Source organism: Sorex araneus, chromosome 2, assembly GCF_027595985.1.
Source record: "Sorex araneus isolate mSorAra2 chromosome 2, mSorAra2.pri, whole genome shotgun sequence".
NCBI classification, from domain to species: Eukaryota; Metazoa; Chordata; class Mammalia; order Eulipotyphla; family Soricidae; genus Sorex; species Sorex araneus.
The window spans coordinates 61,137,556-61,281,734 of NC_073303.1; the positions used below are offsets into that span (position 1 = coordinate 61,137,556).

Sequence of the window (144,179 nt, forward strand, 5' to 3'; positions counted from 1 at the left end):
AGTCTTAAAAATTTTTTCTAGTCACATGCAATAGTTCTTTCTCCATAACAACAGCATTGAAAATGATACAATTTAGAATTTACAGTTATTCATTTTAAGTCTGTTGCTACTTGTTGAAGACCTACCTAGCTCTAACAGGTTACTAAAATAAATATTTTCTCACAATAATGACTACTCAGATACAAAAAGCACATAATGGGATTATGTTAAATACATGTAAGCAAAATGTTTTATTTCATCCATTGAGTTCCAAATGTTCTTAAAAAACTCCAGCTACTTTCATTATAAATTCACAGCATCTTTATTTTACTTAAAGTGGAAACTTTCTTGTGTTCTGAAGATTAACTGTGTATACAAAATGCACTTGGTCTCAGTATTAGTATTGATGACTGATTTTAATATTTTCACAAACGAAAACAGCCCAGTCTCCTGGGCTCTTTACCAGCTACTTAAATGTATGTGCTATGTCTAAAGTGAATATTCTCCCATTCATATCCCCACTCTAACCCCTGCATTCTCCCACTGCTGTTCTGAGACCATGTGGATAAGAAAACTCTTGATCATGGCAGGTATGTTTAAACTGTGGTGGCTCAATACTGTAATTGTCTTCATGGGAAGTTGCTTATTCCAGAACAGCATAAGACTTCAGTGTTACAATAGAACTTTAATCGCAGTAAAATTCCCTTGAACTTTATTTCCAATACTCAGTGGTACAGAATATATTACTTAACAGGATCTAATTTCTGGATATAGTTTCCTCAATGTACTTTATAGTACACAGAGCCAGGAAGGAAGAGGCATAAAGACAAATATGGATGCTCTGAGGCACTTTAGTGATGAAGTGATTTTGGTCATCAAAACTATGAAAGTTACACTATTTAATCATGGCACCTAAACTTAAGGAAAAAAATGACTGCTATTCAGCAATTTCAAAAACAAATATTGAGAGCCTGAGAGTACCAGGAGTAAGGAACTAGCTTTGTATGTGCCATCCCTGGCTTGCTCCTAGGCACCATATGGTGCCCTGAGCTCCTCTGGGCGTGGCTTACCCTCTTTTCCAAATCCACTATTGATATATACACATATAGGTAGAGAGATAGATAAAACATAAAGCTAACAATTGCACGCTGAATGAAGAAAGCTATACAAAAATATTATGTGTGTTATAAAACCTCACTTAACAGAACCCTAGAAGATACAAACTGATCTATAGTGACAATCAGCAGTTGCCTGGAGATGGAGAAAGCAAGGATTGAAGTCAGAGGAAGGCAAGCATGGGTCGTAAAGGTACACAAGGACATTTTTGAAGTGGTGGATATGATCACTGTTTCTATTATGGTAAAATTTCTCAACAATACATGAAGTAAAATAGGCAGAACTCTCCATGAATTGATCAAAGGGGTTTTCAAGTAATTGAAACACTGGCAAAGAAAATAAAAGCAAAAATAAATGAATGGAACTACATAAAACTAAGGGATTCTGCACAGAAAAAGAAATAATTACTAATACCAAAAAAAAACACCCTATTGAGGGGCTGGAGTGATAGCACAGCGGGTAGGGCGTTTGCCTTGCACGCAGCCGACCCGGGTTCTAATCCCAGCATCCCATATGGTCCCCTGAGCACCGCCAGGGGTAATTCCTGAGTGCAGAGCCAGGAGTAACCCCTGTGCATCGCCGGGTGTGACCCAAAAACCAAAAGAAAAAAAAAACACCCTATTGAATGCAAAGGAATATTTACTATTTACACACAATGTATCTGACAAAAGGTTAGTATCAAGATGTATACAATACTCACAAAAAATAAACAATAAATGAGTAGACCAAATATCCAACAATGGTTAGTGGATAGAGAAGTTGCAATAAATATCTATAAAAGCTAAAAGGAGTCTTGCGTTTTTGCTACAATTTGGATGGAATTAGAGGGTACTCTGTTAATCTAATTCAAAGGAAAACAAATATCAAATGATCTCACTGATATATGGTATATAAAGCAACAGAATGAAAAGTACTCAATGAAAACAAACCCTTGAACTATGACAATAGAACTGAGTTTACGAAGTTGGGAGTAGGAGGGGAAACTGGAGGCTGGGGAAGGTAATGATGGACTATAAGTGACATAAGGACTGTGGAGGAGGGTCTTGAACATTTGGGGTTGGGGGAAGGTGCAGTAACATTATACATCAAAAGCATAACAGTCATAACCATGCCATCTTACTAATAATACAATTTTATTAAAAGGATAATAAATTTTGCAGAAAAGAGTATCATTCTTATAGAAGTTGTCAATTATATGCTTTCAATGCTATTCGTTGTGTGGTTGGGTATTTTATTGTATTTAAGAATGAATTTAAAGGGAAGAAGGGGATAAGTATGTGAAAATAATATATTTCATAAAGTTTAAAGTATCATTGATTTAAATGCATTATTATCACAAATAAACTTGGAAGTTGCAAAACTCTTTGTATGATATATCACTATATCAAAGTAACTAAACATATTTTGAAAAACATGCATTTAAAATTGATTAAAATTGTTATCAATTCTAAAAGATTAATAGCCACAGTTTTCTCTCTATTGAAAAACTTGGTTGGAGAACCCGCTTGGAAAGGGAGATGCATGCTGAAAGTAGACTATAGATTGAACACCATGGCCACTCAATACCCCTATTGCAAACCATAACACCCAAAAGGAGAGAGAGAACAAAAGGGAATGCCCTGCCACAGAGGTGGGATGGGGTGGGGGGATGGGATTAGGGGGTGGGAGGGATACTGGGTTCATTGGTGGCAGTGAATGGGCACTGGTGGAGGGATGGGTTCTCAAACATTGTATGACGGAAACACAAGCACAAAAATGTGTAAATCTGTAGCTGTACCCTCACAGTGATTCACTAATTAAAAAAAAGAAAGAAAGAAAAGCTTGGTGAAATCTGCCTTTTATTTTAATATTCCTTTCTTTATAAATCAAGTGATTTTCTACCTTTGAAAACACAAAAATATAGTTAGTGTAAATATAAGATTTTTGGGTAAATACTTAGAAGTACTTATTTATCGGTGTTTGTAACACTAGACTCGAGATAAAAGGTATGAGGCCAACCACTTCAAGATTAACCAAGCAATTTGGTTAGTCAACAAGAAAATCATTTTTGATTAACAATTCTATACTTCTAACCAGATGTATTTCCCAAATGCATACTACCTATCACAAAACACCAGACCAATATAAATCACAAAATCATATGATTGGTTTGAATTATATAATCTTGAGTTCAGAATGATTATAGATGTCACGAAGTCGAAATGCTACCAAGTCCATGCATTTCCTCCACAAACATTCACAGCCCATCATTCATCCTCTACTTCTACATCCTTTCCTGCTAAACTCAAGCCCTGTCTTCTGATAATGTCTGGCCCTAATACTTCCAGGCAACTCCTTCTGCAAGCCAAACTGCACCATGTCATTTCACAATTTGCCACAAATTGATTTCAAGACTTCCTACAGTTCCCTCCAAGCACTACATTTGGTCAGGTCATTTTCTAAAGCTGCAACACCCAGAATGAAATATAATTCTTTCCCATTGTGTCCTGGCCTACCGGAATTCAGAATTTTCTGAGACTCGATCAATGCAAGTTCTTCTACCTTTGGGGCATAAGGGGGACATTAAAAAGCAAAATATTGCTACTAATGCTGTTGTTGAAATTTAGTTCTCTTTCAGTAAACACAGATAAGTAAAACCATGAACTCCTCTCAGAAGACTCAATTCATCTATTAAATATACCACTGCTAGGGTCCAGGATGCGAAGATCATGATTCATTACATTCTGCATGCAATGGGCCTCATCGTAAAAGCCTTCAAGGGACTTTCTTTGTTTAGACAGAAGTTAAGTAAACATTCACTAACCCTGTGAAGTTCTGTCCTCCAATTTGCATAGTCAGTTGGAACCACAATAACCTGAGCATGAATGGCATTGTAATTCAGTTACATAATAGGAGAAATGCAGTTTAATTACTATAAAGATTTTTTCAAATAAATTGCTTTTACTTTTATGACAATATTGGATGATGAACCCACTTACCATTCAACCTTAATGTTGGCAATGAGGCTAATGAACTAGTCGTTCAAATGCTCTGTGTGCAAGGCTGTCTTTAGAAACTCAATTCTTATGGAAAAAATATTTCTCAAAATTAAAAGCATTTAAAATTCTTTAAGAATCCCATAAAAGTACTAAAATGAGCCTTTATTTCTTAATTAAGAAGTTGAAATATTTGGAGAGAGCAGTAAGAAGTGAGCAGCAAGTTACTTAAAATCTTAATAGAAGATATAACTTTAATTGGCAAGAAACTGGAATTTAAGATAGAAATGACCAAAAAATTACCAGAAAAATACATCATTTTGAGACAACAGTCTGGGACAACATAGCAATATAATATCTAGGGAAAGTCCATTGTCTACAGAATTATAATTTTGTTAATAAAAATATAGATAGCATAGCAATTAAGGCATCCTATCTGCCTTGCAGCGGCTGACTTGGGTTAATCCAGGCACTGCAAACAGTCTCGCAAGCCCCGCCTGGAGTTATCCTGAGCACAGAACTTGGTGTGATCCACAGACCAAAAGCAAATCCATACGAAAAAATTAAAATATAGACAAGAGAAAATTAAACCTTCGAAACCCAACCTAAATTTTAACAAGTAATAGAAAATAAGGGGCAGAGCGATAGCACAGCGGGTAGGGCGTTTGCCTTGCATGCCGCCAACCTGGGTTCGGAGGGTCCACCCCTCTCAGAGAGCCCTGCAAGCTACCGAGAGTATCTCACCCACACAGCAGAGCCTGGCAAGCTATCTGCTGCATATTCAATATGCCAAAAACAGTAACAACATGTCTCACAATAGAGACATTACTGGTGGCCCCTTGAGCAAATCGATGAACAACAGAAAGACAGTGCTACTAATAGAAAATATAAATGGAAAGTTTCAAAGGTAATTGCATTGACTGCTAAGGAGACCTCCCCTAACTTTGTTCATTTGAACATGAGTTGCTACAAGTTAGAGGAAATCCAGTATATATATATACAAAACAAAATAACAGCTACCATGTTTACCTAGGATAAATGTATTAAAAAGTATTTGCTGCACTACTTTCACAGCAAAAATAAATCTAAAATAACATGAATCTAAATAACAATAAATATGGTTCATCAATAAAAGTACTATTTAGTCATTATAAGTTTAAATTAGACATTGATGTTAATTTTGGAGAGATATCCTGGAATTAATAATTAAAATGAACAAGAACATGTTCTCTTCTGTAAAATAGAAATTTGAAATTTTATATGTATTTATTTGTATGTTTGTTAAAGCATGAAGGTTTTAACATTGTCTCAGGATAATGGCAGCACTATGAGACAACTTGAAGGAAGTTTTTAGACACCCTCAATTCTATATTGGTTTCTTTCAAAAGTCAAAAGTCATTCTATTAAAATACAACCAGAAGCAAATTGAATGTGCCTACTAATTGCACACAGCTTCAAGAAAACCATCTATTTCTTTTTGTCTCCTTCCTTTATCAAATCATCAAAAAAATCACCTATAAAATCAAGTCACATATTAACATTGATTAATGGAAATTCTAAAGTTATCCTAGCTTTAGGAAAGTGAAATAGGGGCGGGAGATTGCATATACACAATATAAGCTTTTTTTATGACATAATTTTTAATTTAAAATAATTTAAAATTTAAATTTAATTTAAAATTCTTAAGTTGAGGTAACACAATCTAGAAATTTATACCTGTGTGTGAGAAATATCAGGGAAAGGTGTTATTTCAGGAAGGAAATTCTTTGTAACTACCAAAAAGAATAAAAATGCGCTATTTCCATTAGGTTGTATAATTTATGTTTCTTTGCTTTGGGTTTGTGTGTGTAATGTTGGGGTTGAGCACTTTTCTTTGTCTTAGAACTATACCAAAGTCGAAATATTGTTAGCTTTTAGGATTAGAAAACATCCGAGAACTTATTTAAATCATTCCACAATCAATACTTTCTCATTCCCTTCAGTTTTTTCTATAGCATTTCTTCCAAATGCACATGCCATAGTTTTCAGTTTCTGCTGCTAATATAATGGCAAATGGGACCTTTCTTAGAAATACTTCTTAGAAATTATGAGTTTGCAAAAGATATTGATGTTTTTGATTCCCATGATCACTTGCTCTTATAAACAAACATGCTCACAAAGGAATGAAGTTTTCTCTGGGCCTTTATAAAATTTAAATTTCAATACCTACAAAAACATGCAAAAATAAGGAGACTTGTGTATACATAGTACCTAGTACATACTTCCATTGTATTGATATATACTATATACATTTATATGTATGTGATTATAAAACTTCAAGAAAAAAAAGCTTCAAGCACCAAAGCAATAGGATAGCTGGTAGGAACTTGCCTTACACAAACCAAGTTTGATCCTTGGCATCCCATGTGGTCCTCTGAACACTGCTAGGATTCCTGAGTTGAAAGCCAGGAGTATTTCCTGAGCATTACCAGGTTGGCCCAAAAAACAAAAAGAAAGAACGAAAAAAAAACTTCAAGAAATCATGTACCATGCATTTTATTTAATTATTTTCAGTGTTTAGCAATGTCTCACATATGCCAACAAATGTCCATTGGTTGAATGAAAGTAAATAACTAAATATTTAATGAATGCCTAGTCTATGATTCCTCTTATTTACCTAAAGGGTAAAACAAAAATAATATTGCTCTGTACAATAGCTTCAGAGACTATGAGAATAAGATAAAGTAGCAGAAGTGAAAAGAATTTATGTAGTACAAAGTCCTGCAGAGGCAAAAATACCTTTGAAAATATTATTGAGATATGCCAGTCTTGAAAAGGATGCATATAAAAAGTTTCACAAATTCACTACTAGGTACAACCATAGCCTCACATATAAATATGACTGAAACCCATTCTTGAACAACTTTGCAACTGTGTAGCTCACAGTGATTTAATAAAAAGGAGGAAAATGGGTATATTTGAAAAGTTCTCTTACTCAATTACTCATGGTCAAAAAATTAATTTGATGAATTTAACTCACTTTAATTCACTGACTAGCTTCAGATATTCTCTTGTTCCTTCATTTTGCATCTTTATACTGGGCACTTTATCAGTGGAGTCTCAAGGTCTCAAAAAATTCAGAACCAAATACTACAGAAGTATTTACATAAGTGCTCATCTAGATACATCACGTATTGAATTAAAATAAATAACATGTAGCTACTTAGGTAGCTTTTCCAACGTTGAAACTTACAGCTTCTGAAATCTTCAACTGTATCTTGACATAAAGAGAGAGAGAGAGAGAGAGAGAGAGAGAGAGAGAGAGAGAGAGAGAGAGAGAGAGAGAGAGAGAGAGAGAATTGTGTGCTAAGGTCACTGGATAGGGCATTAACCGGGCCACTGACACTTTGGTGTGAACTCGCCAGACCTTTGATTTCTGTACTTCACTCACTCCCTCTAAACTCAAAGAAAGTAAGCCAGTGTCTCTAAAATCACTTCCTTTTCTAGCATCTTAAGATTTTATCATTTGATTCTGACTTTTCAATTACTATTCTATTTAAAACTGGAAAAAATAGTACTGCTTTCTCATGCCCCCAAAACTTGTTTACTTAAACCATCTTATAAACACACAATAAATGTCAATCATTTTATCATATACATTAATCAATGAGATCTAATGCTTGCGAAGATTTTTTTTTTTGGCCTGTTCAGAAATTATACTGTCTTGGAGCATCTCCGATTCACATTCAATCTTATCATCATTTCTGTGGTCTTCCCCTTCCACTTTGCTCTTCCCTCTTAAAAGATGAACTTTCCATGTTCATCCTGCCACTATAACACGCAGTCATAAGATTCTTTCTGAACTAGGAGAGCCGAGGAGTCGCGAGCCCTTTTCTGCGTGCAGTCTCTCTGAGCTCAGGTTCTCCCACCACCTGCTGCTTCCTACACTCCAAACTCCTGCTCCAGCTGGCTTTCCAGGGAGGAGGGAGGGAGGGGAGGAAGGTTGGTGCAGGCAAGAGGCGGGAGTGAAGGATGGGAGGCAGGAGGAGGCGTGGCCGGGCTCGGCCCATCTGGATAAATACTGAGAACTGGGTGCGGGGTGGGGAGAGAGAACTCCGGAGAACGGCGAGCGGAGCAGCACCGAGGACAGCGCCCGTGCCCTGGTCTCCGGGAGCCCGGACTCTCCCTCTCCATCACACGCGCGCGCGCACACACACAGCACACACACGCACACACATACACACACACGCACACACACGCACACACACTCAGACACTCTCTGCTGTACAATGGCAGAATCCCACCTGCAGTCAGCCCTCATCACAGCCTCACAGTTTTTCGAGATCTGGCTTCATTTCGACGCAGACGGTGATTATCTTCTCTCCTTTTCCCTCTCTCCCTCTCTCTCTCTTTCTTTTTTTTTAACGGTTTGGAAACGTTGGTCCATGTCCTTCCCCATCCTTCCCCCCTCTGCCGAACCTCTCCATTCCAGTATCCTTGTTTTTCTGGACTTCTCCCTAATTGCATGTCCTCCCTGCTGGCTGTCGTGTGAAAGTTGGGTATTTCTTCTGTTATCCCCAAATCTTAAACTTTGTTTTCTCCCCTTTCCAAGAATGGTAAGAGCAAGGGGGTGAAGGGGAGCAAGAGAGCAAGCGATAAAAATATCAGAGACTGGGGGACTCTGCGCCCCCAAGTTTCTGGGGCCAAGCTCAGCATCCCAACACCATCCTGGGTGGCACTTGGTGAACCTAAAGTTTGACACGACGGGAGCTGAGCGCTGCTGCGTCTGCATCCCGGGCTGCTTCATGGATGTGGAAGCAAGCATCTCTCCGGTGGGCACAGAGAGAGTTGCCCTGGAACTCGGACCGGGAGGGGTGAAGCGCCTGACTCTGGGTCCTCTGTCTCTGTAGGAAGCGGTTACCTGGAAGGGAAGGAGCTGCAGAACTTGATCCAGGAGCTCCAGCTGGCACGCAAGAAGGCTGGATTGGTAGGTCCAAGTTTACGCAGCAGGAAAAATTTCTTCGACCTTAAACTGTAAATATTCTGGCGTTTTCCCTCAAGAGCCAGCGGAATCCAGAGGTTTTTCCAGGGAATGGAAATAGGCACCGTGGAGAGAGGAGAGCCTTTCAAAATTTCTTTAGTTGGGAGAGAGGGAGAGAGGGAGGAAGAGGAGGAGGGAAGGACCAGGGAGAGGTTCCCTCAAGAGAAAAAGAAAATTTGCCTTTAAAAATATAGATAGAATCTATAGGGGTATACAAGTTTTAATGGATTTAAGAGGAAAGTGGATGAGATCTTTCAGCAGATTATCACCTCTGTCACAGAGTTAGGTTAGGTAATTTTTAACCTCTCTGTAACTGCATGAGGAGCGGGGGTTGAAATACATTTCTGCCCCTTGGTGGTCAGGAAACAGATCTGCAGATTATGGTTCTCTTATGATGGTGCCAGTTGTTTTTGCTGTGATGTTGGTGTGGTCAGAGATGAGAAAATGGCCTGTCTTGACCCGCTGTTATGGGGGCAAGTTAAACAACATACAGCACAGAATGAGCAAGAATTGAGCACAAACGGTGTTCTTTCTGTTAAGAAGAGACTCAAAAGTTAGAGAGGAAAATGTAAGGCAATTGAAAGATTTCGTGCATTTTTAAGAATCAGTGACACTGATGAAAAACAAGTAATGACGTTTGATGAAATGATATATTTAAGATTTAGGTTACTAGTTAATTTAACAAATGACAACTTTTACTAAGAATGAATTCCTTTAGGCACAAATGAATCTTAAGAAAAGACGTCAGAATAAAAATAAAATATTCCAAGATTTAAAACACAGATGAGATAATTATATGGAGAAAATGGATTAAGAATTTTATTAATTTAATTTATGGAGTTTATGTAAAATAGTGGTTCAAAAAGCGTTGTTAGGTTTGCACTAATTAAGTATCAGAGATCTTTGGACTTTTTGATTACCATTAGGAAGTGATTTTATATTACAGAATATATCATAAACATCCATAGATAAAAGTACAGGTATATTTAATCTTTAGTAGAAAATCAACTCTAGTGTATGTGTTTTAGTGCATGCATTAAAAATTATATTATGTATAAACTATCATTATATATAAATTATATGTATAAAATTTACTACTGTTAACCTGTTTTGTTCTACTTAAATTGAAAGTTGTGTGAAAAACACTTCAGTACAACATAATCAAAAGAATGTTAGAGGACTCTAAATAAGTTACAATGTCATAATGCATTTCAAATTATCAGTTGATAAAATCAATCCATCTTGTTTTAAAACCATAAAACATTCTGGAAATTGTTATGCTCACATTTAATATTTTGAAAATCTGAAAGTAAATTAAAAGGGGATTGAGTGAAATAGAATATTGTTTTAACAATCTCTCCACACACACCCTATTTGTTAAATACTACCATATAAATATACTCATGTAACATTATCATTAATGCTCCTTTATCTTTTAACTTTTCTTATTTATATATATATATATTTGAACAACCAGCTGAGAGAAATCTTACTTTTCACAAGATTTAGAATTAAAACTTCCAAAGGTTTCCAGCAGTTAAAGAATATCTAATTTTTTTCTAGAAGTAATTTTAATAAGATTTATTTTAATCTCAGAATATTTAATATTTAGTAATTACATTTTTGTTCTCTTCTTCTCTTCCCATTTTAATATTTGTAAATGTTGAGGACTCTAAATATTTATTTAGAGATCACAGGACTTATTTTACTTTCGAGGCTTCAAGATTAGAATAGTTGAGCAGTAATTATTGTCATCAATAATAATGAACTTGAGCAAAGGTTTAGAATTATATCTAGCTTCTGAAAATCATGACTAAAAATATTTTGATGCGTTACATTATAGGCTTCTGGTTAGCACAAATAAATCTAAAATAAGATATATATTTATAAGTTTATATAGTAGGCTAATTTCCTATACTTCTGGCTCCAATATAATACATATTCCCATATTCCTTTGCATGTGTTTTTGCTTCTTTTAAAGCATAAATATTATATAACTGATGTCATTATATTAATGGAGACATTGACATTTCTAAATTCAAAAATTTCACTAATATGAACTATTAAATGCCTGTTACATAAATGAAAAATAACTCACTATATCTTTAGAACCACTTTCATTTATAACATAAATTTCATTTTAGTTAACATGTTTTATACATTAAGTATCACTATTTTTAAAAACATCTATTTTACGTAACTATCACTCTAAAAGTTCACAAACTGTCATCTACTAAATTAAATAAATAGATAAATAAATAAATAAATCTAATATTCCAGATTTTATCTACAAGTATTATATGGCTTTAAGATTTAAAAGCCAAATCCCTGTTTTTAGTTTACTTTATGTATAAGAAATATAAATGAGGGTTCCTAAATTGTCAGGAGGTGAACACGCTCATTTTCTTATAAGAGTTGCTGTAATAAAGTGTAATAAATGCAAATTTCAATTAATACTATAAAATGTTTGAAAATATTACATTATAATTTATCACTTATCTAATGTGTTAGCTCAGTTCTTTTAAAGGTATTACTTTGGTTCAAAGGATTTTATAAGCTATTAGTAATGGTATTCAACCTTAATACAGACCTTAATTTATATTATATTTATATAATAGCAAACATGATAAATAGTACTGATTTTTTTTAGGTATGATAAAAACTGAGACCTTAATTTGCTTTCCCAAGGACACAGAATAGGACATTAGTAAAGGCTGACCTATTTTAAATAGGCTTCAGTTAATGTAACAGGGCTATTTTAAATGAGCTGTGTTGGAGACCCAAGGGTGTAAATCCAACTTCCTGAATACTAGTTTTTTGTTCAGATCACTACCTCCCAGTTCATAGCTGTCTAATTTGTCGATATGGAAAGGGATTACATAAACAATAGAATAGATATTTTAAAAGAAGCCAAAGGATATAAAGTCAACTACCACACTTTAAGATGTTTTATGTACTAAAATATAAGGGGAAAAGATCATGATAGAAAAACCTGAAATAACGAATCAGTGAAAAACAACTTCCTAAGTTACTCTTGGATGAAAGATTCCAGGCATATTTAATTCAGTAGCCAAAAAAAATCAATCTATGAAAACCACAAATTTGTTGTCTTATTAATCTGACACATGTTTTTTATGATATTTTATTTCTTTTCTAAAAAACTTATATAATCAATGACAAACACCACCCCTACTAGTAACAATCTTCACTTGCAAAATCAGTTACTCATTAATATTCACAGTTTTGACTTCTTCAAACCAACACCACATGATTATTGTTTTCACACATAAAACATGTCAGATTCAGAAAACTGTTATTGGACAATTAGTTCAGCCATTTAAAAGAAACTTTAATAATCAAATAACACTTAAAGTACACTAGCAATGTATGTTTTATTTAAATTCACTAAAGATTTTAAACAGAGAAACTGACTACATTTTCAAAAGGGTAGCACAATCTAAAAGTGGATAGTAAAAAAACCTATAATGATTGATTCATCAATTTTAAGTATAACTATCATTAAAATCCAGTAGGTACTGGGGGTGAGAGTGACAGTAGATAGTAGGGCACATGCTTTGCACAAAGCTCACCCGGGTTTGATCCTGGCATCTTACATGGTCCTCTGTGTACTCCCAGTAGGAATTCCTTAGTCAGAGCCAGGAGTAACCCCTTGAATACGATGGGTGTGCCCCCCCAAAAAACACCTAGTTGATACTATATAGCCATTATGTCTTTAATTTTATGAGAAAAATTAATCAGAATACACAATTGTAAATAGTTTTAATGCCAGAATTTCATTGCAATGTTGTATCTTCAAAAGCTTAACTGAAATTTTGTATTTTTGCAAACTTCTTACCAGCTTTTCTGTAATTTTAGGAGTTATCACCTGAGATGAAAACCTTTGTGGATCAATATGGTCAGAGAGATGATGGGAAAATAGGAATTGTAGAGGTAAGGAACTTCACCCTTTAAAAATATGATTTTATTAAATGAGCTTCATTTTGTTTTCATATTCAACTCATGTGTGATATGAAAAGATCCATTTGTTGCTTTTGTCTAAGCAGCATTTTGTCTTCTGTTCAGAAGTGTAAGTCAAATTACAAGTCCAGAAATGAAGATCGAGCCAGAGAAGTAGATGAGAGGGCTGAGATGTGCTCTGCCTGCTGGGAGCCATGGTCCAGTCCCCATCACCACACGGTTCCCTGAGCACTGCAGGGAGTCCCCTGAGTATAGATTCAGGAATCACCCTCAAGCACTGCCAGAAATGTCCCAAGCTCCGCCCCCACAATGAAAAAGAAAGGGAAGACAACCTTTCCTGAGAGATAACCTACTCATGTTTAAATCCAATGCATTACAAACTGAGACCCAGGAAAATGAAATGACTTGCTTTTAACCGTTCAACTATTTACTGGCACAGGATGGCTCCATGCTCTGACTTTTAGATGAGTTCCCATCCACTACATTCCCAGATCACTTCATTAAAACACCAATGAAGTTCAGGGTTTGGGAACAATACTTACTGTTTAATTATGTAGACTTTACATTTTTATTTGTAATCTTATAATTATGTCATAATAAATGCTGCATCCTGGCTTCTGAAATTCTATTGTCAATTCACAATAGACCTTAGTCTAGAAGAATTTAGCCATAATAAGTGAAAATTTTATGCTGTTATAAGCATAGATTTCTTTTTTGTTTTTTAACATTTTTTTTCTTGAATCACTGTGAGATATGATTAAAGTTGTTCATGATTGAGTCTCGGCCACACAATATTCCAACATCTGTCCCTTCACCAGTACACATTTCCCACCAATGTCCCTGGTTTACTTCCTGCCCACTTGCCCCCAGCCCCCCTGCCTCCCTGCCTCTATGATATTATGACATACACCTCTCTCTCTCTCTCTCTCTCTCTCTCTCTCTCTCTCTCTCTCTCTCTCTCTCTCTCTCTTTTCCTTTTAGGCATTGCAGTTCTGCAATACTGTTACTGAAAGGGTATCATGCATATCACCCTACCTCCTTTCAGATTGCTTTTGAGTGTCTAAAAGTTAAACCTGTGGGCGTCAAAGCTTTATCTTTTGACATTGACATTTCCTATTGAGAAAAAAGTTTTTGTCTATGAATCAAAGAACTAAAATCTTAATTATGCATTGATTCTTCAGCAGTCTTAGATTTGTGAGAGAGCTGTTGATTCCCTTGACTTTTCTGAACTCGGCTGTTTTAGTTCTTTGCTTCCAGTCTACAACCTTTTAAAGCAATTGAGTGGAAAGGACTGTCCAGAAAAATTACTAAACACATGACTTAAAACATACCAGATGATGGGATGGAGAAATCATACAATACTTAAAGTGTTGGCTTGTGTGCATTCAATCCCAGGCACTGTATATAGTTCCCTGAGCACCATCAGAAATGATTTCTGGGTACAGAGTCATGAGTAGGTCCTGATCATCACTGGTTTTGTCCCTAAAACCTATATATTCAAAACCATAATTTCTTTACATAATATCTACATAATATTCTCGTGTATTAGGTTGTGAAATATTACGGTCATCAACCACATCTACTTGTAATTTGATTTGTGATTAAGAGAACAAACCTGTTTTTGTTTGGTCTTATAGTAGGCCTGTCAATGTAAAACACTTATTTTAAAATTGTTTTTACAAATAAGGTGACAAAGACCTACTCATTATCTTCATAATTAAAATATTTCCCTGGAGTATATGTTTTCTCTTTTGCTGGTGTATAAGTCATTACCATAAAAATAGAAAAATTACAGATCGGCATAAAGGCCTTGTAATCAAGGTAGAAATATCAAAGAAGAAAAAAAATTTAATGTGGTAGTTAACAATTTGCTTTAAAAGATTTCAGTGATTTCAGATATTTATTTTACTTAATTTCAGCAGCAATGTATGTCCAGTTGTATAAAATTATGAATATTATTCACATAGATTTTAAATGTTTAGACTCAGGTTTCACTATATATGGCATAGTCTAATCAGATAAAATGATAAATTCAGGTATAATTTGAATGACTCACTACTAGGTCAGTAATAAATACATTTTGTTGGAGATTGGTGGGAGAAGTGTCCTCATAAATTTGAGGTAAGAAAATGATATTGGGTACAAAATTTTCCTCTCTGAGGAAAGACATATAAGAGAAGAGGAGGAAGATCTTAGTGAAGACCAAAATAAAGTATTGGAAGAGGACCGGAGAGACACGACAGTGGGTCAGGCACTTGCCTTGCAAGGTTTGATCCCTCACATCCCTGATATCCCATATGTTCTTCCGAGCCTCTCCAAGAGTGATTCCTAAGCACAACAGAGGACAGCTCAAATCACCACCACCCCACCATCTCTCTCTCTCTCTCTCTCTCTCTCTCTCTCTCTCTCTCTTTCACACACACACACACACACACACACTTAGGTCACTTTTATAGCTATAAAAATAAGCACAATTTTTATGTCTTATAAAGCATTTTCAAATATATCATTTGATATGCCAAATAATAACTTGTTATAATGAGATAGGTCTAAAAATAAAGTGAGAATCTACTTTATAATAGGTGATTTGTAGCTTCTATCAAACCTGCCTATGAATAACAATAAGAAATAAATGGTAGAACAGAGAGAATGCAGTCATATTCCTCAAAACTACTTCATGCTTTTTTAAGTAATAAATAGTCTATAATTTCCACATTGAAAGAAATTCTTTTTCAAGCTTCAGTTGGTTGATTACTTATGACAAGGCTTAAGTTTATCCCGGTTGAATAGGAATACATAAAATACAGGGATGTTATTTTATGAAAGTGAAAGCACATGAAATATGACTTGAACAGACTTTCATATCAGATAAATCACTTAAAGGGAGAAAAGTAAGACAAATAGAACTAAACCAAAAACTTAAGAATTCCAAGATGTGGATGTTTTGTTGGGTGAACTTTGGAAAAAATTAACTAAAATTCTTTATCTTAGGACAAAGCAGTTAAGCTCAGCAGGGTCAAATGTTCCGTACAATAACCTACTGACAGGGAGAAAAGCTATATACAGGTTTAGATCTAACTAAGCTCTAATTTCAGAATTCTTTTCATCAATCTGCATTCTCAGTCATGAAGCTGGAAGAAGGGATATGAGTTGGTTGATTCATTAAAGAAAAGGATAATTGGTATTGGGAGAACAGAAAAGGAATTGCTACCGTAGTTTATACATACATTAATTCAGTCTAAGATGCTTTGAAAAGGAATGAAGAAAGATGCAAGGTTCTGGAAATTATTAATAAAAAAATTAAAGTTACATGTTACATGTAAAATTGAAGAAAGGGAGAGTCGAGGTGTGCCTGAATTTACAAAGTACCCTCTAGAGTCGTGAGTGAATCACATAAATAAAGTTCATCCTTTTCTTTTCCAACTTGGTACATATTATATCACTTGCTAAGAAATTCAAAATATAATACGGGACAAAAAGGCATAAATCTCAGTCAGCTTAGCTATTAAGAAATTAAAAAAATGAAAACATATATTCCAAAATTTTTAAAAGTTCACCTACTTACATAAAGCCCACCATAACTTCAGTTATACTCATTTAATAGGTGTACACATGGGCTTACCAAAATTGAATAAAAATGAGTTAAATGATGCTCCCGTGGTAGATGTTTTTTGGCCATAGAGATGTTTCAAAATGGTTGATTACTTTTGACAAAGTTTCAAATTTATGTTCAACTTAGAATCAGTTGATCATAAGATCAGAAAATGGGGCAGGGTGGTAGTGCAGTGGTTAGGGTGCAAGGCCAGCACGCCTGACTGAGTTCTGTACCAGGCACCACCTCACCACCCAAGCATCACTAGGTGTAACCCAGGAGGCCCTTGAACATCGTCGAGGTGACCCGCATGGGCAAGGTATCTCTGGGTTCCTAACAGTACCTCATTTCCATGCCCTAACATTGAACACAGCACCTGGATGGCCAAGAATAGCTTGAAGTGACTCCTAAGCCTCCTCACTTGAAGGTAAAAATACATACATACATACACACATACATACATACATACATAAATAAATAAATAAATAAATAAATAAATAATAAATAGATTTAAAAAACTGATGTTTAAATTTCTGTACTGATGAAGTCATCTGACACTTTCAAACAACATACTTTTGCCATTTAGAAATAGGTAAAAAGAAGGACTATGCTCAGATCTCTTCTGAACCTTGTGATTTGGTATCTTTAAATGGATTTTAAAATTCACACAAATGGTGATTTGTCACAGGGTTTGTTAATATGAACTTACAATAGGGGCACTTAATTTCAAGAGAATTTAACAAATACCATGAGAGTCCAAATATATATGTATCCCTGAAACTCAATCATGAATAGCTTTGTAACTTGATAATTCATGATCATTTAAAAAAATCTTGAAGAAATAGAAAAGTAACAGCACAAACCAAAAAAATTAAATTTATTCAAACTAGTAACTTTATTGCAGAGAAGAAGATTAAAATCATTAAAGAGGAAGATTGGATGGTCTAACAGATAATATTGATTTCTTCTCTGATTTCTTCTCAGTAATGATTTAATATCCCTTAGCTAGGTGAAAAACACCTAAGCTTTTACTATATCCTTTGGGAAAAGGTGGGAACCTACCATCTTCTCTAGTCATAATGTGTCTTTTGTCCAGTCAGTGCATCCATTGGGGAAAAATTAGATCTGAAAGTAATTTTTGGAGGCTGGAGAGAGAATATGGTGAGGAGGGTGTTTGCCTTGCAAGAAGCCGACCAGGGTTGAATCCCAAGCATCCCATAGACCCTGGAGCCCAGCCAGGAATGAACCCTGAGCACAGAGCCAGGAATGAGCCCTGAGCACAGCTGGGTGTGGCCCCAAAACCAAAAATAGGTCTTTTAAAGCTATTTTAAACTAAAAACTATAATAACCTTTCCAGGGAGTCAGACATTTCTGTCTTTTCCCTCTTGATTCCACAGTGGGTTTTGGGCATGTGACTTCAGCCAGAGTGAAAGTAATTTTTTATGGCAGATGACTCTTCTACCTCGGAACTTAAAGAAATAATAAAATGTAAATCATATTTTAAAATTTATTCTAAGCCCATGTTTGTGACATACTAGGAAAAAAACATTATATCGAACATTCTATAGATAATGAGAAAGGTAAAGGACAAGTATCCCAAAAATCAAGAAAATCAGACAGTAGGATTTTAAATCTGGCTCATACTCTACACTGTGATAGGAATCTTTTATTCTCTAAGTCTGTTTCCCAGACCATGAATAGGAATAGCAATTGATATCAACATCAACTGTGATTATATGCATCAAAGAAACAGAGCAACCTGACACACTGTAAAAACTTGTAAATGTGTTTGCCATTATTATCTGTTTAAGAAATGACTCGTTGGAAGATCCACACCCTTCTCTGGATGCTGTCTTGCCCCACATTTTCTATAACTTGTCAATTTCAAAGTATTCAATGAAACTAGCTTCAAACCTATATGAATTCTTTTGTCTTAAAAAAAATTCTGGACTCACTTTCACAGACAGACTAGGAAAAAAATATTTCTCTGGCTCTCAAATGGAAAAATAGGAATATTTTGTTGATATGTATTGAAGAAGATAAATATGTAGCAGGGTTGAATTTAAAAGTTAGAAAATGTACCTCACATGCACCTTGAAATATCCAACTTAGCTACTTAGATTTTTGTCAAGACATTCTGCAAATGTTTTCTCCTTGCACCTACAACTCATCTTTATCATTTTACTATATGTGCCTTCAAATTGCCCCTAGGTGGGGGCTTTCAAATGAAAATGCTTGAAATTATCTGACTCCCTGTAAGGGTGCTACTAGTGGATTCTCTGAATCTTCACTATGCAAAACAGTGCCCAGGGGGTTCTGATTCAAAGCTAGATGTGTTATTAAAAGGAATCTCAACCTACTTTGAAAGTAAGGCAAGGGCTTAATATTATGCTCAGGAACAGAAGAGAGTTATAAAGCCTCCTGTCATAAATTGAGTTGCTAAATTGGGGATTAGCAATATGGGGGATATTAGAAAGTGCTCTTGGAGTCCATGCCTGTCGAGGGAAGGTGAAAGAACAGGACTAGGAAGCTGAGGAGACAGTTCAAAGGGCTGGAACAAGTGCTTTAAACGTCGGTGGCCCAGATTCAATTTTGAGAACACTGTGGTCCCAAAAGCAGCACTACAAGAATTGAGATGTTGAGGATCCTCTGAGCACTGTCAGATGTGCCCCAAAAGAGAGAGAGGAGAAGAGGTGAGGGGAGAAAAGGGGAAGATGGCAGAGTGGGATGCTGATCTACGATAAAGATCAACAGAGGTTTTAGCTACCTCTGTAGCTGGGACCATCTTTTAATGATGTTCTAGATTTTTCAGAGTAATGGACTAAGACTTTATCTCTCCATGAGGCTCAATCATAGTATATTGCATTTGTAGAAACACAGAAATCTTCGTTCCAGGTTATCTCCTACAGGGTCCTGACATCTGAGACCACAGCTGTACTCTTGGGCATTAAATAAAACTCTGGATAGCACAGCAATGCTTACACCTTTGACTATCCACGGCTCAGGGGCAATTTTTTTTTGTTGCCTCCAAAGGAATTTTATTGCACTTACTTTCAAATCTAGATAAGCAGATTTTAGATACCAATCACCTTCATTTATTTTTTTCAATAAAATATGTACTGAAATTATTTACTGGTACTAAGCCAAGAAACTGTAAATAAGATACAGCCCTTATCCTCACTCTGAACATAGAATATAGGTAGATAATTATTTTTCTCTCAATCAGTTCTCAAAAATGAGGATCTGATATATTCTTATGATCACAGTTATCTACTTTCCACTCATTCATCCTGAATTTCTTCACTCTCTTCTCATAACAAAATTTGGAAACTCATTAAATAGCAGATAGGCAAGTTTCAAGAATTAAAAACTTACCAATAATATTGAAAGAAGCAGTAATGGACACTACTATGAACAGCAGTGACTTAGCAAATCTGAGAATAGAGCAATCCTTATTACCCTGTTCTGAAAAAAAAAAACACAACTTTTATAGACATGGCCTTGATTATAACGGAGGAAACGTTTCTTGGCAGGTCTGAAATTTGAGTATTGCTTCACAAAGCATTGACATGGCCAAGAGACAATACAAGATTACCACACTGTGAAACACTTTTAAAAAAATGATTGCCTTGTGTTCATTGTGACATCAGTCATTGCTTCTTACTACTATCTGGCTTGTCTTATTATAGCCTTTCATGTGCGAAATAATTGTTTCTAATGTCTTACTTTTACAGAGCATAAAGTAAGATGGTACTGGGGCCAGAGAGATAAAATGGAAGGTAATGTAGTTGCTTCGCATGCAGCTAAACCTGGCTCAGATTTCCAGCACCACATACAGTCTCCTGAGCACAGAGCCAGGAATAGGCCCTGAGTATCACTAGGTGTGGCTCCCCAAAAAAACAAAAACCCTCAAAATTATGTTTGAGGAAGCAGAGAGAGGATGGCAGGAGCAGAGCCTCCTGTAGGCAGCCAACCTGGTCTTAAATCCCTGGCACCACATGTGGTCCCCTGGGAACTACCAGGAGTAATTACTGAGCACTCAAAAGTATGGCCCAAAATCCATGGTGAAAAATAAATGCACACTTACACTAGGTATGAAGAGCAATTTCACTCTCTCTTCACAATGTTTGTATATTTCACGTTATGGAGACCTCTGCAGTTTATGCAAGTTATGTGAAATTTAATTTATGAAACAGAGATGCTTAAATTTTCTCTGGTTTTATATTTGATCATTGCTCACTAGTTCACTTTTATTTTTTTGGTTTTTATCCATTTTGCTTGATAATACATGTTTCATTGATTTAAAATAAAAATTTTCAAAAATCCTACTTTGTGTTCAAAACACAGAATTCAAGCAACTAAGAAAAATTGCAATGAAAATTGTTTTCAAAAATTTAGTATAAATATATTAAGTAGATCATTTTGTTGAAATGAAATTGTTAACTAACCCTCAATTTTTTTCCCACCCCACCTCCAGTCCCAGAGATCAGGGATCAAACCTAAGTCACATGTACGCAAGGCACGTGCTTTTCTGCTGAGTCACATTCTGATTCCCTCAAGCATCTGTGTCAGGCGCTTATTATGCTGACTACTATCCCACAGAACACTTAGAGGAGTCAGTTAATGGTACAGTGAGAAAGGGCTTGCTTTGCATGACGCTAACTCTGGTTCAATCCCCGGCACTGAGCACCACCAGGAGTGATCCCTGAGCACACAGAAAGAAAAGGAAGAAGGAAGGAGGAGGGAGGGAAGGAAGGAAGGAAGGAAGGAAGGAAGGAAGGAAGGAAGGAAGGAAGGAAGGAAGGAAGGAAGGAAGGAAGGAAGGAAGTCATTATATCACTGTTTTAGCAAGCAAACTTAATTTAGTGGAAACCATAAAATTAAATTAATTTTCATCATCTGTAATATATCAGGTAAAGTTATTTTACCAGCCATCTTGGGTCTTAGCTGGAAAATACCGGCAGTCAATTAATTGAATTGCATTATTCCCAAGGTTTAGAATTTTATAATTAAAAATCCATAGGTGATAGAACCACTAGTACACACACACGCACACACACACATACACACACGCATGCACATACATGCCTTCATCATGCGATAGTGTAAATGTATTTGAGAAACAGTGATTAGATTTATTTTAATAACTGGCAAACTCTAAATCCTCATTTTCATTTTTTGGATATATTTACATATACCACATCAAAGAATCTTACTTCACCAAAAAAAAAGTTACAGATATTAAACACCTTAATAAAATGCTTAGCCTCTTCCCTTAGTTTTACCCACAAATGTAGAACCTATAAACTGAATGCCTTATAACCCATTATATCAAAAACATCTAAAACTAGGAAGTTTGAGGACATGTTATGCAGGCAAAAGGAGAATAAGACTAATTGCATATTATCTAGAATAATACATTTTTAACTAAAGATAATTTTTTCAATAGGTCCCTAAAGGTAAAATTTCATTTTTCAAAGGTGTAAGTCCTTTCTATAATTTATAGGTATTTTTGTAACTTATATAAAGTTGGTGTTGAACAGAAGCTGAGATTATAATCTATGCACGAGTCCCATGCTTATACTTCAGAGGAGTTATCAACTTACAGAAATTAGATAAAATCATTTTCTAGTGGTGAAGATGTATTGACTCAAATTTTCAAAGTAATTTTGAACCTGACGTATTAAAAACACATGGGCTTCTATTTCAGCTCCTTATTTCAGTGACGACGGTACAAAGTTCCAGAAATGGCTAAGGGCGTTGCCTGACACCTAGGTTAATTAGCAGCCGAGCCAGGAATAGAACCCAGGGCTGCAGTGTGACCATCAATCCAGTTTCCTTGCCTCTTGCATGCAGTAGATGGGTTCTACGCACCTTAAAACGAAATGTAGAGCCCCTTTTTTCCATAACCCCCCCAAATAGGAAGAGCACTGAAGTGAATAAATGAAATCTAAGGGGAAATGGTGTAGTCACCAGGCTGACGTTAGAAACTGAACCCCAACCCCAGATCTGAGCAGTCGGTGTCATTTTAGCAGAAACGAAGTGTGCACACAGATCTTCCCGGCTGCTGTCGAATGCTTACGAGCAGCTTTCTTACAAGCTTTCTTATGAGCTTTCTTTCAGGCAGCAGTTCACCAATCGTTCAGCTTCAGCTCATTTTCCCTAACACCTGAGTGATGTTTCTCTCTGGCTTGCACCTGCTAATTATTTTCCTCCCCTCCTTTTCTCTGTGTTCTTATGGGGTTTTCTTCATCCTTCCCTAAAAGTGGCAGGAGCTCAGATAGAGAAAGGAACACCAGGTAAAGTGTGTTTGAGGACCAGCTGGGGATGGGAGATATGTGCTGAAAGTAGACTATAGATCAAACACGATGGCCACTCAATACCTCTGCTGCAAACCACAACACTCCAAAGGAGGAGAGAACAAAAGGGAATGCCCTGCCACAGAGGTGGGGTGGGGTGGGGGGGATGAGATGGGGCAAGGGGGTGGTGGGAGGGATACTGGGATTGTCGGTGGTGGAGAATGGGCACTGGTGGAGGAATGGGTACTGGACCATTGTATGACTGAAATGCAAGCATGAAAAGTTGTAAGTCTGTAACTGTACCTCATGGTAATTCACTAATAAAAAAAATAAAGAAATCTTTAAAAAAGTGGCAGGAGCGAGATTCCTCTGGGTTCTGAGACACAGACTAGAGGAAGGGACGAACCCTCTGCGTGCCCGGCAGGTAAGGAATTTGCAGGCCAGCCCCATCCGAGCTGCGTTCTTGTAGCAGGCTCATGGCTTGGGTCAGGGCGCACAAGGGTGGCACCGATGGTGGGACTTGGAACAGCAAAGCCGCTGCCTTATGCATCCTAAACTTTGCCCTCTTCTAGTTTTCTAGGCAATCCGACTGCTCCTGGCGACACGTTCAGGCGAAACTCAGCCACAGGTGATGGCGCAGACCCGCTTCTGAGCTTCCCATCACCGCTTTTTTCCATTTTTTTCCAGCTGGCGCATGTCCTACCCACAGAGGAGAACTTCCTGCTGCTCTTCCGATGCCAGCAGCTGAAATCCTGCGAGGAATTCATGAAGGTATAAATAAGCTCTGTCGCTGAGTAACATCTTCAGAAAGCTGCTTACAGTAGGACATGGCTGACTTGCTAAAAATGTGTTTGGTTTCCCTTATCCAACATTGACTTACAGACCTGGAGAAAATATGATACCGATCACAGCGGCTTCATCGAGACTGAGGAGCTGAAGGTAAGCAGAGAGAATCCTGTGTGCCTCTTCCCAACACAGTGATGAACCCTGAAGCTTTTTTAAAAAACCTCCCACAAAAGAAACTAACATGAGCAATAGCACAGTCTCACCCACTCTTCCACCTCCTTAATGAGGTACTGGATCAAAAAAAGAGACTTCAAGTCCTTATTGAAATTCTGCGCAGCAACGCAAATTAAAAAAAAAGGCATTTCCTGGACAAGAGGGATAGTAGGGGTTGCTCACCTTATCTACTGCCAACTCAGATTCTATCCCTGGCACCCCATAGGGAACCCCCAGCAATGCTGAAAGTGATCACTAAGCACTGAACCAGGAATAAGTCCTGAGCGTCACTGGGTGTACCCCCCCTCAAAAAAAAAAGCAAAAAATAAATTTGTACCTTTGTAGTGCAAAAAAAAAATTGTACCTTTATAGTACAAAAAAATTATTGCACAATATAGAGATTATAAAGCCAAATAAGTCCTGTCACTTCACTAGAAAGTGAATTTGATTTTTCATACTACCTACCGACATAAATGACTTCTTTTAAGGGACAAAAGCCAGTTATTTTATATGTTCTTATTCTGGGTGCTTTCCACATATTAGCTTACTTAATCTTCACATAGCATAATTTTATGAATTTTGTGTACGACCCCAGTGAGAAATAAAGCTAAGCGACATTAAGCAATTTACTAGAATCCGCACAGGAATGAGACACCGTACTTGGTATGGAAACCCGTCACTCTGTCTCTGAGGACTGCATGCTGCACTCAGCCTCCTGCCTCTCCAAACAAAGTTCGAACACAATCAAATATCTGAAAGATTGCAACTTTGAAATCATGTATCCCTTATATGAGCAAAAGAGCTGGGGAAGACATGAGAGGATATAAAAGAAAACGTCCTGGAAATGAAGTCTTACCTTTGGATAAATCTATCATTAGGACTTCTTATCTTTAAAATCATCATCATCATCATCATCATCATCATCATCATCCCGTTGATTGTTGAATTTCTCGAGTGGTCTCAGTAATGTCTCCATTCGTCCTAGCCCTGAGAGTTTAGAAGCCTCTCTCTACTCATCCTTCCCAACAATGCCGTATTGGAGGCTCTTTGAGCCTTATCTCTTATCTTTAAAATAAGGACAATAATGCCTTCTACTCAAAGGTATTGTGAAATCCAAGATCTTGCACACACAAAAAAAAACTCATCAATTATAAGGCAAAACAAATTATTTTATGAACTCAATAACTTGTTAGCTTTTCAGAAATAAGGAAGCATAGTTCTCCCTTTCCTTACTGAGAAACTTCTCAGTCTAGAAATCCCTCTGATCTCCACCATCAGGACTGAAATGGAGACAAATTAATGTTTATTGAATGCCTATGTCTCAGACATAGTGGCGGATGCTTTAAATGTATTTTAATATTTCAGTCTTATAGAAACTGAAATATTAAGATACGAGCAAGGGCCAGTAATAGGTTTCCAATTACACAAACAGAGAAGCTCAGAGATAAGACCATTTTTTCAAGATTACATAACAATCTATTCTCCTAGATTTAAAACTATATGGAATATTTGACAATGTTAATAATGGCAATTTTCCTCACATACCACCACATGATTTTAGATTTCAGTCTTCTAAAGCTATGTCTACTGTGCTATATGGAGAAATATTAATATCAAGCACAATTCTCTAATATGGACTTAGTGTGGTTTCTGTTCAGTTTTAGAGATGGGATTGACACATTCGTGCAAATGCAATTAGCTAAAACATATTCAGCCACATCCTGTTCAAAATGTAAACATTTTTAATGTCAAGCTACATTTTGACATTTTTAATGTCAAAAACAATCTAACAAACTTGCATATCTGCAAAGTCTGTAACAGCTAACTTACTATCTTTTTTAGTCTATGAGAGCAAAAAAAATTTTTTCTTTTGAAAATCATTTCTAGCTCATGGTGAAAACCATAGCTCATATCCAATACTGACCTCAAAATATTCTAAAGGTCTCCTTCTTTGTTCTAAATTTTAGTCTCAGAAAGGGATTCTAAATAGAAGTTCTCCTCTCTGGGGACTTTTGAAGATAAGTTGCCATTCTTTTTTAATGGATCTTTCAAGAAAGCTAATTTTAAGATCCATAATAGAGTAAAGCATCACTTGCCCTCAGACACGACTTTGAATCTCAGCATCTCAAGGTTTCAACCGGGCTATTTTTGTGACCACCATTTCAGTCTCTGATGAGGCTTTTAACCCAATTAATCTCTGACAAAAGCCTCATAAGACTCGAAAATAAAATTTGCCTCTAACAGATAACTTTGAATTTTTTTGTACCTCGATTTGGATTTCAAGAAGTATGTCTAAAGTTTGGAAATAAGGTTATCAAATAAAAAAAAGTCTCCTTTCTTGAAAAGAGTAAAATCAAATCAGTTCAGTAGCACTGCACCTTTGAGGAAGGAGAAGAACCACCAAAGAAGCAAATATTCTAGGGAGCATAGTTAATGCATATTAGCTTCCATAATTGCCAACAAAGAAGTTGCATATAAAAACCAATGGAAAATATGAAAATTATAAATTATTTTATGCCAAAGTATCTCCCTGACATATATATGGCAATTTTTCGTAATGCCTTATCTGACTTATTTATCTGGTGAAAAGAATAAATACATAAACTTCCTCTCAAACTTCAACCATCAAATTAGTAATCTTTTTTACCACATTAATTTGAATTTTGTCATTCGTATATGCTTAAAGATCAGATTAAATTATCTGTGGACAATTATTGGTTTGGTTTTGTGTGTGTGTGTGTGTGTGTGTGTGTGTGTGTGTGTGTGTGTGTGTGTGGCCAACCATTTTAGTTTAAACAGTCTACGGACACATTCTAACTGAGGTCTTTCGGATTACAGTGGAATCAAAGCATAATTGCTAACCAAGTGGCCTCTGGGGAAAAGGAGCATACTGGACATAAAATGATGTAAAAGATAGTTGGTGAGCATCAAAAAATGCAATTTGCATTTGAGATAGATATCCATCCAGTTTCTTGACAACTTTTCCCACATCTCGCAAAGGTTTAGAAGAGTCTGATGTTTCTTACAGAAGAGTCCCATGAGTTCTGGGAAGATCTGGGATAGAAATGCATTCATTGGGCTGGCTGATTTTTACAAGTTTTTACTTAGATTCCTACACACTCCACACAAGGATACTTATTTCATTAATATGTTTAAAGTATACTGTAGCAAAGACTACATCAAGTATCCGTTAAAAGCAGGTATTGTATCTAACAGAAGTTGCATCTCTGCTGGAGAACCCAGAGATAAATAAACGCTTTCGTTTTCCTTTCGAGCTTCATTTCTCATAAGGTTTTAACCTTAGAAAGACCTCCTTTGCATTCCTGGAATGTAAGTTTTAAAGGTGGGCTGAAATATAAGTACACTGAAAAGTACTGTTAAAATTTATCTGAGTGTTCTGTCTCAACAGAACTTTCTAAAGGATCTACTGGAAAAAGCAAACAAGACTGTTGATGATGCAAAACTAGCTGAGTATACAGACCTCATGGTAAGATTGCTCTTGAAAACTTTGTAGCCAAGTGCTTATGAAATATTACTGTGGTCTTGTTAATTCCCAAGGCTATGGGGTGAAATAAATACAACACACAGACATAATTTCATTTGAAAAGCACACTTAATGATGTTTAATTGTACCTTATAAGGCTGAGGGCTGAGGGTATTGGCTCAACATATAAGTATTCCCTTTATTGTGGAGTTAGGGGATTTTTATCAATCAAAAATCACTTAACATATAAAGTCAGTGTCATTGTCTCAGTAAATCGTATAACTTAGGCACAGGTATGTTAAATTAAATATACAAATTTTATCCCTAATTATCATAGAGATTCTAAATCATTGTTTCTGTGGTTTAGAAAACCATGGGTTTTGTTAAAGTTTAAATAAAGAAAGTTGAGACACTTTATTAAATGACAGAATGGGTATTTCTCCTTTTTTCTTTTAATTTTTATTACTATACAATATTGTCTTAGTTCTTTGAGTAAGAAAATTTATATCCTATATTAAAATGAAGATTTATTGTAGAACAATGTAGAACCAAGAAAATTGCTTCATAGGTAAGGAGTTACTATTTTAGAAATGAAAATTATAAATGTTGATTTATAAGTATTTCAAAATACATTTATAAAGTTCTGGGTAAAATAATCCATACGTATCTTTTGTATTCCTTCTCCTACTTCCTTTTTTTCTCATCTTTATTGTTGATGTATGCTGTTGCAGTGACCCAAGATTGTACACACAGGCCTGTTCTGATGTTCACACATTTTTATTTTTTTTTAAATCTCCCTTGTTGGGAGAGTCACGCATCTGGTGCTGCCTCACTTACCAAGGTACTCACTTAGGTTTGCACACCTCTAATTGTGGTGGCCGCACAGATGGTTTGCTGTGGGTGGCACAGATACAGTGGTGATGCTTGTCACCATCACTGCTGTGTGCATACAAGTGCTCACCAGAGGTAACCCTCACGAGCAATCATGCTCACACTTCTTTTCAGTTGCATTACTCATTGGAGATTGCACCCCCATTTTTGTGGTGCTTTCACATAACTGGCTGTAGTGTGGCCATAAATCCGTTCATATCATCAAGAATAGCAGAACTACCAGATACAAATAGCAGAGCTGCTTGAATCATGCTCAGGGCATGTGAGCTACTGGGGGTTTGAACTCATGACCATTTGCTTACAAGGTAGGCATTGAGTTGAAGCAATTTTTCTTAGGCCCTAAGTTTGCCCATCATCACAGCATTAGGACTGTATGGAGAATTCTGCCAAACATGATCAAATCATTGTTCGTTTTTTTCCCAATGTTAGTTGTTTAATTTTTGAACTTTAAATTATATTTAAATTATGAATTTTGAACGTTTACATTTCCTGTATTCACACATTTATATATGCTATAAGTACTCTGCAAATATAGTGGAGTCATACCACATTGGTTAAAGAACCCACAAAGCATAACCACATATTATACATGTTGAGCTGATAGAAAGTTACACTTTTGTTTAGCTGAGAAATAATCCCATAAGGGTATGATTATATTTTATGTGACTGAGATTTATTTTCTGCTTCCCAGTCAATTTTTGCATGAGATTTCTAAAAAATGAATAAAATAAACTAAATGAAACATTTCCATCTTATTCACTACAGGATAAAGTGGGACTAATTTTTAGTTTCAAAGCAAACAAAGTTGAAGCCAGAGCAATAGCACAGCAGTGAGGGTGCTTGCTTTGCACACAGCCGACACGGGTTCATTCCCCAGCACCCTCTACGGTCCTTGTACCCAGCCAGGAATGAACCCTGATACTGGTAATGGATTGGTTGGGAAGTTGTACATCTGAAACTCGATTATGAATAACTTGTAAGCTATGGTAACTATGAATAACTTTGTAAATCATGGTACCTCAATGAAATTTAAAACAACCAAAAAAGACCCACAAATTTTCAGAAATAAGTCCCCTGTTTAATTCCTCATCAGATTTCCCCTCATCATAAGCTATCATAGCATTTTCACTCAAATGTGTCACTGTGGGCAGCCTAAGGTCTGCCTTTTTAGGTAATGGACAATAACCTACATTTATCAGTTTTCTGTTTTGTGCCAATCTTTAGGGATGTCTATTTAAAGATTCCTCTTCAGGTATAAATTTGAAGTGATCTTTTTAGAACCACTCAGATGGGACTTTTTCCCCCGTTGGATTGGCCTGGCATATCTGATTAAATGTCATAAACCAGTTCAAATCTGGGAAGGAAATTAATCAAGAACTAATTAAAATTTAAATATGTATGTGGGGAAATAGTTCCCAATGGACACTAAACTGTGTGATCTGGTGTCCAGTATTTTGTTAGACAGCATGATCCTGGTAGAACTTATGGTCAGTGGAGTATAAACTATTGTGTCATTATCAGATCCTGGACAAGTCTGCTTTCTTTGTTCATCTAAAACCATATTGAGCCCTTTTTTTCTCTGAAAGAGACATCACTAAACTAAAATTTATTATGACCTGTTTAGAAACAAAAGATGCTACTTTTTCAGATACTTAGTATACACATTTTATATAATGTCTTCTGTGTAATATAGCATGGCAATAATAATTTCTTTCTAAGAACCGAGTGCTTCCCAAACAACAGAGTTAAGTGATTTTATATCTGGGTGTATTTTGGTATATTGTATATAAGTGGTATATATTTGGTATATAAGTGCAATGGGTTCATAGGGAGTTCTATTGAGTATCTAGGATCCAGGGGATTAAAAACATTCAGAATTATCCAAGTAATATATTCTCTAAAGATGCATTTGTATTATCTTCCTACTACTTTTGTACTCATGCTCTAAAAGAGGGAAAAAAATTAATTTTACACTATTTGGGGAAATACAGAACAAACCATGACTACAGGCAGAGTCTTAATAGATCACTGATAAATTCTTTGTTAAAATCATTTTCTCTATAGATATAATAGGCCATAAGACAATGTTGTCACACACAAAATAACACAACTGGTTAAACAGCTTGGTTTGAGAATTTGGTTTCTAGGGTTTTGTTTGCTTGTTTCTTCTTCTTTTTTTTTTGACATTGACATAATACTTTCATTTTTATTAGTTTTGGTTTCTAGGGAGTTGTTTTGGGGCTTGAGGGGCACACCCAGTTGTTCTTGGGCTTACTCCTGACTTTGTGTTTAGGGTTTATTCCTGGTGGTATTAGGGGCAACACACACAGTCCCCCAAAGCACCACCTGGAAGATCCCTGAGCACAGAGATAGGCGTAAGCCCTGAGCACAGTAAGGTGTGACCCAACTCTCCCCACCCAGCCCCAAATTATTCTATGTGAAGTAAAAGAAGGTAAAGACAGGTTGTATACTATGCTAGAGAATGGTAGCACATCCATTTATTTGCAATCCATTCGCTGAACACAGCCATTACTCCTACCGTCAACAGCCAAAAGTTTGCCATGCTATGGTAAGTACAAAAGAAATAGTGAGTAATCACAATGATCATGGGGAGGATTATAAATTCTGCAACAAATTTCCATGGAACAGATTGTTTTTTGATACCATCTTCACTGAATTTATCATGAAATATTAGAAGTTGGAGACAAAAGAAGAATGGAACTTCTACCTAGCCCTCCCACCAAGATATATAAATAATTCCTCGTAAAAATTTATTTCTTAAAATTCATGGGTTTTATTTGATTTTTGGTAGTTTAATAATGGGGAAATGTTATTATTTCACATAGAAGCTGGTTTAAATGGTTTGATGAAGAACCAGTTATACTATGGGACATTTCAATGTAGTCTAAAGATGTACCATCACTAATACTGTAAATGAATTGCAAAACTAGAGCGAGGTTGTATGACAGTGTCCTCATCTGTCATACGACATTTTAGAAGACTAGCACAACACAACAGAAAGCTTAGTTACAAACACATATCTTAGCTATAAACATACAAACAAGCATACAGACAAGATTTATTTCATTAATCAACAATAGGTCTATTGCTTGAATCCATACCAAGGTATTTGGAAAATTATTGCTCTCCTACTAAAGGGGAAAATGAGGACCCCCCCCAAAAAAAAGAGTTTCATTCTGCTTTTAAAGTTAATATTCCTCTTATTTTTCATTATCTCCTTTTCATGGCGAAAAAATATCTTGTAGGAAATTTCTTCTAGGGTAAAAATGTTTCTGAAAAAAAGAGCTTGTAGCAAAGCCTAAAACCCAGTCAGACTCCACTCTCTGTGTCTTGATAGACATATTTGCAAGAGAACAATTTAATTGGTTAATTAAATATTAGCCTAGCTAGCATCAGTATTTGAATATTCTACATAATACACTTGGTCAATTGGCAGAAATTATGTAATTGAACATTTGCACTGGAGGCTGAATAAATGTTTGTTTCCAGAACTTTTCTGTCTTCATAAAAAATTTATAACTCAAACTCTTAACAATTTTTCTCCTTCATACAATCAACCAATTCTTCATGGTTATATTAATCACATTTTACCTTTCAGCTGAAATTGTTTGATTCAAATAACGATGGAAAGCTGGAGTTAACTGAGATGGCCAGGTAAGTGTGGGAATTATGCAAATATAATAAGATATTTCTTGTTAATAAATGAAGTCTATTAATATAACATTTTTATCTCAAAAGGTTACTGCCAGTGCAGGAGAATTTTCTTCTCAAATTTCAGGTATTTAACTATTATGTACCATAAATAACTTTTCCCTTTTTTTCCCTTTAAAATGGATGGTTACCAAGGGAAATATGCTGGCATATATTAATAACATTTTAACCTTTGCTCTCTCTTCTCTGTCATTTAGGGAATCAAAATGTGTGGGAAAGAATTTAATAAAGCCTTTGAGTTATATGATCAGGTAAACATTGATTCTTATCTATAATTTGATTCTTTAGAAACACTTGAGAACTGCTTGAAACTCTTCAAATTCAAGGTTCCTAGTAAAAGAAATGTGACTCTTAAAATTAGCCCATTCATTCTTCTCATAGGAAATGTACTACGGTATGCCCAAATTAGACAAATCTTAATACAAATCCCATGCTACAGTTTATTTGCTGGGAGTCTTTGAATAAGGCATCAAACTCTTCTGAACTGCACCCGCATTTGTAAGAGAGAAATTCTAACACACAACTTGCAGGGTTGAATAAAGATTAAACTACATACAAGCCTGGGGAGACAGTACAGTGGGTAAGTCTTCCATGCCCCCAGCCTGGGTATAATCCCATCACCACACAGAATCCCCTGAGTACCTCCAGGAGTACAGAGCAAGGAATAATCCCTGAGTGCTACTGGCATGTTCCCCCCCCCTCCCCGCTCCCTGACACATGCACAGAGCACTAGGGTAGATGAGAATATTGGCAGCCCAGCCCACACGTCTCTTGTGTAGATGGTCCCATCATGTGTGTGAGGACAGATTGAATCTTGGTTCAAGCCCTTGACTCCTTCTGATTACTATATACCTGGCCTTAGTAAAAGTTCTGCCACCATCTTGCTGTGACATCAGGCCACACACAGCTGACCTTAGTGGCCTCACTCATCACGTGAACATCTTTGGTGATGTATTTTTCCACCAAGATTTTAGTGAATTGTACTTATACCAAAATTATAGATAAAAATATGATCGAAGTGTGTAATACTTTCTACTCCAATAGGTGCAAATTGGTAACATACAATAAAGGTTGAAAATATCTGACAAAGGTATGGTGTTGAGGGGATAATCAATTCTACTCTCTTTTGGAACTCTGCAATATTTAAAATGTTTGAGGGTCTGACACAGCGGTTAGAAGATATGCCATGAGGATTTCATATTATTTCATTCCCCATGTTTGTGGGCAGAGTTGACTGTGTAGTGTATGTTTCTCATCCAGGATGGCAATGGATATATAGATGAAAATGAGCTGGATGCTTTGCTGAAGGATCTGTGTGAGAAGAATAAGCAGGTAACTCAGCTACCCTACCACTGATTATTTCGCAGATTTTTACTAATCCATGCAGAAGCAACCAAGCCTCCATTTCCTAAAAATATATATATTTCAAAGCGTATAGGAGGTACCAGGGTTCAACTAATTTTATTTGATTCTGACCCAAATCAGTATAACTGAAATAAATTTGAAATACAATCTTGTGGTTATTCACATTTGTATAAGAATTTAATCCAGCTCTTCTCTTAGTGGGTTGATATTAATGAGCAGATTTCATCTCCCATTTTATCACTTGACAGTGACTAATTAACTTCCATATTTAACTGGATTATCATGCCATCTATGTTCTGTACAGGAACTGGATATTAATAATATTACAACTTACAAGAAGAACATAATGGCTTTGTCGGATGGAGGGAAGCTTTACCGAACAGATCTTGCTCTTATCCTCTGTGCAGGGGACAACTAGAGTCAATGACCACTTACACTAGCGATACGTTGTATCTAAAAATAACTGTGCACTATAAGGGTGTAGGCTGTATTTTCTTTTATAACTGTAAATTTAACTGCATTTAGATAATTATCCAGGATGTGTGGCACATTCTTTTCAGCTTGTTTCTATACTGTTTGTAATGTACAGATTTTATAAGTAAATGATTGAAAAGGAGAATGTCTATGCTTAGACCAGTTAATATACCCAATTTAAAAAATAATAACAGTAACCTGGGGCTGGAGCAATAGCACAGTGGATAGGGCGACAGTGGGTAAGGCGTTTGCCTTCCACGAGGCTGACCCGGGTTAGATTCCCAGCATCCCATATGGTCCTCTGAGTACTGCCAGGAGTAATTCCTGAGTGCATGAGCCGGGAATAACCCCTGAGCATTGCTGGGCATGACCCAAAACAAGAAAACAAACAAACAAACAAACCACTAACCAAACATTAGTTTCATAAGCATAATTTGAACAAAATTTCCCTAAAATTTCCACCAGGATGGATATTTAAAATTCTGTTCCCAAATGTGCAAATACAGATTTGCCACTAAATCGGAGAGTTCTACATAATTAACCAAGTACTCTAATTTAAGACAATCATAGGTCTATCCTAGAAAATATTTCTAAGCTATATTTTCAATTATTAGGAATAATGGGCTTTGGCAACTAAAATATCAATCAATAATTAATTGTTGCTCTATGAAATTAACATTCTTACTAGACAAGATTTAGTTCATTGATCAATAACAGGTCTATTGTTTGAATCCATACCGAGCTATTATTGGTTCAAGCTGACATGATAATGGAAGGCAGTGGTGGACAATGCACAAATTTGTCTGAGTCTAAATCTGTATTTCCAACAAGCCTGCTTTCAGAGTATGACCTTAATCCATTTTCTAAACTGTTTTATCGTGTTGCTAATTATAATTATCCTAGAGACTGCTGTTTTATGTCCTATTCTGTGTGATCTGATTAAATTTAATATAACAAGTATCCTAGTGTCAAGTTTGCATACTTCCTGGATTTTCTTTCTATGTAGAATTGTTAATTTCCACCAAGGGTACCCGCTGCCTTTGAAAATATTTTTTTCTAGCTATAACAACTCTATTTTTTACTACATAATTGAATTTTAATGTAAAATCATAGCACCCTGATTGTTCAATGTTATATCATCAATAATTTTGTGTATTCTGTGAATTCTATATTTCATATTGAGATCAGTATTCAAAATAGTTCAATTTCTATCTGCAAATAGTTTGAAATGAGTTAAAGTAATATGCAAAGAGAAATATTAATGTAATCCTATTCTTATTTAGCAAGGGAGGTCCCATAACATTGTTTGACCCAAATCATATTTCATATATTGGTAGCTAGAATAAGCTAAACTGGTTGCAACTGACATGTAATACTTGGTGGTTCCTTACTCTTTTAATGTAATTAGAGAGCTATGAGAGATATGTCTGTTGGAAATTCATAAAATTCCCACCAAAGAGTTGATGGTTCTGGGTCACTTTAATCATAGCCATTCTACAATCCAACATGAATTTTCTCAAATCACAGAAACAGAAACAAAAAAAGTGATGAACCTCTTTTCCCCAAAAACAGAACAGATATCAGTCAGAAAACAAATATTATCAAATGATGTGAGTGGTAGATTGACTTTGCTTTTAGTGTGTAAATGGAAGCACTGACTTTAGGCTGAATTTAACTATTAAGAATAAATAAAGAGGAAAATAACTCTAAACTCTTGTATTTTTGTTTCTTCTTCAAAAAGGGACTAGGTGGGCCAGAAAGATGACTCAAAGGGCTGGAGCATATATTTGTAAGTAGGAACCCCAGGTTTGATCCTGGCACCACATGGTCCTCTGAGCACCCACTAGAGTAGCCAATAAGCGCCCACTGGATGTGACTCTGCTCCCACCCCTATACACACACACCTGAAAAGAGAAACTTGAAAACTAAACTATGATCAGCCAGTTGGAAACTTAAATATAGAAAACTCAAATTATTAATGGCCTAAGCAATCCAATGAAATGAACGCCTGACTTGGTAATTATTGGATGCACCCATGGAACTGTTGTATTTCTGGCATTCAGATTAACAAACAGAGAAATCTCAAAAAAAAACAAACCCTCAAATATTTAGACATAAGCAACTAATTCCACATGAAATGTCTCCAAAGAAATAGAGGGGTAGGACAGATGAGGGATTCAAGAACCTCAAATTCCTTGGATTCAGGTCAAGAGTGACATAGAGGTTCTCTTCCACCAATGTGACACCCCTAGCTGGAAAAGAGTCATATCCTCAACGTATAAATGTAACTCATGACTTAAAAAATGAGATACAGGAGCCAGAGCAATAGTACAGCAGGTAGAGTGTTTGCCTTGCACACAGATGACCCAGGTTTGTTCCCTGACAACCAACAGGAGTAATTTCTAAGCATAAAGCCAAGACTAAGCCCTAAAATTGCTGAGTATTGCCCAAAAATAAACAAAAAAATTAAATGAAGCCAGTGTAAAACGTGTTAAAGGTGAAATTGCTTTATTCATAATGATATATTATCAAATATTCAAAAACAAGTATTAGTAATCAGAATACCAAATTATTAGTCATCAAAATACAAATTAAATTAGGCACTAACCATCCACTCTTAGAAAGGCCAAGATTAGAGATGTTAAATGTTAAATACAGTCCAGGATGTGGCACAAGAGAAATTCTTACACACTGGTGGGAGGTTAAACTAATAAGACTTTGGAAGTCTATCCCACCACCAATCATTTCACAATATCTACAAAATATGAACATATGCACAGTTTATAATCTCACACTTTACTTGTACATTGTATAAAACTTCAGAGAAAGGTATATGCATCTTTACCAATGGAAAAGAATTGAAAAAGCAACCCTGCATTTGGCGTGGTCCCAAACTAGAAACAACCAAATATCTGCGTAATAGAATTACCAGATAAATGTTGATATAGTCCATAAAATGAAATATTTTGTAACAGTGAGGAGACATACACAATTTCTGTACAAATATAGAAAGGCTTCATGGGCCCTCTGTGAAATATAACAATCTTCACACTCTTTCCTCTATGGGAACTTTTTTGCAGCATTTTCGGAGGTTTTTCATAACAAACAATACAAAATATATTATTTCGGTTTTGCTTTGGGGCAGGGGGTGGGGTTCGGATGGAAACATCCAAAATGTGGTGGTGGGAAGGTGTAATGGTAGTGGGATTTGGTGTTTGAATATTAAATAGAATCAAATACTGTGAATTACTTTATAAAATTTTTTTAAGAATTTAATTTTTTTTAAAAGTTGGAATCAAAAAAACATATACTGCATGATTCTACTCAGATAAATGTTGAACAGCTGAGCTTTAAGGTTAGCAATCAGACATTGGTTATTTTAGGGAGAGATATGAAATCGTAAGGGGGATTTATACAATGCTTTCAGATTCCTGGTAATATTCTGTCTCTTTTCTGGGTAGTGGTTACATAAATATATTCATTTTGGATTATCAATAAATTTTTTTTGTTCTTTGAGAAAGTATACATCAAGTTGTCAGTTTAGATCAACAGTACAGCAGGTAGGGGGCTTACCTAGCACCAGGCTGAGCCAAGTTTGATCCTTGGCACCCTAGGCCTGCCAGGAGTGACCCCTAACCACAGACTCAGGAGTTAGGCCTGAGCACCACTGTGTGTTTGTTCCCCCAAATGAAAATAAATATAGAAATTAAAATGAGCAAAGGCACAATGGCTAAGAATAGAGCGAACTCGGCCTCCTTCTGCAATTACCGCAAATCTATACCCAAACTAGGATTAATCTACCCCGAAACCTACCTGAGAGCATTAGAAACAAAGTTTTTACAACAAGAGGCAGAACATCGGTTGGGCAACAGAGATGCCCTCACCAAGGAAGAAAGGTCTCTGTGGGACAACAAGCTGCATCAAGAAGACATTTCAAGGGCGCAGAAATTAGCCCTCAGGAACAGGTGCAAGCAGCTGGGGTGGTGGTGGTGGGAAGTTGTACTGGACACCCTGCTTCCAAATCCTAACATCCTACACTCTCAAAACTAAAACGGAAACTAGAAAATACAGGGCTATAAACAGCTTTTAGAGTTGCCAACAGGTGCCATCTTGGCGATTGTTCTCAATCTTACTTGCTCACTTGTGTGGATAAAGTCATGTTGAGTCTCACAGTCCATAGAAAGAGATCCTGAGGGAAAATCCCTGAGAATTACACCCAGCCCTAGCAAAGATCGGGGAAATGTGAATGATGGTGGTGAGCTATCATTCATGCCAGTGACGAGGGCAAGTGTCAAACAGGTTGGAAACGATCAGTGTTGGAGGGCATGTGGTGAAAAAGGAGTCCTCTTTCACTTTTGGTGGGACCGTCGTGAGCTTCAGTCTCTGTGGCAAACAGTACAGAGACTTCTTAGATTACAAACGTTTTGGTGTTCTTCTACTTGGGTTTACTGTGGAGCATTGTGAGGCTCCTAGGTCAGTGCTCATTTGGGGCATACTCATTTATTAATTTCAATTAACCATTCTTTCCCTTCCTCCTTTCCTCTGTTGGAATTTTTAAGATTTTGAGATTCTCCTGGTACTGTCAATATTTTGTTTTATTTGTTTGGGGACCACACCTGGCTGTGCTCAAGAGCTCCTCCTGGCGCTGCTCTCAGGAATTACTCCTATCAATGCCCAGGGGCCACATGGACTATAGGGAGGCATCCAATCCATGTCAGCCATGTTCGAGGCAAATGCCCTACCCACTGCACTATCACTCTGGCCCTTGTCAACATTTCTTGAATTCTCTTAACTTTTTTTTTAAATATCATTTTATTACTTCATTTTTATTACTTGTCTTGGAGGTCACCGATTCAAAGCTCTTCTAGTCTGTTGGCTGTCTTGTCAATTGTCTTTCTCAGATTGCTAAACACATAGAGGATTTTTGTCCTAAAGTCTTCTTTGGGAAATTTTAAAATTGATGCCATTGAGGATCTTTCTGAACTTTTGTCACAATCCATGGATGCACCTGAACCCCTTTGCTATTTCATCATGCCTGGTTCTGCCTCACTGCAGGTGGGCCCTGGCCCAGTGCCGGGGCATCCCTTCTTTCTCTATAATCCCATCTGGCCCCAATGTAGGTTGGGGGCGAGAAGGAATGTGGACTCCTGAATGTTCACAAGACTTGGTCAGCACTTTTACGCATCATCATGCTGGCTTTCAGGAATTTCCAGACCCCTCCTTGGGTGGCTGAGTGGTCCAAGTGAGAGTTGCATGGGTGACCCCTCAAAGGGCCTGTCTACCTAGCAAGTTGCTAGAGGGCTCAGCACCCCCCCCCCCCCACTCAAAGCAGGGAGAGTACTAGGCCTGTGTTTTTTTCCCTTTTACTTTTCCATTAGTTTTTTTTTAAAATAGTTATATTTAAGATGACTTCTTACTTCATTGAACAATTTTGGGTTGTATCCCAGATGTTTTATATATTCTATTCTGAGTCTCTAGAGTCTATTTTATTCCACTGGGTGGAGGTGGTGAAGGAAGAGAATAAGTAGAAATTACCTAGAGACTGCAAAGGGAACCTTTTAGCGTACTTCTCTTTACAATGTTACTGTTATTTTAAGAATCCATTTATTTGATATGCCACATAGTTAGATGTACAATTTCACTACATTTATTTTTGTGGGCTATATGGTTACATTGCCTTTTCATTCCTAACATTAGCTGCTTTTGTGCTTGCTTTCTTTTTAATTTTATAAGTATCCCTCAGATGCTTACTAATTGTATTCATCTTAAACACATGAATTGTTGTTATGTTAAAAAAAAAAGTTCTTTCTATAACTACAGACACACTTTCACTTTTCTATACCACAAAAAGGTATTGATAATTCAAAAAGGAAGAAATACGGGAACAAATGAGAGGGAAGCAAGATTAAAAATGAGTGGAGGGCTGGAGTAAAGTGGTACAGTGGGTAGGGTTTTGCCCTGTGCACAGCTAGGCCGGGTTTGATCCCTGGCATCCCATATGGTCCCCAGTCTCTAGCTGCTTTGCGATGTGGCGACACACCCTCAATACTCAGGGGCCTCCACATCTTGTGCATTGCTGGGGATTGAACCCAAAGACTAAGCCACATCCCTGGTCCAATTTTCTAAAACATTTTTGAAGGCATAAGATGCCATCTTACTGATCTTTGAATATACAATGTTTACGGCCACTGGCCTAGCACATAATACACACATACTGTCGAAATGTTAATTAATGATTTATTAGTTTTGAATATAGTCAAAAGAGTATAAACAGTGCATATCACTTCCACTGTATCGAAGAAGAAAGTCATAAAGGTCTTAGGAACCTTTTGTTTTCCTGATGAGTCCCTCTATTGCATCCCACTGTTCCTTGGTTACCTAAAACAAAAAGGGAAAAGATCCAGTTCATGTGCTTCTTGCATGTTTTTAAATCTGAGTACCATCACTGCTAAACTTATATTAAACACACAAAATGGCATTACCTTTCTCAAACTGTTAAACTCTCCAGAAATAGATACTTCCTCTCCACCATCAAATCTAATGACCTGAAAAAAATTAAATAAAAGTTATGAAATTAACTTCTAAAAAGTTCTGAACTATCAGTTATGTTCTCACCCTGAGTGATTAAACTCTTTCTCTTTTCTTTTTATTTTTCATTTTTTTTGTTTTTTTCACTTTCATTAAAGGCACAAGTTTTAAGAGCAACAACAATGATAAAATCAATTTGGCTTCTTTGTTTCAAACCCTCTTCCCAATTATTTCTAAATTTCAAATTCTACTCAATCTCAGAGATCCTCTGTTGAACCAGACAAGTTTTATTTAATAAATATTATTTATCAATGAAAAAAATCTGAGCTAAACCACCCATGTTGCATTTTTATCCTATTTTCAGCAAGATAAATGTTTTAAATCCTATTCACATTCAACATCATCAAGGCTGGCTCCTCAGTACAACTCCCCACCCCACGTCCTCCTTCCAAAAGTCAAGGAAACCGCCTGCTTACTGCTCCGTTAATCCAAGAAGCATAATCACTACAAAGGAACGCGGCAAGATTTGCAAGTTCTTCCACAGTTCCTAGTCGACCACAGGGAATTCTCTCAATCATTTCTTTCTCAAATTGTCCAGTTGGGTCAAGACGGCTAAATGCACCCTGAAACATGAAGGCAATAACTAAGTTGCAAGAACAAGTGTACATTAAAAGAAAAGTTACAATGGCAGCTGCTTATAGTTTAGGACTTGCAAGCAAGATAATTTTAACAAATCTTTCTGCTTTATTATAGTTTCCTTTCCCCAATACCAACTTTATTAAAAAATCACTCTAAAACATATACTATGGGGCTGGGGCAAGGGTGAGCCACACCGGCAGCACTCAGAGGTTATTCTTGGCTCCACACTCAGGAATTACTCCTGGTGGTGCTCAGGGGACCACATGGAATGTCTTGCTACCTCGTATACTATCACTTCAGCCCCTAAACCATTTACTTTTAACCTTAGGACATTCACCCAGAGAATGAGCTCATGCTTCATACTACTGTGGGAATAAATGAGAAAATATTTATGAAAAAACTGTGAAACATGTGAAAACTTAGTATGGTGGAAGTAGGAATGTAAATGTTCTTTGATTTCTCTTTTTATTTTGATTTTGGGGTCACACATAATGGTGCTTAGGGCTTGCTCCTGGCTCTGTGCTCAGGGATCACTCGTGGTGGGACTTGGAGGACCATATGGGATGCCAGGGATGAAACCCAGGTTCGTTGCATGCAAGGGAAATGCTCTACCTGCTGGACCATCGCTTTAGCCTCTGCTAATGTTCTTTGACTTAGTAAATGAACCAAGGAGGAAATATTTACAGAAAAATCCTTTTTTTTTTTGGTTTGTTTTTTACTCTTTTCTTTTTTTCCTTCATTTTTTCCTTTTATTTTTGTTAGTCTGTTTTAACGGCTGTACCTGGTGGTGTTTGGGGGCTACTTCGAGCTGGTGTTCGGGGGACCATGAGGTACCAGGGATTGAACCTGAGCCCCTTGTGTGCGACTGCACTCAACCCACCGACCTTTGGCTCTGAACCTCTTTTTTCGCATTCAAAACACAAAAGAAAAAACTGTTTGTAGAAACAGGAAATTCAAGGAGATCCCAGAGTTAGAAAAACAATAAATCCATTTGCCAAACAATTCCAGGACTCTGTCAATGAGCTGAATGAGCAGACTAAGACACATATGCACTCGAATTCATTAAAAAGACCGAATTTTCTACACAAGTGCCTGAAGGTATGGGTTGGCCCCAAACCCAAAACAAACAAAAAGACTATACACCAACCTATTTTATATATGGCAAGTCCTTGGTCACAAATGCTCACAAGGTTTTGAACTGCACAGAGTAGGAATTTATAGACATATGGTAAATAAAATGCAGGTTAGCTACTGAGGTCCCAGAACGCAGGTACTAGAAGACAATTCTTTTTCAGATGTGCTTAGCATGTGCTACCCTAAAACATGTGTTTCAATATATGTTTTCAAGTTATTTTACCTCCAATGTTACTAGATTCTTTAAAGCATCACACATGTAAGGTACTCAATCAAGTATCACTCACTCAGATTTTTTTCCATTCCCACCCTTTAAACTGATAAAGAAACCAAGATAGCCATTTCCGTACTGGTAATCAATATTCCAGAACCAACCACCCCAAAGCTCTTTAGGATTAACATTCGTGTCTTTAGACAAATGAAACAATTGATCAGACTTCACCTGGGCTGCCAAAACTTCCTCCTGGTGGGTACTGTTAATTCCTGCTTTACATGAGAACATAAATAAGTGTGAGTGATATTTGGGGATTAATGCGAGGGAATAGGGGACCTGTGGACCCTCTGAAGAAAAAAAATCTAGATGCATGCATGGGAATAAATTGAAATGGGACTATGTTAGGATTATTGATCAGAGTACAAAGCTCACCACATAAACGCTTTCAATCAGAGATATGGGATTTGGGCGACATGCCTAATTGAGTGTCTGAAAGTGAAAGTAGAGGGAAATGTCACCCATAGCAAAATCACACTTCCTAATACATTTCTAAAGTATCTCTTGAACAAAAAGAAAATTCAGCCACGTTGCCATGCTTCTTAAAAGACATTACTTGAATTAAGAACCTTTAAAATAAAATCAAAATTATGAAACGTAACAGTTCACGGAAGTAAGTCAGATAAAAGCCAGATTGGTGTCATAAAATATCCCACTAGATTAGGACATTAAAATCAACATTTTGGGGGATAATTGCTATATTCCTCCCCATCTCTATATTTCTTAGATTAGTGAGTGACAAGACCTGCTTCCCATATGAACTCACTTATATGTGGTATATAGAATAACTGGAAGAGAGAATGCAATGTTTGAAAGGAGGGATGCCCAGATCACCCTTGGTGCCAGAGTTTAGGAAGAAGGAAAGAAACTGAGCAGGGGAGAAAAGATAGATGGAACCAACAGGGAACAGAGGATAAGGGGGCCTGGGTATATCAGTATGTAAAGGAGCAGTACAGCTCCTATTTATGTATTCAGTAACACCAAAAACATGAGACCAGCCCTCAACAACCAAACTTAAAGATGCTCCTGAGAATGAGTATTGCAAAAGGCATTTAAGTGCTCCTCTAAAGTACAGGAGAAACTTGCCATGGCGTGGCGTTCAGAATGGCACTCCCTAAGGGGGTGTGTCGTGGTTCTCTACGAGATGAAGAAGGGTAAAAAACATAGCAATCAATCGTCACAAATTGAATTTTATTAATTTATTTTATGGTAATTCTATTTGCCATTTCTTTAAGTTTTTACCTGATTAAACAATATGAAATAAATGTGGTTCTATGACTGCCAAGAGGGCAGGCTCGGGGGTGGGAGGGAAGCGGGGTACTGGGGAAAGGGGAGGGGATGTTGATGGTGGGGCCTTGCATACCTGAAACAACTCTATTACGAGCAACTTTATTTAAAAATCTTAATTTAAAAAACTGCCTAGCAAGGCTGCACGGTGGGGATGAGGGCTTGTGGGGGGGGTGGGGAGTGGGGGAAGGTGACACTGGTAGTGGCAATGGTGCTGGAACATGGCACGACTAAAGCCCAACTATGGTAACTTTATAAACCATGAAGCTTTACTAACATTTTTTAAGTGAATATGACAATCACAGGTGGAAGTGATCACTCTGGACAAGAAGGGAGGGCTGAAAGTGAGATGACTTGATCTGCATCATACCCTTGCAGTAACATCAGTAACGTACTGCAAGCCACATTGGCTCAAAGGAAAGAGAGGGAGAGAGAGACAGACAGACAGGCAGGCAGACAGACAGATAAGAGAGAGACAACAGAGACAGAGACAGAGAGATAGAGCCTGCCACAGAAGCAGACTAGAGGGTAAGGGAGGGAAACTGGGAACACTGGTGGTGGGAAATGTAGGCTGGAAGAGGGACAGGTACTGGAACATGGTAAGACTGAAACCCAATCATGAACAATTTTGTGGCTGTGTATCTCACGATGATTCAACAAATAAATTAAAAAAAAAATTTAAAAAACTTTTCCTCCACTAGCAGTGCTCCAAATTCAGGCATCTTTGAAATGTCCTAAACACAATAATCAAAATGGAATATATCTATCATTTTTGATTTCTTAATCATTCATAATGTGACATGACGCAAATCATAACTTACTTTTGTTTTTATAGGTCCTGGTTGAATCACATTGAATCGCATTCCATATTTACCCCATTCAGCAGCAAGAGACCTAAACAAACAAACAAACAAACAAACAAAAAAACCCATAGATTCTAAGAGACTATACTATATGTTTAAAATATTAATAATCAGGGCTCATTGCATGCTAGCAGTGTATCAGATTGTAATCCCAACTGGCGCTTACTATTATTGTTCTCTACATACAGAAAAGGAAACAGAGGCCTAAAAAGCCTATATTATGTCATACAGCTAGAGTTACCCTCAACAGGTCTAACTCTATTATTTGTTTTCTTAATTACTTGGCAGTACATCTACCATTAACATTTTAAATGTCCTGAACCTTTATGCTATACTACATACCATTTACATTTTGGAGCTGAATCCAGCATCAATATTCATTTTTAGAGTAGGCACCATTACTTGGCATAAGAACAGGAAGAGGCTTTCCCCACGTTGCTGGAGTTCATCCCTACCTCTACAAAATTTAGTGTAACTTACTTACAGTACATTATATTACAATGCCTAAAACATCACAGGCACTTTAAGAGATGGATTACAAGATTTAAAAAGACTAGCCATATCCTTATTTAACTGGGCTTTAATACAATTGCTGCCCTGAGCTCAAAAGGAAATAGGAATCTAACAAAATCTTGCTAAATGCCTTGAAGCAAAATACAACACTAACAGCAAGCATGAAATCTCTAAGCAACTTGGTTTAAATGCCGATCTCATAGGTCACTTCAGTTTCATCTAAATTTACTTTACAAATTTGCATTTGTATTACATGTGTGTATATATTCTGGTTCAAAAATGACTTACGGTAACTTTAAAGAATACATGTAATAAAAACTAAGAAGAAAAAAATTCGAAAGAAAGTAAAAAAGAAATAAAGGTAAGGAAATGTTAATAATACCTAAATATCTTACAATGTTCTATATAGTTAGAAGAGGTAACTGAACAAAAAGTAGTAAGCCTAGTCAACTGCAAAATTCATTGTACCCATAAGGAAAACGAAAATTCTTTTAATTGCTTCTGATACAAAAATTAGAAAAGCATTTATTTCCAGAAGATATACAAAAGAAAAGGTATATAACATAGCAATGTCCTTAAGACAGTTTTTTTGCAAGAGATACAAAGGGACCTTCGTGAAATTATAAGATATTCATTGACATTACTTAAAAGCATCACCTCAAAGGCAAATTGTTCCAAACTAATTCTAGGAGACCGGTTACATGTGTTCTAAACACAGATCACCATCTAGCTAAACGCAGCACTGCAGTTTGGAGAAATGGGCAAACAGTATCTCTTTGGGAAAATCATACTTAAAAACTGTTTTGCTTCAGATAGAGTTCATGTCATTGCCACCTCAGGTACGTAGAAGCAGGTTGCTAGAAGAGTAGTAACAGAATCACTGGGCCGAGCAGTTTTTTACATCCTGTGAAAAACTAAGCAAACTGCCCAGAGGAAAATCCATCTTCTATGCTGCAAAGTATGCCTGGTGAATCTGTTTCTGGAGCTAGCTCTCGTGAAACTAGCTATCCTGAAGAAATACTGGGCAAGGACAAAACAGCTACCTCATCAGCTCACTCTAACATCAGATGTCAAAGCAAGGGGCTGGAAAAATAGCACAGGGGGTAGGGCTCTTGCCTTGCATTGGATCCCCAGCCCCACAAATTGTCCCCTGAGCCCCACCAGGAGTGACCGCTGAGTACAGAGGCAGGAGTGAGCCCTAAGGATCCTTGGGTATGGCTCCCAAGTCCCCCAAAATAAAAAACACGATGAAAAGCAAAATATACTGAGCATGTTGCTATAACTGCTGTTCAACCAGCATGTCAATTGTGAACTTATTACATGTTAACACCATTTGCTCTCAAACTAAGGGGGTAGGGGAAGATCCTTTACTCACTTAGCACTTCCTCTCTTCTAAGAGGGGGTCTGATTAACTCGCTGCCCTTAGGCCTGGGCTCTTGAGTATGATCCTGGTTTCACCCCCACGTCCACCACTGTGATAGATCCCCAGCATCAACATCAAGGATACAATCTCCAGCATCCCAACTGAAGTGTTCAGCAGCCAAGGAGCCTTGCACTGAACGTGAAAGCTCCACAGCAAACACCCAGCCCTTGGTCCTTACAAATGCCAACAACAACAAAAGGAAAGAAGGGAGAAACGTGCTTGTTCCGCTGTCTAAGACACAAGTCACTATCCTGGGAATTACATGGTGGAGCCCGACCCACCCAGAGGAGCACGTAGTAAGTCTACGGGGAAAGAAAGAGACTCCCCTGAAGTAGCTGTTGGGGCTGACATTGGAAGAAGGGACTGAAGTTCGTTGAGGGAGTAGGTAAGAAGGAAGTAGGTAAGAAGGAAGAAACAGAGTAGGAGAAGAAGGCAATGAGCACATGTGAACAGGGGACAAAGGGCCAAGCAACATTTAGAATTGGAGGGTCCAGCCTCCTCTGGCGTGACTTGTATGAGAAAGACTGTAAGAAGATTGCTGACAGGAACTCAGGCAGAGGACAGACACAGAATCTAGGAGTACAGGGGTCAAGGCATACACTGACCCCGGTTTAGCCCCCAGCAAGGCATAGGTTGTCCAAGTACCACCAGACTGACACCTGAGCACAGCCAATTGTGGCCTCTAACCCCTCCCCCCAAATTAAAAATATAAAAGAGGAAAGTGCACATTAATTGAGCAGCTACTATAGGCAATACATAAATAGTAATATCCCCGCAAAAAGCTTCATGCAAACAGGATTCTTCAAATACCTAAGACTAAAACCTCTAAAAAGTCCGAAGTCCCAAGAAATCACCAAGAACAATCAATTCTATTCTATAGAAACTATCCCAGAGAAGATAGTTTATGACAGAAGGCATAATGTGGACAAAACATCTCAACAAATTCTAACAACAGTATAACCCAGGCAGAGATTATGCTCATGCATGGCATATGTAAGGATATACAGAGCATTTCAAAGAAAACTGAAAGCACAAAAATAGCAGTTTATGAACATATGCTCACAGGAGGATGAGGGTTATTTTATTCCTGTCACTCTTACCACTGGTACCTAGCAAAGTGCTAAGTAAACAAAGGGACACAAAAATTTATTAAACAAATAACTTAATAAACAGAAGCTAGGACTAAGCCTTATTTAAGACACCAAACTGAGGGCCAGGAAGATAGCTCAATGGCGGGGCCCATGCTTGCATGCAGGAGTCTGCAGTTCCAACCCCAGCACTGTATGCCCCCCTCAACAACCACCATGAGAGATCTCCAAGCACCAAGCTAAGACTTGTCCTGAACACTACTTGGTGTGGGAAAAATATACCACACTGAGTATATATTTATTCCAAAGAGAAATGCAAGCACCATCTAAGCTGGAGAGAAACATAATGCAGAGATGAAAACAATAGGAATGTGAAAGTAAAAGCAGAAGTGGGAAGAGAATGGTGACAGAGAAATACACTAGAAGGTGATTCCAGGGCACCAGGAAAGCAACGACAAGAAAATCTGTATTACAGAAAAGACAGCAGAGACAGGCCAGGGGGAGCAGCTCCAATAGTAATCGCAGGCTGCAGCCGAGAGACAGGCTGGCCCGTGTTAACCCCTCTGAGCCAGTGAACAGGACAGACAGGGGGAAGGTGTCTCCAAGAGGTCAACTATGGCACTGGTGAAAGTACACAAAACAGCAATAAAGCATGCAGTCCATGCCATCTAATAAAATAACCATTAACCACGTACGGCTACCTAAATTTTTAATTATTAAAAATCTAGTAAAATTTCATTTCTCAGCCCTAATAGTCACAGTGCAGATTCAGTGGCTATATGTGAAAATTACAAGTGCAAATACATGGGCCGTCAATACGGTAGAATATGCACTTTGCATCTGTGAGCCCCAGCTCTGACCCCTGTCACCCCAAGGCCTCCAAGCTCTGCCAGGTGTGTGGGGCCCCCAGCAAAGCAGCAGCAACAACACCGACAACAAAATAACACCAACAAAGCACTACAGAAGTTATTTCAGAGTTTACCGTAAAGACACCAACACTCAGAGGAAAGGTATTCTTTTTCCAGTGCAGACTTCAGTGATAATGGACCAGAGAGTCTCCCTGTACAACTGAGCTTGCCAAGTGCAGAGGGGAAGGATGAAGGGATGTGAGCGGATGAAAGGAAACCTAGAGACAGTTGTGGGTGCACTGTAGTGGCACTGTATTCCTGAACCTTAATATCAACAGTATTGTAAGTTACAGTAGGTTGCAAAACATTAAAAATTAAGATGGAGGGGGCCGGAACGATAGCACAGCGGGTAGGGTGTTTGCCTTGCACGCGGCCGACCTGGGTTCGATCTCCAGCATCCCATATGGTCCCCCAAGCACCGCCAGGAGTAATTCCTGAGTGAAAAGCCAGGAGTAACCCCTGTGCATTGCTGGGTGTGATCCAAAAAGCAAAAAAAAAAATAATAAATTAAGATGGAGATATAGTACAGTGGTTAAGGAACTTGCCGTGCACACAACCAACAGTAGTTCAATCCTGATATTACGTATGGTTCCCCGAGCACTGCCAGGTGTAATCCCTGAGTACAGAACCAGGAGTAAACCCTGAGCACTGCCAGGTGGAGTAAAAAAACCTAACAAACAAAACACATTACTGGGTTCCTTGGGGGAGGGAGGTGGGTACACTTGAGATGGGGGTGGTGTTGGAATTATGTGCATAGGAAACCATCATTAACAGTATTGTAAAACACAGACTCTCAGTTTTTTTTAAAAAAAAAGTCAAAATAAATAAACACAAAGAGTTATAAACTGGGTGGGGGGGGAACTATTAAAGAAATATTTACACATTATCCCAATAACTCCAAAAAGTATTCTTTGGAGAGTGCTGCTACACACACAAAGAACTCATCTAGAAAGCAGGACGTCTGTCTCCTGGTGAATTCGAATGAATGTTATTTTACATTTCTCTGAATCCGGACTTGAAAGCAAGGAGTTAGCTCCATGAGTTCCCAAGGACGCCACTTATCCTTGACGTCAGGATTGATGGCACAGCACTCACTTGTTCAGGGCTTCGACACCTGCTTTGGCAGAAGCACTGGGCACTACAAAGCCTGATCCAGACTCGGCATAGATAGTTGTGATAGCAAGAAACGCTGCTCCTGAAATCCCAAGAGGATATCATGATTAGTAATAATAGAGCCAAACACATTCATATCAGGAAAAAATCTCTAGTTTTCAAGACAGGGATCTGATCTAAAAATAAGTGTGGGAGACTGGAGCGATAGTACAGCGGGGAGGGCGTTTGCCTTGCATATGACAGACCCAGGTTCCATCCCCAGCATCCCATATGGTCCCCCGAGCAGCACCAGACGTGATTCCTGAGTGCACAGCCAAGAGTAACGCATAGCCATCGCCAGGTGTAGCGCCCCCAAAAAACAGACAAAACCAGTAATCTAAAAAATTGATACATCTTATTAGTAATCTTGCTGTCATTCATATTTACCTTGCTTAGGGTGTACTTACTTAAAACTTTTCACTAGTCGATTCAAAACCAAAGGTCAAATATCAGAAGTTGGGACCTTAATTATACCCCCCATGACCACCTATTATGCCCTCTATGACCACCTAGATAAAATTTTCTTTACTAAATACCCAATAAAACAAGAATATATCAGAATCAAAACTAAATGTGCTGAGATTTCTTTATTCCTCCAGCCATACTGAGACCTGCTCTCCTTCTATGAAAGTAAAATTAAACACCAAGAAAACTGCATAAGATATAAGAATACAGGATATAACTATTTCCAAACAACAATAGTAGTCAAGAATAGATGATGGTCCTTGATAGGAAAAAAAATAAAGTGAACTCCAAAATCACCCCAGACTTTTGCCTAAAGGTGCAATATCTATACTACATATTATATGCACTGTCAGGTAGAATACAAGCAAAACTTGGCGTTTCCATTGAGCTGAGGAGACCAAATCAGAGTCTGCAGAGGTTTCAAAAGTTGGAATTGAAGAGTTCTGCCAAGGAGCTTAGAGAGAAACATACTAGGGTTGGTACAATACAGACAGTAAGAACTCCACAAATCTGCTTAGTATATCCTTCAAAACACCAAACTGTTTGTGCTTAGAGTGACATTCTAGGAGACCAATTCAAAGAACAATTTCGAGGGAGTTACAGGCTAAAATAATTCCCAGTGTTCACACAGGGCAAGAAAATATACATGACTTTTAAGGAGCTTCATTGAAACGCCAGGACTTTTAGTTGAGAACTCAGCAAGATCACACCTTTAGCAGGAAGGTAAAATTGGCCCAAATGAGGTGACCACCATAGAATTACCCAAATAAAGCTGATAAAGGAACACTGCAATGATATTGCAAATTTGCTAGAAGACTTCAATGAGAAAAAAAACAACAACAAAGATATGGAAACAGTAATTCTAATAACCATGCAATGACCTGAAATGTAAAATGAAATGAACAGGACTGCTTGCAGAACATTTAAGCTTTTGATGACATAGTAATATCAATCACCCAAAATGAAGGTCAGAGGGAACAAAGTTGAGGAGGAGGAAAAAACAGGATAGGGCCTCAGTAGCTAGAGAAGTATTTAGCACAGTCACATAAGCATAATTGTTTCTGAATAAAAACACAAGGAGAAACAAAGACTAAAAACATGTCCATATTTGGGGGCCAGGGATGGTGCAGGGGTTAAGACACATGCCTTGTTCACGCCCATATCTGATCTGACCCCTGGCATCATATACTTGGCTGAGCGGTAGATATGAAGACCCCCCACCAGGGGACCCCTGTCTCAGCACCCTGACCTTACTTGACCTTACTCAAATTATTTAGTAAGGTTTAGAAACGAGAGAATCAGCAAGTGAAACAAGTAGGATGTTAGTCCACCCTTCATTATTTCAAAGTAAGAAGTAAAAGTCAAAGAAAATGCACATTTTCTAAAGGTGTATAAGAATATGTTTCAGTTTTTCGTGAATATGGCTCCAGATTGAAAATGTTAATTCAATTCAAGTTATGAAAATTAAAATAACAATTTAAGTCCTATGACAAACAGAGGCTTAATGAAGTGTAACGTTAGGAAACTAGCTTCGCTCCTGCGCGACCTCAATATACCATCTGTCAAATAGGAAAATACCATTGGATACAAAGAATTACTCATTAGTTAATTGTTGTTGATTCTGCCTGTTAACCTTTTAACATTATGCCCCAAAGCCCGGTTTTCAAACCGTAAATATTCAGCTTTTTAACCACCATCTGTATTTTCAATTGCCGCTGTCATTAACATCCAGATTCTTAAACTGAACCCAGAGTCCTGGTCCCAAATCTACAAAAGATACGAGTATCTGCATTTCCAACCAACTCTGCCTTTATCTGTAGAGTTCAACATCCAGATACACAAGATCATAAATCTTAGTTTCCTGATCTCCTGTCTTCAACAGCCTTCACTGTTTCCCAACTTAGCAACAACCTGACCTCTGTCATCAATCCAAAACACTGAATTGAGTATCTCACTCTGAGTTCTGTCCTTACAATTCTCATACCACACATGCTCCTTATAACTTCTGGTCGATTCATTCCCACTTGTCCAACTTTCCTATTCAAGGCCTATGCTACTATAGGAATCGAGCACTTAATCCCTAGCCACCAATCTTCGTGGGATTTTCTTCTTTCTCCATCCTCACACACAGGAAAATTTGATGCTGTTCTAAACTCTGGGTGGACACCATTGGAAAGATACAAATTTCATCTAAGCTCTCAACATCACTCATCAACTCTTTCAACAGCCAGAGTAAACGTCTCCACTTGTGAACATTTAACATACTCAGTTAAGCGTTTAACATAAACACTTGACTGTTTAACATAAACACATCTCTCTCATAAGTTGGAACTTGCAATATTAATGACAATAAATGGTATTAAGGCTCTAGTTGTTTTTTAATCTGTATTAATTATGGGCTTTCGCTTTAGCTTCAGCTTCTTTCCACTAAAAATATACTTACCAAGAGAAATTGAACATTTTCCTTTAATAGCTAACACTTACTGATGGTGTTAGTAACACTTTACAGGAACAAGCTCATTTAATCATCATCAAGCGGGAGTTACTATTATTATCCTAATTTACAGAAAAGTTGGAGGCCCAGAGTTAATTTTGCCAAGTGTACATGACCAAAGTTCTAGAGCCAAGATCGGAAACTGCACGTTTGACTCTAGAGCTTAAACGCTTAACTACGGTGTACAGCTGCCTCCTAAGAAATGTTGAGATACGTAATTAAAAAAAGAAAAAAAGAGGGGATTTCTTTCCAACCTGTCCAAATCACCTCACATACCTTGCACATTACAACTCCTGCTCTATACTTCCTGCTTCTGAAACAAGGTGCCTTTGCTTCCAACCCATCGTCTTTGTCAATGACTAGTCCTCTTCCTTCTCCCTTAGCTGAAGGACATACGGAAAGAAGTGTGACGCGTGTCCTCAACTCAGCATGTCTTATAGGTCTCAAAAACGTCTCATGGTCCATAATCAGGTCATCCCACTGGGGCATCGTGATGAATTGGGAACTGAACATGTTTTGTTTTGTTTTTCCCCCCTTTCTTTCTTTTGGGTCACACCCGGCGATACACAGGGGTTACTCCTGGCTCTGCACTCAGGGGTTATTCCTGGCAGTGCTCACGGGCCCATAGAGGATGCTGGGGATTGAACCCAAGTCGGCCGTGTGCAAAGTCCTTCCTGCTCCAGCCCCAAGGCTAGAAGTGCTTTATCCTGTTTTGCTTCTTCTTTTCTATCTTTATAAGTAATGCATCCTGATAGATAAAAGCATTTCCAATCCTAATAAATATAAAAAGACTCACAACTAAGTATAGCAACATACAGCATGGATTTAGATGCTCAAATATGCATTACAGACTAATAACAGGATGAGAAACAAATTACTGGTCAACTACAGTGTCAGTGTATTGGGGATAAGAGTTTTCCATTTATATTTGTCCATTTTAAAGTTCATACATTGCTGTTAGTTTGGAGTAGCACAATAGTTAAAAACCTTATTTTTTCTGGACATTTACTTGAACTGAAAGAAGAATATGAAATATTTTACTCCATCAAAGCTTTCAAATATTTATACATCTCTATTGATCAAATAAATCTTTTATTTTTAATTCCTTTTGCAGTTGATGTAGTCTCATTTATTTTTCTAACACAAGACTTCTATTAAGAATACCTCATACTTCATATAGTATCCATCCTATTTATAATTCTTTATATGAACAGTTCTTAATTACTTAATTGTTCCCTTCATGTTACATGATTAATCTGCCTAAACAGTGGTCTTTCTTTCCCTTTTCCATGGAACAGATTCCATAAGATTCCATATCATAAAATTCCATACCATCAAGATTCCATATCATCCATATTACCAACCATTCCACATCAACCAAGATTCCTTGAGTTGCTTCTAACTATGCCTTACTCTTAGAGTCCCAGAAGCTCTGAAATTATTCCTACTAAATTCTTCAAATTATCTAGACCACCTAGATAATTTGCTCAGCTGCAAGAAGAAGCACATGCATATTCCAATGTAATTTGTATTCTCAATGAGGCTTTACACCTAATACATATTTTTTACTAAATATTGAAATAGAAATTAATTATCCAATCTGTTCTACAGACGACAAAGCTGGGGGGTGGTAAAAGTATCATGTCTTACTAATTTTTTAAGTGTCAGGAATAAATGAGGTATCCAGAACTAAAACTCAACATAGTTCTTTTTCACCCACTAGAACACTTACAACAATAAAATTTTAAAATTATGTTAATCTTCCATTTTAGTAGGGAGAGTTAATACTAGATGTTTAAAAACATGACTTATTATTGATATTCACATATTTTAAATGGCCTCAGTCTTCACCCATAAGCATAAATGAGATTAAAATAGCACAAACTTTTCAAAGTCATTTCAAAGATAAAATGAGTTAACAAATGCTTAGTACATTAAAAAAAAAAAAAGAACCTGTACAGAATAAACACTCACTAAATGTTAGGTATTTGAACAAAGGGGGAAAGTAGGTAGGAGAGGTGAGAGGGAGGAAGAATACTTGGTAAAAATTAGAATATGTGGACCGAAGAGACCCTAGTTCAAATCCCTGGTACTACACATAGTCGGTCAATTTCCAGCATCCCAAATGGTCCCCCGAGCATCCACAGGAGTAATTCCTGAGTGCATGAGCCAGGAATAACTCCTGTGCATTGCCAGGTTTGACCCAAAAAGCAAAAAAAAAAAAAAAAAAGAAAGAAAGAAAGAAAGAAGGACGGTTTTTGTATTTATGGAATCCAAATAAATGCATTTTTTTCCTTTTTATTTGGACCATACTTTCCCCTGGTCAGAGCTTAGTCCTGGCTCTGTGCTGAAGGTTCACTCCTCGTGGTTCATGGGGCACCATGTGCAGTTCTGGAGATCCAACCAACATCAGCCACATGCAAAGCAAGTCCCTTGATGTAGGATAACATAGCCACAAGGAGCTTAGGTTTATCCCAGTCACACCCATCACAGTGCTCCCAAGTCACTCCCATTCTTCTCTCTTCCCCAAACAGTTAATCAGCCTTTCCCCCTAATCAGACTTTTAATTTTTAAGGTCTGATCTTTCTAGAACACTGAACTTATATTGTAAGTTAATATTGCCTTTCTCCTCTCCTTCTGTCTTTTGAATAGTTTACTTTCAAGCAATGTCCTTTTTGTATAGACACAAGAAGACAATATTATGCTTTTGTAACTTGGGATTTAATTGGCTTCGAATATTATTTATTCCTGGGCATCTGCTCTCTTGACGTAAGCCTCAGTTGCCCTCAGTTCCTAGCACCCCAAAAGCAGGGTCCCGAAGAGGGACAGGATGGACCCAGGGCAAGCAGTGAATTATGTGCTGGGGGGATGTAACTAGGCTGGAAGAGTGGGTTGGGGGGAGAGATCCAGATAGAAGCGAATGGAATCAACGGCAACTGATCAAGCAACTGGCTTGGCCCTCACTTCCTCCTCAGTCTGCCCCATGGCCCGGGACCACCCCCTGAACACCCGGGGGCAGCCAAGGGGGAGAGATGGGGCTCTCCCCGGGTGGCCCCCTGCGAGAAGTTTTTTATACCTTACCTGTTGGAATATGTCACTGGCCCCTTATAGGAGAGGGTAGGGCAGAGGGGTGGGGCTGGAGCCACAACAGACGGTGCTCAGGGAACCATGAGATTCCAGGTATCGAACCTGCGCTCCCACATAGAAGCATGGGCTCCAGTCCTCTGCACCACTTCCCCACACCTGTCCATGCAACTTTTTCAACTCACCACCTATTGCCTTGCACACACACACACACACACACACACACACACACACACACACACACACACCAATGGGTCTTCCACCACCTACTTTTCTCCTCTGGAAATCTTAGTTCTGTTGTCAGTCCACACTAGTTTTACTCATTAATTACATATCATTCTCTCCTCTCTCTCTCTCTCTCTCTCTCTCTCTCTCTCTCTCTCTCTCTCTCTCTCTCTCTCACGCACACACACACACACACACACACACCAAAGACACATATATACATACAGCACATACATACATGTCCATTTGATTTTTGTTGCTGCTTTGTTTTATTTGCAGTGCCAGGATGAGATGGATGGACCGGTGACACAATGGGTAGACCACTTGGCTTACACACAGCCGACCTGACTTTGACCCCTAGCACCCCAGCAGGAATCATCCCTGAGTACTGTAGAGCCAGGAGTAAGCCCTGGCCACTGCCAAGTTCTGCCCCAGTCCCCCAAAAAGACATTAATGGATATGTAGCAAATATTTTAACTTAAACCTTAAGTAACTTGAGATTTTGGAAAGAGCCAAATCTGAAGGGTCTCAAAGCATCCTGAATGCTTGCTTACTGTCTCTGACAGTGGCACGGGAGCAATGGTTGGAGTTAGGTTAAAGCTTACAATATCAATTTCAAAAGGCAGGCCTAGAGCTAACACATGATCTAGTTCTCAAGTACGTAGTCAAGACGATCAGAATAGCTGAAGGGGGAAATGAGCCTATAAATTCTCTTCAAACTTGCCTGGTCCCTGAACTGAGAATTCACAATGAAAATAAATAGCTAGAAGACAGAAAAATGAGTTTTCTGATTATTTTGTCTTGGCTTCTTAGATTACAGACCACCTCACATATTTCTGATTACATGGACTGCCCAATCCCAGAACGAGCTGGACATGAAAGGGCACACCTTTCATTAGTTCCCCACCCGCTGAAATGCCAAAGCAGACCCACATGCCGTGCTCACTTGTACATGCCCAGTGACCCAAGCCCTCGAAATTCTACCAGGTCACATTAGCAATAACTGACGGGAATCTTGGAAGGATAAAAATCGTCACCCAGGGTCAGAGTGAGAGTACAATGGGTAGGGGGTGTGCTTTGCATGCAGCCGACCCGGGTTCGATCTCCAGCATTTGATATGGTCCCCTGAGCACCGCCAGGAGTAATTCCTGAATGCAAAGCCAGGAGTAACCCTGAGCATAGCCGTGTATGACCCAAAGGGGGGGAAAAGATGTCGTCCATCTTTTTAAAAGACTTAGCTAATATATTTTTCATAAACCCATCGAATTTTAATCCAATGTGTGAATAAAAATAGATGAAAGTCTATGCTAGAAGGAAAGACAATAATGAGAGAAGGAGTGAGAGTCAGGCAGAAATAAGGAGTCACAGACACGAGCTGGGGAAGAAATAAAAGACTAAATGAGGCAGAGAATCAGCAAGTGATTAAAGACCCTAAGACAGAGATATTCAGAACCAAGAGTGAAGAGTCATCAGAGACAGAGACAGAAAAATGTCTAAGAGATGGAGCTGGAGTGAGAGAAAAATCAGAGAGGGATAGAGAGGAAGATCAACAATTGTGGGAAAGAAAAGAGGGAGGCAGGCCAGCCGGCCCACTCTGCCCCCTCGTCCCTGCCATCCACACTGTCAAGCAAACAAACAAAAACAACAACAACAAAAAGCCTGAGAAGTCACACAAATCCCAAATCTAAATGATTCCCACTTTACATGTGTAGAAACCATTGCCCCCATGTTTAGTTCCAGGGAATGTGTGGAGAAAGGGTGCAAGTTATCAGCACATATCCACAATCCTTCACTCTGTACCTACATCCTTTCCCAAAGTGGTTTGAGAGTAACCCGTGAAATACAGGGGACAGCAAACTAATAAGCAAACAGCTTCTGAACCAGAGGATCAGAGGATCAGGCCAATCTTCCTTCCTAGCCTCCAGACCCAAAGGACAGGCTGCAGAGCACACAGGGAGCCTCCCCGGCCCTCACTCAGAACACGCTCTGCTCTAGGAAAACACTCTGGTTAATCAGGTCCCACCTGCAGCTGGCAGCAGAGAGTCTACCCACAAAAGCAGTAAGTGTCTAATCACTGTCACTGTCACTGTCATCCTGTTGCTCATCGATTTGTTCGAGCAGGCAGCAGTAACATCTCTCATTGAGAGACTTATTGTTACTGTGTTTGGCATATCCAATATGCACGGGTAGCTTGCCAGGCTCTGCCTCGAGGGTTTGATACTCTCGGTAGCTTGCCAGGCTCTCCAAGAGGGGCAGAGGAATTGAATTTGGGTCGACCGCGTGAAAGGCGAACGCCCAACCGCTGTGCTATCGCTCCAGCCCAAGTGTCTAATAAATAGATTAAAAATATACTGATCCTTCACACCTATGATGCACTTATATATTTGCCATTTATGTTGCTCTGACTTTTATAACAAATAAAATAAGTTTGTTTATCGTAGCACTGCACTGAGGCACTGTTGTCCTTTGTTCATCGATTTGCTCGAGCGGGCACCAGTAACATCTCCATTGTGAGATTTGTTTTACTGTTTTTGGCATATCAAATACACCACAGGTAGCTTGCCAGGTTCTGCTGAGTAGGCTGGATATTCTCGGTAGCTTGTCGGGCTCTCTGAGAGGGATGAAGGAATCGAACCCTGGTCAGCCACATACAAGGCAAGCACCCTACCCGCTGTGCTATCGCTCCAGTCCTTGTTCATTGTAATAAATAAAAATGTTCTCTGTAACTTTCCTCTAAATGTATTCTGCCTCTAATTTTCTCCACATCATTGATGTCCTCATAGCCCAAGTTTTGACCGTAGCCAAACACCTCTTCATCCAGTCATCAAGGCTCGTTGATCTCATCTTCCAAGAAACCTAATTTATTCCCCAAACCTTCTTCCATCTACATACAAGCCTCACTCTCTTGAATGTTTCATTGTTTTCACTCCCCACACTGTTTCCTAGAACCTTCTCACTCAAATACTACGCTTCCTGAGATACCCCCAAGAAAAATCCATACAGAAATAACTCCCCATTTCATCAAACTTCTTATTTTAGTACTGGAAACTTTCCAAATTATACCTCACCCACCTCCCCAAAACCAAGTCCTACCAGTTTTCTCTCCCCATCTCCAAGCATAACAAATTTCTCAAAAGACTTTAAACTTCTGGATGAACCGAGAGCCGCGGCACGAGAAGCAGAGCCTCCGCGCCTATTGACTGTGATCCCGAGGTCTCCTAACCCATTTTGGCACCAGAGCGGATTCTTGCAGCCATCCATTTTGACTGTGAACTGAGCTAAAATATTAGAAACCCAAAACTGGACTCAAAGTCTTCACTCTTACCAATGAAGAGAAATTATTAGATGATGCCTATTCGGCAGGCCTGATTGTTGGGGAAAATTTCCAATCAATAATAGTGAGTTCTGTATGGAAATATGAAATGTACTCAATATATAGAGAGAATAATGGGAATATCATTAGCTACTTAGATGGGGGGTGGGGTGGGAGGGGGGTGTATTGGGGTTCTTGGTGGTGGAACGGGTGCACTGGTGAAGGGATGGTGGTTTAATCAGTATTTGACTGTGACTTAAACCTGAAAGCTTTGTATTTTTTTCTTGTTTTCACGGTGGTTCAATAAAATATTTCTTTAAAAAAAAAAAAAAGACTTTAAACTTCTGCTGTCCCCCTCAATTAGACCTGCAAAATGGCCCAAGGACATTCATGTTTCCAGTCCCCTTCCCTTCTTCACACAGATATTTGAAAATTCATCCCAAATGAATATTCCTGTAACCTAACAGTGATTCTTTGGGGATCTTGCTTCTTTCTGAGAGAAGTTCAAGTACAGACACTGGCTATTGATTCTCCTTTATTGATAAGGCGTTCAAGTACAGACACTGTCTCGTGGACTCTTAAATGGATCTTAGGGCATATTAGGAATTCAACTTAGAAAATAAAGTTACATACCTTTCTGTGCTTTGATTAGCTGTTTTCCGATTTCTAACGTCACAAAGGCAGTGCCATTTAGAACTATGTCAGTTATGGTCCTCCAGCCATTAGGAGTGAGTCTTTCCGTGGGAGAAATAAAATTTCCTGCTGCATTATTTATCACGACCTAATAAACAGGTAAAACAAGTTATAGAAACTGTTAGATGGCACACTTTTTTCCTCTCAGCTTTTTATTTCCGTAACTTACTCACCAAAATAATATAATAAAATTGATGTTCAGTGTCAAATATAAAATAGTAATGAGAAATCGATTTTTTGAGCCTCTGAAAATTTTCTCCTAAATACCAAAAATTAGAAACATAATGCCTGGCTGAAAATTAGGGCAGAGTCTATTATTAAGAAAATGAATTGAGATTAAGCATATTTACTGTGTGGCTATATTGTGTTTCGTGAAATCTCAAGCAATGCCTTGAAATGTCCGGTGTCATTTGGATTTAACTTACCCAATAAACTCTTGGTTGATCTGTTTGTTTTTTCACCATCATTAAAGATTCCACTGAGTTCTATAGTCAATATCATGGGCCTGGAAATATCTTTAGCCTAAAAAGTCTTTCCTTTGCCCCTTAATAGCACAGGGCACAAGCAGCTAATCTACCCAACAGCCAGGCCAAGCGTCACAGGAAATTACAAAGTTATGCATGAGTGAATTTCACGCATACATTGTTCCAACAACAATCCCCTCACCAGTGTCTACTTTAGCCCACCAGTGTCCCGAGTTTCCTCCCACCCACCAGCCTGCCTCTATGACAGGCATCTCTTAAACTAAATTATTGGCACTTGGTTCACAGGACTGTTATGATATAGGGTTTAATGTGTAACACTTCACCACTTCCCAGCACCCGCTCCTCTTCCAGAGAGACACCTCAGCATTGTCACAGTGTTTTATTCCTTGTCCCATTCCCGCCCCCCCCAACACACACACATAGACACCCCAGTGACAGCTACTGAAAACTGGTTCTCTTGCCCTTTGTTTCTATTGCCTTTGGAAATGTGTTAATCCTCTACTGTGTTTCTTTACATCCCACATGTGAGAGATCATTCTGTGTTGGTTTCTCTCCCCCTGACTAACATCACTCAGCATAATACTCCCCAGGTCCATCCAGGTGGCAATAAATGGCATGCCTTCATCTTCTCTTACTGACAGGTAGTGTTCCATTGTGAGTGGGTACCATAGTTTCTTTTATCCACTCATCTGTTCTTGAGCATTTGGCTTGTTTCCAGATTTTGACTATTGTGAATAGTGCTGCTATGTGCGTAGGAGTGCAGCTGTCTCTCATGCATTGTGTTTTTGTGTTGGTCCCCTTCAATCTTGGTTCCTTCCTGTGTACCCCCACCCCATTTATGCAATTTACAACTGTGGCCATCCTGGAATATTCAAGGGGTCTGTAAGTTGAGAAATACTGTGCTAGAGGCAATGTCTTCTTTCCAATGTGGGAACCAGTAGTAGGAAAATAACCACGGATCTCAGGTTTTTAAAAGGGAATTCTAATCTATGGTTAAAAATAAAGGAGACACAGGTCTGGACCCCAGAGTCAAAAATTATCAAAAGCAAATGGCCAGAGACAGGGCTCATGGGTTGCTGTGTGCACAGCCCTCATAAGATCCCTGGTATTACGTGGTTCCCCAAGACTGCTGGGGGTGACACCCAAAGCACAAAGCTGGGAGTAGTCCCTAAGCACCGGCAAATTGCCCTAAGAACAAAATAAAAATACAGAAAATAAAAAGAGAATTCTAGGTTCTTGTAGTTTCTTTGTTTGTGTTATTCTTCTCCACTGATAATCAAAAGTTATTAGGAAAAGAATGGGCCATTAATCATTTAAACTAGGTGTTCTGCTCTGGGATAATTGCTCTTATTTTATAATTGCATTAAATAAAGTGAAATCAAGTTTGTTATATATGATTGAAAATGCAATTTGAAGTATTCCTGAAAGGGAGTGGTTCGGCCTTTAAGCAGGACTGGCTTTTCCCTAAAGATAGAAACTAGATGCTTCTTCCACAGAGCACTTGATCACATCAATATTTCATAAGAGCATCCTGGCAGGTATTGTACCAACATCAAACAGCGCATACTTCTTAGTCCTCATCCCCATTATACTCACATCAGGATGCCCGGCAACTTTGATCATTTCTGACACGGTGTTCTGAACCATCTCAGGATCCCTCACATCACACTGAATAGCATGAACCTGCAAGGCAGCACAGAGTAAAAAAAGAACCCTCTAGGTTTCAGACTTGCAAACTCAAATGGATGAACAAATGATTGAAGTGGGTTATAATTCCTAAATCTGAATAAAATAACTGTTTTTAATGTACCTTATTTCCAGTTTGGGAAGAAATTTGTTCTGCTGTAGCTTTCAAAACATCAATCTTCCTAGAAATAAATACATGATACTCTGCATAAGCTCTGAAATGACTGTTTATTTAATTCCATAAATAAAAGAATAATGAGAACCATATTATTAAAGTTCTTTAAGCATACTTACATATTTTTAAAAAGATGAAAATGCTATATCCATAAAATATCAGTTTCACTGAAATAATTTTCTAAAATTCAGAAAGTCAAATTCAGACTTTTATCTGCCAGATAGTAATTTATTGAACTACTCATTTCTAAACCAATTATTTCCTGTATCCTCAGAGATTAAAATTTATTTCTCTAATTAAATGATTTTTACCTGTTCCTTTGCCTAAGCCTCTTTTAGAAAGAAAATACATTCATGGTATAATGTAAGTTTGGACTATTTCAAATCCGTATTCTTTTTTTTTTTCAAATCCGTATTCTTATGAACACCTTTTCCTATACTTGTTGGCATCTGTACGCCTACTTCGTCTGTTCATCTCCACTTCCCATTTTGTGCTGACGCTATTGGTCAAATTGCTGTGGCGCTTTGTCAGGTGTTTATCTGATGTACAACTTTGGATCACTGGTGAAGGGACTCTGACAAGGGCAGTGGCTTCAGTGTTGGAACACTGTAGGCCTCGGACTATTAAACACCTAAATAACAGTGTTCAAATTAAAAAAAAAACAAAACTATAGGATTGTAGAAAATTGATGGCAGTATATATATTTTAAAATATATATTTACCTTATTTGAGGGGGAGTTGGTTTAGGTTCAGGAATGACTGACCCCTATTTCACCTTACGTGCTGCTGAAGATTTGAACAAGGGTCTCAGTCACATACAAGGCGGCAAGTGCCTGACCTCCTGTACCACTTCTCTGGCCCATGAGGTCAATAGATTTTAGACCAAAAGTATTGATGGGGCTACCTAGATACATTCAGGATTTTATGTTTTGAAAAGAAATACAGAATGAAACAAATCACGCATCTAAATTAGTGTGATGAAGAAAATACCTTATTATTTTTAACACTAAATGAACAATGCATGATAGCACTAATCTTTACACTTTAGTCAAACAGTGTTACTGTGCCACACCCCCACCCCGGTGCCACTAGACCTCTGCCACCGTGCCTAGTTCCTGCTGGGGCAGCCTCTGTCAGCTCACCTTTCCCACCCCCCGCTTGATGACCTCAGTTCTGTTATGAGAGTCTAAAGGTTTCTTTTCATCGGGCATTATCAGCTTCCTCTCTTTCTTTCCTTCCATGCCTCCTATAAGCGAGTCTTTCTCCTCTGAAGTATTTCACTTTGCATCTCAGCCTCCAATTACACCCATGTTGCAACAAATGGCAAGGTTTCACCTTTTCTTATGGATAAGTAGTAGTACAGTTGTATATATACCACCACGTTTTAGCTATTCATCTGTTGTTGGACACTGGGGTTGATCAATTCATTTACTATTGGGCACTGGGGATTTTTCCAGATATTGGCTACTGTAAATGCATCTTTTTTAATTTGGGGGCCACACCTGGTGGTGGTCAGACTTTATTCCTGATTCTGCACCAGGGATCACTTCTGGCAGGCTTGGGAGATAAAATGGAATGACAGGGATAGAACCTGGGTCGACTGCATGCCAAGCAAATGCTCCACCTTCTGTACTATCTCTCTGACCCCAGAAATATTTTAACATTCTTTCAAAAAATGCACCATATCCCCCAAGCCTTCCAGGAAGTGATCCCTGAGCACAGAGTCAGAAAAAAGTCCTGAGCACCACCAGGTGTGGCCCCCAAACCAAATAATAATAATAAAATTAAATTTAAAGTGCACTGTTAGGGGCCGGAGCGATAGTACAGCGGGTAGGGCATTTGCTTTGCACACGGCTGACCCAGATTCAGTCCCCAGCATCCCATATGGTCCCCCAAGCACCGCCAAGAGTTACTCCTGAGTGCAGAGCCATGAGTAACCCAATTTCACACCCTTGAAAACTGGAAGTGGTAGGTTTTTTTTATTGGTATTTAAAATTGCAGATATACAGTAGGAGGGTAGCTATAGGGTACTAGGATATGCCTTAATAAGAACTTCCTACCTCATGATCTTATTCTTTATCATCACAAAAGCAGATGTTCTAAAACATCTACCCATTTTACAGAAAATAAAGGCCAATAATCATGACCAGGGCACAAGGTTAACTTTGTTGGAACTGTAATCCCTCAAACAGAAACAAAGCAGCCTCACTGTGTGCTTTTTAACTTCATCTTCAGGCACGCACACACAAAATCCTGTCACAATTTTAGGTACAGATCACATTATCAATCCCATAGGTCATCATCATTTCCATTATCACAGATGACAACTTTCATCCAAGAGAATTTCTAAAAGTCATTTCAAAGACATTCCAGGAAGCTTAAGAGGCAATTCCAACCTCTGGCCAACATCTGTCCAACACTGAAGCATGCACTTGTTTCCTGAACAGACTTACCGGCTGGCTATCACACAGTGTGCGCCTAAGCTGGACAGGACGGTGGTCATTCCTCTCCCGAGGCCAGTGCCGCCCCCCGTAATGAAGGCCACTTTGCCTTGAAAACTGTTCGGTGGCAGCATGACTTTTTGGAGGGGTGGAAAGAACTTGGACTGAGAAGCTTCAGAGCTTTGGTATAATATTTGAGTTCCATGACTGAAAAACTAAAAAGAAAAAAAAAAGCAAGCTGAAATTTGTATGCATTATTATTACTATTATTCATATAATAAGGTTAGTATTGTTTAGTTTGGGGGCCACGTCTGGTGGTGCTCAGGGTTGACTCCTACTGGTATTCAGGGAACCATATGTGGTGCCATATGGTTCCTCCAAGTGCAAAGCCCTGCTCACTGGACCATCTCTCTGGTCCAAGATTCATTTTTCAAAACTTACCATGGAGTTTAATACTTCACCAAATTCTTAAAGTAAGATAAATTCATTATAAATAAAAATGGCACTGTACTTAATTATTGACTTTTTTAAATGGTAAAGTTACAGTTTAGGGCCCCCAAGGGCCCTAAAACTAAATGGAGAAAAGACGAGTCTCACAGAGGAGACGTTACTGGTGCCCTCTTGAGCAAATCAATGAACAACAGGACAACAGTGCTACAGTGCTATTTTAAATGGAGAAAACATTTTTAGAATAAAAATATATATGAATCACCCTATTCAGTTTACAGCTTACAATCTCACATTGCTTGCAAAAATCTCTGCAATTCTCTCAGATTTAAGTGTAAGAGCGAACTTGGAGCATTGAGCATAATGAATACTAAGAGTTCGTGTAGAATAAGTGCTTGCCACATACCGGGTTAAGATACCTAACAAACTTTCATTGCCGCACCTCACTGAAGACAAGGGGTCCTGAAAAATAAATTCTACTTCCCCAAAGTTGCAGAACCAAGACTCATGGGACTGGAGGAAAAGTACACGTGGCTGACCCGAACTGGGTTTCTGGCACCTTATATAATGTTCCCCTGAACCTATCTGAAGCGATTCCTGAGTGCACTGCCAGGTGTAGTCTAAAAAATAAACAAGGACATAAACAAAACCCTCAGATCGGATTGAGGCTCCAGAACCTTCCCCAACTGTCCTGTGTACCATCTCTCTACTCAGAGCTTATTGCTCCCCCAAAAAGAAATGTGATATTCCCCATCGTTGCAAGATCAAATCTCATTTCCTGCTAGTGTCTTCCAATAAGCTAAACAGACTACCACCATATGGGTCACAAATTCACCCTAAGGAAATAATCAGAAAGGTGCTCACCAATTTAGGATGAGGCTGTTCATCTGCCCACCAACTGAAAACTGAGAAGCCAAATGCTTATATGGTGGTAGGAGAAAAAGTGTATGTGTGTGTGTGTGTGTGTGTGTGTGTGTGTGTGTGTATTTATATATATATAAAATTTATTTTACGGACTAGAGAGATAGCACAGCGGGTAGAGTGTTTGCCTTGCACGCAGCCCACCCAGGTTTGATTCCTCCATCACTCTCAGAGAGCCCGGCAAACTACCGAGAGTATCCCACCCATACAGCAGAGCGTGGCAAGTTACGTGTGTCGTATTCGGTATGCCAAAAACAGTAACAAGTCTCACAATGGAGATGTTACTGGAGCCTGCTCAAGCAAATTGATGAACAATGGGACGACAGTGCTACATATAATTTATATGTATATATATATATACACATATGTGCATATACATATGTATACATATATAAACTTTTTGAGTTAAAAAGTGCTTTATTAAAAAAAGCTAAGGAAACAACAGTTAAGCAGTAGGTTCAATGTGTATCATGTACTAATGTCTACCAGTTTTCCAATGCATTACCTCACAACAGCTCTAGAAGATAATTCTATTTTTTGTTTTGTTTTGGTTCACCATGCCCAGGTGTGCTCAGGACTTACTCCTGGCTCTATGCTCAGAGATCACTTCTGGTGGTGCTCAGGGGACCATAGGGGTGCCAGGGATCAAACCAGAATCTGCCACAGGCCAGGCAAATGCCTTACCTGCTGTAGCATCTCTCTGGGTCGGAGGTAATTATACTTTACCCTCATCTTATAGAGTAGGAAGTTGAAATACAGAAATGTCAAGTGCCTACCTTTTGAAGAGAAATAATAATAAGTAGTAAATATTGCTCAGATTCAAGAAATGTCTGACTTTGGAATCATCTATTACCCTGTGTGATTAGTATCTCTAAGTAATGGAATTACAGATGATTATTTGCTTTTGTGATTTTGTTTGGTATATTGCATAAATGTGATTTGGTTTTATAATGAGGAAAATGCTATTAAGACAAAATTTAAGAACATACATAAAATAATTCATGGAGATAAATTTACACATCTGCATATGATCTATGCTGGTCATTATGCTTCCCTCAGCTTCACTTTGTGCAGACTTTTTTCTTTCCTCTTTGCATCTTTGTGCCAAAGCATGATATTGCAAGCAACCTACAATAAAAATTCTCTACATAAATGGATGTTTTACTTAAGGCTGCCACCCACTTCAGAACTATTACATTAAGATGATGAATCAGAGAATTTGTGCAACTGGGCTGGTGAATTTGTCATTACCTAGTAATAATGGGAAAAAAGTGTCCTAATTTTTCAAAAGCCCTACAGATACTTTTATTTCTTAGTGTTGACATGTACGGGGAATTTAATTTGGTGCTTTATAAAAAATAAATAAATAAGGAAAGATTATGTAAGTGTAAGTTTTATCTCTTTTCTCATTTTTAATCGCTTTCTCAACCTCCTAATAGGCACAGTAAATAATAACGTAAAGCAAAAATAATACCATTTGAAAATAAAAATTCCCACTATCTATAATGTGAAAGGCATAGTTTCACTTATATCAATTTTATCTAATCAACACTGATGCACCTTCCCCAACAAACCAGAACTGAATAAACTGACACTTTTTAATTCATATTGCATTGCCATAAATCACAACATAAATATTTTTGAATATCAAATTCAAGCCCTCTGCTGCAATGCAAGTTGTTCAGCAATGCAACAATGAATAGGCCACACAGGACCTTATGCATACAGTCTCCAGTTTGTATAAAGAAGGATCCTGCATGAACATTTTATTTTAAATTATATGTCTACATATGAAATCTGTTTTCAAGTCATAAAAAGTGGATATAAAACAGACTTTACCAAAAAAGGCTTTTAAATATTATCAAATATTGCTTGTGGTTTTCCTAGAAATAAAGATGTATTTTTTAAAGTGGAAATAACCCCTTTCATATCAATTGGTTTATCTAGAGATGTTTAAACTCTCTCAAAAATTCTCCACTCTCTAAATTCCTCCAATTTTGGCAACAAAATTTTTTAGACTTTAAAGTTCTAAAATATGGGGCTGGAGCCATAGCACAGTTGGTAGGGCGTTTGCTTTGCACACGGTCGACCCGGGTTCAATTCCCAGCATCCCATATGGTTCCCTGAGCACCACCAGGAGCAGTTCCTGAGTGCATGAGCCAGGAGTAACCCCTGTGCAATGCCGGGTGTGACCCCCAAAAAAAGGCAAAAAGAAAAAAAAAGTTCTAAAATATGCCCGCAAAAAAGAAATGGGGGAGGCGGGGGCGGTGGCAGAGAGATAGCCCAGGAGTTAAGGAAAAGGCCTGATGGCCCACCAACACCAGCTGGAGCCCAGCACTGCAAGGGTCCCAAGCATTTCTGAGTGCAGCCTTGGATGTCCTGTCCCCTGGACCTCCAGGTAATCCCGACATCACAGGGCCTTTGAATTTCTGGTACAGCTGGCAAAGAATCACTGTGAGGGTCTCCCCAAGCCTCCTGAGCACCAACTATACGCCTCCAAAATATTTTAATTTAGTCACCCAGAAAAAAATAGCTATCATCTTATTCCCCTTCACACTGAGCACTCTGTAAAGTCCTACAGACAGTAAGTCCCGCCTGCCTATGTACCTGAATTACAGCACTTAAACTAGTGGGAAAAAAAGGAAATAACAAAAACAGGAACAATAAAATGTTAACTGTGAAGCCCTGGCAACTCCACATTTATTCACTTATTTATTTATTTATCCAACGTATATGTTTACTCACTTATTTGCTCAGGAAGAGGGAGAAGCTAAATCAAAACTTATGTACCAGAATGAAAATGAAACAAACACTTCTATATATATATGTCACATCAAGTATAAAATATTAATGAACTTAAAGAAGCAAAAGATCTATAAGGTGAAAACTAAACTAAGATTATAAGGAAATTATAAAAGACCTAAATAAATGGAAAGACATCCAGTATTCATGAGTTAGAAAACTTAGTTTTGTCAATTTTAGGTATTTGAGGCTGTTGAGATAGTGCAGAGTTAAGGTGCTTGCCCTGGATAGAGTCAACCCAGATCCAACCTCTGGCATTGCATATGGTCCCCTAACTCCTGCCAGGAGTAATCCTTGAGCACAGAGCCAGGAGTAAGTGCTGAATGCTGGGGCCTGACTAGAGTCATGAGGAAGTTCTGGGAATGTGCTGCCTTGCAGACAAGCTGTGTCATAGCTGCAAACAGCTAGGGACTCTGAGTGAACTGGGTTGGGGTCGGCATGTCCTGATGCAGCTGCTTTTTGTTATAGATTAACTGTGCTATGTCCAGATGAAAGTTAAATAAATATTTTACTGGGCTACTGTGCAGAGCTTGCATAGATTTTGATGCAGAACATATGGGAAGTGGGATGTAAAGATTTACAAGGTGGTCTGATCTATTTCATCAAGAACTTTGTGCATCATTAGGCTACAAAATAACATGTACTTTAAGGTGTTTTGGTCTTATGTAATATTTTGATCTTATGTACTCTGAGGTATGCTGGATGTTTTGATCGTCAGCCCAATAAAAAGGGGCTGCAAAAGCCAGTCAGTGCTAAGTGTCCTGAGAGTTTTAGCCCTCCGTTTTTCAACATCCCACAGGCCTTGCTTTCCTTTGTGCCCCGGATCGATCACTCAAGAACTAACAAGTAAGCCCTGAGCACACCCAGGGATGGCCCAAATTGTGCCTCCCACAAATAATTTTCAGGAATTAAAAAATTTTAAGTACTCAAACTAGCCCAAAATATTTATTACATCATTGTTCATAATAAAGATCGGCCCAGGGGCTGGAGCAACAGCACAGCAGGTAGGGTGTTTGCTTTGCACGTGGCTGACCTGGGCTCGATTCCCAGCATCCCATATGGTCCCCCTGAGCATTGCCAGAAGTAATTCCTGAGTGCAGAGCCAGGAGTAACCCCTGTGCATCGCCAGGTGTGACCCAAAAAGCAAAAACAAACAAACAAATAAATAAATAAATAAAGATGGCCCAAATGTACTATCTTTGTGTCTAGAGGTGCTGATATATAATCAAGACACACCCACGTAACAAAATAGTTTTCAAAAGGAGCGAGGGCTGGGGGATAGCGCCAGAGTCTGCAAGCACATGCCTGCCGGGCCCCCAACTAGAGATTACTGCAGCATGTCACTCTGGCCCTCACGAGCACCGCCAGGGCTAGCCCCGGGGCCCCAAGCAGGGCCCGGCTTGAGAAGCCCCAACCACAGGACCACGGACTGAGCCCCCAGCCCAGTCACCCAGCCTGCACAGCTGGCCCAGTTTTGAGGATTGGCCCAGGCCCCCTGGACACTATAGGGTCGTATCCCCTGAAACAGAAGCTAGAAATCATATGTCCAGCAGTGGACAATGCTAGATACTTAGTTACATATATTATGCATTCAGTCATTCAACAAATATTCAACAATATTTGTTGAATATTTGTTCAAAAAAACAAATAGCTGTAAGTATCATGCACTCAGGGGGGTTCTCATGAAGGTATACACTGCTAACATGCTCCCACAGGTGTGGTTCTTTCTTAAGGGAGGATATTGTCATACATGTGTTGATTTTACACAAGAACTGCTGCAAGGATCTACAAGAAAGGATTCACACACAACCCCTGGGGAAAGATCTACAGAGACACAGCAAATGCCTTGGTACTAATAAATATCCACATTGATATTATTCATTAAAAATAATTAACTGTGGGGCCAGAAAGATAGTACAGTGGCTAAGGGGTTTGCCTTGCATGCAGCTGACGTGGGTTTGATCCCTGGCACCACATATGATACCCCAAAGCTCTGCCAGGGGTGATCGATTCTTGAGTTCAGAGCCAGGAGTAAGCTCTGAGCAATGCCAAATGTGGCTTCCCCAACAGTCCTCTGCAAAATAAAACAAAATAAAACCAAGGGGACAGGAGTGATAGTACGAGTTCAGGTACATAACCTGCATGCACGTGACCCTGGTTTGACCGCCGGCACCACAAGGTGCCATATTTCTCTTCTCCCGGCATTACTGGGTGCAGGCCCAGAAGCCCCAAGACCACAGACCTCTCGATCCTACACCTCCCGCCCTCCCACTGAACCACAGGCCTAGGTGCTCAAGAATTTCTGGGGGCTAGAGTGATAAGCACAGCAGAGAGGGCACTTGTCTTGCACTCAGCCAACCCAGATTTGATCCCTGGCATCCTATATGGTCCCTGGAGCACCACCAGGAGTTATTCCTGAGTGCAGAGCCAGGAGTAACCCCTGTGCATCACTGGGTGTGACTCAAAGGAAAAAAAAAAAAAAATATATATATATATATATATATAGGAAGGGGCCCATGCCCTCCGAGCCCTCCGGTGCACCTCCCAAATTAAAAAAATCAACATAAAACCAAATCATTCACATAAGCCTATAATACTGGAAGAAGATACAGGAGTACAAAGCCATAACAGAAGAAAATTAGCATTGACTGTTTCAGGATGGCAGAACGCTTTATTTGTAGGAACAGGTACTCAGTACTCAACAATTAATGCAAGCTGTATTTGTCAAGACAATGAAATAGTACGTCTAAATTTTATATTTCTAAATACCTATTAGTTTGAGTCAACATGAATTCTGTTTTGGTTTTGGTTTTTTGTGCCACACCTAGCAGTGCTCAGGGGCTATCGCTCGCTTACTGCTCGGGGAGCCAGCCAGGGACCACACTCGGACCCCCTGCAAAGTATGCGGTCGGCCCATTAAGCTCTCTCTCTGGCTCACAGTGAACTGATTAATAATAAAATTTATCCTAACTCAAATTCACATGGTAAGAGTCCTGCAAGACTGGAGCTTACCCGTCATATAAAAATGTCAGTTTGGGGGCCGGAGCGATAGCACAGTGGGTAGGGCGTTTGCCTTGCATGTGTCCGACCCGGGTTCGATCCCCGGCATCCCATATGGTCCCCCAAGCACTGCCAGGAGTAATTCCTGAGTGCAAAGCCAGGAGTAACCCCTGAGCATCGCTGGGTGTGACCCAAAAAAGCAAAAAATAAATAAATAAAAGTGACTGATCTCTCACGATGAGAAAATTTGTGAAGATCAAAATTTTAAAAATAAAATGTCAGTTTGGCAAACCTTGGATAATCTTAAATTTTCAATGACTAATTTTGAGGAATATATGATCTCTGCATTCCCAAAGAGACTCGGACAGGCTGCACACAGAAGCCTTCAGCAGCTACTTCCCAAACGTGGCCAGGCTAGAAAGCATACATTCTTTTCAATGCCCAGACCGCTGCTTCTTCAGCACAGGGGGTATATTTCTCAAAGCAGGAGGCAGTTGGAAATGTAAGGAAATAATAATAATAATAAAAAGGACAATTATGTGGAACTTTCTACTTGATGCTTCCGAAGAGAAAAAGAAGTTCCCAGTGAAGGAAAAAGCATCCCACTAAAAGGTGGTGGTCAAGTTCTACACTCCGTGGCCTGTCTCAGCCCACCTTAAACTTGGGTCTGTGAGGATTGTTTCGGCCCCTCTCTCCCCCACCTCTCCTGAGAGCCGTGCATTGCTTTGCAACCACTGATTCTGAGCTGCGACAACAGAGACCCCGTTGCCACAGCAACTTGAAGGTAAGGTTGAACAAATACTAAGACAGTTAGCTGGACAACACCCCAGTGGCTGGGCTGAATTATGCAGCTGTTGCCAGTAGCAAGATAGAAATTACATTTTTGAGTAATGATGCATCTTATGAGAAGAACACAGTTCCTTGAAAAAGTAGTTGCTACAGGGCATACTCCCCATTTTTATTACAGTTCTCCTCTGTCTGCTGTTCATTCTAGCCCAAATGTTTTCCCAATCACTGTACAACCAAGGGGAATGAAAACAAAGAGATCAGTTAGCAGGCAATCTGGAATTTTCAACTAGGGATTTCACTCCTGCTTGCTCTCATTTCAGTCATTTCTTATTTACCCCATCACTTTAGATAAAACTATCTTTTTTACAACCAGAAAAAAAAAGGATGAAATTGCTTTTTCAAAGGTCTATTGGGGAGGGGGGGTGGGCAGGAGCAATAGCACAGAGGGTAGGGCATTTGCCTTGCACGTGGCCAACCTGGGTTTGATCCCCAGCATCCCATATGGTCCCCCAACCACTGCCAGGTGTAATTTCTGAGTACAGAGCAAGGAGTAACCCCTGAGCGTCGCTGGGTGTGACCCAAAAAGCGAAAATAAAAAAAGAAGAACAAAGGTTCATTTGGATTTAGAAATCGGCTCATATAAAATAACATTAAATATAATTTATAATTTCATAAAGTTAATTCATCTATTTTCAGCAAGTGTTTATTCAGTATCTACTGTGGCTGGGTTAGGCAATACCAATGCAGAGTAAACAAAAGTAGAAACAGTCTAACCCTAGCAATAAAATCATTGAGGTGAAGGGACAGAAATAAATTAAATAAAATATATTAATATGTGGGGCTGGAGCGATAGCACAGTGGGTAGGGTGTTTGCTTTGCATGTGGCCGACCCGGGTTCAATTTCTCCACCCTTCTCGGAGAGCCTGGCAAGCTATTGAGTATCTCACCTGCACGGTAAAGCCTGGCAAGCTACCCATGGTGTATTCAACATGCCAAAAACAGTAACAATAAGTCTCACAATGGAGACGTTACTGGTGCCAGCTTGAGCAAATCGATGAGCAATGGGATGACAATGACAATATTAATATGTAGTATTCATATACTAGCATATACATGTTGTGGGGAATAGTGAAGTATAGAGTAAGGGTAGATTGTTGCTATTGAAATGGAGTGGTATGCACAAGGCATACAGGGTTCAATCCCCTGCACTCTCCCTGCCAGAAGTGATGAGCACAGAGCTAGGAGTAAGCCTTGAGCAAGCCAGGAATGGCCGTAAAACAAGAGAAAGTTGGAAAACTAAAAATGTTCTGTGTAGCAGCCCAGTAAGAGGTCAGGATGGTGTCAGAAAGGCTGGAGAATGAAATGAAATGACTTACAGGGGAAAGGGTGCCCCCAGATGCAACTGTAATCAATTACAAGTACAGCCTGTATTGCCTGGCCCCATAAGTTCTTGCCTCAAAATACTTTTCTCATCACAGCTAAAATCAGATAAGGCGATTTTCCACTATGCTGAAAAGACTAAGGCGATTCAGCTTTGAACTTTCTCCACTTCTCTCACCTTCACCTCAGGATCTTGGAGTAGACACAACAAAGGAAGTGAGGGAACGGACTTGCAACTGCCTTGGGACTTTAGAAGGAATAAGATTTAGCAGCAGCCGGAGAGAGAAAGAGCCAGCCACATGAACATGAAATTAGCCCAAACTCAGAAGCCAACCAGTGGGAAGAGAAGAGCTGAGTGGCAGGTCTTCAGTTTAAATGTTTGCACGTGAAGTCTCATCCCTGCCTTATAAATATGGTTAAGAAGATGTCTCCAAAGATGTTTACCAATATTAACCCTATTTATTTCTGGGTGGTCCATTTGGGGTCACCTGCTACTTTATTGTTGTTTCTGTGTTACTTTTATATTAGCCAACATCACTTTTACAGAAATACTAAAGCTTAACAGTTGATGAAAACAAAATGAATGGCAATGTGAATTAGATGACAACTAATTTGCCAAAATACACGCTTTGTTTAGTTTCACAACATTTTTTTTTCTTTTTGGGTCACACCCAGCGATGCTCAGGGGTTACTCCTGGCTCTGCGCTCAGAAATTACTCCTGGCAGAGCTCGGGGGACCCTTTGGGGTGCCAGGGATCGAACCCAGGTCACCCGAGTGCAAAGCAAATGCCCTACCCACTGTACTAGGCTCCAGCCCCTAGTTTCACAACTTAAACTTGACTTCATGAGATGAATTCTGGCATTTCCTGTACTATCCCCAATTTGTTTTACTTAAACTAATTTTGCACCACTAAATCAATATCAAGACCCACTCTGTTATTATTACATTATCTGTGGCTTGAAGACCACAAGCAGTCCTAGTAGCTGGAGTTCTCTCTTCTCAAATTAGCACCATCAAAGTACGCCCAATGCTACAGTAGAAGCTTACTTAGCACTTCCTGATAATCAACAGACCACTGAATGAGAGTGTATTTTCCCCAGTAGAAAGAATTTCAATCTCATGGTGATTCACTAATAAAAATTAAAAAAAAAAAAAAAGAATTTCAACTTAGACATAGTTCCTATATTGCAATTTTTGTACTACTGGCCCAAGTCCAGGGCTAGGCCAAGAGCCAGTTCTAACATGTTCGTTGCACTGAACTGATGCCTACCAGCTCACAGCACAATTTAATAAGCACTTCATAAATAGGACATATGAGAAATGAAACATTTCTCTTGGTTCTTGGTGACAAAAATGTTTAAATGAGGATTTTTAATTGCAACAACTTTTATCTGCCGGCAAAAACATGATGTTCTCCCAGGAACTAAAATCTATGTGCTGGGAAGCAAAAAAAAACCACCAATACGGATTGCTTCACTTTCCAAATCTCACTATCAAAAATTCTGTTTTTGTCACGAAGAACAGGATTTCAGAATTGTCAGATATCATTAATTTTGTAATTAATGAATTTTTCCCCAGCATGTATTTCTAGTGGCGACAGGAAAGTTGGGCTACTGTACGAACTTATTTTGCAGTTCCTAATGATTCTACGATTCTGGTCCAAAGGTGACTCTATTCTCAAAAGCACAGGACTCGCTATCGGGAAACCCTGAAACCCGACTTTCACACTGTGTCTTGCAGGAACTACCTTACAAGTAACCAAGAGTCCAACTTTTTGCTGGAAGGAACCAGCAAACCTTCACCCGGGCATCTTTCACCCACTTCCTGCTTGACCTTCAAAAGCATCAGAAGAATCCAAAGTCAGATCTTAGGAGAAAATGCACCAAAGCCATCCTCATTGGTACTTTCTAGAAGCCACCTTCTGTTTTTCCTCCATGACATCATCCTACCTTAAACTCCATCTCCGGTGTCTGGTTTTTGTTTGTTTGTTTGTTTAAAACAATAGAAGTTTTAAAAAAAAAAAAGAAATAGAAGTTTCAAATCCCTCCTTCTACCCTGTAAAGAGTTCTCTGAAATAATGGCACCCAGGTAGACCAGAGTGTTGTTCCTGCTTCATTGTACTAAGGACTGCAATAAATCTTTCACTTCTTGCAAAATTTTGCATAATTGCATCTGGCTTTCTTGAAGCACAGGGCATATGGCTTTCTTGAGCTTTAGTTTGAGTAAAACAAAACCCAAAACAAAAACAAACAAAAAAACCCCACTCCTGATGGTAAACAAACATTTAGAGAACTGAAACCCCACTCCTGATGGTAAACGAACATCTACTTTGAGAATTGAAAGCATTTACTTTAAAAACACACTCTCGTTCAGTTATGTGTGGGTTATCATTTCCAGGCCAAAGAGCCATCATGGCAGGTAAGCCCCTGCCTTGCCCGCTCCTGCCAACACCCACCCAGGTCTGATCTCCAGCACCAGGTACGGTTCTGGGAGCCCAGCAGGAATGATCCCCGAGTCAGAAGCATCTGAGCATCTCTCCCTGAGCACCATGTCCAAACAATAAACCCGAAAAGATAGGAAAAGAACCACAAGACTTCCCTGTCTCATTGAGCTACCTGTAGGATTCAATTCAAAGTTACATGAGAAAAGATCAGAAACCACAGTCTACAGAGCCCGGGTGCAGTGGGTAGGGCGTGGCCTCACATGCCACAGATGCGGGCTTGACTCCTGGCATCCCCATATGATCCCCAGAGCCGAGCCAAGAGTGATTCCTGAGCACAGAGGTAGGAGTAAATCCTGAGCACCGCTGGGGGTAGCCCAAAATAAGAAAGAAAGAAAGAAAGAAAGAAAGAAAGAAAGAAAGAAAGAAAGAAAGAAAGAAAGAAAGAAAGAAAGAAAGAAAGAAAGAAAGAAAGAAAGAAAGAAAGAAAGAAAGAAAGAGAGAGGGAGGGAGGGAGGGAGGAAGGGAGGAGAGAAAAAGAAAGGAAGGAAGGGAGAAAAAGAAAGGAAGGAGAAAGAAAGAAAGAAAGAAAGAAAGAAAGAAAGAAAGAAAGAAAGAAAGAAAGAAAGAAAGAAAGAAAGAAAGAAAGAAAGAGAAAGGAAAGAAAGAAAGAAAAAGAGCAAGTGAGAAAGAAAGAGAAAGAAAAAGAAAGAGCAAGTGAGAAAGAGAAAGAAAAAGAAAGAAAGAAAGAAAGAAAGAAAGAAAGAAAGAAAGAAAGAAAGAAAGAAAGAAAGAAAGAAAGAAAGAAAGAAAGAAAGAAAAAGAGCAAGTGAGAGAGAAAGAGAAAGAAAAAGAAAGAGCAAGTGAGAAAGAGAAAGAAAGAAAAGAAAGAAAGAAAGAAAGAAAGAAAGAAAGAAAGAAAGAAAGAAAGAAAGAAAGAAAGAAAGAAAGAAAGAAAGAAAGATTGAAAAAGAGAAAAGAAAAAATAAAAGAAAGAAAAAAGGAAAGGAAAGAAAAAAGCCACACACACACACACAGAGACAAAAAACAAAACAAAACCTTGGCCTACTTTTAGAATGACCTATAACCTAAATCTTGACAAGTAGCGCAAGCATCAGCTGACCTTGACACACCTCCTCTTAAAAATGTATCAGCGGGCTGGGGCATACTCCAGCGGGGGCCCGGGCGTTTGCCTTGCACGCAGCCCACCCGGGTTCGATCCCCGGCGTCCCATAAGGTCTCCTGAGTACCGCCAGGAGTGACTCCTGAGTGCAGAGCCACGAGTAACCCCTGAGCATCGCGGGGTGTGGTCTCCCCAAAAGAATGAAGTTTTCTTACTTGATTCACCAAACCACTTCCCCTTAACGCTCACACTGGCCTTTGTCCCCATTACTGTTGTCCCTTCTGTTCCCGGGAGGGGGGGCTTGAGGTGGGGGGGCTTTCACAGACCACCCTCCCTAACTGGTCAAGGAACTGTCTCGGCTGGGGTCCGGCTGGCCCGTGGCTTCCCTTTAGCTCGGGTGGCCCCGCGGGGCTGCGTTGGCCCGCAGCCTCCGTTTCAAACGCGCCCGCCGCCTGCTTTCGTTCCGCAACAGGCGCCACCGGCACCCTGGGTGGGTTCTCGGGGTCCTGCCGCAGGGACGCCGCGTGGGGCCGCCCGGGCTGTGACTTGGCTCCTCGCTCTGGCTTTCTGGCCCCCCCCCCGTTTCCCCGCGCTCGGCGGCCCCGGGACGCCTTTTTGCTCCCCGTTTCCCCGCGCGCAGCTGCGCCCCCCGAACCCCAAGCCCGGGCTCCCGCGGGCGCGGGGTGTGTGTGTGGGGGGGCGATCCTGAGACCCCCGTCCTCTCTCGGACCCTCCCCCGCAGGGCCTGGGCGTCTGCCCCCCGCGCTCGGTGCTCCCCGCCGCGCCCGCGGGCCCGCGCCCTCGGGGCTCACTGCGCCCCCGGCGTGCCCGCGGCCCCGGGACCCCTCGGCTCCCCTTACCCGCGTCCACCCGCGGCCCCGCGCCCCGCAGAGGCGGCCTGGCAGCGCCATGTTGCGGCTCCGACGGCGGCGAGGGCGGGCACAGGCCAGGACGGGCACCGCGCCCGCGCGACGCCCTTGTGCCCCGGGCCAGCCCGCAGGCCCCGGGGCGCTGCCGCGCGCCGCCTCTCGCGGCCTTTTTTTTTTTCTTTTTCCCTTTTCTTTGCACTTTCCCTCACTTCCTGCAGTTTCCGGAGCCTGCTCCCGGCCCACTGGGGGGTGCACGCATCCCTGCCGTTGTAAAAGCGTTGGCAGGTTGCACGAACGCGCCCCCCAGCGAGGCCGCCTGCGAGTTGCTCTGCGCCCGTCCCTGCTCGGCGCCTTCCAGCCATCCCGGGAAGAACCGGGGCCTGGGCCGGAACCACCGCGCGCGCTCTTCTCCGGCCCGCGGAGGAAGGGTCCGAGAGCTGGGCTCGGAGCCCCGGCCCGCGGCCCCAGTCTGTGCGGTTCTGAACTTTCAGCGTTTTTTTTTTTTTTTCCTTCTTCCGTCGAAGATCCGGATTAATACAAGGCTGCTGTGCTGTCTCTCTGGGCCCTCGGTGACATTTATGCAAAAGCTAATGAAGAGCTAGTGGAGGCCCCATCACGTTTCTTACCTACCGCCTTGGGAAATGTGAATATTCCTTCCTAACTCAGGAGCCTTGTGACGTTGTTTAAAAGGATGCTTTGAGCCCCATGCTTATGAGCCAGACTCTGGGAGGGTATCCTAACTGAACGTGAATGGTTGGCACTTTTACCAAGTAGTGGCCTTTTCTAATTACCAAGGAACAAAAGAAGAGAAAGAAAGAGAGTGCCTGACTTTCAGAAACTGGGCAGGAGTCACACACAAGCAGATCTTGAAGTCTCAGATTTGACAAAACCCAGCACCCAGAGCCAATTCCACACGAAGTAGCAAACCAATGTCATAATTTTGTCCAGGCAGGGGCAAAAACAAGTTCATAGTAGCAAATACCACAAATTCCGCACCTCCTTCCTCTTGATCAAAGTGAGTTGGTTGTTTCTTTACCAATTCCAGCCTCATTCTTTTTCTTTTTTTCTTTTTTTTTTTCTTTTTGCTTTTTGAGTCACACTCAACGATGCTCAGGGGTTACTCCTGGCTCTGCATTCAGGAATTACCCCTGGAGGTGCTCCGGGGACCATATGGGATGCCTGGAATATAATTTTTTTTAACTTTTTATTAGTGAATCAGCGTGAGGTACAGTTACAAACTTATAAACTTTTGTGTTTGCATTTCAGTCATACAGTGATCATTTACCCATCCCTCCACCAGTACCCATTCTCTTCCACCAAAGATCCCATCATGCCTCCCACCACCCCCACCCAACCCCCACCACCCCACCTTGCCTCTGGGGCAGGACAATCTCTTTTGTTCTCTCTCCTTTTGGAAGTTGTAGTTTGCAATAGAGGTATTGAGTGGCCATCATGTTGGGTCTATAGTCTACTTCCAGCACACGTCTTTCAGACCAAATGGGTTGTAGCCTCATTCTTGTCCCCCTCATAGAAAAGACATACTCCAGGGGGACCGGAGAGATGGTACAGCCATTGAGATGCCTGCCTCACAGCCCCTTGTGATCCCTGCGTGCAGAGCCCTGAGCACTGTTCGGAGTCTCCCCCAACCAAAAAGAAAAATGTAGTGAAGGAACCAGGTCCGGGACTGGCCTTTTATTTGGATCCTTGGCACTATCTAAAATCAATGACAACAAATAAGGAAGAGTTATATTTGTCCATGAGATAGCTCAAGAGGCCGGAGGCCTCAGGTCCACCCACCCTTGCTTGCCCCCACCCACCTCTCAGCAGCAAGTAGCCCCTGGGTACAGCTGGGTATGGACAATTTTTTTCCCCACCCCCCTATGGACAATTTTTTTAAAAAAGTTTTTATTAAATCTTCCTGCATAGTAATGCTTTCTAGTCTGGTCTAAGACTGCTCTGTCCAGCCTGGGCCTGAGGAAACAGCCTTACCCAAATGATCCAGCGTCTAAATGCTAGAATAGGGTTGTTTTTGTTTGTTTGTTCGTTTTACTCCCTTCTACCAAGACACTGCATGGTTTTCTGTGTAGATGATCTCCTTTTCTACAAAAATTATGAACCTACTGGTTTGGCTATCGGCATATTCCTTACATGATTAACACTCTTATCCACTCTGAGCAGATCCGAGGCAAGAATCCAGTTGAAGAGACTCATTTGAGAACTCTGGGAAACATGGGAAGAAGGGAAAAGTTATTTGGTCAGCTAGCCTAGAAGCAATGGGAGAAAGTGGGGAGCAATGTAATGACACGCCCTCTGACCCACCCTCAGAACCACCCGCTGACCCACCCAGTGACATGCCCTAAGACACGCCCTTTCACCTTCTCCAGATGGAACCCTGGCGACACTGAGCAACTAACACGGCTCCAGGATTCGGGACTGGGACAGATCCGAGCCGCGGGGGCCACTAGAGTGGGGCAGCGCCAGCCCAAAACTCTGAGTGGCCCCGGCCGCCGGAAGTCACGCCCTCGACCCACCCTCGGCGCCATCTTGATGCCACAATCCACAGAGAAGCGGCAGGCATTCTGGTGAGCAACGCGGCCCGGACAATGCTCCGGACCCGAATTGGGGCCAGCAACACTGGGGGGCCGGAGGGAGGAGGTGCCGCCAGCACACCTTCTCCAGATGGAACCCTGGCGACACTGAGCAACTAACACGGCTCCAGGATTCAGGACTGGGACAGATCCGAGCCGCGCGGCCGCTAACGCAGCCGCACGACCTTTTCTAAAACCTGAAAACATACAATCTTTGAATGGAAAACTAATTATCAAATGCCTCCTTATTAGGGTTATCTTGTTTGGGGATATAACTCCCACAACAATAGTGAGTTTTGTGTTGAAATATGGAACGTAATCAAGGTGAAGAGAAAATTAAGTGAGGTTCATCAGTTATACAGTTGGGGTGGGGGGCGGGGGGTATACCGGGGATTTGGGTGGTGGAATATGGGCACTGGTGAAGGGATGGTGTTTGAATACAGTATAACTGAGACATAAACCTGAAAAAAAAAAAAGACACGCCCTTTGACCCGCCCTTTGAACCACTCTTGGACCTTTTGTGACCCGCCCTCTGACCCGCCCTGTGTCCTGCCCTCTGACCCACCCTCAGAACCTCCCACTCACCCACCCTGTGAAATGCCCTTGGAACCGCCCTGTGACACGCCCTGACCCGCCCTAAGGCTGGCCCTGAGACCCCTTGGAACCTCAACTGGAACAACTATGTCCTCTCCTAGCGCTATCGAGATTTGTTGTTTTCTGTGGATAAAGCTAATGCAGATGGCCACGCTCATTTCCAAGTGAGTGTAGGACAAATGGTGCTGTCAAGCCTCTTACCCGAGAACTAGTTACACACACAACCCATCTGCTTGGCTCTGGAAGAAGGTAGGATTTCTTTTTGCCTTTGAAATGTTTTGAGCAAATTGTCAGTGATTCAGGTTTATAGCTATTCAATAATCAACCTGTTTTGTTTCTCTTTCATATTTTTAGAAGTGTGCCATAGAGGTAAATTTTGCTTCTAACATTTCCCCAATAGCAACGAACTACAAACTGCAAAAAAACTCCTCATTGCATATCTCTAAATCCAAGCCACACCAATCTCAAACCTGGACTGCAGAGAGTTAGCCTGGAGAAATAGGTAGAGAACTACTTAGGTTGGAGAAGGCAGATGTGAAAACTCGGAATTGTTTTGACTGATTTCTCGGTATTGAGAATTGCAAGGAATGTCCCCGGAAGGAGGAGTCGTGCACACTTTATATGGGATATATGGGAGACTGAAAACCTCCTCACGGGTACAAGTCTGAATCTGGGTAAAGGAAGCTACAGCTCCCTCTGGTTTTTGATCCAGCATTTGCCCCCTGTCTGCAGAGAGGAGGGATGGCTCCAGAGTAGACGGAGTTCTGAGGACTCAGCTAAGACTGGCTGAAGGGATTCAGGGAAAGCTGCGCAGAGGAATGAGGACTCAGCTTTGGTGATCACGAGTCCGCTACAAATGGACTTTCTGCTACTGAGCAAATCAACTTTTATTAGCCTGGTGTTCCTTGTCTATAAACTCGGAGTGTTGTGTATGTCATTTCGGAAATCACTCGTAGTTCTATTAATCTGTGACATTTACAAGATAAATTAGATTCGGCAGGATTATTATAGGCCACCTGGTGTGGGACAAAGAAACTCTTTGTAGATGTTGTTAGGGTAAAATAACAGCTAGATAGCATCTCTCTTTAGAATAGCTCTAACATATTCTGCTATTTGAGTTCATCACCTAATTTACACATTTTAGATGATTTAGATGATTAGTGAGCTTCAGATTTTCAAAGTGTTTTGTAATCATTAATTAGCTCCTTGAATGACTCCTAGTAGGAAGGCAAATACATGATGTCAGTAAATAGGTTTATGTGTTCTTATTCCGTAAAGTCTAGCTTTGTACCTTGTAGTTTGGGTCTTACATGACATTACCTGTCAATTATAAAAGTAAGTTATGCAACAGCAGCTGGAGGCAGTTTGGGCAGATATCTTCAAATGGAAAGGGGAGGTTGCCTCTCTAGGACAAAGTGGTACTCTGAGACCAATTTCTGAAAATGTGCTAAATTCTTCAAATGTATCTGGGGTACACTGTGAGAAAAGAATCTGGTTGTATCTCCCAGGGCTGTGATTTTGGTTCATTTACTATCTTAGGTCCTTTCAAAATCCAGTCACAACTGGAATATTCTGAGATACCAAGATGAGGGAATAATAATTTGAAGTGGGCTCAAGACTCAAGGTGGGGGCTAGAGTGATAGTACAGCGGGTAGGGCGTTTGCCTTGCATGCGGCAGACCTAGGTTTGACCCCCGGCATCCCATATGGTCCCCTGGGCACACTAGAACTGTATTCCCTGAGCACAGAGCCAGAAGCCCTGAGTACACTATGTGTAGTAACCCCTCCTCCCCACTCCCTCCCAAAAATAAAACAAACCTACAAGCATTTAACTCTCTGTTTTGCAGAAACGTAATCACTTGAAATGGAGGGGCAATAGGCCTTGGGGACACCAGACCTACACCCCACAGTGCTCAGAAACTTCTGTGCTATCAGGGACTGGTTCAGGGCCTTACGGGTACTAGGCATGTAATCCACCACTTTTTCAGTTTCCTACCTATTGCTTTTCAAGAAATAAACAAGAGAGAGGTTTTAAGTCCCTCCTTCTACCTGTTAAAATGTCCCCCGAAAGAAAGGAACAATGAGGAGATTTGAGCATTGTTCCTGCCTTCGTGATATTCCAAACTGTTGTCAAGAATTTCCCTTTATGGGGCCGGAGCGATAGCATAGCGGGTAGGGCATTTGCCTTGCACGTGGCCGACCCGGGTTCGATCCCCGGCATCCCATATGGTCCCCAAGCACTGCCAGGAGTAATTCCTGAGTGCAAAGCCAGGAGTAACCCCTGAGCATCGCTGGGTGTGACCCAAAAAGCAAAAAAAAAAAAAAAAAAAAAAAAAAAAAAGAATTTCCCTTTATGCCTAAGCTGGTGTCACTGTGTTTAACTCTGTGATGCATTAGTAGGCAGACCTGTAAATTGACTTCATGGTCATACCTACAATGGGTAATATAGTAATGGGTAGGCAGGTATTAGGAGTTGGAAATCTCATGAAATCATACCCCCAGGAGATTTTTGGAAGGTAAAGAAGCATAATACACTAAAATGAAAGTGAAAATTGAAGGAAACAGGAATAGTTTTTAGTCACTAAATGTGGTGATATCAGGAGTGTGGTGCTGCTGACAGGTCAACCTATACCTGTGGGATGAGTGCATCAGCAGTCTGATGGTAACTTCAGGTTTCCCGATACCCAAACTACTGCTGTGCCTTTGGCCAGACCCCAACAACTGAGGATCAAATTTCCTGAGGAATTGAATGGCCAAAAGTTAGGTATGTGGGAGACATTCCCACTAACCACCTCCAGCTCAACTTTACAAGCTCATTTATCAACCTTGCTTCAGGGACCCATAAACAAGTCTCAAAAGAGATCAAAAGCCACAGTTAATCCTGGACCTTTCAAGGCTGAACAGATCAGGACAAATCAGAGGGGACTAAGCCATCCTGGTGCCCGCCCAAGCAGAGTCCTCTAGCTATTGCTTGCTCCCATAATCCAAAATTGCCACAGGATCGTGGCAGGACTCTACCATCTCAGGTCAAACCCCCCAAGATATAAACTGCAGAAAATTTGGGTATGAGGGTTTAGTGACTAAAAACTCCAGGCTTTCTCAGGGTCTGGTTGCGCTATCTCCCCCTCACCCCCTGTACTTCTGGAAGCCTCGGCAGTCACATCCAAACCCCAAAGGTGATACCCAATTAAAAAAAAATACTCCAGCCTTACCTTTCTGATTAAAATACTGAACACCCTGAACAAACACGATGACCTCTTAGTACCTGTATTGCAAACCATAATGCACAAAGGAGTGAAAGAAGTGCCTGCCATAGACGCAGGCTTCAGGGAGGGGGTTGTGGGGGGTGATAAGAGGGAAAAAGGTGGTGGGAAATGTACATTGGTAGAGAGATGGGTGTTGGATATTGTATGACTGAGATTCTATCATGAAAAGCTATGTAATGGTCTATTTCACAGATATTTAATAAAAAAAAATTAATGTGGGTCTGATTCCTTTGTCCCTCTTGGAGAGCCCAGCAAGCTACCTAGAGTATCCCGCCCACACAGCAGAGCCTGACAAGCTACCCGTGGTGTATTCAATATGGCAAAAACAGTAACAAGTCTCACAATGGAGACATTACTGGTGCCCTCTCAAGCAAATCGATGAACAACAGGAGGACAGTGCTATGACAGTGGTGATATCATTTGCCGAGCTATTGGAGCAAGTAAAAACTGACAAGGTAACTTTTGAGAGTCATGTTTAATTTTAGACAAGCTGAAGAGGCAAGTTTCCATGAAAACCTTCAAGATCTAGAAGAGTTCACTCACAAGAAAAAAGAGATTAGAGTAGATGGTGCAAGCTATATGAAGCAGGGACGCTGGGACAATTGGCAGACCAACTTATTACCAATCTTAAGCCTTTTCTGCTTTTTATGATACTCAATAAAAAATGTTTGTAAATGTAACACCACCAGATTTCTGATGCTTTATCACATAGACGACTTTGTGAATTCTGGTTGGAAAGAAAGAGGCATCAATCCAAAGCTCAGTAGCATCAGTTCTCCTCTATGGGGCATGAAGAAGATCCGCTTTTCTATAAGGGGGAGTGGGTGGGAGGGGCAGAATCAGGATGGGGCTGAGGGGGCTGGAGCCCTGCGTTATTATCTCTCTGGCTCACGGTGTTCGACTGAACATAAATATCAGACATAAGCTGACTTGAAGCAGAGGAAAAACTGCATTGACTTGGGGTGAAACCCTGAACCCCTTCCACCCATATCCATAGAGAATTCTGCAAGTTAGGACTTCGCAAACGCATGCAAGAACACAGTTGCTGCGTCACCATGTTCCAGGAGAACCCAGCTTGCTGAAATGCTCACTTCCCCTCGGTCTCTGGGGAAACCCGCCCATCTGCCTGCCAGTCGCTGAGCGTTTTCCAGCCTATACCTGCATCCGGCCACCAGGCGGGGACCGAGCCTCTGCGCTCCGGGAGCGCGCACGTGCCCGGGGTCCCTGCGCTCCGGAAGCGCGCACGTGCTGGTCCTCCTAATCGGGAGCGCGCGCGTCCCCGGGGCTCTTCGCCGGGAGCGTGCACGTCCCCAGGGCCCGTCGCCGGGAGCGCGCGCATTCCCGGGGCCCGTCGCCGGGAGCGCGCACGTCCCCGGGGCCCGTCGCCGGGAGCGCGCACGTCCCGGGACCCGGCTCCGGGGGCGCGCACGCCGCCCGCGCTGCGGTTACGGGCCGTCTGCGTCCCGGCCGGACCGGGCTCCGGACCCATGTGGAAGCTCGTCCCCGGCGCGGGCCCGGCCCGAGGTAAGGGCGGACGGGAAGTGGCCGGGACCGTGTTCCCGCCGCGCTGCCGCTTCCGGCGCCGCCTCGGCTGGGCCGCGTGGCGGGGCGGGGGGAGGGCGCGGCCCCCGTCTCTCCGCACACCCGGGCGCGCAGTGACACCTAGTGTCCCCGCCGCGCCTTGTGCGGAGACCCCGAGACTGAGTGGGGTTAGGGGCGGCTTCCCCGCGCCTGGTGCCCTCCCGGTCCAGCGGGCGGGGGACGAGTGGGATGCCGACAGCAGCAGCAGACCCGTAGTGTGAAGGCGGCGCTGAGGGCCAGGGCAGCCGGAGCTGGGGGGCTGGGCCGCCGGCAGAAGTTTGTCCCGAGGAGAGGGGGCCCGGGAGGGTAGAGGAAGGACCATTAGGACGTTGCCACTCTGCACGGGGACAGAGTGCTGGAAGGAGGTAACGGGGTATGCGCGATGCTCCGTCAGCAGCTGCATTGTAAACTGTAGTGGGGAGAGAGACAGACAGAGACAGAGAGACAGAGACAGAGAGAGGAAAAGTGCTTGGGAGGCTGGGGAGGGGGTGCAGGAGGGAAACTGGGCACCTTGGCGGTGGGAAATGTACACTGGTGAAGGGACAGGTGTTGGAACAGCCTACGACTGAGACCCAGTCATCAACAACTTTGTAACTGTGTATCTCAGGGTGATTCAATAAAAAGTGTAAAGTTAGAGTCATCTCGGATTAAAAAAAAGAAAAATAGAAAAATTCGCAGGAAAGCATCGCTGCAGCTTTGTTTCAGACAGACAGACAGACAGACAGACAGACAGACACACACACACACACACACACATTTTGCCATCAAAACTACGCCCAGAGTACGTTATTTGTGTGGCCCTTGTGAACGGGTGGGAACAAGTGATTTAGGAAAAATTGTTGTAGCCCGCGGCTGGCTCTCCAGTTCCTGTGAGGTCGATGCAGAAGAAAAATGTGTCTGTTCTTTAAGGAAACCTTAAATTGTTTATCCTGCTTAAAAAAAAAAAAAAACAAAAAAAACCCTAAGCAACACAACTAAAGGTTCTTCTGTTTTGGAGGGGGCGGCTTTGGGGGCCACACCTGGCCGTGTTCAGGAACCACCTCGGACTCTGCTCCAGGATGTGTCCCAGCCGTGCTGGATTCAAACCAGCCGGATCCACCTCGGACCCGGGAAAAACCCCTCGCCTGGCCAGTCTTCACCAGACATGCTCTTCCTCCAACTGAGTGTGATTTCTGGTACTAAGGGAAGATTCGTCTGGTTTGGAATGCATTGAAATTTCAGATCAAGGGAGATCACTTTGGTGGTGGACATGCTTAGCGTGTGCAAGGCCTGGTGTCCCTTTGCCCCCAAAACAGACTGTCAGAGCTTGGGAATCGGCAGGCCCGGCACTCAGCCAAGTGTTCTCCAACCAAGCGTTGGAGGACAGAGCCCTGTGAGAATTGAAATTCTCTAGAACTCGGATGTGCCTTCCGTTGGTCTGTTGACCCCTGATACAGAATCATGTATTTGTTTCCTGGTTGGGGGCCATGCCTGGCTGTGCTGAGGGCCAACTCCTGGCTCTGCACTCAGGAAGTATCCTTATGGTTCTAGGGGGACCCTAAAGTTTGCCTGGGATCAAGCCCCAGGCGGCTGTGTGCAAAGCAAGTGTCCACCAGCTGTGTATCTCGCTGCCCCCGCCCCATAGTACCATATATTTGAATGACTATAACTTTATGGCATAGTATTTGAGATTTTATTTGGTGATCATATTTGTATGTTAATTTGGTTTAGCAGTGATACTTTAATACTTTTTTTTGGGGGGGGGATGGCAGAACTTTCTGTGTCTTTAGATAAATATTTGCATCTGTCAGCAAGACATTGCCAGAAAACATCTCTATTCCTCCCAGCCCTGAGATTTTAGCAGCCTCTCCTTACTCATCTTTCTCAGGGGAATGAGACCTATGATTTATAAAAGTTTGATAATCAGAATTTAAATAGAAAATGTTAATAAATATAAATTTTTAAATGAAATAACTAAATATTTGCTTCATGTATAATCTACGTAGGTGTAGAAGTGTGGTTTTCCTGATTCACTTTTGTTTCTGTTTGTTTTTTATTCTCCTAGAGCCATACAGACTTTTGACGGGTGTCGAGTATGTGGTTGGAAGGAAAAACTGTAACATCCTCATTGAAGATGATAAGTCAATCAGCCGAGATCATGCCATGTTAGCTGCTAATTTTTCTGTAACCAACCTGGTATGGTATTAATTTTATTTCACTAGCTTACTGTACAATGGGTGAAATTACGCAGGCATTTCCTGGTATATATGTAAGATAGTTTGTAAGATAGGTTTCACTTCATGAGGCTATTTATTATTAGATCTTGGTGTTTGGTTTGTGGGCCACACCCAATGGTGCTCTGGGGCTACTCTTTCCAGAAGAAGTTCTGGGGTGCTGGGGATCAAACCCAGGCCTCCAGCATGCAAATGGTGCTCAACTAGCTCTTTGAACTAGCTCCCTGGGCCTGAGATGTTTGCTTTATGTTTTGGTGTTTTGGTCACTGTACTATCCCTCTGGCCTCTAGAACTTATGTATTTTTTTTAAATTAAAAAGTGTAAAAATTGGGGGAAGTGGTATAATGGTTTTATTTTCAGATTTGATTTTTTTTTTTTTTTTTTTTTGCTTTTTGGGTCACACCCAGCAATGCACAGGGGTCACTCCTGGCTCATGCACTCAGGAATCACCCCATCACCCCTGGCGGTGCTCAGGGGACCATATGGGATGCTGGGATTTGAACCCGGGTCGGCCGCATGCAAGGCAAACGCCCTACCCGCTGTGCTATCGCTCCAGCCCCATTGATATTTATTTTTTAACATTTCACTTTTTTTTAACAACTCAGAAGAAGTAAAAAATATATCTATATATTTGTTTACTTACTGAGCATTTGTTACTTACTTTGTGTCAGTCACTGCCAAACCTGAGAATAGATTTGGGAGCATTAGGACCTGACCCTGAAGCATTGGTGTGACCCTGAGAACACGGTTACTTCCCACTTCATGGAGGTTTTCCACCGTGGGAATGGATTTTCACAGCAGAAATCGCTTGATATGGGAAAGTGACTAGATTATGCCTCATGGCTCTTTTGGATGGAATTAAGTTGATTTGGGTTATTTGTCTGATTTATTTTTGGTCCGAGGGTCCTTGGGAGCTACGCCCTGAAGCGCTTGATGCTCAGGGGACCACGTAGTAGCTGGGCCTCCCACATGCAAGTCACACACTTTGGACTATCTTCCTGGCCTTGTGTGTTTAATTTACTCACAAACATTGATGACAAGCAGTAATAGAAATGAACGCCATAGTTGGACTCATAATGCTGGTAGCAATAAGAGAAAAGTCATTATTCTTTTTTTTTTGCTTTTTGGGTCACACCCGGCAATGCACAGGGGTTACTCCTGGCTCTACACTCAGGAATTACCCCTGGTGCTGCTCAAGGGACCATATGGGATGCTGGGAGTCGAACCCGGGTTGGCCACGTGCAAGGCAAATGCCCTACCCGCTGTGCTATTGCTCCAGCCCCAGAAAAGTCATTATTCTGAACCCAAAAAGTGCATGCCAGCAAATGCTGGATCTGTAAAGAAGTGGTACCTAGGTTTCAGGTCCACGTTCTTTTAGAAATAGTAATATAATTGAAATTCCTAAAGAAAAAATGAAACTGCTAACGGTGAGTAAAAGGGAAAACAAACACCCCAAAAACAAAACAACTTTGAGAACAAAGCTGTCCTGTGTTATGTATCTCATGTGTTATGAGTTACATACGGTGCAAAGGCTTCTCAGATGGATGAAATTTGGGGAGATGGGGGTGGTGTGTGGGGGGGTCAGCTATCTAAATCCATTTAGCATCATTAAAAAGGTATTATTCTAAAGAGAGTGATACCTGCTGGTGGGAATGCCGGCTAGTTCAGCCCTTTTGGAAAACAATATGGACGATTCTCAAAAAACTAGAGGTTGAGCTCCCATTTGACCCAGCAATACCACTGCTGGGAATATATCCCAGAAAAGCCAAAAAGTATAGTCGAAGTGACATATGCACTTATATGTTCACCGCAGCACTGTTTACAATAGCCAGAATCTGGAAAAAACCCGAGTGCCCTAGAACAGATGACTGGTTGAAGAAACTCTGGTACATCTATACAATGGAATATTAATGCAGCTGTTAGAAAAAATGAGGTCATGATGTTTGCATATAAGTGGATCAACATGGAAAGTATCATGCTAAGTGAAATGAGTCAGAAAGAGAGAGACAGACATAGGAAGATTGCACTCATCTGTGGAATATAGAATAATAGACTATAAGACTAACGCCCAAGAATAGTAGAAATAAGTACCAGGAGGTTGTCTCCATGGCTTGGAGGCTGGTCTCTCATTCTGGGTAACTCAGGGAAGGGACCACCAAGTAAAATATGGTCGGAGGTCATGCGGGGGAAGGGTGATGCGGGCGAATACAGACTAGAGACTGAACACAATGGCCACTCAACACCTTTATTGCAAAACACAACACCTAATCAGAGAGAGAGAACAAAAGGGAATACCCTGCCATAGTGGCAGGGTGGGGTGGGGGGAGATGGGACTGGGGAGGGGGGAGGGATGTTGGGTTTACTGGTGGTGGAGAATGGGCACTGGTGAAGGGATGGGTTATCGAACTTTGTATGGGGGAAGCATGAGCACAAAGATGTATGGATCTGTAACTGTACCCTCACGATGACTCTCTAATTAAAAATAAACTAATAAGAAAAATAAATAAAGAGAGTGATACTGGATCACTGCGTTTTCATTCGCTGTTGATTGAATGACCCCTCTGCAGGCAGAATGGTCTGGGCTCTGGGTCCGACCCTGTGGTGCTCAGGACTACTCCTGACTCTTATGCTCAGAGCTCACTCCTGGTGCTGCCCAGGATTAAGTTCTGCTGCACGGAAGGCCAGAACCTTTTATCTCTTGGGCCCCTTGACCTATATAAGACTTTAATTTAGTTTATTTTTTTTCCCCTCTCAGAGTCAAACAGTAGAAATCCCTGAACTGACAATAAAAGACAATTCTAAATATGGCACCTTCGTTAATGAGAAAAAAATGCAGAATGGCCTTTCCCTAGTCTTGAAAACGGGTGATCGAGTTACTTTTGGAGTGTTTGAAAGTAAATTCAGGTAAGCAGTCTTTTGATTGATCTTCCAGATCAGTTTGGTTTGAACTACTGGAGCTCTCGAGGAAAGAATATTTTTAGATAATGGAAAACTAATTCTCCGTTACCCACGAGAACCTGGGCGGGAGCTATGTTTGCTTGAGACCTCTTGGGTGAAAACATGTTACCTTTCATATTTTAAATTTTCCTTACTCGCAGCTCAAGACTAGGAACTGATCGCTAGTTCAAAAGTTAATGATCCAGACAGATGAAAGTAACCCCCTGTGACGTGAGCTCACAGTGCTCTAAAGCACCTCTCTGACCTTCGGGTGATCCTGTGTAACTGACTCTGATTTGCAGGGTGGAGTATGAGCCCCTGGTCACGTGCTCTTCTTGCTTAGATGCGTCTGGAAAAGCCGCTTTAAATCAAGCAGTCTTTCAGCTGGGGGGACTTACTGTAAATAATTGGACAGAAGAATGTACTCACCTTGTCATGACGACGGTGAAAGTGACCATTAAAGTAAGTAGGATGCCTTTTTCCGGGGTTTAAGGAAGTTCTTTCAATGTAAGTTTACTCATCCACTGTATAGGGCCATTTGTGAGGGGAGGGCTCATCCTGCAGTGCTCAGAGGCTACTCCCAGCATCATGCGTGGGGCCTCCTTATGGTCACCTCCCGGGATCATAGCGTGCTGGGGACCAGACTCGGGCCCCCTGCAGGAGAGCCTGTGCTCAGCTCTCGAACCCTGCACTCGAGATTGTTAGTTACTTCCTTTAAAACTATGAGGCCTGCTGGTTGCTGAGCGTAGACGCCAAGTCCATGTGCTTGTATACCATATAAACTGCTCTTTCAGAGTTTGATGAAGTGTATTTTAAAATGAGTCGTTTGTTCATCAAAAAATATTTATTAGATTATACTACACAGTTTGTAATTTTAATCAAAAAGGAAAATGATGAGATCATCAGCCAGTAATTTTCAGAGTTCCTGACCGGGGCAGGGGGACTGGAGCGATAGCACAGGGGGTAGAGCATTTGCCTTGCACATGGCCGACCCGGATTCAATTTCTCCATCCCTCTTGGAGAGCCCAGCAAGCTACTGAGAGTATCCCGCCCGCACGGCAGAGCCTGGCAAGCTACCCGTGGCATATTTGATATGCCAAAATAGTAACAACAGGTCTCACAATGGAGGCGTTACTGGTGCCCGCTCGAGCAAATCAATGAACAATGGGATAGTCTCCTCTATTAACTTTTCTTCTCCAGTTTTGCACTTTTTTTTTTTTTTTTTGCTTTTTTGTGTCACACCCAGCGATGCTCAGGGGTTACTCCTGGCTCTGTCCTCAGGAATTAACTCCTGGCAGTGCTTGGGGGACCATAAGGGGTGCCAGGGATTGAACCCAGGTTGGCTGGGTGCAAGGCAAGCTCCCTATCCTCTGTACTATGGCTCTGGCTCCGGCTTCAGATCTTCTTTACAGACTGGAGAGATGGTCCAGTTAGTCAGGCCCTTGCTTGCACTCAGCCGGCCAATGTTGCACCTAGCACCGAGTATGAGTTTCCCTCCCCTCCCCGAGCAGAGCCCTGGCAATTGAAGACCTCCAGAACCCAGCCACAGCCATGCTCAAGGCCACTCTCCACACATTCGGATGAGCCTCATGCATGAAGGAACCGGCAGAGGAACCCAGGTGTGTGGGACCCGGGGCTGAGATCTCCAAGGCTGTCAGATCGGGACAGCCAGGAGTGATCCTGGAATCAGGAGTAAGCCCCAAGCACAGCTGGGGGTGGCCCTTGAACAAACAAAAAGTCTTAACTATAAAAACTTATAAAAAATAAGTTCCTATTATTTAATATCATATCAATAAATCCTCACAGTGTAGAGAGTTATAGATGCTTAACTTTAGGAGATGCTGAATTTCATAAAAGTTCAGCAGAATGATTAGTCTTCTGGGTGCTAGTTTATGTTCACTGTATCACTGTCATCCCATTTATCAATGATTTGCTCGAGCATACCCAGTAACATCTCCATTTATCCTAGCCCTGAGATTTTAGCTGCCTCTCTTTACTTGTCCTTCCCAACAGTGCTGCATTAGAGGCTCTTCAGGTTCAGGGGAATGAGACCCATCATTGTTACTGTATTTGGCATATGAATACGCCACAGGGAGCTTGCCAGGCTCTCCCATGCAGGCAGTAAACTCTCAGTAGCTTGCTAGTTTCTCCAAGAGGGAGAACTAGGCTATCAGATGTCTCGCGGCCACATTGCAGTTTCTGGGTGTAACTGCCTAGCTATTGGAAAATGGGGAATCTGGATGGAAGGGGCCCAGTTCTGATGACAGCCTTGGAGATCTCAGCCCCAGGTCCCACACACCTGGGTTCGTCTGCTAGTTCCTTCATGCGTGAGGCTTGTCTGAATGTGTGGAGAGTCGCCTTGAGCATGGCTGTGGCTGGGTTCCGGAGGTCTTCAATTTCCAGAGCTCTGCTCGGGGCGGGGAGGGAAACTCAACCCTAGTTTATGTTAGTAAGTAAAATAAACCCATTAAAGCATCTGTTTGACTGCTTGGAAATTCCTCCACCCACCCACTGAAAAAAGTTATTTGTTTGGAGCACATTTATATTGACCAAAATATTTATGTATGAAATTAAGTATAATCCCCTTTGGTATGACTTGGTATGTACAAGTATGAGATAAGAGCTAGATCATTGAATATTGAAATAAAACTGATCTTTGAGGACATTGAATTCCACGGGTGAGGAGGCATTGGGGCTTCAGTTACACTGGTGACATGGGTGAGAGGTACAGCCATGTATCCAAAACACAGACTCAATGGCACTGGAAGCGTGAGACCTAAGCGGCAACCACTGAAACTTTGTCATGTGCCTGTCAGGTGGCCAGGCGGGGATGGGTGGGACTTGGGGTGGGAAGGGAATCTGGGAACACGGGTGGTATTGAGATATTATATGTCTAAAGCTCAGCTATGAATAACTTCGTAAATTACAGTGCCTTAATATAAAGATTTTTTAAAAATAAGTTAAAAATCTTAAAATATTTTATTTCATATCTGCCATCTGCTGAAAAAGCAGCTAGACCAAAGAGAGCTTGTCCTTTGTGCTTATCTGGGCAGATATATATTTTCTCAATTTTAAGGTACATTTTTAGCATTGAAATATTTTCTAGATTAGAATACAGTTTTTGAGGAGGAGGGACACAGCCCAGGGCGCTCAGGGCTAACTCCTGGCTCTGTGGTTAGGGATTACTCCTGGCAGGGCTCAGGGGACCATATGGGTGCCAGGGATCAAACTTGGCCCAGCCATGTGAGCAAGGCAAGAACCCTCCCCACAGTACCATCGCTCAGCCCAACTGGCATATATTGTTTTGGCAGGATGGGGAGGGGTGTGGCATGAGTGACACCCCTGGCGATGCTCAGGGCTTACTCCTGGCTCTGCACTCAGGAATTACTCCTGGTGAAGCTCAGGTAGGGGATTCCAGGAATCAAACCTGGGTTGGCCACAAGCAGAGCAGATGCCCTACCCACTGCACTGTCTCTCTGGCCCTGTGGAATACATTTTCTAATTGGCTTACATTTTAGGTTATATTGTTTCCCAAGTAATGTATAATTGGTGGCTTTGTGTAGCATGATTATAGAAGGATTTGTATGTTAAAACGAAGTGGTTATAGGATTTGTATATTAAAACTAAGCAGTGACCGTATTCTATCTTATAGATTGTGACACCTTTATAAGTGTAGAGAGATGAGGTGGGTTTTTTGTTTGTTTGTTTTTGTTTTTTAAATAGATAGTACAGCAGGCAGAGCTCTTGCCTTGCATATGCCAGCCTGGGTTTGATTCCCGGCATCTCATATGGTCCCCTGAGCACGGCCAGGAGTAATTCCTTAGTGCAGAGCTAGGACTAACACCCTGGGCATCACCAGCAGGTGTGACCCCAAAACCATCCCCACCAAAATAATAAATAATCACGATCACGATATCCTGTTAATCACCGATTTCTCGGACGGGCTCAGTAACATCTCATTTCATCCTTTCCCTGAGATCTTAGCAGTCCATCTCGACTCGGCCCTCCTAACGATGTTGCACTGGGGGCTCTTCTGGGTCAGGGGAATGAGATCCAGCTTGTTGCTGGATTTTGCATATGAATACACCATGGGAAGCTTGGAAGGCTGTCCCATGTTGGCAGGAAACTCTTAGAAGATTGCCAGTTTCTCCCAGAGGGATAATAATAATAATAATAATAATAATAATAATAATAATAATAATAATAATAATAATAATAATAATAATAATAAATACATAGAGCATTTCTTTGTAGTCTCTAACTTAATTTTTTTTTTTTAAATAGCACCTGCATGACATGAGTGTATGCATTCACATGTTTTCTGCTTTGCAGACAATCTGTGCGCTCATTTGTGGCCGTCCAATAGTGAAGCCGGAGTATTTCACTGAGTTTGTTAAAGCAGTTCAGTCTGGGAAACAGCCGCCACACGCCGGAAGGTAGGTTGTGTCCTTACAGTGTGGTGATGAACAGAATCAAACCATGCTAACACTGGTTTGAGTTAGGATCCCTGCCTCGTAATTGCTAGTGTGCGGATGTCATTATATAGTTGGATGTCATTATATAGTTGTCTCATTCAAGAACCTTTACTGTGTAAAAAAAGTTTCCCCATGGAATTTTTGGTTGTTTTGGGTTCCTGTGTTGTCTACATGTGTATAGTGCCAGGGACTGAACGTAGAACTTCATGTGTACAAAGTGGTGCTGGTTTCTTGGCTCCACCAAATGGACTTTATGCTCGAGCTGATATCCATAGAAAACTATGGACGAGTGCCCAGAGAGAGAGCAAACCAGGCAGAGCATTTGCTGTGCACACGGCGGGCCTGGATTCACTTCCGGTGCTCCCTCTGGTTCCCTGAGCCCTATCGGGGTGATCCCTAAGAACAGAGCCAGGAGTGAACCCTGAGTAACTCTTAAATAACTCTTAAATAACTGTTCTTTGCCAGTTTATTCATCCTGTTTCCCCAGCTCCCAGCAATCTTTGATCTTTTACTCTCCATAAATTATCCATTTTATATTGTAGGAATAATACTCTATCATGCAGCCTTTTCAGTATGACTTCTTATGAATTATTATTACCTTATTATTACTAAGTAAACTTTTATAGTAATTCTCTCTAACACTGAATAAATAACTACCTCTGGGTAATTCTTTATAATACTGAGAAAATGGGACTGGAGCAATAGCACTGTGGGTAGGGCATTTGCCTTGCATGCGGCCAACCCGGGTTTGATTCCTCCATCCCTCTTGGAGAGCCCCACAAGCTACCGAGAGTATCCCGCCTGCACAGCAGAGCCTGGCAAGCTACCCATGGCATATTCGATATGCCAAAAACAGTAACAATGGAGACAGTCTCACAATGGAGACGTTACTGGTGCCCGCTCAAGCAAATCTATGAACAACGGGAGGACAGTGCCACAGTGCTACTGAGAAAATAACACTATTGTGTCAATTTCCCGTGTGTTGAATAATAAGCAGTATGTATTTAAAGAATGGCTTTTTTGCTTAACATATCTTTAAGTTGTTCCCTGTCTTTTCATGGGTTGATTCCCCGCTGATTTGGGGGTGAGGAGAGGTCAGGAGACCTGGGGACCCCTCCTGGCGATACTCAGGACTCAGCCCTGGCTCTGTGCTCGGGAGTAACTGCTGGTGCTGTTTGTGAGACTATTCACAGCGCCCCCAGGGATATCTCTAGCCCTCCTCTATTTTGGACAAGTTCTTTAATCATTCTAGGGCAGTGATTTATTCTGAAGTATTTTAAAATTTAATTTAATTAAAAAAAAACATATTATTATGATTATTATGCTTGCATTGCTGCTACACCAGAGTACCCTGATTACACTGCCATTTCTTTTCTTGAAGTCAACCCCTGAACTCCCCATCCCAGACCACCTCCCCTGCTCTCAGCTCACAGCTCTGGGACCATGTCTCCGTCGTTTCCGCTGGGGTCTGTCTTGCTTGCTTTCTCCAGGCTGCTCAGATGAGTGAGACTCTCTGGTGTTTGCCTTTCTCCTTCTGAGTCACTCCCTCCTCTTCTAGCCATGTTTCAGCGGACGACATGATTTCATCCCTTTGCAGAGCTGACCAGTGTCCCATTGTGTGTACATATAAAGTCCCACAAACCCTCTGCTACTCACCCCTTGTTGGGCTCTCAGATTGTTCCCGGATCTTGGTTATTGTATGTGGATCTTGTTACGCTACACTGAACATAGGCATACCTCTCTCTCTCTCTGCTTTCATGGTTTGTGTTTGGTTGGTAGATGCCCACAAGTGCAATTGCAGGGGCAGATGGAAACTGTTCTGCTCTGTTCTTAATTTCTTCGGAGACCTCCAAGCCTTTTCCAAAGAGCCAGAACCACGGGATAGTCCCACTGTCTGCGGATCACGGTGCTTCCGTGTTGCATCTCAAAAGTGCTTATTGTCACTGCCCTTTGGTGTGGGTTATTCTCATTCCTCGTTGTCCTTTGGATTTGCAGTCCCCTCCTAAGCAGTGGTGATCGTTTGTTTTTTTTCATATGTCTGTTGACCATCTTTATGTCACCTTTGAGAAAGTATCTGTTTAATCACCTCTCCCTGAACTAATTTTTATGGAGAATTTACAGTTTGGATGCAAATTGGTTTTTGCTTCTTTGAATTTGTTTTCACTGTGGATGTCTAGTTTGTCATCATTTGTTGAAAACCTCCCCAGACTGTTTCTGTTCCTTTGTCAAAAACTCACTTGAGTGTGATGAGCCTGTTGTATTAGTCTGATCTTGCTGGACTCTCAGTTCTCTCACATTAACCGTTTGTCTGTTTTTGTTTTGTTTTGTTTTCATTTATATACATTCTCTTCACTAGAATGGCTTAATTTAAGTCTTGAGTTCTATTTATGACATTTGTCCTTCTTCTTCATTGTTTTATTTGCTATTTTGGACCTCTTTGGAAACTTTAGAGATAGTTTGTCAGTCAGAATCCATAAAATAAATTGCTGAAAGTTTATTGGAATTTCATTTAGTCTATAAATAAAAATTGGGAAGGACTAATATCTTGACAATATTGTGTGCTTCTATCTATGAAAATTAGAAATTTTATGAAAGATAAAAAGCTCAATGACTGGTCAATTGTAAATAAATGTAGCAAAAGACCCAATAATATAGGAAGTTAAAACTGCGAACTAAGGAGAGAATTAAGAATTTTTTATTGGGGGCTGGAGCGATAGCATAGCAGGTAGGGCATTTGCCTTGCACGCGGTCGACCCAGTTTCAATTCCCAGCATCCCATATGGTCCCCTGAGCACCGCCAGGAGTGATTCCTGAGTGCATGAGCCAGGAGTAACCCCTGTGCATCGCCAGGTGTCACCCAAAAAAAGCAGAAAAAAAAAAAAAAGAATTTCTTATTGAAATAACTTCTCTGTTTTCCTTCATTTCTGTGGATGATTAAAGAAATCTTTTAGTATTACGTCTAAAAACTACAAGAGAGTGGTTTTGGGGAGGGTCTTTTGTTTGTTTGCTTTGTTGGGGCTTATCCTGGCTCTGCACTCAGGGGTCACTCCTGGTGGGCTCAGGGACTCCGTAGTGGCCGGGAGGACCCCAGGGGCTGCGTAAAAGGCAAGTGCCTACCCACTGTACTATCCTTGTGGTCCCAGGACTCTCTTTTTGTATCTTTATGAATTTCATTTCAACTGAGAAAATGAATTATGTTCCTTCAGTACTCTGAAGAGATCTAACAGAAAACATGGATGGCACTTCATGTAATTAATTGGTCTATGAACATGCGTATTGGTACTCATGCAAGCCCTAATGCTAAAAGAATTTCATCCTTATAAATGATGTTTCTCATAGCCATTATAATTTGTGTAAGTCATACGCTTGTGTTTTTCATTCATTGTTATAGTTATCCACCTTTGTATTTTCTATTTGTAAAGATTAATAAACTGTTTTGCTATTTTATGTGGTACCTGTCTCCATATTTGTAAAACACCATTTAGAAACTTTTCATCTTTTTTTTCCAGATAAACCTCTTAATGGGCATACAGTAATGATTTTTGGAAATCAAGTATTACATCATTTATAAGTGTAATGGTGTACATGTAGAATATTATATAAACAGGATACACTTTATTTTACAGTTTTTGTCCCTCTATCGATGAACCAACTATTGGAAGCAAAAAAATTGATCTGTCAGGACGGCTGGAAAGAAAACACATCTTCAGAGGGAAAACATTTGTATTTCTAAATGCTAAACAGGTAATGCTATAAGCTAATTTTCCTAAAGAAAACATTACTTGCTGGCTAATCCTGTGCTTGAATATCTTCAGTGTCTGATCATATTTAGCCAAACTAATGTCTTCTGCTCTCTGGCACACATTGTTTATGACTTCTTGTGTGGAAGCCATCTTTCTTCCCCTTTTCTTCCTGATTCTTTTTGGACTCTGTGCTCAGGAATCACTCCTGGCATAGCTCAGGGGATCCTGCGGAGTGATAGGGATCGAACTCAGACCTGCCGCATGCAAGGCAGATGCCTTCCCTGCACTGCTCCCTCTCTAGCCCCAGCGTTTCTTTCTCATCCTCTGAACGCAGAACCATTTTCGAAGTTGTGGCATCAGAAACTACAGAACATTTGAAGGGAGCAGGTTGGAGCGTAGAGTTCTGCAGTGCAACTACACAGTCCTCCCTCCTGGCCTTGTCCGTAGGAGAAGTGACCCCGAGCTGCGTTTTCGTGGCTGCTTTTACAGTATTGATGAAACTAGAACTTAGGCTCAGCCTCCTGGATAAATAAATATTTACCTTGTGCGTTAAAAAAAAAAAGAAACATTAAAAACTAGGTGAATTGATTATTCTTACCAATCCTTATTGCTGCATTTCCTGAGAATTTTGCATCAATGTGTGAATGTTAAAAAGAAAAAAAAGAAAGTGCCCAGGCTCTAAACATTGCCAGTGTCCACGTACATGGTCATGGCATCTGGACATCAGGTAGTCAACCTATTAAAAGAATGTAAAGATGTAAGTGAGAAGAGGACGTGGACAGGGACCTTGAATTTGGCGGGGACAATTGGCCAAATCAGCACCCAGACTTGGCAGCCAGGGTGGTCTCACGGTCCCAGCACTGTGGACTCTGCGGACAGTGTAATGTCCCTCTCGGGGCTCCTGAAGCAGCTCCTGCGGTATTGGGGATTCTCAGAGCGGAAGCACAGCTTGTCCTCAAGGCGAGGGATCAGACTTAAATCCTTCTTTTATCCTCAAATCTTACGGTCACACTCGTGGACTTAATAGACTGATTCTGGGACTCCACTGTGTCTCAAGCGGCCGAGCACAGGCCTTGTACCTGCTGCTCTGAGTCGCTCCCTGGTACTGCAAGGCCCCAGGGCATCACCAGGGCCCCAGGGCATCAAGGCTCTCAGGGCACCAGCAAGACCCCCTGGGCACCTACCAAGGCCCTCAGGGTGCCACCAAGGCCCCAGGGCACCACCAAAGCCCTCAGGGAACCAAGACCCCCCCCCCGGGCACCACCAAGGCCCTCAGGGTACCACCAAGGCCCCAGGGTACCACCAGCCCCTCTAGCCATACCCCATGTGACCTCCAGCAGGGCCAAGAATACTCCCCAGTAAGAAATTGGGACTTTTTAATTTATTAAAGTTAATTGTAACTATTTTTTTTCTTTCCATTTTTAGCATAAAAAGTTGAGTTCAGCAGTTGTTTTTGGAGGAGGAAAGGCGAGGCTGCTGACAGAAGAAAATGAAGAAGATGAAAGTTTTTTTTCTGCTCCTGGAACTTGTGTTATTGATGTGGGAATAACAAACACATCTATGTTAATTCCTAACTCACAGAAAACATGGATTCTTTCCATTGTGGATATGCTCCAAAGGTACAGTATTATTATTCTTATTTACTGGCGAAAAAAATAATAAAGTGAGGTATTTTTTTTTAATAACACACACACACACACACACACACACATAACCTATATGTTTTTCTTTAGAAAATGTGAAACTTGAGAAAGTTAAAATTAGATGTTAGATTCCCTCTCCCCCCTCCCCCCCCAAATTGCCTGGCGCTGGGATGTGTTTGCTCTCCAGGGCTGGTGAGACACGAGGAGGGTAAGATGCTTGCTTGGCCGACTGGGCTTTGATCCCCGACATCCCATAAGGCTCCCTGAGCCTCGGGAGTGATTCCTAGTATAGAGCCAGGAGGAAGCTTGCACATCGCTGGACATGGTACGAAAACTGAAATAGACAAACAAAAAATGATCTCCAACTAAAATAAGCTGGGATAGTGGTTCTGTTATGTTCTAGGCAATGTGAATTTAGTGGCAAACAGCGTGACAAGGTCTATATTACTCTGGAACTAATAAGAGTCCGTGCTGCTCTCGGAACAGTCCAAGGGACTAGAAAGAAAAATAACAATGATAAATGCACACAGAGGAAGCCAGATAGCAGGGGAAAGGGAAGATGTTTATTTTGAATAGATAAGGTCTGGGGAGCATTGTGGGGTGTTGGCCTTGCATGCCGCTGACCCAGGTTCTATTCCCAGCATCCCATAGGGTCCCCTGAGCACCGCCAGGAGTAATTCCTGAGTGCAGCGCCCAGAGGAACCCCTGAGCATTGCCAGGAATGATCCATAGAGCCAAGAAAAGCCAAAAATAAATCGAGAAGGCCTCTTTGAGGGAGTGTGTTCCCTGTGGGACGCTCCGAGCGCCAGCACGCAGGGCGGTGGCCAGCCTGGATGTTCTGAGAGTCGCGCCCGTGTCAGACACTGGACCTCTGCACCTGGGGAGTGAGCAGCGGGCAGCAGTGTGTCCGTGCCCTCATGGTGCCTCTTCCCGCCTGCCAGGGAACTGCAGGAGGGCGCGGGCGCAGCTGCACTCCGGCCGTCACTCAGCCACCAGGGGCCACTTCATTCTGTATTCTCTGGCCTCCCGTAGTTTTTCTTGAGCAGGAGGGCAGTTAAATAGTTTGGGGAAGCCTGTGCCTTAAGTGAGCCCTGTCCATGTCCACTGAGTCCAGGCCACTGATAGCCGTGGCTGCCACAGTTCATTCAGTCAGTCCAGTGACCACCGGAGCCAGATCAAATTTCAGTCGAGGCAAATTTGGACTCGCCTAGTGCCATGGCCATAGCAGTGGGCAATTTTCTCACTGGGTAGTGTCAAAAAGTCAGTGACAGACATCGCTCCAGCCCCAGGTTTGATGTTCTTCTGTGAAATTCCTGTTCATGTTTCAGTTGGGGTCATTGTCGTCTTCCCTTAAAAAAAATTACTTTGGGGCTGGAGAAATAGCACAGCGGTAGGGCGTTTGCCTTGTACATGGCCAACCTGGGTTCAATTCCCAGTGTCCCATATGGCCCCTGAGCACCGCCAGGGGTAATTCCTGAGTGCAGAGCCAGGACTAACCTGTGCATTGCCGGGTGTGATCCAAAAAGAAAAAAAAAATTACTTTCCCAAAGTTTTGGCTGCTTCTTATGAGACTCTCCAGAGGTGATGTTGGGAACTTGGGGCCCCCCTCCCCGCTGACACCCATTGGCAAGGACCTGATGGTTCAGTGCTCCAGTGGGTGATGACAGCACTGGTTGGGCCTGGTAGTGCTCGGGGCCCAGTGCTCAGGAGTCGCCAGTGCTGGGGAGCATGTAGTGTTAAGGTCAGACTCAGGAATTCGCGTATTCCATGCGTGCTCTTCACCCCTTTGGGCTCTGTTCTCGGCTCCAGTTCCTTTGAATCTCTTAAAATGTTTTCAGTAAATCTTGAAAGGTGTTTTGTGGCTCGGTCTTCAAAAGCGAAGGGTAGTTTCTATAAAACGTTATCACATTCTCGTCATTGCATGAATTGACCATTTTTACATTGCAGAATAATAAGATAGATTCACAATGGATTCTTCTAATTAGATTCCTTAACACATGTATACCAGGTAAAATGACTTGATTTTGTAAACTTAAAACTTTAACTAAAATCTGTAACACTTGTACAGTAATACAGTGCTTTGTTCTTTTTTCCTTTTTTCTCTCTTTCAAGTTTCGTGACAGGACCCCAGTCTTCATAGAATCCTTATAAAAATTTATTTCATTGCTTCATCTGTGCGGTGCTGTTGTTTTTCCGAAAATGATAGCATTTTAGAGCTGGGATATAGGTTCTTTTCCAGACCTTTATTTTACAGATGAAACGACTCTTGCGGGAAGATGTTAAATGTTCCCCGTCTATACTTAGTGCTAGTACTCTGTGTATTTATCATTTTCTCTGTGATCACATTGAGACATCTCTTCTGGGGGGAGGCAGGAGCAGCAAGCATCTTAATAAAGTTAAAGACTTTGATATATTGTAACACTAAAACTTCCTTATTTCTTAATAGGCAAGGTCTTCGACCCATTCCTGAAGCAGAAATTGGATTGGCAGTTATTTTTATGACGACAGATAATTACTGTGATCCTAAGGGACAGCCCGGTCCAGGTAATCAAAAGTATCTTTTTATTGATTTTTTTTTTTTTTAGCAACTTTATTGTGTAACTCAGGACTTAACTCTGTGGACATTATTTTGTACCTGAGAACAACTGATCCTCTTTATCCCTTTTTATAGCTCATCTGCTTCTTTTCTTATTGTTCCTTCGATAAACGTCTGTGATAATAGTGATTAGCGGAAGATGCAGTGGCAAATAGGGTACCCAGGATACCCGTTCCTGAGAACGTTATACTCTGAAAGTCACGATGTAGCCCAGGTCACCGGGTGGTAGACCTGATCAGTCAGAGCCAAGTGAAAGAGAAGCTTCGACAGGGATGCTCTTGTGCTGGGAATGGGCCGGGAAAGGGTCCAAGGCAGAGGGAGCCCTCGGGTCCCCTGGCCTGGGTGACCACAGAGGCAGCCATGGGAGAGTCTGGGTAGCAGAGAACCCAGCGAGAGCCAGGATGCTATGGCGGCAGTGAGGAGGGCGGAAGGGGAGAGAGAAAGGGACACAGCTGTGCACACCTGGGTGCGTGGCAGTAGGGAAACGTGTAGGGCCAGAGTGTGTTGGGTAACCACAGAATTGGAGCTGGGAGAACTAGAAATAATGCCCAGTTTCTTGGCATGGGTTAATGGGTGGATAAAGAATCTCATTAAAGGCGTCTCTGCATTGACTGTCGCAAAATGTACAGTACTCAAAGGCAGTCATAAAACTCTTTCCGTAATTGAAAAAGAAATACAATTAGGCCACTGTTGTCATCAAGATGATTCTCTTAGTTTCCTCCTTGCTCTTTTGTTTTGTTTTGTTTGGGGGGGCCACACCCGATGATACTCAGGTCTTACTTCTGGCTCTGTTCTCGGGGATCACTTCCTGGTGGGCTTGGGGCATCCTCTGGGAAACTGGTGATCAAAGCCAAGTCGGCCACAGACACAGCAAAACGCCCGACCTGCTTCCATCCTCCTTGCTTTTCTCCCTTGGAATTCCTATATGCTCATGTAGTTGCTTTATTCGTTCTCTAGTTGTCAGAACATCTGTATTTCCGTATGCACTTCTTTGCGTGCTGTTTTCTTCCTGTAGCTCATTGTCAGCACTCCCTAGATGGAGAGAGACGGGTCAAGATAGCGCCGCCACTGCTCTCTGGGCGCCGGTACTGCTGCAGCTCACAGAGAGGCATGGGTGGGTCGGGAGATCACCTGCAGCCCTGGTGCAGAGAGCTTAGGACTGGGCTGAGCTAGTGCTGGGAGGCACCATGCAGGTATGTGGCCATTGATTTGTCCTGATATCTATTGCCTTAGGAGTTGGCAGACTGAAGTTAAGTGTTTTGCATCACCAAAACTTAATCAGTTGGGTCCTGAGAAATGGTCCCCAGGTTAAGGGGCTTGCCTTGCACCCACCGACCCCAGTTTGCATACCTGGCACTGCATGTGATACCTTGAACACTCCCAGGAGTGGTCACTGTGCACAGCGATGAGTGAGTCCCGAGGAACCCCTGGATGTGGCCCAAAACAAAACAAAACAATGTAAAACAATTTATTTATTTGTTTATTTATTTATTTTTAATTAATCACCGTGTGGGTACAGTTACAGATTTACGTATTTTTGTGCTTGTGTTTCCGTCATACAATGCTGGAGCACCCATCCCTCCACCAGTGCCCACTCTACTCCACCGATGACCCAGCATCTCTCCCACCTCCCTCCCATCCCCCCCACCTCATCCCGACTCTGTGGCAGGGCATTCCCTTTTGTTCTCTCTCTCCTTTGGGGTGTTGTGGTTTTCAATGGAGGAATTGGGTGGCCATCGTGTTCAGTCTATAGTCTGCTTTCAGCACGCCTCTACCATCCCACGCGGGTCCTCCAACCACACTTTAGTTGGTGTTGCCTTCTCTATCTGAGTGCCCGAGAACAGATGACTGGTTAAAGAAACTTTGGTACATCTACACAATAGAATACTATGCAGCTGTCAGAAAAGATGAGGTCATGAAATTTCCGTTTAAGTGGATCAGCATGGAAAGTACCATGCTAAGTGAAATGAGTCAGAAAGAGAGACAGACATAGAAGAATTGCACTCATCTGTGGAATATAAAACAACAGAATGGGAGACTAACACCCAAGAATGGTAGAAATAAGTACCAGGAGGTTTGCTCCATGGCTTGGAAGCCAGCATCACATGCTGGGGCAAAACAATTATTTTAAAGATAAATTGCATGAATTGTATTTTACAGCCATATAACAACTATACAGAGAAGCTAAGGAATTAAGCAGATACTGAGTAGCCAATTCAGGAGTGCTTTGATTCAGACTAGCGGTTTTAAAGTCAATGCTCTTGTGACCTAATGGTAGGTCAGTGTAGATGGTGTCCAGCATTCTGTGTTAAGTTTAGAGAGAGGATAAATGTGGGCGTGTCTGGGGACATGTAAAGGAGCAGCACGGAATTGGGAGTGTGGCTAATATCGTATCATCCGGATCCGAACGTTTCTTCAGCCCTGAGACATAGTTGGGCAGCCTGGAGCACATGCTCGTACAGTGTCAGAAACTACTGGGCTCAGACCCAGTAGTTCCTGACACTGTACGACCCCCCCCTCCCCCGCCCCGCAGCAGGCGCAAACTCCACAGGGACACTGAGCCAGGAGTAGCCTCTGAGCACCAGAGTGTGGCTCAAGAGCCAAAGAGAGGAACATTTGTTCCTTTGATAGCATTGCCCTCATGCTCCCACTACTGAGTGCTTGCTGTGTATCTTTCTTTTTAAAAGTACTTCCGGGGGCTGGAGCAATAGCACAGCGGGTAGGGTGTTTGCCTTGCACGCAGCCAACCCGGGTTCTAATCCCAGCATCCCATATGGTCCCCTGAGCACCGCCAGGGGTAATTCCTGAGTGAAGAGCCAGGAGTAACCCCTGTGCTTCGCTGAGTGTGACCCAAAAAACAAAAAAAAAAATTAAAAAAAAAAGTACTTCCGGGGCTAGAGCGATAGTACAGCTCGTAGGGTGCTTGCCTTGTACACAGCCCACCTGGCTTTGACCCCCAGTTTCCCATACAGTTCCTCTTGCCTGCCAGAAGTAATTTTCCTGAGTGCAGAGCCAGGAATCGGCGCTGAGTATCACCGGGTGTGTGACCCCCCCCCCCCCGCCCTCCGCACCCCAAAGAAATAAAATTTTTTTGAAGAAGTGCTTCAAATACAAGCACTTTTAAAGGCTGTCGCTGCATTCACCCATCATTATCATCCCCCCACCTGGCATCAGCTGGTGTGACCGCTGCGGTTTTACAAGATGTGCAAGTACTTCGAGTTCTTGTGAAATATCCATTCTGTCCAAGGCACTTCTCTTGGTGCGGTTGTGCTATGCTGAATCTTTCTCCTAGTTGATGACTAATATCCCCAGAATTCATTCAGAGTCAGATGCTTCCAGTTGTCGGTTGGTTGGATCTGGGCTCTGAAAGAACCAAAGAAAAGCTGTTTCCCTGGAGAAGCAGCCGAGAACTCTGCGTGGCCTTTGGAAATGGCCAGGGTTGTAAGGAGCCGTTTCCCGACAGTGGATGACTGTTTGGGAGCCAAAAAGCCCTGTTAGCAACACTTGACACAACGGAAAAGTCAAGCCCAGTGGCATCCTTGGGTGGTGAGTAATTCCTCGCGTCCAGGCCCCGCTGGTTTCTGTTCTTACTTGGGTGCCTGAACCCAGGGCCTCTCACCTGTAAGGCTTCTGTCGTTCCACTAAGCTACATCCTGGGCCCAGCCTCCATTAGCACAACTCTCCTTCATTGACCCTTTTGTAAATCCAGCTCTCCACTGGACATATGCTTCAGGAACACTTTTTTATGCAGTTTCACTTTATCCATTATTTGGAATATCCAGGTATGTAGCCTGGGCATCTCATTAGGGGTGTAGGGTTTTGGGGGTGGCTTCGCTTTGGCCGATTCTAAGCTCATAGCTCATTTTCGTAGATTATCTTGGAAAGGACTAGAGTGATGCCTTCTAGCCTTCCATTAGAAGTGGAGGGGGCCACTAAGAGGCAGAGTTTGGTGATTTGTGTTTCTTTTCCTTTCCATCAGCAAAGCCTGAAAGTCCCCTCCTCTGGCTTTGGCTCAGGAGATCTGCCGGCACCTCTGACCCTCGGCTGTGGCGCGCTCGGAAACGCCTCATCCCAGAGAATGCTGGGGTTCACCCAGGAGTGATCTGGCTTCCATCCTCATTTCCACCCCGTAGTTAAGAGCTTCGCCTCTAGACTCACGATTCTTTCTCATAGAAACTTTCTGAAAGTCACTTAAATGCAAGTGAATCCTTACACCCTTTGTCTAGGCTGCTGACTCCTCAGAGTTCGGCTTGTGACCCCCCTTTGCTTACGCTTTTCCCACAGAGGACTCGAGCGGTGTGACGGTCCCCGTAGTCTGCACCCTTCCTGGCGCCTGGCCCTCTCGTGCCGGTGTTGCCTTTCAGGGAGGGACTCCTGGGCCTGAGACGCCAGCCGCCTGCCCCTCTGGCTTGGTCTGCAGACAACCCGGGTTCAGAATTATTGTTTTGTATATTCCATGTTTTTTTCTCTTGTATTCCAGCTTCTTTCTAACTTTATTTTTATTTGTTCATATTTTATTTATTTTTTTGCTTTTTGGGCCACACCCAGCAATGCTCAAGAGTTATTCCTGATTTTGCACTCAGAAATTACTCCTGGCTCATTTTATTATCAAATTACTCAGGGGACCGTATGGGATGCCGGGGATCAAACCCAGGTTAGCCCCGTGCAAAGCAAACACCTTTCCTGCTGTGTTATTGCTCTGGCACCTTATTTCTAACTTTAAAATAAAATCACTTGTGAGCCAGAGAGACAGTCCAGGGGTTAAGGCATTTGTGTTGCCCGTGACTGATCCTGGTTCTATCTTTGGCACCTTCAGGAGTGATCCCACAGCAGAGCCAAGAGTAAGCCCTGAGCACCGCTGGGTGTGGCCCCTCCCTCAAAACAGGAGAACTTGAACTGTTGCTATTCTGAATAAAATAACTAATAAGTATAATGTTCTGCAGTGGCAAATTTTGATGCTCAGGGCTTACTCCTGACTTTGCACTCAGGAATCACTCCTGGCGGTGCTCAGGAGACCATATGGGATGCTGGGAATCAAACCCTGGTCGGCTGTGTGTAAGGCAAATGCTCAGCCCAGCAAAAAAGAAAAAAAAAAATTTTTTAATGTATTTTATCTTAAGAACTTTTACCTCTCTTCTAGAGAAGAAAAGTGCCTGCCATAGAGGCAGGTGTGGGGGCTGGGAGAGGGCAGGAGGGAAACTTGGAACATTGGTGGTGAGAAATGTACACTGGTGAAGGGACAGTGTTGAGTTTTTGTCTCCGTCAACTCAGCATGCAATATACATAATAGACATAAGAAATGAGAAGCAGTGGGCTGTGGGGAAGCCAGGCACAGGCAGGATGCGGGGGCCGCATTCAGGGGACCGGGAGTGACCTCCCCAGGCTCTTCTGGGACTCTGGGCGGAGGATAGGTGACAGGCGGACTCCCCGGTGTCGTCCAATCATCAGAGTTCCATCATCCTAATCTCCTCTCGGACCTGAGTCTCCCAAGTCCCAGTTTTCCTCCTCGTCTCCTTGTTGTCTTCTCTTTGTTGCTGTGCTCTCTTTCTTCCTTTGCACCCTACTTCAGTGTGTGCTATTGTGCTCCTCTCTGTCTGTCTCTCTGTCTCTGTCTCTGTCTCTCACTCTCTCACTCTGTCTCTTGGTCTCCAGTCTGCTGCCGTTGTCTTCTCCTTTCTTCTTCCGACCTCTTGTAACCCTGTGACCCTGTAACTTTCTGGCAACTAGCTTGTGACTCTCCCTGCCCCTACAGCTTGGTTTATATAGAAGTTTCATAGGGTGGGGCTACAAAGGTGAGGTTGAACATTCCCAAATCAGCAAAGAGAGGTAAAACCACTCCGCCAGAAGATCAACTCAAGGACAAAATTGCATCTAAGGAGATTAAGGAGATTCACTCAAGGGCAGGATTCCATTCAGGGTGTGTCGCTTTCTTCTTTCCTCAGCTAGTAATCCACTTAAATAGTTGTAGTAAATTTACTTTCTATAATATTTCTAGCAATGTCATTCTGTGTGAGCACAGTAAGAGAGATTAAGCTAAAAGTTTGGTTCTTCCTGAGGACATCTCACTATATATTCCAGACCACAGTCCTCAGGCCAGGATAGTCTTCCTAACCCCAGCAGGGTCCTTATTCAGTTACGTCTTTTGGGTCATGATAGAGTTTGTCCATGACCGTGCTCTTAACTTATAGTTAAGCAGTATGGTACTTGACTTGGCCCATTTCGATGCCAGGGTAGCTCACAGCTTGCCCTGGGTCCATCCAGTCCCTCGTCGGAACCCTGCTCTTGGAGTGCTAGGAACCAAGGGCAGCTGAGGCTTAAGTCAAGTAAATACAGATGCCCAGGAGTAAATATTATTTTGGAGTCAGTTAACTCCCATGTTACATACATAGCATAGCATCAATTGTCTTCCTGTGTCTATACAAGAAAGGTCATTGCTAAATAAACCATACAAATGTCATAAAGGAAAGAGAAGAGCAATATTGGATTATTAGTTGTGCCTCAGTTGCTCTGTTGTAGGACTGACTCAATAAGCCTTAAGCTCCGTGCAGGAGCAGCAAAGTGTTATCCAAGAGGACAGGTGTTTGAACATTGTATGACTGAAACCTGGTCACCAAACAACTTTGTAATTGTGCATCTAAGGGTGATTCAATAAAAAAATAAAAACTAATTTTAAAAATACCAAAAAACTTTTTATCTCTCTTCTTTCAAATATTGATTCTCAAAAGCTCACATTAGTTTTTATTTACAAGGACAGAAGGCCGGAGACATTTTCTGAAGGGAAATTTGTCTTAAAAGGACAAAAGAGGAACATTTTTGTCTTATTAAAGTATAATTTGAATTACAACTGAAGTTGATTTCTTTCATGTTTCTTTTGCTTTATTTGTATGTCATAGGGAATTTGTAAAGACTGTAATGATCACTGTGGCTTTCACTTTATTTCACTTTGGAAAGCCTATGACAAGATACCAACAAGTTGATTATAGACTATTGTATGAGTTATAGGATATTAAATTGAACTTTTCTGGCCCTGTCGCCAGATGATCCTGCGCTATGTAATCTGGTTCATCTTTTCAGCACGGCAGTCTAGTCGTTTTACCGGTCAAATGTCCCTCTTACTCTCTAGCACCCTGACTCTTTCCTCGTGTGACTTACAGGATGGAAGTCGACTTCAGAACCAAGCCTTTCCCAAAGCTCATCAATCAATGACAGTTTGATGCCAGAAACGCAGGTGAATGCTACAGCAGGCGCAGCCGACTCCGCATCGGAGCAGGCAGACACATGGTAAGGCTCTCTTGTTGCTAAGCTGTCATCACTGCGTTCTCAGGAATTTAGCAGTGCACTTTTGATGGCAGCGCTGTGAGCAGCTCATCTCAGAAAACAAAAGTTTGGAGAGTGATTTAACAGAGATAACAGTTTTCCTGGACAAGGATCAGCCAACATTCTGTAAAGGATGGAAGACTTGGATGTTTTTTTTTTTGTTTTGGATCCATACCCGTCAGTGCTCGGGGGCTACTCCTGGCTCTGTGGTCAGGGGACCAGATAGTGGGGTTGAACCTGCATGCAAAGTGTGGACGCAACCCATTGGTGGCTTGGCAAGTAAATGCTTTTCGCTTGTGGACCACTGACCTCTCTCAGGGCTATCAGTTCTTGCTGTAGCATTGAAGCAGCCAGAGATGGCCTGAAAGTGAGTGTGGTTGTCTTCCAGTCAAACTTAATTTACAAGAACTGACAGCCATATTTGGCCTGCAGTTCATACATTAAAAACTTTTTTAGTCCTTGCCAATTTACACTGAAGACTATCTATTACCAATTTTACACTGAAGACTATATACTACTATGTATCTTTTAAATATAATTAATATTTGGTCACAGATATTTTCTGTGTAGTTCTTTTTATATGGAGAGTTTTTGCTCTCTACTTTAGAAAGTAAGGGTAATTTTTTGTATTCTATAACCGATTCCATTTAAGGCAGTGCATTTTATTTTATATATTCCATGACGACTGTTCAGATTGAAATCCACTTGTGATGCTGCATATTTTCTGTATTAGACTTTGTTCGGTGTTTGTTACACACATGCTTTACACTGAGGCCATATGTAACTTGTGCTGTCCTGGTGGGCGTGGTTTGCTGGGGGAATGTCACGAGTAGCTCAAGAGAAGCTATGGGGTGCAAGGAATCATACTCGGGGCCTTGCACGTGTCAGGCTTGTGCTCCAGCCTTTTGATAAAACGTTGGGGTGGGGCAAAGGGTTGGCCCTGCTCAGGGATCACTCCTGGAAGTATTCATGGGACCAGATGTAGTGCTGGGGATGAGACACATGTCATTTGTGTGCAGGGAAGTGCCTTATTTGCTCTCCTCTCTCCTTGACCGTTGATGAAACTTTTTCCAAAGAGGGGCTGAAAAGGCAGTGCTTCTTTGCTTGCAGCCCACCCTGGTTTGAATCCTGGCACCCCATAAGGACTGCCTAAGCCCTGAGCACCTCAGGTGTGGCCCAAACCCCACCCCCTCAAACAACACTTCCTAAAGAGAGACTCGGGGTTTTGAATAGCACTGAGTGCAAGTTTTATTTTATATGTGTGGCATGTAAGAATAGTAAAAGTATAATATGTGTTTGACTTGGGATTGTGTTTGCCTGTGTGTGGTTTGTACTTTGTGGGGGAGGAGGACTCTTTGGCAGGATGAGAGCACCCACACCCAGCAGTGCTCCCCGGCCACACCTGGTGGTGCTCAGGGGACATCCTGCGGAGCCAGGATGTCAGCCTCATACTATGCAAGTGCCCTAACTCTGTACTCCATTCTCCAGCCCACACATGTGTATTTCGAATGGTTTTCTGACGTGCCAAGGGTCGGGCTGGTGGGGAGAGTGCAGGCACTGCACCTCCCGGCATTCCTGGGCACCTCGCCCGGACTAGCTCGCAGCACCAAGTTTGACCCCGAAACAAGAGCGATCACATTTTTCCTCATAGCTTACTTGAGATGGCGTCACCTGGCTGGGAATATAAGTATGTGATTTGGTTCACACTCAATAAGTAGGCCATTTTTGATATGATACTGAATTAGTAAGAGATTATTCCTTGCTGCTTTTCCATCTTTTAGTTTTGCTTGTGCACAGAGATCGTTCCAAGGCTCATTTCCCGGGACCATTGGGCTAGCCTCCTGACGGGGAGCTGCCAGCCTCACAGCTGCTGGGGCCCCCACGCTTGCTTTGCCACAGGGGGCTGTGCGGGATTGAGCCCGAGTCATCGGACACGAGAGTCGAGCGCACTTACCCCTCGGCGCACACTGCAGGTGCCCCCTTCCTGCGCCCGCACTAGTGCTTGCGGATTTTGTTTTTGGTCTTTGTGTCACACTCAGTGGTGCTTAGTGATTATTTCACAATCTCTCCTGGCTGTGCAGATTACTCCAGGGGATGATACGGGATGCTGGGGATCGAATCCTAGTCAGGTGCATGCGAGGCAAACGCCCTACACTCACAACCTGCTGTACTTTCCTGTAGCACCTCACACTAGTGCTCTTTAAGGGGCTTTGTGTCCAAAATTACCACAAATTTGAGTGATCACTCCGCATTCTTCTTTCTCATTACAGTATGGATTTAAGTGAAAGGCCAAAAGATGTCAAAAAACCCAGAATGGAACAGAATTTTGAAAAGTCTTCACAAGAAGCATCCATTTTAAAGGAAACCCCCCAAATAAGCCCTCACAATAGTTTATCCAAAACTCAGGATCTCACGAAGGCCCCAAGCTACCAGCTTTCACCAAATACATTTTGGGGTGTAAATAAAAGTAGAGATCGGACTTCACAGCAGCAGACGAATACCATAAAAAACTACTTTCAGCCTTCTGCCAGAAAAAGGTATGTTTGTAAGATTTATTTTTTCTTTGTACTAGTACTTGCTGCATGATTACAAAGAATATTCATCTGCTTAAACGTGCTTCTAGAGAATGTTGTTACATTTATCAGAAATGTTGATGTGTCACTAAGGTCATTAGATTCTCTCAGTTTTGTGTCCTCTCTGGGCCTTAGGTTACATTCATGGGGTAATTGTCCCACCCCTCATGCACTTATTAAATAGTCCATTATGGCCTGTATACATGTCTCTTTATATTTTTCTACTTTAGCTCCACAACTATTAACTATTGCCACTCCTGTAAAGATCAAGGTGTTCATTTATTTCAGCAACAAGGATGATCAGAATCGTAGAGTGTGGACTGTGTAGTACTTCCAAATGTTCATTATTTTGGTTTCCAACAAGATTATTAATAAAACCAAGAATCTTTTTTCATTCAATGGGAGGTATGTATATTGCTAAGCTGAAAAGTTACCTATCTGTGTTCATTTCTTTTTTGTTTGTGTTTTCTTTCCTCCCAAACAAAAGGGAAAGGGATGGCGAAAATGAAGAAATGTCTTCATCTAAATCTGCAAGAATCGAAATGTCTTGTTCTCTTTCAGAACAAACAATGCCCATTTCACCCTCACTCTGCAAAAATAAGGAGCAAAATCTATCCCAGAATGAGCCTATGGACAAAAATTCAGATAATCTATTTACAGATTTAAGATCCACTGTGAAAAATTCTGCTAGTAAATCTCTTTCTACAGAAGAGTTACAACCGGGAAAAAGAAAAGAAATGAATGATTTTGCCATCGAAGATGAAGTTTTGGAACAGCTGTTCAAGGACATGAAATCAGAATTAGATGTTGAAGTGAAAGTTCAGAAAGACAGCATTAAAAATAAGAGTAAAAGACCAAAATTGGATATTGAAACAAATGGCATTTTTAATGATGAAGTGGTACTAGAAAATAAAATATCTGTAAGTAACATTTTTGTTTTAATGACTATTGGAAATAGATACTTAGAGTGTTAAAAGAGATTTTTATTGTTGGTAATGCAGTCATCGTCTTGAGATGAGAAGGGAAGGTATCTTCAACATTGGGGTGAAGTATAAGAATTTGTTGGTGTATAAGGGAATGTTAAAACTAGCCATTGGGGCTGAGAGAACGTGTCACGGTCAGCTTCTGTCCCCAGCACTCTCTCCGGTCTCCCCATCCCTAAGTACAGAGCCGAGAGTAAGCCCTGAGCATAATCGGGTGTGGCCCCAAACCAAAAGGAAAAATGCATGGCAGAGCCTGGCAAACTACCCATGGTGTACTCGATATGCCAAAAACAGTAACAACGACGGTTGTCGTTACCCTGACCCTGAAAGAGCCCTCAATACGCTATTGGGCTACATTAGCACGCTACAGGGACGAATGGAGACATTACTGGCGCCCACTCAAGTAAATCAATGAACAACATGATGGCAGTGATATAGTGATACAGTGAGTGTTTGATTTGGGGCCAGCAAGAAGGCTCAAGGGCTGCTAGGTGTGCTGGCATCCTGGAGCCCCGGGTTCGAGCCAGGCCCCCCAGAGTCCCCCAAGCCCTGTTGGGAGTAGCCCTGAGCAGTGAGCCAGAAATAGTCCCTGCGCACCGCCGATGTGACCTCAACACAGTAGAGGTAGATGGGGATGGCAGTAGTCCGAGCACACTCGCAGTGAAGCTTCAGGCAGTGCCAGGCCACGTACCAGCACCCAGTGACACAGGAGCTGTCGCGTTGCAGCATTTTAGCCCACAGAAGCCTGACCTCTCACATCGACTTATCTCCTGGTGTCATCATTTCCCTTGTGCTTAATTTAGTCTTGTGTTTTTTTTCCTTGTGGCCCCTGAACACACAAAAATCTACTGCTATGGGTCCATCTGTGCAATGAGAAAAAAATCACCTCACAAGACCCTTCTAAGAATGTACCCCATTATTAAGTGATGCATAGTGCTATCTAATGGCAGCTAGTCGCTGCTGTAATCAATTTCCATGTTAATCTGTATTATAGCAAACCTCTGAATATGATGGTCAGTATAAGAGATGCCTTAATCAGGCACAGAAAGGTACAAATTAATAAGCGTATGTTTCTGTTTGGTCTTTATATTTATTTTTTTTTTCTTTTTGGGTCACACCCAGCGATGCACAGGGGTTACTCCTGGCTCATGTACGCAGGAAATACTCCTGGCGGTGCAACAGGGAAGCACATGGGATGCTGGGAATTGAACCCGGGTCGGCCGTGTGCAAGGCAAACGCCCTATCCACTATTCTATTGCTCCAGCCCCTGATTGGTCATTATTTTTAGGCAAAACTTGCATAACATTACTTGGAATTTTAATCTTCATTTGAATAATTTGTCTTCCCCACTTGAAGAAAACTTCCGTGTATTTGCTGCTGTAGGCATCCGTAAGGGGCCAGCAGGTGAAAGCCTAGATTTTATAAAATCAGAGCTTCATGCTCTGATTTCCACGGAGTTTCACTGTCAATTTTGACGCTGGCCATCCCTACTGTCCATGAGCCCTGGCTAAGGGCGGAAGTGCAAGTCTTTATGGGGGTGAGGGCCACACTAGCAGTGCGAGTGATTGAACTGTGCAGCCGAACCCCTTGAAGGCCTCATCGTCATTTCTCCCGAGCGACTCTTCTCTGCATCTGCTGCATCAGTACCACCTGGTGAACTTCCTATAAATTCGGGTTCCCGGGCACAGAGCGAGCTTCCTCCTCCGAGGATAAAGAAATATGTCGGGAACAATAGGTGCCCAGAGGCACAAGAGACAGGAGAACCTGGGAACGGGTGTTCAGAAGAGGCGGGGGCAGGTGGGAAGTGGACACTGCCGCAGCAGTCAAGGAGGCCTAGTGCCACGCTTGGTACCCGGTCATCGGCTGTGTCGTGAGCCGCTGTGCCTACGGGGAAAGAAGAAATGCAGGCAGGAGATAGCGCATGCTCGGGAGGGGGAGTGGAGACCTTGGTGCCCAAGTGGACGCTGGTGAGGGGATGATGCGGGTCGTACTCCCGAGCTCAACCAAGTTCACAAAGCTTTAGAACTTTGTGAATCACAGGGATTCGATTTTAAAAAAGGAAATGTAAAACATTTTAAAGAAGAAATATCAATATATAAATGAACATGGTTCCCAGACCTGAACCGCAGTGATTCTGGCCCGCCTTGTGGAGTGCTTCCTCTTGATATCTTTTTAGAAATTTCTTGCTGTCTCTACGATTGTTTAATCAGTGATTTCAGTAGCTTAGAGGTTTCCCCCAGTGCAGGCACAGCGGTTGGGTGGCTGCCTTCCTGGCGAGGAAGATCAGAATCAGCCCTTCCCCCTGGCCTCTGCCCATGTTCCGGAGGGTGGAAGATCCCGGGTGATGAGTGGGGGTACTGGGATTTAGTGGTGGTCTCTGCCTTTCCCCAGCCCTCAGCCTCGGTTAGCAGAAAGCCCAGAAGTTTCTAATGAACTTGGTTCCATTAGTTTGGAAGGAAGATCAGTACTGGGATATCCGATTCCACTCTAGCTAGACTGATGCAGAAGCAATCTTTATTAGCAGAGCTTTAGGATTCACTCACTTTACAAATGAGGCTAATGGATCCGAGTGATTTATATATTTAACTGTTGCATTCACGGCAAGTTCCACTAGAGAGGAGGGAGAGAAATCAGTTGAATGAGATATTTGTTGAAATCCAAAGGATTTCTAAGTTTTTATTTTATATATAGTATGTATATTGCAAATACCTTTATTAAAATATGTTTATTGTATCTGCATTATAATTAACTCCAAACCCTTCTAGAATCTCAGTTAAGTCTGCTTAGTAAGTGTGTGTTCTTTACAAGGTTAGGTCCAACTTAGATCGTTCTGACAAACCTCTGGAAATCCATTTCCCCTCTTTCTAACATCTTGCCTGAGTACAGCATTATATTACAACCGGAAATTGATGCAGTTTCTCAGTCTTAACTAGGACAAGTGAGGTTACATTTAATTCTTTCAGTTTTGCTCTCTCAGGAATTTGTTGTGTGAAAGGCTTTGTGGTTACTCAGAAATGGAAAGAATATGATACTATGTTTATTTTCACCTGAAGAACTGAAATTGCTTCTAGTGGGGGTGGGTACAAATATAGGGAATATTGGGGGGTGACAGGCCAGTAAGACCCCGGTGGAGGGAAAATGGACGGCTTGATAGTGGGGTGGTGGGTTCGATGTGACTGTGACGGTGTATATGTTTCATTGATAGTTTGACCACCTACAGATAATCAGTAATACTTTCTTTTATAAATCTTATTTAGCAAACTTGGAATCAACTGCTTATGTGTCTCTTTTATTCACATATATGAGCCCAACATATTAAGTATCCAGCATATAAGTTACATGACTTACGACTTAGGTCACTTCTGGTCTTTGTTGTTATGCAATATTACAATCTATTTTTTCTAATTCTATTTCCATTCTCATGTTTATCTCTTTAGGAAAGATATTGAAAACTGGGTAACTAGGTCAGAATCATTCCTGTCTTGAAGTTTTTCAGAAAGACGTTTTATTATTATTATTATTATTTTTTTTTTTACTGAAGTGAAGTGATTTTATTTAAAGAAATTCACCTAGAGAATGTGAGGGCAGGGAGAGGGGAGAGGGCCAGGGGGATGTTCCTGGGAGCAGCCAGGCCTGTCCGGGGAGGAGGAGCCGAGACCCCCCGCCCGGCTGGAAGGACGCCAGACCCCAGGGTGGCAGTGCTCCCTGCACGCGTGCAAAGTCGGTTTTCTACGAGGGTTTCTTTGGAGCTGCTTTGTAAAGTTACCATTTTGTAATTCCTATACCAATCTTTCCTTTATTTAGCAAGAAAATGAAATTGGGAAGAAATGTGATCTCAAGAAGGAACCACTATGGTCAACGAAAGAAGAACTACCCGTGAGACTTTCATTTATTATTTTGTATTTCTTAAATTTGATATCAAGAACCGGGATTTACAAAGTTGTTGATAGTTAAGTTTTAGGCATATAATATTTCAGCACCCACCCCATCACCAGTGAACTTTTATTTTTATGACAATTCTACTTGTGGGCCATCAGTGATCTCATCAGCATATGTCAGTTTACAATTTTTAGGATTAACTATATTTCTCTTTCTGTAATTTTTTCTTTGATAATTTGCTACCACTGGAAATAGGTTAATCAGATTATGACTGTTATATGAAAAGATCATGACATGAACCCTAAGTTTCTCTGCCCTTTACTCCATAAAGTCCTTGAATACATCATTTTTACATTTATGAATATCAGATTCTTTGCTTTTGTAAAATCAGGTAGACATTTGTCCTACAGTGTTATAAATGTTTCAGTGGCTATGAAACATTTGTAAACTTTTGGGCCATTATTATTTTGTATTCACATTCTTGATTTTGTTTTGTCCCTGTAAACTGAATCTTTTGAGTTTCCCTTTTTCCTTCTTTCCCTGTCAGACCTATTAGCAAATTTCATATGAATATACAGTTAAGCGATTTTTGAAAAAACGAAGATGGCCTTCCTTGAAGAGCTGTCACAGTAGTGGTAGACAATTTATTAGTAGTGATTGACATAAAGCAAACCATCTTATTCAGCAACAGGAAAGAATCTTAAACTGAATAACTATTAAGGTGGGAAAACTTAGCATGTCTGTTATTGAGGTAATATGTGTACCATTCATTGCTTTTTCTGAGGTTCAAAAATAATTTAGAAAATATGTTAAGATCTTGAGAAAATTTATAGAAATAGATTAAAATGTATTGGTTGAGTATATAAATATCTTCCTACGTGGCTTCAATGAAAAAAAAGAAAGCAGTGTTAAGCTACTGTGTCTAGAACAGAATAGTACATTAAAAATACTATTTTTTAAATTCTTCTGCCACAAATGAGTGCATTATAAATGTTTAGAAGGTTTGAGAGTTGGAATTTTTGTTTCATTTTGAAGTAAATCAGATTGACTCTTAAGTGCAGGTACCAGAGCCGAACCTTTTCACCTTTTTTTTTTCAGGTATTTGAATTTCTATAGATTTCTAAATAATAAGTAACTTACCTTTTTCTTCTTATTTCTTCCTCCCTGTCTATCTTAACCTCCTGTCAGAATAATGAGAAACTCCAGGAGGATGGTGAGATGCTGCCGAGGAACGTGTTACTGACGGAATTCAGATCTCTGGTGGTTAATAAGCCTGACTCCAGAAAGGCACCTGGTGTAAATGATTACGGTCAATTAAAGAATTTTAAGAAATTTAAAAAGGTACGTATTCATTTAACTAAAATGTCACAGGAGGGCGGTTGGAATGTTTTTAGAAATTGGTGCTAAGTGGTAGTAAAAGCAGTTTGCATTTTATTCCGATGCTGTTTCTTCTGCTTCCGAGTTAAGATTGGGCTGGCGAGGTGGTTCTGAGAGCCGGATAGCGTCGGGAGGGATCGAGCAAAGCAGGACAGGCCATGAGGCCGCTTGCCGTGTCCCCCGAACCACAAGCAACAGGGTCAAAGAGAACACAGCAGCTGGGCACTGCCTTGCGTGCAGCCCACCCAGGTTCAGTCTCCGGTGCTCTGTAGGGTCCCCCGACCCACCAGGAGTGAGCCCTGCGCATCACTGGGTGTGGCCCCAACACCCCCTCCATGCAAGAGTAATCAAGCTCCTCCTTTTCTCTCGGACTTGTTCTCTATGGATTTTGCTGTGACTGAGGTGTTCCGGTATTTTCATTCTACTTGTAGCATTTTTCAGTTCTCTGTCTATTATCACTGTTGAGGAAATCTAAAATTTACTTACACTAGAAATTTCTAAGAGTGTTCCACAATATGGAATATTGTACTCACGTGGTCCCCACTGCTCATTACCACGCCGCAGCTGACTTCTGAATAGCACAGGGCATTTTTCACTCCATGGTGGTTTCGTATTAAATAGCGTTTTTCAAAATCTTACTGTAAAATCAAAATGAAAAAGGCATAGGTTTTGTTTTTGCTTTTGGCTGTACCCAGCAGTGCTCAGGGCTTACTCCAGGCTCTGTGCTCAGGAATCACTCCTGGCAGGGGGCTGGGGGTGATTGTAGTGCTGGACATTAAACTGGGGTCAGCTGCATGCAAGGCAAATCTCTGCCCACTGTACTGTTGCTCCAGCCGCCATACTGTGTTTATTTTTATTTTTTAATTGATGAAGTTATAGCTAGAGTGGTTAAAAAGAAAAAGTAGACAAAATCTGGAAAAATGTATATTCCTTAAAATATACTGTTGGGGCAGAGCAATAGTACAGTGTATATAGTGGATAGGGTGTTTGCCTTGCACGAGACACACCCTGGTTTGATCCCTGGCATCCTGTATGGTCCCCTGAGCACTGCCAGGAGTGGCTCCTGAGTGAAGAGCCAGGAGTAACCCCTGAGCATTGCTGGGTGTGACCCAAAAAGCCAAAATAAATAAATAAAATATACAGTTATCTTTTTTTAAAATTTTTTTTAATTTAATAGTTTATTTTTAATTAGTGAGTCAACGTGAGGGTACAGTTACAGATTTATACATTTTTGTGCTCATGTTTCTCCCTTACAAAGTTTGATAACCCATCCCTTCACCAGTGCCCATTCTCCACCACCATTAAACCCAACATCCCTCCCCCCCCCCCCAGTTCTGTCTCCCCCCACCCCACACTGCCACTATGGCAGGGTATTCCCTTTTGTTCTCTCTTTCTGATTAGGTGTTGTGGTTTGCAATAAAGGTGTTGAGTGGCCATTGTGTTCAGTCTCTAGTCTATATTGGGCCCGCCTCATCTTTCCCCCACATGACCTCCAATCACATTTTACTTGGTGTTCCCTTCTCTGAGTTGCCCAGAATGAGAGACCAGCCTCCAAGCCATGGAGACAACCTCCTGGTACTTATTTCTACTATTCTTGGGTGTTAGTCTTATAGTCTGTTATTCTATAGTCCACAGATGAGTGCAATCTTCCTATGTCTGTCTCTCTCTTTCTGACTCATTTCACTTAGCATAATACTTTCCATGCTGATCCACTTATATGCAAACGTCATGGCCTCATTCTTTCTAACAGCTGCATAGTATTCCATTGTATAGATGTACCAGAGTTTCTTCAACCAGTCATCTGTTCTAGGGCACTCGGGTTTTTTCCAGATTCTGGCTATTGTAAACAGTGCTGCGATGAACATATAAGTGCAGATGTCATTTCGACTATACTTTTTGGCTTTTCTGGGATATATTCCCAGCAGTGGTATTGCTGGGTCAAAGGGGAGCTCAACCTCTAGTTTTTTGAGAATCGTCCATATTATTTTCCAAAAGGGCTGAACTAGCCGACATTCCCACCAGCAGTGTAGAAGGGTCCCTTTCTCCCCACATCCTCTCCAACAGCGGTTGCTTTTGTTCTTTTGGATGTGTGTTAGCCTCTGTGGTGTGAGGTGGTATCTCATGGTTGTTTTGATCTGCATCTCTCTGATGATTAGTGATGTAGAGCACTTTTTCATGTGCCTTTTGGCCATTCGTATCTCTTCCTTGGTAAAGTTTCTGTTCATTTCTTCGCCCCATTTTTTGATGGGGTTGGATGTTTTCTTCTTGTAGAGTTCAACCAGTGTTTTATATACCCTTGATATCAACCCCTTATCTGATGGGTATTGTGTAAATATCCTTTCCCATTCTATACAGTTATCTTTTAACAATAAGTTCATTGAGACTATAAGTGTATGTGGATTTGATTTGATCGCCTCTGATGAGAGAATTTGAGTTTTTTCTAAATATCCAACACAGTGACATAATTCATATTGTGGGATCAGTCTCTCAAAAGAATCAGGCAGCTTTGCTTAGTATGCCTAGACTAGGCCTCTTCAAGAAATGCTGCACTTTGGAGTGGGACAGAGTGACTAGACTTTTTTGTAAACCCCAGAGAGAAATAGCAGTACTTGGAAATGCTATTTATGTATATTTTACCATAATTTTTCTTGTTTGGGGGCCACCCGTGGTGTGCTCAGGGCTTTCTCCAGGCTCTGTGCTCAGGGCTCACTCCTGTTGGTACTTGGTACACCGTATGCTGTGCAGGGGTTAAGCAAGGGTGGGCTGGCTGAAGAGCGAGCACCTCAACTCCTGTACACTGTCTTTTAGCCCTAGAGTTCGGGTTATTTTAAATTAAGAGCAAAGGAAGGTCCCAGCGACTGAAAGGAAGCTCTTGCCCTATTTTAGACTTTGGCTCTTTTCTTATCTCAGAGCCAAAATGCATTTGAACCTCTCTTGCCTTTTGATCTTGAAGGATGTAGTTTGGTTATGCAGATGTAAGCTTACCCGTGAAATGCTATGAGGGGCTTTATTCTCAGTGTCAAGATGATATGTAATTCTCCTGCTTCTCCTCGATACTCCAGGTCCCTTTATCCAGGATAATTATTACTGATCCGCTCTGCTTTCCATGGGAATTTACTGACATGTAAATGTTCCATATACCTGTTACCAAATTTTTTACTGACCTGTTTTGATTTCTTGCCCAACCAAAGAAGACTGCAGGGATTTCTCTTAGGGCCAGAAAGTACTTAAAATACTATTGAGGGGGACCAGAGCGGTAGCAGGTAGGGCATTTACCTTGTGCTTGGCCAACTCGGTTCGATCTCCGGCATCCCCTGAGTACTGCCAGGAGTAATTCCTGAGTGCAGAGCCAGGAGAAAGCCCTGAGCACCGCCAGGTGAAACCTAAAAACAAAAACAAACCCAAACTCTTCAGGGCCCAGGGACAGCATGGTGGCAGGTCGCCTCCTTGGCGCGTGCGAGGCTGGTGTGTAGTCAGTCCTCAGTGCCTGTATGTGCTGAGCCACATTGAGGCACAAAAAGTTCAGTCTTCCAGGCACCACAAACCCAACAGTATGCAAAGAATCCAGCCATCCCCTGGCACTTGTGTGAGCTCTAGAGTCCTGTGAGTGCCATTAACGAGAGTGTTGACCCCAGTTAGCATAACAACAGCAAAAATAGAAGGGAAGAATTCAAAGCAACAGGACTCAAATATTGCTTAGAGCTAAAGCAAGGACCAGGCCTGGGGCCAGCTGGGAGGTCCCCTTGGAGACTCAGGGCTGTGAGTTGGGTCCCCAGGTGTATGTGGCTGCCAAGTGGCCCTGTTGGCATTGAGCACTGCCAGGAATGGCCCGAAAGGTGAGTCTAATTGAACATTGACTTTTCATCTCGCACATTAAAATTTTAATAATATGTCCAATAGATATTAAGTATTTATTACCTCATAAATACTAGTTATTAGCTTGATAAGACTTTTTACATAATGTTTTCTTCTTTTTTTTTTCAGCCTGTTTTTAATTTGTAAACAGTTAAAATTCCCATCACAAGATTTAAATTTTTATGAAGGTACTAGAAGGGACTCAAACTTTTTTTTTTTTTTTAAATTTTTTTATTGAATCACCAAGTGGAGGGTTACATAGTTCTCAGGATTATGTCAGTTATATAATACTCAAACACCCTTCCCTTCACCAGTGTCCATCTTCCATCACCAACCCCCCCAGTATATCTGCCGCCCCCTCCCACCTCCCCAGTCCCCACCCTTGTACGTGATAAGTTTCACTTCATTTACGCTTATCTCGATTACATTCCATGTTTCAACACACAACTCACTACCGATGCTGGGGTTTCCCCCCAAAAAGAAAAAGACAGTCCTATTGCCAAGGAGGCAATTGATAGTTCTCCATTGCTAAGAATATAGAGATATTAAGTCCCGCTGTTTGTTACATAACTTTTCTTTTTCCCCCTTGCCCCGCGCCACCGAGTTCACGCCTGTTTAGTAATCACCATGCTGTCTGACAAAGAGAAAAAAAACCGAAGAGGATGGTTATTTCCTGTCATCAGCCGGCGTGGGGCTCTGGCTTAGTTGATAGTCTAGTAGAGTGTCTGCAAGCAGTTTCTGGAACCAAAAATCTTGCGCTGGTATCGGCTCCGGCTCGAGATTCCACCAGCGTCCCGCTGTTCCATGTACATAACTTTTCCCCTTATATCCCATTCCCACGCCACCAGGTCTGTTTGCTTAATGGACATCACACTATGTTTGACACCACGCCGCGTTTCTTCCCGAGATAGGATATTTCTTCTCAGCCGGCTTGGGGATATAGCTTAGTTCAGTCTAGAGAGATGGCTACCACTTTGATTGCCTTCAATATTTCAACAAAAGACTTACTATTCTTGTTACGATCTCCCACAAAAGTCCGACCCATTAAGAAGGAACCATTACATATTGCTGATACTAAGATGACATTAGGTCGGGTTTCTGTATAAAGTCCAGGGAAAATTCTGCCTGAAATTCTATCACTACAATCTTTTACCCTTTTATGGAGCTCATAAGATGGGAAAACCTAGAGAAATATCGGGCCCCCCGCACTGGCGGAAGTGGGAAAGCTCCCTTGTCCCCCTCAGTCATACTGGGGCTGCAGGCGCGGCGAAGTGGGGAAGCCCACGTGGCTGCACTCTCTTTAAGTGTCCGATGTGGGCGGAGACCGGTACTTCCCCGCCCTCGATCTCCCGCCAGCCGCGCCGCGCATTTGGGTGCGGCTCTCCATTTTGTGCTCAGAGAAGTGGGGTGGAGGCCGTGCTGTGCTCAGAAGTTGAAGGAGAGAGAGAGAGAGAGAAAAAAAAAAGAGAGAGAGAAACGCCGGGCCCCCGCACGGGGGGCCTGGCGGAAACGCTCAAATCACATACTGCAGGTTGCTGGCGGGCTGCTGGTGTCCGAAGCAGCTCCGTCTTCTTCCTCCGTCATACTCGGGCTGCGGGCGCGGCGAAGTGGGCGGGACTCAAACTTTTAATAGCCTACACTTGATCTTAGCCAAAAGGCCCAGAAGCGATAATCTTTTAATATCCTTAGCATGAAATATAATGCACACACCTAGCTGTGGTGCTCACTCTTCCTTTTCAGTTATCCTTGCTAAAGTACTCAGTGGTTTATGCCCAGAGGACTTTGCTGATTTTGATCTTTGAGTCGGACTCCTCCTTCCCTGTGAGCTGGTTTCACTAGCACAGAGTTCATTTCTCACTCACTTTCATTTATTGGCTAGAAGTATCTTTGGTACTTAAGATTATGCATTATTTGCAGTTTTTGCTTTCTCTTCCCGCCCTTCCCTTCATCATTGTTATTCATGTTAATACACTTGGGGGCAGTGCTTACAAGGGATTGCACATGTTGGTAAAAATAAATTATTTCTGCATTCATGAAAAGAGAACTTGAACATTCGGGAGTTTAAAGTGGAGAACTGCGCAAGAAAGGAGTTGACAGAGTGGAAAGACAGACGCCTTGTCATTTGGCCTTCTCGACATCCAGGCCAAATGAAAACAAAATGCATTTGGACTTTGGGGGTATTGTCGGTGTGTGGAAATGCAGTTCCAAAGACGGCGCTTCATGGTCCGTGCTAGGCCCGGAGCCTGGAGGGCTGAGGTAGGAGTTTGCTTTCTGCCAGGCTCAGGAAGAGCAAAAGGCCTTCTCAGACTGTTGTTGACTAAGAAGGAAGCGTCTGTCTGCGAATTTCTCTGCATCCACTGTGTTCCACACACACTTGTTGCTGGGGGTCCCACTGGTGATGAGATACAGGGCCCCCCGCCTCGGCGGGCAGCAAAGCTCCTCACCGGGACTCGGCTCTGCCTTTTCAAAAAGCTTTTGAGAACATGGTCCTGTTGACACGTTCATGGATTGCTTCTGACTGATTTGACAGGTGACATTTCCTGGAGCCGGGAAGCTTCCACACATCATAGGAGGGTCGGACCTCATAGCTCATCACGCGCGGAAGAATGCAGAACTAGAAGAGTGGCTGCGGCAGGAAATGGAGGTGAGGAGACAGTGGCCTGCTCGGGCAGAGGTTGCATTTGGACTTTGGCCCCTTGTACATTTGTCACTGAAAACTGCAGAGGAGCAGCCAAGTAGGAAGGAGGGGCAGCCTCTGGTGGGGACAGCTCGGAAGGGAGGCCGAGGCGTCTGGTCTTATGCCCAGCAGAGACAGCTGCCTCACAGTGTTCTTCTTTCAGGGAACTCAGACATGTTTGCGAGGGAGCACAGGGAAGTTGCACAGAGGGGAACAGACAGTGCCCGGACAGAAAGTGTGAAGAAATAGCATGGGGGCAGTTTTAGAGGCACTGGAGAGGAAAGTGACTGGGAGGGGAGAACACTCAACTTTTTTAAAATGTTTTTTTTTTTTTAAGTAAATAGATTTTATTTGGAGTGTTTTTTGGGGGCGGGGGAGAGGGAGGGAGGGAGAGGGAGAGGGAGTAACGCGCTCAAGAGAGGACATGGGCTTCTCCAAGAGCGGAGAGAAAGCCCCTAGACATATCCCAGCATTATCCCAGCATTTCAGGAAAGCATGAAAGTCCTCATCTCAAGAGGGGAGATGCAGGTGACACATGTACTCGGGCAACACTTGTGCTCGGCCATGTGGGCGCAAGCAGCACATGGGCTCGGGCAGCATATGTGCCAACACTCAACCTTTTAAATTATTAAGTCAGTCGTAATAATTGAGGTAATTAATTTTATTCACTAACTCTATAGTAAATAAGTAAAGGCCAGGCAGGGGCCTGTCAGCAGAAGCATGTTCTTAAAGTTCCACCCTGGCGCAGTCCTGGTTGGCAGAATGAGGTGGGCAGCCTTCAGCCAGTGTCCTTTAGCTTTTCCTAACCCTGGGCAGTCCCCCTAAGCCTTGAGGGGAGATGAGAGAGGCCTGCAGGAGAAGGAGCAAAGCTGCGAGAAGCTTCTGATACCAAAGAGAAAATCCTTCAGAAAATGAAACAGGCAGCCTTGGAGGTCGCTCATCAGTAAAATTATTAGGGGCCTCACCCGGTTGCTCAGGGCTTCCTCCTGGCTCTGTACTCCGGGATCACTCCTGACGTGTGGGGATCGAGCCCAGGTTGGCGAGTGCAAGGCGAGCACTGTATCCGCAGTCCTGTCACTCTAGCCCCTAGCATTCGCCTCACATGTGTGACACCCCGGTTTGAACCTTGGTAACACACACACGTCTGCAGTCACATGAAGCAACCAGCCATAGTCAGAGAAATGGTACGCAAGCAAATGGATTAAGTTTGCATCCTAATTTAAAGAGAGAAAGAAACTGTGTCACCACAGAAATGTAAAGTGAATCTGTAGGTCAATAATTAAACAATTAATAAGGTGAAAGGGTGGTCTTATAGACAAATCAGAAGACAGAATATATCATATAACAGTATATGAATGGACTGGCTTTTTAAATCTAAGAATTGTCTTTTAGCAATTCTGAGAATTTTCCATTATTCTCTTGAATATTACCTACTTTCTAATACCTTCCTGAACTTGAACTTCTAAACAGTTGAGGTTTCCATTACGAGTACTGTCTGGTACCGTCTCCCAAACCTCATGTTCATGGAAAGTTTTGGAGACTGACATTTGGTCTCCTTTCCTTAGAGCAGTTCAGTTTTATGTCCGTGTAGCATCTGAATTTTTTTTCTATAATTCCATTTCTTTGTCTCTCTGGATTGTATTTTCAAACATTTCTTCAGTATTTCTTTTACCTTCGGGTTTTCTTTTTTTCCTTTTTCCTCTTCCTTTTAAAGTATTTTCCCGCTGCCCTTCCCCTTGGTTCTGATGAACAGTCCCCAGAGCCGAGCCTGGTCGAGCCGCTGAACCTCGAGATGGTTCCTTGATTCTGAGTGTGGATTTTGTGGTTCCTGAATGTAAGCTGTTTCTTTAATTTGGTCTGTGGGCTATCGTTGAGTCCTAAATTCAGGCTTACTTCCTCCAGGAAACAGTTTCTATCCCACCTAGGTGAGACCACATCTGTCATTTCTTTGGATTATCCAAGTGGTGAAGGCATGTTTAGATCTGAAGACCTAAACATGTCTTCACCTGAAGTCATTATAGTCCTGTGGATTTGTGTTTTGTTTTGTTTTTCGGGAGGGTATTTACCTGGCTGTTTCCAGGGAATACTCCTGGCTCTGTGCTCCCTGCAGTACCCGAGGAACCATGTGATACCAGACATCAAACCCAGGCGCTGTGTCCAGAGCATGTGCTTGGACCCCGCTGAGTTATCTCTGCAGCCCTTGTAGTTGCAGTCAGAGGTGAGATTCTTAAAATTCCTTACCCTCACCCTGTGCCAGAGTCAAAGCAAGCACATTTCTCTGCTGTTTCTCCTTTGGTTTTAGGGTTTATTTCTCTTCCACCCTTTAGGGTTAGTGTCTTTTGTTTTTATTCCTCAGCCACACCCAGGGGTGCTCAGGGCTGACTCCTGGCAGCGCTCAGGGTGACCATATAGGATGTGGGAATTGAACTCAGGTTAGCCGCGTGCACAGCAAGCGCTCTCCCAGCTGTACTGTCTCTGCAGCCCCAGAGTGAGAGTCCTGCAGATGTTCTTAGATGTTCTTTCCTACCGTTCATCTTCCACGCAGGTACCGGAGTGGAACCAGATCTTCTTATGTTTCCCGAGACCCACAGAACAGGGCCAAATATGGCTCTGGTACTTGATGTGGATTTAATGTTGTCTGACGTGTGGGTTCAACATGTGTGGGTTTAACATGTTGACCCATTTAATATGTGTGGATTTAACGCAGTCATCAGTAAGACATTTTAAAATTTTATTTTCTAAACCAAAGAACTTATGGGGACACACTCAAGAAGGCGGAGTTGGGGGCCACAGAGACAGTCCGCGGATCCAAACGCTCGCCTTGCAAGGGACTCGCCCTGTCCTTTTGATCCCAGGCGCCACATACGGCCCTGTGGTCACCTGGCGCGATGCTGGAGCACACTGGGGGTGACTTAAAAGACAGATAAAAGGACAGAATTGTAAGAAAGATCCCTTTGGATATTTAGTGTCAAATAATAGAATGGAACTCACATCCTGTCTTTTTCATTTTTGAAAGAATATTTGGCTTTATTATTTTATAAATGTCCATTCTAAGGAATCGAGACAGTGTACAAAAGAATCAAGAAGTTAAAATCGAAAGCCCAGAAATAACCCACTTAATGAAAGTGCAGCTCAGTGGTAGCGCATACAGAAATGGCCCATTTAAGCACCTGAATAAGGAGTTGGCATGTCTCTGTGCTAAAGAGGGATGCGTGGCAGAGGCAGGAGGGCAGGGGAGGGAGAGGTTGCTGAGAGGGAAGGTTGGAAGCCTCGCCAAACTGTTTCTGCCATCCAAGATACTTTATCTTCCAAGGTCCTTCTAAATTAAGAGGGAAAATACAAAAATTACAGTTAGAATGAGAGCTTGTTTTCTTAAACAGCATATTTAAATACTGCTCATTGGCTCCATAATTTGAAATGCAAGGAAATTATTGAGACTTCCTCCTTCTCGCTTCCCACCCTGACTGACAGTTTAGTTTTCCCCACTTCTGGGTAACTTGCATGTCAGCAAAGAGCTTGAATTTTTAATATTAACGATCAAAATGTCCCAGTGTTGCCCAAGTCTCTGTTCATTATTCCTGGAATACAGTATGCGCTTTTAATTTGCAAGTCCAATCCTTTCTTCATTTTTTCTATTATATATTCAAAAACTTTTTTACATTTTTCTGGGTTCTCTATGTTGAAGATGTAACTCTTTAGATCACCATGAACCTCTGTATCCATTTCTTTTGTAGTCATTATAGTTTTCTTAAGCTCTTATATCCAAAATTCTATTGTGTCTCATTTTCCTCATTGACTTCGTGACTTCAAGCAATTATTTTACTTCTTTATGCCTCTTTCTCCTCCTGTGGAGAATGTGAGTAATAATTGTACCACGATTTTGAACTTTTTTGTGATGATTAAATTCTGATTGTACATATGAAGCATTTTCAACAGTGGACACAGCAGGCTATTTTTAATCTACTTGGTTGTGAAATGGAGTTATTGTCATTCTCAGTTTGTTTCTTAGCATCCATTCCCTTTTTATCTCACTGGGATGTATCAGGTAGCTTTTTTATTATTATTATTATTAATTTCATTGCTTTATTCTTATTTCATTTTTTGTTTTGTTTTTCTTCTGCAGTTATTTTTTTTTTCTCCTTTTGTTTCTTCTGCAGCTATTTCTCAGGACTAGTTTCTTCATCTGTCTCCGATTCTCACTTCTCTTCCCCCCCCACCCCCGGCCCTGCAGTGTGGCTGTTGTAGCTTGGCTTCCCTTCTACCCTCCCAACTCCTGTTCGAAAGACTGTGCCCCAATTGTTTTTGTCAGTTACATGGAGCGTGGAGTGCTCGCAGGGACGGCATTGAAAAAGCAAGTTGGGGAGGCCGAAAGTGGGAAGTGTCACAGCAACAACTGGCCTGGCGTTGCGCTGAGGAAGAGAGCAGCGGTGCCCAGCACATGCCAGGTGCTGGGTTGGGTCTCTGGCACTGTGGCACCGCCCCGTCTCTCTCCCCGCCCCTCCCTGCTTTCCCGTACCCTTCGCCCCAGCTGCCCTCCTTAGATCCTGCTTTGTGTTCTTCTTCAGCCTGACCTTCTCTGCTTCTGCTACAAACCAGTCTTGGTTTGCTAATGGAAACATTAGCATTGAGTCAGTTCCTGAAGCTTCCTTGAATTGAGGTGGTTTTATTCTGTGTGTCGTGTCAAACATAATATTTTCTTCCTTGTACTCTATCTAAAACCTATTTTGCATCTTGGAAAGGCTGTGAGCTATTGTTCCGGCAAGACCTTGAAGACACCATTAATAAGTATTTCTGTTCTTAATGCTTTTCACTTAATTTTTTCTAAACTAAGAGACATAAAATAACACTGACATATTCTGTCTGACTTCTTCCCTGGAAAATGCATCTCCAGCCAGGAAGCCTCTAAGAAAAGTTAGGACAATAATGCCAACTACTGTTTGACAGCTGCTTTATATAAATCACACCTTCCCATTTATGCCCTACTATACCTATCAGAAGATCAAAAATCAAAGAATGTCATTTACTTTTGACAATTCTCCATATGAGTAGAAAATCTTTTTATGAATTGTAATCCCTATAAGTCATTCTAAACCTTTCTGAAGACTATGAAGCAATGTTTAGCAAACTCCAGGGTGCCTGCCTCTGAGCTGGTACTCTCACTCAGTAGACCAGGTCAAAGCCCAGTTCTTCCAGCTTTTTGCTCTTTGACCAAGTTATATATAGGATGCTGGGAACAATAAAAATAAACAGTATTTCTGGGGCCCAGAGTGACAGTATAATGGGTAGGGCACTTGCCTTGCATGCAGCTGACCTGGGTTTGATCCCCCGAGCACATCCAGGCGTAATTCCTAAGTGCGGAGCCAGGAGTAACCCCCAAGCATCGAGCATCGCCAGGTGTGGCTCCCAAACAAACAATAAACAGTATCTGCATCCAAGGAATTTTGTTTTTTGATACATATGTAATTTTATGAGAATTGATAAGCATCTAGGAGTGAGGTAGCTACAGTTTTATGAGTCTTTTATAGCAGCTGTTATTTTAAAATAGGATCAAAGAGCTGTTAATAAGAGCTGAAGAGCATGCTCAGTAGACATAGGAAGCTCTGAGTTATTGAACAGATGCACCTTGAAAGATGGTCACATGTACAAAGAGGAGAACAAGGTAATTGGAGGCCTGGAGAGATAGTACAGCAGATAAGCTTACATGCAGCTGGCCCGAGTTTGATCCCTGGCACCCCCGTTGATCCCCTGAGCCCCACCAAGAGTGATCCTTGAACTCAGGTCCAGGAGTGAGCCCTGAACGCTGCCAAGTATGGCCCACAAAGTAAAAAAAATAATTCTGATTGGAGCGATTAACTCAGCAGTAAAAGCATGTCCCTTGCGTGTGTGAGGCCCTGGGTTTAACCCTGAGTTCCACAACAAAAATTCCCATTTTAAAGAAGCTTGTGGTGGAGGTGTTCCACAGCGGCCTCTGAGTCTGGGTTCAGAGGTGTGCGGAAAGTCTCTAAACTCCTCCCGCCCAACTCCTCCCAGCCCCTTGCCTGTGGGATCAGCTCTCCAGGCGCTGAGATTTCATTCATGACCAGGGTTCTGCTGGAAAGCATGTCGGGAAACTCAAGCCAGCCGTGCAAGAACTGACTGCTGTGAGAGGAGGTTGGCGGGGGGGAGTTGTCTACTGTAGGAGACCCGAGTAGTGACTGGCGGTGCCCGAGTGGGAGGGGGCTGCAGGAGAGGCCCCAGGGGGCAGAAGTCAGGCCCGCTGCCTCCTGGATGGGGACATCGCAGAAATGACGTGACCGGCAGGCGTAGCAGTTCGCTTGCCAACTGAATTACTTAATTTGGAACAAATGTGTAAAAGTCTGTTCATTTGACAGGTGCAGCATCAGCATGCAAGGGAAGAGTCTCTCGCGGATGATCTCTTTAGGTAAAGTCCGTCTCGGATTTCTTGGCAGCTTTGAGAAATATTTGTGAAATTCCTAAAGAGCAACCCTCGCCTCTCCTGACCTTAGAGATGGGCACTTAGTTCCTCAGCCCGAGAATGTCTCAGTCTCCAGGACAGGCTTTTCCTTTCGGGAGCGGAGCACATTAGTTGGTCTGCTGAGTAAGTTCCCAGGTTCAGGCTTGCTTCAGTTGTCCTCAACTTTGGGGGCATTCGGGCCAAAGAAGGTTCCTGAGCTGGGTAACTTAGGAGCTGGTGTGATGTTCAGCTTCGTAGGCAGTTGCGAATGAACGGGTTCTCGGGGAGGAAGAGAAAACTCCCAGACCATTTTAGTTTCAATAGACACACATAGAAAACCAGGAGGTCATGTTAGAATTTCAAAGGTTCTCCTACAAGGCTAAAGGAGTATAATAAATGATTACATTTTAATTCTGATTTAACATTTTTGGCATTGTTACTGGCCTATCAAACTTTGTAGTTACCTCCCTCAAATATGGATAAAACTCTAAATTTGGGGTAGAAAATAGCTAAGGAAGAATAGCCTTTTCTCAAAATTAAAGCAGAATCAAGGAATACTGCTTTTTTTCCCTCTTTTGGTCTGTTTTGCAACCAGTGTAAGTAGTTCTTTGATTATTAACAATATGAATTTAGAACAGTTAAAAAAAAAACAAGAATATGGGCTGGGGTGATATCAGCACAGTGGGTAGGGCGTTTGCCTTGCATGCAGCTGACCCGGGTTTGATTCCCAGCATCCCATATGGTCCCCTGAGCACTTCCAGGAGTTAATTCCTGAGTGCAGAGCCAGGAGTGACCCCTGTGCAAAAAAACAACAATATGAATCACTGGTGAAATGTTGATAAACTTTTTTTGTTTCAGGACCACATCCAGCAGTGCTCAGGGCTAAATCCTGGCTTTCTGCTTGGGGATCTCTCCTGACAGTGCTCTGGAGACCATATGAGATGCCAGGGATTGAATCCGGGTCGGTCATGTGCAAGGCAAATGCCCTACCTGTTTGCTGTACTATCGTTCCGGCCCCAGTACTGATTTTTTTCTTTTTTTTTTTTTTAATGTAGTTAAGAGTATTTCATTGATTTAGGTTTTCGGTTTGGGGTCAGAGCCTGAGGTACTCCGTGCCTATTCCTGGCTCTGCACTCAAGGATCACTTCTGGCAGGGGTTGGGGACCATATGGGATGCCAGGGATTGAACTTGGGTCACCTGCATGCAGGGCAGTACCCTACTTGCTGTACAATGGGTTCACTACCCTCAAGGAAGAATGCTTGTTTATCCTATTACATTTTATTGTTCTAGGAGAAAATTTTGTAGAGCATTTTACGTTGTGCCAGTGGTACATCTTCAGTTTTTGAAGCCATACTAGAAGAAATTTACACACAAACTTTTTTTTTAAACTTACTTTCATCTACTATTTTAATGATTCACAGTAGTGATTTTTAGCCTTTCACACCAGCAGACCTCCACTGGTCCCTGTTATAGGAGATTGAAAACCATTGCCTTTGTGGCATTATTTTTTGTTGATGTTATATTTTTATCCAAAGACCAATCAAAGCAACATAAAAAAATAAGTAAAAGTAAAAACACTGGTACTTAAGTGTGACCATGAGGATAACGTTGGCATTTTTGGGCCGAAGAGACAGTTCAGGAGTTCAGGCGCTAGCCTGCGTGCAGCAAACATCAGCTCCACTCACAGACCCTCATACAGACCCTGAGCATTGCCAGAAACAACCCCTGGGCAGAGTGGGAGTAGCCCCAAAACACTGCCAAGTTTGGCCCGTTCCCAACTCCCCGCCCCCTAAAAAAAAAAAAAAAATTTGCATTTCTTTTTCTGTTTCTCAAAGTGTGACAGTATTTGAAAGCTCTTTAACATTAACTATGAGAAATGCTATCATTGATCTCATTCCCCTCAACCACATTTCTCTTTGCAGATATAATCCTAATGCGAAGAGGAGAAGATAACTGAAAATGTTAGAATCACAAAAAGTCTCCTATCATGCGTTTACTTCCGGTTTCTTCTGAGGTACATAACGGTGTACGGAAGAGCTTTAACTTAGTGTATATTTTATGGTGTAAGTTTGGTCAATAAAATGCAGCCAAGTTGCATTTTGTGTAGTAAATAGTGTTCTGCTTTCAGTCTTTGTCATCTCGACTTTTACAGCAATTGTTTCTGTCCTTCTAAAATGTCACTTATTGAATAATTTTTAAAGGCACGGTTCAAATTTCTACAAGTGAATAATTTTTATTCACTTAATAATAATTGAAGAATAAATAAATATTATTGAATAATTACTGAATAATTTTTAAAGGCACAGTTCAAAGTTCTAAAGTCATACGGATTAGTCTCCCTTGGGGGAGCTAGAGCGTGTAGAGGTAGGCAGTTGCCTTGCATGCAGCCAACCTGAGCTGGTTCTTGAAGCATTAAAGCAACTGGCCAATATGAGTTGCCAGGCGAGTAGTCCCAGAACTGGGAACTGGCCCGCTGACCACTGCCTGGGAGGTCCCTAAAATAATTTCTATTTGATTTACTTCCTCAGAAAAAAAATCAGATGAAGCTGTCTGTAGTCTTAGATTTTCTCTTTTAAATAGCCACACCCAGCAGTGCTCGGGGCCATACCACATGCAGGCAGAGCTCAGCCATGTGGGAGGTGGCCCTTGGGGGTCACAAGTGACATACCTGGCTGCATTCAGGGATCCAGGTCGTTCAGGGCTTCAACTCACAGCGGCGTCAGCTGTCTTCCTTGGTCCCTCTTCTTAGAGATATTTTTAAAATTAACTCTTCTATTAATGGCTATTCAGCTTGCTTTGCATATAACTTTCAAGAATTTTCAATTAGAAATTGATAGCACAAGCATATCCTCTCATCACTGTCTGCTGGGCTGTGTGTGGAGGGGCGGGGGGGGGGTGATAGTTTTATGGAGGGGGACAAATGCTTCTTTTTCAGTCTTCTCTCATTTGTCCTTGAAGGGCAAGTAAGCAAGGGACTATGGATGAGTGATTCAAAATCCTTTCTACTCACATCCAGTATGATTCAAATAACCTTTCTACCCATCTCCAATATAAGACTCCTCCTCGTGCCTGTAACCCATGTTTCTACTGTGTCTGACAAGAAAGGCTTCCTTTCAATTAAATGGCAAAGTGAGGGCACTCTGGACTGCTTATCACCTGTTCACTTAGGTAAACTCTTCCTGCTCCAGAAACTGATGATTTGCAAGCAAAGGTGTTCAGTGTATGCACAGGTAGGCAGCCTCTGAAGTTCTTAGAAGCAGTATTTCAGATAAGTATCCAAAATGATAGCAGTTAAGTTCAACACTGTTAAGATTACTGGGAACAATAATTTCTAGATTACTCTTGTTATGCTTTGTAAACTGTTTTCAAAGTATTGTAAATATATATTATGGGGAATACTGAAAGAATGATAGTCATCTTCCTGTTGACTTCTCCCAGATTATCAACCTCTTGAGGAGGCAGTCTGATTCTAATTAATCTTTCCTTATGTGTGATATGGCACAAAGCCAGTGCTCAATAAATCTCTTTCAAATGATCAAAAAAAAAATTGATAGCACAACATACATTGTTCTGCTCCTTGAAGGTCATAGACCTTTGAGAGTATTTTTGTTTCCTTATATTTTCTCTTTTTTCCATTATTCTATTTGCCTGAAGTAACGCAAAAGAACTAGAATTTAGTGGTGAACTCCGTTCGCTTCAGAGTGCCAGTACTGGAAGTCAGAAACAGTAGAAGTGCTCCAGGCTGGGAAGGTAGCTCCGTAGACAGGCACTGCCTCGCACACTTAAGGCCCTGGGTTCAATCCAGGGCACCAAAACCAGAAACATAGATCTAGTGTTGCATAGGGAACAAATAACTTTGTATGGTATAGACATAGACATAGTTTGTGATGCAAAGAAAGGCAAACAGTCATTGAGTTAGCAAAAACAGCATTTTGCTATTGCTGGTTTGGGGCCACACCCAGTCCTGCCTCAGTGCTTAGTTTAAGTTAGCAAAAACATTTTGCTATTGCTGGCTTGAGGCCATACCCAGTACTCAGGATTTAGTCCTGCCTCAGTGCTCAGGGATCATTCCTGCTGGTGATGGGGAACTGTAGGCGGAACTGGAGAGAACCTGGGTTGGCAGTGTGTAAGGCAAGCGCCTTATCCACTGTACTATCCCTCCAGCCCCAGAAAAAAATGATCTTGAATTGCATAAACCATTGGCTTCTGGAGACACCTTCTTAAAGAAGACTTCAATCTCCTCTATTTCTAGGGGATTGGGTACAAAGAGAACCTTGTACAGGGTGGCAGAACAAAGAGTGCCTGTCTGCAGCCGTCTGTGCCTGAATGCAAGACTGCTTTGCTCCTTCACCCTCAGCTCCTGGAACCACCCAGACAGGAAAGACTAACAGCCCGTGCAAAAACAAACTCAAATTCTCACCCATGGCAAAAATCTTTCTGTCCATGTGTTGGAGTATAGCTCTAAACATTTTAGGATAACATTGATTTGTCCTTCCTCCCTTGCCACAGGAAGCTTAGGTTTAGACACTCCTGGAGACACTCCCGGAGACACTGCCTTCCTTTGTTTATCTGTAAACTCTTCTCTGTACCCTCCTTCCCAACCAGTTAATCACCTTTTCCCTAGTCAGATTCTGTTATCTTGTAAGATCAGATCTTTCTAAGGACTCTGAACTTGTAAGTTACTGTCTTTGCATAGTTTATCTTAGAGCAATGTCCTTTCTGTATGGACACAGGAAGACAGTTAATATTATGCTTTGTAACTTGGGAGTTGATTGACTCCAGTAATATTTACTCCTGGGCATCTGCTTTCTCGACTCAGTTGCCCTTACTTCCTAGCACCCCAAAAGCGGGGTCCCAACAAGGCACAAAATGGACCCAGGGCAAACTGTGAGCTACCCTGGCATTGAAATGGGCCAGGCCAAAGTGCCACAACACTCAACTCTAAGTTGATCATGGACAATGCTGTCATGATCCAAAGGTAACGACGAGATTGGAACCCTGCTGGGGTTAGGAAGATTAACCTGGACTGAGGACTGTGGTCTGGAATGTATAGTGAGATGTCTTCAGGAAGAACCAAACTTTTGATACAATCTCTTATTGTGCTCATACAGAATGACATTGCTAGAAATATTAGAAGTAGATTTACTACAACTATGTAAGTGGAGTACTAGCTGAGGAAAGGAGAAATGGACACACCCTTCTTCGGATCCCACCCATGAGCAGATATTTTAATAATCTCCTTAGATGAGATTTTGTCCTTGAGGAGTGGTCTTACCTCTGTTGATGTGTTAATGTTCCGACCCACCTTTGTGTTACCACCCTATGTGATTGCTATATAAACTAAGACTGTAGGAGAAGTAGGGGAGAAAGACACAGAAGTAGGAAGAAAACACAGAAGCACGGGAGAAGACACAGAAGCAGGGGAGACACAGAAGCAGAACACAAGACAAAAGAAGTGCGAGTGAGCGGGGCTTGGAGAGAGAGAAGCAGAAGGGCGAAGAGACAGAAGCAGAAGGGGAACGGAGATTGGAATAAACTGCAACTGATACCAATTAGCCTGGCACTCATTCCTTCCTTCACCTGCCTCTCTCCATTAGCCTCCCCAGGGTGGGGGAAGGGGTGTGAGACCACCGAACATGGACGGCGGGAGAGAGAGAGAGCCCCACAGCCCCTCCACTTTTGTGAACACACATCCATGTTAGAAGAAATCTATATTCCAGAGCTTCCCGTTTTTACTTATGTGTTCATTACAGCACTGGCCTCAATAGCCCAAATCTGGAAACAATCCAAGTGACCAAGAACAGATGACCAGATAATGAGACTATGGTAAATACCATGGAGTACTACTGGGCTGTAAGAAAAGATGAAATCATGCAATTTGCCCTAAACAGATGGAACTAAAGAGCACCCTACTGATTGAAGTCAGACAGGAGGGGGGCAGATACAGAATGATCTCTCCTTTGTGGCTCTAGAGAAGTACAGTAAGGGGACCATGAAAAACCAAAAGCCACAATCTTAGAACCAGCCCATGGAAGAGCTCACCATGGCATGTGCATGCATTCAGGGGCGGGCAAGGGGAGCGGGGAGCAGACGGGTGTGATGTTGGAATGCCGTATGCATGGAACCCTGTCCTGAACAGTATTATAAAATTGTAAATCATAGTGACTAAAATTAAAAAAAAAAAAAATCAGCCGCCCCCCTCCGCAAAGCTTCCTGTTTGGAATCAGGATTTTCTCCTCAACCTCTTCAGCAAGGAATCTGGTTAGCAGTGGCTGGGTGATCCCAGTTTGAAAACATCTTCCACTGAGCAGCTGGAAGGAGGCTACAGATTCTTCCAGCAAAACAAACCTCTTCTGTGCTTTGAGGTGAACGCAGGAGGAAAGACAGATGCACATGCCCTCCATTTTAGCTGTCCCTATTCTACAGTTTAAATGTTCCTGGGGTTCCCAGGACTCTTTGGACTCCAAGGGAGTTCGTAGGATGTGCCAGTTGGAATGAATGGTGGAAAGGAGCCCAACCACACCCTTCTGTGGAAGAGGACAGCTCTCCAGGCCCGTGGGCCATATGGGCCTTTGCACTCAACAGTAGGAAAGGCCCGCTCATATATATTTTTAATACATATAAATTTATTTATTCACTCACCATAAGAGCAGTTACAAAGCTTTCAGGTTTAAGTCTCGGTCATACAATGATGAAACACCCGTCCCTTCACCAGTGCACATGTTCCACCACCAAAAACCCCAGTTTACCCCCCTCTCAGGCCCTCCCCCTACCTGTGTGGCAGATGATTCCACATTACTCTTTCTCTACTTTGATTACATTCAATATTTCGACACCAAACCCACCATTATTATTTGGGGTTTTTCCCCAACACTCAGATTGCCGAAAAGGCAACATTAGACAGTTTGTTTTCTATTGCTGATTGTGAATAGCATATGATGTTTTGGAATTCTGAAATTTTAATAATTAAATCTGGAGGGATTTCTACCAAAATCCACTGCTTTCCGAGATTTGTTTCTGAGTCTCTGGGATCATGGCTGTTAAGCAGCTTCATCAGGAACCAGAGAGGCCGGCATGGGCAGCGACTTGTGGTCTTGTAGGGGTGGGGGAGGAAAGGGCTGGCCCACCCCCATCCCGTGAGGCCCTGAGTGCCTGGTCACTGCTAGCCCATACCTGTCTGTTGCCTCTGGAAGATGTCAGCCACCAAGCTGCCAGGGGGAATAGGCAGAGGGACGGCACCTTTTCCCACCTTGGGTGGCCCGGCGCCAGTAACCTAATGCAAAGTCCAGATGCATTTCTGCCCCTCATACTTTCTAACCGCCCATTCACTTGATTAGAAATACAAACTTTTTTCCGTAAAACTCCCCAGAACTGAGCAGTCATGCCAGAGAGCACTGCAGGTAGGTGCTTGCCTTGCACGTGGCCTGCCCCGGTTAGATCTTTAGCACCCTGTATGATCTCCAAGCACTGCCGGGTGTGGCAGACAGACTCCTAACCAAATGAACCATACTGTACAAGCTTAGCTCTTAGCTAACTTCCTCCCCAGTTTCTTTTGACAGTTTTTTTGTTTGTTTGTTTTTCAATAAATGTTTCTGAGTCTGAGCATCCTTTCCACTCGATAATATTTTCATTCTTGAAACTTCTGAAGAACCTCAGAAACTGCCCAGACAGAGACTCATGGCCATAGTTCCAGTATCAAGATGCTAATGGAGTTATCACGACACTTTAGTGTGACTCAAGAAGACTTTCCTGCCCGTCTGTCCAGCCCGGGAGAGGCAGCTGGACTGAAAGAGTGCGGTGGTGTGATGGAATTTCACGTGGTCAGCAAATCCCGAAAGCAGAACTCTTAACAAGATCCTGGTGCTCCTAGAAGGCCTGAAGATTCTGCTTTCCCATCAGCTGACCCAAATGTCATGAGTGGACCACGACAGCTTGACTTTGATCCCAACACAAATCCTTGCTGTAGATAAAAATGCTGATGTTATTGGTATCTGAGTCCAAGTGCTCCCATGCCAAGGATTCAGAGACTCTGGACTATGGAACACACATGATGGATCCCTTGAAAGGAGAGCCTGAACTTTTTCATATACTGATGTGAATATGCCACTAGATTTTCCCAGAAACAGGGTTTTTCAGATAAATGAAAATGCCCTTAGGTTAACTAAATGCATTGCTTGTAACCAAATACACAGAGGTTTATTATATGGAATGTGACTTAAGCCTACAGATCCCATACATAGAACTTTTGGTTGTCATTCAGAAGCAGACCTCCATCAACTGTTGCCCTCTGTCACCAAAGCGAAAAATGGGAGCAGAGAGGGGTCGGACTGAAGAGACCATTAAAAATGGATAGAAAATGTCCAGATTCAAAAGGCTCAACCCTGTATTTTCATATTTAAAAAAATATCTAGTTCCTGTAACTCAACAGATGGCAATAAGAAGCATCCCTGGAGTTAGAGATGGGTTGGAAACCCAGTCTCTTGGGTGAAAAGAGAAACACAGAGGCCGAGGACCCTGGGCAACTTGAAAGCAAGCTCACGCTCAGAGCATCCCTCTGGACTGGGGATGCAGCCCAGTGATAAAGCATTACCTGCGAGCTGCGGGCCCAGTGCCTGGTGTGGAGGGAAAAGATGTAACTGCAGCATGTTGGGAACCAGCAAAGTCCTTGACTCTTTGGGGAAACAGAACAGAAGCTCTGGGATATTGTAGTTAGGCGCTTTATGTCTGTAAACTATGCACAGATACCTTGGAGGTTATTCATGAAAGAAAGGTTTTGCTGGGACTGGAGCCGTAACAGTGCATAAGGCACTTATCCTGCCTGAGGCCCACCCAGGTTCTGTCCCTGGCACCCCGTGTGGTCCTCCCAAGCTACACCGGGAGTCCTGAGTGGAAAGTCAGGAGTAAGCTCTGAGCACCACCAGGTGTGGCCCAAGAAACAAACAAAAAAAGGTCTTGCCAAAGTCAAATCACACAACCTACCTGAGAGTGATTACTACAGATGTGTCAAATCCTGGAAAAAAATGACTGCCTCTGTGAAATCAAGGAAGCTGGACTGACAAGTGACCGTTTTCCCTCAGCTTCTCAGAAACCCTCTATGTGCCAAAAGCAACGTGCTTTTGTTTCACAAAGAGCTGGGCAGATCTATTGAAAATACTTATAACAATGAGCACTTTTGGAAAATAACTTCCTTGTAACTCTTCAAGTACTTAAATATGTATATTTTATATGTATAAAATATAGGGCCTGACACATGCTTTGCTACAGTCTCAGCTTTGAGACCCCTGCATACCTCTGGAAGTTGTCCACAGCACTGTTAGACATAACCCAAAACCAATATGACCAATATGTTTGTGTGTGTGTGTATGTGTGTGTGTATGTTCCAGATTTGACTTCAGCAAAACTTTTGTTTCTTCGGCCACACCTGGTGCTGCTCAGAGCTTATTCCTGATCAAAGTTCTCAAAACTTTGTTGGAGAGATAGTACAGTGTTAAGGCACTTGTCTTGCACACAGATGACCTGCTTTGATCTCTAGCACAAATGGTCCTTGAGCACTGTCAGGACTCAACCTTGAGCCAGGAATCAGCTCTTAGTCAACCCTGGAGGGTGTGTCCCACACCCCCCAAAATAAACCAGTATGTGATGAAATTACACTTAACACCAAGATATAAGGAGTACAGATAATTTTGCCTGTGGGTGTTTTCATCTTTTTCTTCTAATGAAATGTTTTGAATTTTATTCTGAAGGACTTTAAGGCATACATGGTAAAGCTCACAAAAGGTGAAACAGGTGATGCTTTAAGTCTTTGCAGTCTTTTAATCTTTAGAAAACACTCCTCTAAATGAAGTGCTTTGAGCATTTCTGAAAAATGAAGTTCCAGAAAATCAACTGCTTTTATTCCGAAGGAATTATAAATAATGTGAACCTTGAAAGAAAAAAAAAGGTGTTTTTGTGTGGGGGTGAGGGGTGGGGTTGTTGAGGTTTTCTTTTTTCTTTTTTGGGGGGGTCAGGTCACAGAAAATAATTTCCAAGAGATGAACAGTGAAACAAAAAAAGTGCATTCAGGAATTAAAGGGAGGGAAGGAGAAGTTAGATTCCAGAGAACACTTTTTTCCAGAGTGGAAATAACAAACTACACATTCTAAGCATGGATGTACGGCCCATTTCCCCAGAATAGGGAAATGCACCCTAATACAAGAAATTCTGCAGATGTGGAGGAAAGGCTAAGAAAGGACATGTCAAGAGGAGAAAGATTTGGGCACGTGTGCTATATATTTGGTTTAGCTTATTCATGCCATTAAGTACCTAATGGCATTTTTTTTTTCTTTTTGGGTCACACCTGGCGATGCACAGGGGTTACTCCTGGCTCTGCACTCAGGAATTACTCCTGGCGGTGCTGGGGGACCATATGGGATGCTGGGAATCGAACTTGGGTCGGCCGCGTGCAAGGCAAACGCCCTACCCGCTGTGCTATTGCTCCAGCCCCCCTAATGGCATTTTCTGATCCACAAAGTAAATATGAAAAACATTTGCAGTGGAATCAACACGTGTCAATAGGAAAAGAGGTCAATTATGTAAGCACCATTTTGTGCTCAATCTACTAAGGGCATTATTGGTCCTTTCTAGGATATGCCAAACCCCTCAAATACTGTATATATGAACATTTTCTCTTTGTCGCTCCAGGCTGTATATATGTATATATATACATACATATATATATATACATATATACATATACAGAGGTGAATGGACTGGCATCAAGGTTTGCTGTATCTTAGCACCCATACTGATATGTAAGTCAGTTACCTACTAAAGTGCATTATCTAGGAAGTAGAGAGCTACAGTACAGCAAGAAGGGCACTGGCCTTGCACACAGCTGACTCAGGTT

At 41.8% G+C, this 144,179-nt stretch overlaps 3 protein-coding genes across 5 annotated transcripts in view; 2 read left to right on the forward strand and 1 right to left on the reverse strand.

Annotated features, from left to right (window-relative positions):
* Nucleotides 1–8,134: 8,134 nt before the first annotated feature.
* On the forward strand, nt 8,135–35,615 carry CALB1 (calbindin 1). Its single transcript, XM_004602354.3, has 11 exons — nt 8,135–8,417; nt 8,960–9,036; nt 12,967–13,041; nt 23,647–23,730; nt 23,842–23,898; nt 27,368–27,445; nt 31,953–32,008; nt 32,093–32,132; nt 32,263–32,316; nt 33,326–33,397; nt 33,735–35,615. Exons 1-11 carry the CDS (start codon nt 8,339–8,341, stop codon nt 33,846–33,848), a joined length of 786 nt encoding a protein of 261 aa, XP_004602411.1. The 5' UTR covers nt 8,135–8,338; the 3' UTR covers nt 33,849–35,615.
* A 4,509-nt stretch (nt 35,616–40,124) lies between these two features.
* Nucleotides 40,125–78,765, reverse strand: DECR1 (2,4-dienoyl-CoA reductase 1). Its single transcript, XM_055127371.1, has 10 exons — nt 78,535–78,765; nt 64,784–64,986; nt 62,280–62,337; nt 62,066–62,152; nt 59,925–60,072; nt 49,654–49,753; nt 44,585–44,657; nt 40,909–41,055; nt 40,387–40,449; nt 40,125–40,282 (listed from the first exon to the last, which is right to left on the reverse strand). The coding sequence occupies exons 1-10, from the start codon at nt 78,583–78,585 to the stop codon at nt 40,223–40,225; spliced, it is 990 nt and encodes a 329-aa protein (XP_054983346.1). The 5' UTR covers nt 78,586–78,765; the 3' UTR covers nt 40,125–40,222.
* A 7,647-nt stretch (nt 78,766–86,412) lies between these two features.
* NBN (nibrin) overlaps nt 86,413–144,179 on the forward strand; it is a 61,045-nt gene continuing 3,278 nt past the window's right edge. Inside the window, exons 1-17 of one of the 3 annotated variants that reach the window (XM_055125945.1) lie at nt 86,418–86,514; nt 87,569–87,746; nt 88,616–88,746; nt 91,540–91,688; nt 92,024–92,183; nt 96,054–96,157; nt 99,823–99,940; nt 101,365–101,558; nt 104,029–104,126; nt 111,333–111,459; nt 113,766–114,032; nt 114,556–114,988; nt 118,856–118,927; nt 120,119–120,271; nt 126,693–126,806; nt 133,211–133,260; nt 135,217–135,391. In XM_055125945.1, the coding sequence (XP_054981920.1) occupies nt 87,716–87,746; nt 88,616–88,746; nt 91,540–91,688; nt 92,024–92,183; nt 96,054–96,157; nt 99,823–99,940; nt 101,365–101,558; nt 104,029–104,126; nt 111,333–111,459; nt 113,766–114,032; nt 114,556–114,988; nt 118,856–118,927; nt 120,119–120,271; nt 126,693–126,806; nt 133,211–133,260; nt 135,217–135,247 (2,232 nt within the window). In that variant the 5' untranslated portion in view covers nt 86,418–86,514; nt 87,569–87,715 and the 3' untranslated portion in view covers nt 135,248–135,391. Of the gene's footprint in view, nt 86,515–87,568; nt 87,747–88,615; nt 88,747–91,539; nt 91,689–92,023; nt 92,184–96,053; nt 96,158–99,822; nt 99,941–101,364; nt 101,559–104,028; nt 104,127–111,332; nt 111,460–113,765; nt 114,033–114,555; nt 114,989–118,855; nt 118,928–120,118; nt 120,272–126,692; nt 126,807–133,210; nt 133,261–135,216; nt 135,392–144,179 lie in introns of those variants that run through there. The other 2 variants (XR_008628493.1, XM_055125944.1) reach the window with 2 other exon arrangements.

What these genes read in the sequence shown, in the direction of transcription:
- CALB1 (XM_004602354.3), top strand. Translation starts at nt 8,339, where the DNA reads ATGGCAGAATCCCACCTGCAGTCAGCCCTCATCACAGCCTCACAGTTT. An exon ending in GCTTCATTTCGACGCAGACG is followed by an intron (nt 8,418 to 8,959) that starts GTGATTATCTTC and finishes CTGTCTCTGTAG; the next exon opens with GAAGCGGTTACCTGGAAGGG. An exon ending in CTGAGTATACAGACCTCATG is followed by an intron (nt 27,446 to 31,952) that starts GTAAGATTGCTC and finishes TTTACCTTTCAG; the next exon opens with CTGAAATTGTTTGATTCAAA.
- DECR1 (XM_055127371.1), bottom strand. Translation starts at nt 78,585, where the DNA reads ATGGCGCTGCCAGGCCGCCTCTGCGGGGCGCGGGGCCGCGGGTGGACG. An exon ending in GGTGTCGAAGCCCTGAACAA is followed by an intron (nt 44,658 to 49,653) that starts GTGAGTGCTGTG and finishes TTGTTTGTTTAG; the next exon opens with GTCTCTTGCTGCTGAATGGG. An exon ending in CAGGACCTATAAAAACAAAA is followed by an intron (nt 41,056 to 44,584) that starts GTAAGTTATGAT and finishes TTCATGTTTCAG; the next exon opens with GGTGCATTTAGCCGTCTTGA.